Below are 144,179 nucleotides of genomic sequence, written 5' to 3' on the forward strand. Positions count from 1 at the left end.
GGCTCCATGAAAGGACAATGTACCTCTCTGTATTCTAAAATCACTACTGTTGTCATAATGCAGTGAGCCTGTTACTTTCACTAAATGACGCAACAAAGCTGTCTGAAATATGTCTTGGAAATCTGTACTGATGCTGACTTACACACCTTTCTTTCATTCCCGTGACGCTGGTTACATAGAATTTAAGCAACATGGAGAGAAGGCAAGTCAATTGGCATGTGTACGTGGTTTATAGTCATAGATTGTAGATGCTACTGTATTGTGTTAAAGAAGGAAGGGCCTAAACTACTAATGAGGTGCAAAATAAATTTCCCTCAGAGCAAAGTGTTAGGGGAATGTTTACTAGAATGGTGGAGCAGGGTGGCGCTGCAAGTTACCCTGCTGCGTTGCCCTGCGTCCAATACAGTGTATTCCTGTCCTTTCCCCCTGCCCTGCTGCCATTTCGGCAGCCTAGCTCCAATACGAGGACCCTTTCACCATGGTGCAAGTGTGCCTGTGTTACAGGCAGGATTGTTTTTGTGAAGGAAGGGGCACCTTCATGCACAAAAACTATCCAGAGAGGCGTTTCCCTCTTTCTATGTGTACTGCAGAATACCCACTGCAACGCACATGGAATGCCTCCCTTGTGCAGAGTAAGGCAATGCTGCGATTTGTGTTGCGTTGCATTACTCCATATTTGTGAAGCCATTCAAAGCCACCTAAGTGGCTTTGTGTTGCATCATAAATTTGACTTGAGGCTTTGCATTGTGGATGAACCACATTGCGCCGGTGCAAGCATGATGCAAGGCCCTCATAAATATGCCCCTAAGACTTTTTTGAAGTAGTTCTGCCCTTGTGTGGTGGGTCATTGTTTTTTTACACTTTCTAGATGTTTTTTGACCCGTTTTGTGAATGTTGCAGGTACATTTAAGGGTTGCTTTTGGGGTTCTGCATGAGTAGTGTACATATAGTAAGCTGTGGGCATGGTCGTAGTCCTAACAAATCATTTACTATGTTTATTTTCAACTCCGTGAGCAGTGGTATACGTGCCATTTAAGTCATCCACTTTGAGTTTAGCGCTGAGAAAGAAAGTGTTGGGCCTTGTGCCTGGATATGGGGTGTTAATTCCCCCGTGGCACTTTTATGCTGCCGGAGCGTCACTCTTGTGATGCTCTGGAATCACAATAGGCCTGCCCATATTTACAAGGCCACGCAAAGTAACCCTGCGTGGCTTTTCATGGCCTTGCAAATGTTGAGTAAGGCAATACTCTTCGTGGAAGGGGCAATCCTGGGGTGTTGCTGTTGGTGTTCCCACACAATACCAATGGTTTTTTGACACTGCCCCAATTTACAACAGAGCGTAAATCTCGGGCAGCACAAAAACTAATATTTTCTTAAAGCAGGCATAATGAGGAGAAATGTTTACATTTCTCCTCGTTTTTCCTCTTTCCATTTGTGCTTCATTCTGCAGCATACATAGAATGAGGAAAACACCTCATTTGATTGTTTTCGTGCAGGAAGGTGTCCCTTCCTTCACAAAAACAATCATGCCAACAACACAGAAACCCTTGCATCATGGTGCAAGGGAGCCTGCGTTGGCTCTCAGGTGCAAGGGAGCCTGCGTTGGCTCTCAGCTGCAGTATGTGCTTCGGTGCTGGCAGAAAGAACAGGAAAATGCTGTATCTTGTAGATGCAGCACATTCCTGTCCTTTTCTTTTGACGTAGGGCAGCGCAGCTCGAAGGCTTGCGGCAATGCCCTACGCCAAAATATTGTAAATATGATCCCCGGAGTAATGATGCCTAATTTTCTGTTAATTCTGGGGGTGCGAAATTATGAAGTATTCTGAGCTGAACTCATAGAATACCCTGACAAATTAGGAATTAAGAAGGAATAGGCAATTCTGGGCCGATTTCTTCATTCTTCCTATTTGCTGCCAGAGATTTTGCCTGTTTTTAGGAGACAGTAGTGCCAATGAGAACAAAAGAGTTTCTTCATTACTCTGCAGACATTGTAATTCCCGATGGGGGTGTTTACATATTTTACAACTGGCCTTCTTGTGACAATAGCCTCTATCTTTGCTGTCGTACCCTTGTTGTCTGCTCGGCTTGGAAAAGAAACCTAAACCTATTTAAATGACAGTTTCCATATGGGGAAACGGTGGTAAAAAATCACCAGCTTCCTTCTGATTATGTTTATTTAATACCAGAGTGGAAATTGATTTGGAGGAATCCATATGGGACAAAATTGTAGTTTTAGCTTCCACTCTTTCTTTAAATTTGGACACACATTTAAAATGATTAATGAACTTTAATAGGCTCACCGGACAGATTTGGGTGAGTTTGTTAGTACCTATGAGATAATTTGACCACCTCTAAGATCAAGCACAGCTGGATCTGTGAGATTTGGGTGAATGTGCCCTAGTGGGACATGGTCGATTTACTTGTAAGTAGTTTAGCCACTTCCTGGTTCTTTGGGAGTTTGTTTTTGTGATGCTGGATAGTATTCAGAACTGACCCACATTTGGACCACAGACAGTTTGGCATATATATTTCTTTCTTGGGATTCATGCTCGTTTTGACTGTGGGAATGTTAATTTTGATATGTTTCGTTTTTATACGGAGTACCTATGTTTTATGTTTTGTGGGCTATTTATGTGGTAGGTAGGGAAATATTTGCCTTTTTTTGTGTGGAGCATTTTTGTTAATTATGTTATTTTAAATTACCGTTTGATGTTGAGAATGAGTAGTGATGTAATTAGGAAGATATGATTGCAGTGGATGCTAAGGGCCAGAACCTGAAAATAAAGGAATGGATCTTATACATAATGTACAGCAGGAAACAGAAAGGGGCAGTGTAGAATGTGGTTGTATGCTGACGAACTCATTTTGTTACTCATTAGTAAGCAAAACGTTCAAATGAAAGTTTTTAACAAAACGAGGAGATTTGGAGAGATCGTCACGTGAAAAGTTAATGAGAACAAATCGGAACGTATGCAATCGAACATTCCTAAAGAAATTCAACTCAGAAAGAAATCATTTCATTATTCGGGCATAATTGCCCATAGTAATTCAAACATATTTATAGAGGGGATTATCACAATCTATAAAAAAACAACTGGGATACAAAAATTATTGGGAAACTAGTCTATTCATTTGAGTGTATTTAACAACAGTCTGTCATATCAGTTTCATATTTCAATATCCTAATGAGCATTCATCAATGTTGTTTTACTAAATCACAAGGACATAAATGGTCCTCTATGTGGACAAGAAAGAATTATTGAATAAGACAGGAGAAACACTCCTAACCGCAGCATATTTGAGGATGGACCTTGCCATGGTACATGCAGTGCACAATTTGCGCTCCTCTCAGTGCTGACTGCAGTGTCAACACTACAGTCAACACTAAGGGGAGCGCCCTTAGTGTTGACTGTGGTGTTGACACTACAGTCAACACTGAGGGGAGAGCAAATTGTACCATGATACAAAGGAGCAAACGTTTCTGGGTTATGATGATGATGTAGCGTCTCGCCATACCCTTTTCTCTGCCCAAACTATTTTTCATGACCTCCTCTACCATGTATCAAACATTCCTAATGTTCCTTTTTGTAAAAATTGCATTCCAGCCCAGAGATTACACTTTATCCAGCCTAAGCCGGAGATTGTGGCTTGAGCCGGAGAGTACAGCCCTAGTAGGAAAGTACGGTCCTGGTGCGGAGAGTACAGTCCGGGTGCGGAGATTCCGGCCCGACTGCTGACGTAAAGTTAGGAGTCGTAAGTGATTTCTGTGAATACCAGAAGTAGTAAGTTAAGAATTTTGTCTCAGATTAGTTCTGTGATTCAGCCCCCTAGACTATAAACTAACATTTATTTAAAACCTGGGTCAAGGAATTTCCATTACCTGTACCCTTTCCTCTGTCCATAGCCCCAACCCTATCCCTGACCCACACCTTTATTTGTACACTATCCTTTTGTTTAGTCATCACACATTCCCAAACCATAACTTTAAACCTTATGGGGCACATGCATCAAAGTAGGCTTTTGTGATTCCTTAATTGCGATTATTAAGAAATCGCAATTAAGGAATTGCGAAAGCCTATGCATGTAGGAAATGCTAGAAAAATAGCGTTTCCCAGACATTGCAATTAGCAAATTGCGAGCTGCAATTAAGGAATGGCTTCCCATTCATTCCTATGCGATACAAAGGGGGATGATGGACGGAGCGTTTGAACAAATCAAACACTCACCCCCAGTCAACTGATCTGGGTTTAATCCATCACCATTCTTTAGTTCACTCAGCCACCCCAGTTCAGACATGGCTATATGCAAATCAGTCTGACCCAGTGCCTTATGGGAACAGTCCAGCCCGAACTGCCAAGCCATGTCTTCCCTGGACCGGAAACAAGCGTCCTGGGACCAGCTTCGGATTCATAATCCTCATCAGCCAGGCTATATTGAATCCAGTGGCCAAGAGAACAAGGGACTCACGTCTGAGTATACCCTGCCACACTTAGGGCGAACAAAGCGATACAAAAGGGGATGATGGACGGAGCGTTTGAACAAATCAAACACTCACCCCCAGTCAACTGATCTGGGTTTAATCCATCACCATTCTTTAGTTCACTCAGCCACCCCAGTTCAGACATGGCTATATGCAAATCAGTCTGACCCTGTGCCTTATGGGAACAGTCCAGCCCGAACTGCCAAGCCATGTCTTCCCTGGACCGGAAACAAGCGTCCTGGGACCGGTTTCGGATTCATAATCCTCATCAGCCAGGCTATCTTGAATCCGATGGCCAAGTGAACAAGGGACTCACGTCTGAGTATACCCTGCCACACTTAGGGCGAACAAAGCGATACAAAAGGGGATGATGGACGGAGCGTTTGAACAAATCAAACACTCACCCCCAGTCAACTGATCTGGGTTTAATCAATCACCATTCTTTAGTTCACTCAGCCACCCCAGTTCAGACATGGCTATAAGCAAATCAGTCTGACCCTGTGCCTTATGGGAACAGTCCAGCCCGAACTGCCAAGCCATGTCTTCCCTGGACCAGAAACAAGCGTCCTGGGACCGGTTTCGGATTCATAATCCTCATCAGCCAGGCTATCTTGAATCCAGTGGCCAAGTGAACAAGGGACTCACGTCTGAGTATACTTTGCCACACTTAGGGCGAACAAAGCGATACAAAAGGGGATGATGGACGGAGCGTTTGAACAAATCAAACACTCACCCCCAGTCAACTGATCTGGGTTTAATCCATCACCATTCTTTAGTTCTCTCAGCCACCCCAGTTCGGACATGGCTATATGCAAATCAGTCTGACCCTGTGCCATATGGGAACAGTCCAGCCCGAACTGCCAAGCCATGTCTTCCCTGGACCGGAAACAAGCGTCCTGGGACCGGTTTCGGATTCATAATCATCATCAGCCAGGCTATCTTGAATCCGGTGGCCAAGTGAACAAGGGACTCACGTCTGAGTATACCCTGCCACACTTAGGGCGAACAAAGCGATACAAAAGGGGATGATGGACGGAGCGTTTGAACAAATCACATACTCACCCCCAGTCAACTGATCTGGGTTTAATCCATCACCATTCTTTAGTTCACTCAGCCACCCCAGTTCAGACATGGCTATAAGTGTGGCAGGGTATGCTCAGACGTGAGTCCCTTGCTCACTTTGCCACTGGATTCAAGCAAGCCGGGCTGAAGACGGCTGTAATGCCAGAAACCGGTCCTCGGAAGCTTGTTTCCGGTCCAGGGAAGGCATGGCTCGGCAGTTCGGGCTGGACTGTTCCCATGAGGCACAGGGTCAGACTGATTTGCACATAGCCATGTCTGAACTGGGGTGGCAGAGTGGGCTAAAGAACGGTGATGGATCAAACCCAGATCTTTTGACTGGGTGTGAGTGTTTGATTGGTTCAGATGCTCCGTCCATCACCACCCCCTTTTGTACCGCTTTGGCCGCCATAAGTGTGGCAGGGTATGCTCAGACGTGAGTCCCTTGCTCACTTTGCCACTGGATTCAAGCAAGCCGGGCTGAAGACGGCTGTAATGCCAGAAACCGGTCCTCGGAAGCTTGTTTCCGGTCCAGGGAAGGCATGGCTTGGCAGTTCGGGCTGGACTGTTCCCATGAGGCACAGGGTCAGACTGATTTGCATATAGCCATGTCTGAACTGGGGTGGCAGAGTGGGCTAAAGAACGGTGATGGATCAAACCCAGTTCTTTTGACTGGGTGTGAGTGTTTGATTGGTTCAGATGCTCCGTCCATCACCACCCCCTTTTGTACCGCTTTGGCCGCCATAAGTGTGGCAGGGTATGCTCAGACGTGAGTCCCTTGCTCACTTTGCCACTGGATTCAAGCAAGCCGGGCTGAAGATGGCTGTAATGCCAGAAACCGGTCCTCGGAAGCTTGTTTCCGGTCCAGGGAAGGCATGGCTTGGCAGTTCGGGCTGGACTGTTCCCATGAGGCACAGGGTCAGACTGATTTGCATATAGCCATGTCTGAACTGGGGTGGCAGAGTGGGCTAAAGAACGGTGATGGATCAAACCCAGATCTTTTGACTGGGTGTGAGTGTTTGATTGGTTCAGATGCTCCGTCCATCACCACCCCCTTTTGTACCGCATTCATTCCTATGGGCCTTCAGGCCCATAGGAATGATTGGGAAATTGTATGTGCAATTTTCGAGTACCCAATAGGTACTCCCAAAATGTGCATGCAATTTCAAGGGTGCCAGGGTAACAAAAGGAAACACTGTTGCGCCCTTGAAATTGATATGTACACCCACGTTGCGCACACACATGCCCCAAGGGCATGTGTGTGTGTAACCTGGAACTTTGAAAAATGCACTTTACTGCATTTTCCAAAGTTTTTGCTAAACACCATCAGGTTTAAATTATCGGTATTTAGCGGACCCTAATAGCGAAATCGCTATTTTAAATGCAATTTTGCATTGCATTTAAGGCATCACAATTTGTGATTCCTTAAATACAATCGCAATTTGTCATTTTTGCATTTGGGATGACGAATCCCAAATGCAAAAATACCAGTCGCAAAGGGGCAGATTCTGACAATCTGCCTGTTTGCGACCGTTTTTTGCCTTGATGCATGTGCCCCTAAGCCTCATACAAACCCTGACCCTAATCTTCACCCTAGCCTACCATCACCAAAACCATAACCCTAATTCTATGTTACCCTACCACTAACTCTTGGTTTACTTCAAATTGTTATCCTGCTCTTATTTTTTTCTTGAACTTTATGTGTCCTCGTTATTTCTTTTTCTACCTTTTTGTTTCTCAATATATTTCCTTTCTTCCTTTTTTCGATAATTAGCTGATGCTATCAGGTTGATGAATAGTGTAACTTCCATTTCCATTTGGAGACCTGGGAAATGCTGTACATTGTTTATAGGACTCTCTCATGGGAGTACTGATAAAAATAGTTGGTGTTTGAGAAGCAGCTTAGAGGGCATATTGCAAGATGGAATTTGTAGAAAAATGGGATATTAGCTGGGTCCTTCCCAAGTAAAAACTACAAAGGCAAAATACACAGTTTCAATAAATAAACCTTGGATCAACACCTGATAGCTGTGCCACAGAGAACACAGACTTAAGTCATGGAAAATATACTTAGCGTAAAGCAGAACCAAACTATTAGAAAAATCAAAAAACAAATCAATAAAAATCTGACAAACAATTTTGAAATTTAAAAACAAAGTAATAGCACACAATATTAAAATCCAATAGGGGAATTGGAGTTACAGTTTTAAAAAACAATCCTAAGTTCCTAACCTCCTGCACTTCCAATGTTGGAATATATCCCATCCACTCGTAAGCTAATAACATGCCCTTTACAACACTATGCAGAGTTCCTCACCGATTACCATTCCGAAAGCAGAGGTGTTGTGGGAAGACAACACTGACCCCACCATAACTGATGCATAATGGTCTTTTTGCTGTAGACAATTAGAGCTTCTTTCCCAAAACTATAGACTACAGCTAACTCATTTCAAATTCCTGCATTACCTCTATCACACCCACCTACAATTATTCAAATTCGGGTTGGTTTCTGACCCCCACTGTTTATGCTGCAGATAACCGCATGCTTCCTAAGAGGTAAATTAACACATATACATGATCACGGGGCACAGGGTACCCCACTCCCTCCGGTGGAGTTACTGGGCTATGTTAAGGATACCCCAAGTATGCACCGTTGTCTAACCACCATGTTACTCCTGCTGGCGAAGGGTAGAGGGGCCACGCACTGGGGCAGGAATCCCGCACCCACCATTAAAGCCTGGCTAAGTGATGTAACATACTGTCAAGAGCGGCTAGATACTTTCTGAGAACTCATGTAGATCTAGTCCTGCCCCATAGTTATATAGGAGCCATTTACATCCTGGCTTCTGCAGAGCTCTGACAGGCCTACTCCTACCAGAACTCTCTGAACGCCCCTTCACAATGGTATGTTTTCTGATTGCCCCTTGGCCTGCATGGCTGTCAATGGGCTGCCTGGGCCATTCATTTCCACTAACACTCTGTGTCCTTTCAATGTGACATATAACCATACTATTGTTACTCTAGACTCTGTGTTTTGAACAGATTCCATATATCAATATGTGAGCCAATAAAAACAATAGAAAATGTTAAGTTAAAAAGCACCAAGAAATAGCATAGCATTTATTGCTGTAGTTGACGGAGACCGGGCATGAGTTGAGGCTGACCGCAATGCACTGGAGGCCTGCTAAACCTAGTGGGTCGACACAGTGAAATAGTGTAACTTGCAAATGTATTTATATTGCACTTTCGACCCTATATGAGGCACTTAAAAGCTTGTGTATATATATATATATATATATATATATATATATATATATATATATATATATATATATATATATATATATATATAATATATATATTACCTACCGGCGGTCGCCAGTAGGTAGTTATAGTTAGGACCTAGTTTCCATAGGAAATCCGCAACATTCTATTGGGAATAACTCTGGCGCCGGTTGAGGAATTTGTGTGTAATTTTCCAAAGTTTTGGCCAGCTCCCCTCCGCTCCTTCCCTGAAAGTCTCGGGTAGATTCGTCAAGCGGGGGCCGAGAAAAAAGGGGGGTCCCAATACGTGTTTTCCCCATGTTAATTTCCATAGGACCTTTAGACACGGCTATAGCCCGATCCGCTGAACGGAATTACACCAAACTTGGCAAAATGGTAGAGTCTGGTACGCAAATCACGCTTTTGGTGTAAATCCCTCCAGTAGTGCCTGAGAAAATTAAAGTTGAAATCAATGATATATCTATATGCGCGCACCGTGCACGCACCTTGCCGTGCACGAGCTTCATGCTGATTGGCTGCCACTGTCTGTCAATAGTCCAAAACAGAAATGGATGGCAGCCATCTTGTGCCTCAGTAAACTGAGGCACAAGAAAGCAGAAAAAAAGTGTAGAACTTAAAAAGGGGGCAGGGTAGAAGCACCCTGACCCCCTAGGCCTGCGACCCCCAAAGGCAAAATTCTTTAAAAAAAAAATCGAAAAATCGCGGGGTGCGCGCACCCCATGATCCCCCCCCCCAAAAAACCCTGCCCCCTTTTTGAGTTCTAAAACATCTCGAGCACAAGCTGCATGCTCATTGGCTTTCAACACTTCAAACCAGGAAGTGTTGGCAGCCATCTTGTGCTTGGTAGACCGAGGCACAAGAAAGCAGAAAAACAAACGTCTACAACACAAAAAGGGGGCAGGGTAGAAGCACCCTGACCCCCTAGGCGTGCTCAAGGGGTCCCAAAACCGGTATGTTTATTTAAAAATTACCCCCCCGGGGGGACCAAATTGTGGGGGCATAGTGATAATGAAGTGTGGGGGGTGCCCGATCCCCCCCACACTGCCCCGGGGACCACTCCCCTCCGGGGCAAAGCAACGCAGCCCCCTGGCGCATACTGGAGGCTCCAGGTGGGCTATTTGCCTCCCAGGGACCCCCAGTATGCAAGGGGAATTAGTTCCCCCTCTGCAAACGCGCCCGTGGCCTGCGCTGCAGAGAGGTGTAAAAATGGGTGTGGACTCATTACACCTCTCTGCAATGCAGCCCCCTGGGGAATACTGGAGGTTCCTGGTGGGCTAGTTGGCCCCCAGGGACCCCCAGTATGCAAGGGGAATTAGTTCCCCCTCTGCAAACGCGTCAGGGGGCTGCCTTGCAGAGAGGTGTACAAACATTTTTTATCAATTTATATTAAAAATATGTAATGTAATTTAAAAAATAATGTATCTAAAACTAAAAAATGTATAACAATTATTATATTAAAAAAATTTCATTTACAAAACCATTGAAATTCACTGAAAAAACCATAGGTTACAGCCACGTTATAGTTAGGAATTACCATTTAAAAAACCTTTGAAATTCACTGAAAAAAACGTAGGTTTTACACACGTTAGCTGGATGATTTCATCAGTGATGTCATCAGTGATGTCATTTGAGATGTCATCAGTGATGTCATGAGTGATGTCACTGACCATGTCATGAGTGATGTAATATGTGACGTCATCAGCAGTGCATTGCGGGCGCGCGAGTTATAGTTAGCTGAACTAACTATAACGGGGGAATTTCAATGGTTTTATATGAGTGAAATGTCCAGCTAACTATAACATGTGTCCAACCTACGTTTTTTTTCAGCGAATTTCAAAGGTTTTGTAAATGCTATAACGTGTGTAAAACCTACAGTTTTTTCAGTGAATATATATATATATATATATATATTACCTACTGGCGGTCGCCAGTAGGTATATATAGTTAGGATTTTTTCTCTATGGGATTTTTGAAAATTCTATGTCTAATAACTTTGGCGTTTGTGGACGGAATTGGCTGAAATTTTCAGGAAAATGGCACATTTTGTTTCTGAGCAGCCCCTGAAAATTGGGGTGGGTTTCGTCCAGGGGGGGTCGAGAAAAAAGGGGGGTCCCAAAACGTGTTTTTAACATTGAGTTTTCCATAGGGCGGTTGGCCTCACTTTTAGCCCGAACGGCTGAATGGATTTGCACGAAACTTGGCAAAATTGTAGGGACTGGTAGCCCGATGTGCCTTTTGTAGGTCTCAATATATGTGCTCCAGTGGATTTTGAGAAATTAACGTTTAAAAAAAGATATATATCTGTAACAGCGGACCGGGCAGCGTCCCAGGACGCGTACTTTTCGCGCAACGGAGCTTTGTGAAGCGAAGCTGATTGGTTCTCCGGCGTCTGTCAACATTCCAAACAGTCCGTAGCGGCCGCCATCTTGTCTCTCGGTAGGATCGAGAGACAAGAGGAGGCGAAAGCGAAGGGGCAAATGACCATAAGGGGGAATAGTAGATCCTCACTGACCCCCTAGGTTTGATGTGGAGGTTTTAAAAGGGCCCCGCGGGGCAAAAAAAAAAATAATAATAATAATCGAACGGCTGAATGGATTTGCACGAAACTTGGTAAAATATTAGGGACTGGTAGCCCGATGTGCCTTTGCTAGGTCTCAATATATGTGCTCCAGTGGATTTTGAGAAATTAACGTTCAAAAAAAGATATATATCTGTAACAGCGCTCCGCTTCGCGTACTTTTCGCGTTACGGAGCTTTGCGAAGCTGATTGGTTCTCCGGCGTCTGTCAACATTCCAAACAGTCCGTAGCGGCCGCCATCTTGTCTCTCGGTAGGATTGAGAGACAAGAGGAGGCCAAAGCGAAGGGGGAAATGACCATAAGGGGGCATAGTAGATCCTTCCTGACCTCTTAGGTTTGATGTACCATTTTGCCAAGTTTGGTGTAATTCCGTTCAGCCATTCAGGCTGTAGACGTATGTAAATGTCCTATGGAAAATTGCATGGGGAAAACACATTTGAAAGTGTTGAAATTTAGAACCAATTAAAATGTTACTTTGGTTTTGTATTTGTGTGTGATGAAAGTTAATTGGTTATGTATATATGTCAAATGAGAGGAAACCACAGCCATTTTGTGATACTACTGTCTGAGGTACATTTGTGAGGAATTTTTGGTGGTGAATTTCTGGTGTTTGATTTACACAGTACTAACACTTTTCCTACTTTTAAAAAGGTGAGTTGTTAATTTGTAAGGGGAACTATGTTGTACACTTGAAGATAATTTGAAAAATGTTTTCTGTTATTTATTTGCAGTCCTTCTGTTATACTAAATACTTGATAAAGTTAGTTTTATATTATGTATTACTAAAAACGATAAATGAAAGTGATTATTTTTTTCTGCAATTTACAGCAAGCAATTTCAAAATAAAATGGCTCACAATGAAGAGACCGTGGCAATTTCTTTTGAATTGTCCACTACATTGATTGAAATTGAGAGCACCAATAATGAAATATTGTCACAAGGAGGACATGACTTGTATGATTCCATTAGATTGATTGAAATGGACAGCACCAAGAATGAAATATTGTCACAAGGAGATGACTTGAATGATTCCACTACGTTGATTGAAATTGAGAGCAGCAATAATGAAATATTGTCACAAGGAGGAGATGACTTGTATGATTCCATTAGATTGATTGAAATGGACAGCACCAATAATGAAATATTGTCACAAGGAGGAGATGACTTGAATGATTCCACTACATTGATTGAAATTGAGAGCACCAATAATGAAATATTGTCACGAGGAGATGACTTGAATGATTCCACTACATTGATTGAAATTGACAGCACCAATAATGAAATATTGTCAGAAGGAGGAGATGACTTGAATGATTTTTTTGATCAATCTCTTGATGGCGAATTTATCGAGTGTTTGGAGACCATAGAGTTACAAGAATCATTATTGCAGACTTTTCATGAGGACATTGCTGATGAGGACATGTTACTAGTTCTTTCAAATTTAGAAAATTCTGAAGAATAAATTTATATTTAGAAATCAAAAATTGTTTGAGACATTATTCATTTTTATTTTTAATTTATGAGGTTGTAGCGAAGTGATTGTAGTATAAAATGAGACTTATAGTATAGAGTGCAACATTTTTATGTTACATGGTAAGTTTACTCATATTTACTTCCCTTCTGCCACTATATTATCTCCAATGTGTATTTGACATCTCTTCTTCATCTCCGGCCTCCTTTCTCTCACTGTGTGTCTCCGATGCATCTTATCGCTGCTATTTTGTGTAATTACAGAAGAGAGTAAAATAAAATAGTTCGGAACGTGAAAAGGGGGCAAAGTAGAGTACTCCTCACCCCCTAGGCCTTTTTAGGCGGTCCCAAAAGGATCAGTTTCTGCTTTCCTGAGAGATTATGGTATGAGTTCCATATACCACAATAACTTGCATTACAACATGCAAGATATCTATCTCCTATTACCAACTTTTGGAGATATTCGCGCTAAGCGCGAATATCTCCAAAAACTAACACCTGCCCTGAGCAGTTCTTAGCCATGTTATCCAATGGGAGGTGGATAACATGGCTAAGAGCATTAGCTCGGTAATGTATGAATATCGCTGAGTTTTTAGCGATATTCATGCATTGCGGCCGTTTATTATCGCATTTGTGATAAACCTTGATAATAGCAAGGTTTATCTTCGATAATTTCTGACGATGCTTAGCAGTAAAAAATTCGTTGGTAAGCATCGTTAGCGATAAATATCGCTTAACTTTGGTAATATGCCCCAACGTCTGTTAACGTTCGATTCGAAGGAAATGAGGAAGTGTTGAAAAACATTGTCTGCGCCATCTTGCCTTTTTTGAAATGCCACACTTTTGTCGTGCACGGCAGCCATTTTAGATGTCTTGACCAGACCCACTCTCTGCACGCTGTCGATTCGTAGCATGGCTCCTCACCCTCGCAAGCATCTTCCCCAGGCACTGGTCACCCCCGCTCTCTGTCTTATGCATGGGCAATAAACCTCCCCCCATCTGCGCTGCTCTTCCCTGAGAATCACACTGTGCCCGCCCGACACCTCCCTTTCGCCCTATTCACTACCGCACCCTCTGACACTCCTCTTCCTCTGTGTCCGATTGTCCAGGCTATCAGCTAGCCCTGCAGATGTAGTTTATGGCCCCAGCTGTAAAGAATCACCCCTCTTCAAAGGAGTTATAGTAGATCAAGGCCCACACCCAATGAGATCCGTCACACCACATGTGTTCCTACTATCTGAAAACTATCCTGTATTGTGATTGGGGAGGGGACCGAGCCTGAAGCAGAAGATTCCAGGAATGACTCTTTGTACATCAAAGTTTTTACAATTATGTGTCACATTAAAAATATATAGCACTCCAACAAAGTAGTAGGAATATAAAACTTTAATAACATATAAATATATACAACAAAACAAAAACAGTAAAAACATTTAAACAACGAAGAGACCGTGGCAATTTCTTTTGAATTATCCAATAGATTTATTGAAATTGACAGCACCAATAATGAAATATTCTTGTCGGTAGCGGTCTGTTGTGCGAATAGTTCCAAGGCAGCAGAACGCGCTGAAATCTAGATGGCACGAAAGTGATGTCTAGCAAGTTGCCGCCCAGCAAATAACGGCGTGGGGCGCCGCGGGGGTGAGTGAGTCCAGTAGGCACCACAGCTATTCTTACCGGCATTGCAGAATTACTGCTGGGGACAATGCCTGTGCTGTAGCAGGGTCACAGCAGAAACAAAAAGGATTCTGTTGAAGATGTTGTTGGTTTTCAATTTGAAAACAGTTCTGGTGTCAACTGCTATGCTAATGTAGTGGTTAATGTTTTGTTTTCTCTAGAAAATGTAAAAGAGGGGGAGGCAGTCCAAAGTTCCGTTAAAAGGGCAAAGGAAAGGATCGGTGGTTTGAACTATCAGTCAAAAAGGGGAGGGGGTGCAACAATTTTTCCTACCGGGTCACACTGTGCTTTCACCGGAAGTGAGGTCTGCAGGATTCTAGTAATTCAAAGTGAGGCTGGCGCCGACGTCCCGCGGATACAGTTTCGTCACTCCACGGGTGATCATGGCAGTCATTCCCCATCGGGGGTCGGAGACTCCCGCGGCTCCTCTAGAATCTTCAAGGTCGTGGAGGACTACGGTGGTGGAGTCAACCAGTGACCGGGCCATTTCTTTATGCTGGGCCCGCTCTTGCCAGGTCGACCGCCATTTTGAGAGTTCGGTAGCTACTGGCGATCGCGGGGTCAAATGAGCGGACGGGCTCCACCCTGTCGGGCGAGACGTTGCAGCATGGCCACAGTGGAAGAACTCTTTTCCGGGCGCCTGGAGCGCTGAGGGTGCAGCTGGGAAGCCTCCACTGGGGAGGCGGGAGAGGCCTGTTCGCACCGTCTCTCCCTCCCAGTGCACCCCACGGCGTCTCGCTTGAGATTTGTTATGGCCGGACCAGGCGATGAGGACGAGGGGGGGGGGTCGGAGGCATGTGCAAGACATCCCCCCCCAGGGTTGTTGCAGCAATTATACAAGAAAGAAGAAGTGTCCCGTCCGTCTTCGGGCCGGGCTTCCGGTAGATGTCGGCCGGACGCCCCTGGCTCTGGCCCCATGAACGGGTTTCTTGGTTTATCGGCTGCAGCCGGATCCCGTCGGCCTCGGCCCCCCGACCGTTGGTGGCCGGACCGGAAGAGCATGTGGCGGGACTACCTGCAACTCTCAAGGGCCACCGCGGCCGGACTGGGAGAGAGAGGGGAGGGTCGAGGAGACATTCCCCCCCCTGCAACTGTTCAGCGTTGTAAAGGCAATCCCCTGGCCGGGTCCCGCTGGTCTCGGCCTCTCCTCCGGCTTCACCCTACGTTAGGATCTCCTGGCCGAGGCGTGGCAGCAGGACCTGCCTTATATGGGCTGCTCCCGGCTGGACGTAGCCGGAACCCTGCCCCACCTTGGAAGTTTCCAGAGTGGGGGCGGATGTTCTACTGACTTGCATTTTCCCTAGTCTATCGATTTTTTGGGCGTGGCAGGCGGTGGGACAGCGAGGGGTGATTTGGTTTCTCTTACTGTTTTTCTGGTCTCTGACCACTGGCATATTTTAACGTTTTCTTGTTTCTAGGACATTAATAGGTTTTATCATTACGTTATGTTATCGTTTCTTTGTTCGTTGTTTAATAAAAGTTCATGTTCATTAGTGGCCTACTGATTTTCGATTTCCTATTCTTTTCTTTCCAGGTTGTTTCATGCTAAAGTTTCTGTTAACAGGATACAGTGATCACTTCGTTATTATTGCATATGTCCTTTTCACTAGGGGTGCTCTCTGGTCGGGCCAGATGACGTATGTCTAGTAAATGGTCCGGGTGAAACAGGTGCATCAATCAGTGGGGAGTAGATAGGCATGACAGATTACAACGGGGAGAAAGGTCCGCATTACGTACCCTTTCACTACTTGCAAAGATTTTCCTACGTTTATTTGCAAACAGGGAATACCTCCTAAAAGAACTAATTCCCAAACAGTCAATGTTCGGACAATCAATCAATCAATGAGGAATGAAATAGGTACGACGTGTTAAAGGCTTGCGTTACCTACCCTTCACTATCTGCAAAGGGAGAGAGAATATTCCTATTCTTCCTCGTTTGCAGGCAGAGAAGATCCTTAAGAGAACCAACTTCGAATAATTCAATGCTCGATTCAAACAATCAACAAGGGGTACTGTGAACACAAATGAACGCCGCTTATGTACATACGCATTGCTATTTTCAACAGGTTGTTCCTAATGTTTCTATTTTAGCGAGGTCAAAAAGAGATCCCATTAGTGGCCTACTGATTTTGCTCGATTCCTTTTGTTTTTTTACACGGTTTTTCGCTATCTGCAAAGACTAAACAGAGTATTTTGACTCTGTGCTTGTTTGTAAATAGAGAATGAACGAAAGAGAACAATCAATCAAATGGAGAGAGAAGCAGGCACGACGGATTACAAAGGGGGCAAAGGGCTGCGTTAACTACCCTTCACTATCTGCAAAGAGAGAGTACTCCTAATAGAAATGAGGGGTGGGGGGCAGCATTCAAAGCAGATCAGTGTGCATAAACACGAAAATGTTTTTACTTACCACGTACTTGACATTCGACAGCTTATGATATTTGCTATTAAAAAACCATTGAAATTCACTGAAAAAACCATAGGTTATAGACCATATATAGTTAGGAATTAGCATTTACAAAACCTTGAAAATTCACTGAAAAAACCATAGGTTATAGACCATATATAGTTAGGAATTAGCATTTACAAAACCTTGAAAATTCACTGCAAAAACCATAGGTTAGAGACCATATATAGTTAGCTGGACATTTTATTGACATAAAACCAATGAAATTCCATATATAGTTAGTTGCACTAACTATATATCGCGCACCCGCAATCCACTGCTGATGATGTCACATATTACATCATTCATGACATGGTCAGTGACATCACTGATGACATCACTGATGACATCTCAAATGACATCACTGATGACATCACTGATGACATCTCATTTGACATCAATGACCACATCACTGATGATATCATTCATGTGACAATACAATGCATCTCCTCACATTTTAATATAACCTCTGTTTCACCCAGTGTTAAAAAGAGTATAATTTTTGAAACCATTGACACACCAATACTAGTTACTACATACGCACTCACTGATTGCTACGTCTACACACACCTTCACTCATTCACCCATACAATCATTCATACATACAATCACTCATCTTTACAACACTATCATATGCACTCATACACCTATACAGACACTCACAGTCTGCCACTCATCCATGGAGTTACTTACACACCTAGTCAGTCCTGTAAAGAATCAATGAGACTTCCATTTTCTTGTCTATACAGTTAAACATAGAGCACCTTACATTTTCAAACATGTACTAACACATACTTACTTTCTTATACAATCATTGATACAAGTACAGATTGATCTGCACAGAGTCACACACCTCCCAGCTAGCCACACACACACTCAGTCTCCCATACAAATACTTGGGCAATCAATCAATAACCCATATAGTTACTCATATAGCTACTGATCAACACATGCAGCAGTTTACAGAACAACAGACATAATGATGCACAAATTAAGACAGTTTAGTCACTAACCCATGCACTCAGTGAGACACATTTAATCACTCACTCATACATTCAGTCATGCACCTACTAAATCCTTCGTCCAGACACTTATACATCCACTCATTCTTCAATATGTAAGACATATTTTAACTTTACAGAATTATACAGTCACTGGATGTAGTCATCAGTGATGTCATTTGAGATGTCATCAGTGATGTCATCAGTGATGTCATCAGTGATGTCACTGACCATGTCATGAATGATGTAATATGTGACATCATCAGCAGTGGATTGCGGGTGCGCGATATATAGTTAGTGCAACTAACTATATATGGAATTTCATTGGTTTTATGTCAATAAAATGTCCAGCTAACTATATATGGTCTCTAACCTATGGTTTTTGCAGTGAATTTTCAAGGTTTTGTAAATGCTAATTCCTAACTATATATGGTCTATAACCTATGGTTTTTTCAGTGAATATATATATATATATATATATGTATATTACCTACTGGCGGTCGCCAGTAGGAATATATAGTTAGGATTTTTTCTCTATGGGATTTTTGAAAATTCTATGTCAAATAACTTTGGCGTTTGTGGACGGAATTGGCTGAAATTTTCAGGAAAATGGCACATTTTGTTTCTGAGCAGCCCCTGAAAATTGGGGGGGGGGTTCGTCCAGGGGGGGTCGAGAAAAAAGGGGGGTCCCAAAACGTGTTTTTAACATTGAGTTTTCCATAGGGCGGTTGGCCTCACTTTTAGCCCGAACGGCTGAATGGATTTGCACGAAACTTGGCAAAATTGTAGGGACTGGTAGCCCGATGTGCCTTTTGTAGGTCTCAATATATGTGCTACAGTGGATTTTGAGAAATTAACGTTTAAAAAAAGATATATATCTGTAACAGCGGACCGGGCAGCGCTCCAGTACGCGTACTTTTCGCGCAACGGAGCTTTGTGAAGCGAAGCTGATTGGTTCTCCGGCGTCTGTAAACATTCCAAACAGTCCGTAGCGGCCGCCATCTTGTCTCTCGGTAGGATCGAGAGACAAGAGGAGGCCAAAGCGAAGGGGCAAATGACCATAAGGGGGCATAGTAGATCCTCGCTGACCCCCTAGGTTTGATGTGGAGGTTTTAAAAGGGCCCGACGGGGCAAAAAAAAAAAATAATAATAATAATCGAACGGCTGAATGGATTTGCACGAAACTTGGTAAAATATTAGGGACTGGTAGCCCGATGTGCCTTTGCTAGGTCTCAATATATGTGCTCCAGTGGATTTTGAGAAATTAACGTTCAAAAAAAGATATATATCTGTAACAGCGCTCCGCTTCGCGTAACGGAGGTTTGCGAAGCTGATTGGTCATTCTGTCACTGGGCTATAGTTGGGCTACATCTGGCTGATATTTGGGCTACATTTGTTTTTTTTGTCTCTGGCGGCCATCTTTGGGCTACATTGGGCTACATTGGGCTTCATTGGGCTTCATTGGGCTACATTGGGCTACATTTGGGCTCCAACATATATATAGGCCAATGTAGCCCAATATATATTTTTCAAAGTTAATTTTCGTAAAAACCACTGGAGCATATATCTTGAGACATAGCAAAGGCACATCGGGCTACCAGTCCCTACAATTTTGCCAAGTTTCGTGGAAATCCATTCAGCCGTTCGAGCTAAAAGTGAGTCCAACCGCCCTATGGAAATGAAGGAAATGAATGGGTAATTTGTAATTAGCAAATAGCTCATCGCAAACTAGGAATGGTAAAGAATCGCTATTTATTCCTTAAAGTTCGCTATTTAGGAAATGCAAAAAACTTTGATGATACATATGGCGGTTCATCTCTAACAAGATAAGAAGCATAGGGATAGATTTATGATGACTGGCGCATCACCAGGGATGTGTTAGTCATTCTGTGCCGCTGTTCCGTCACCTATGGTGTGCTGCATTTACAATGCGGCGCATCATGGGGCAAAAACCGCACAGATGCGTGATGTATCTGTGCCGTAAAGGTGGCGCATTGCTGGAGTTGTATCGCAAGTGTGATGAAGCTCCAGCAAGGGTCGGGGGTGCCCCTGTCGCAGGGTTTCTGTTCTCACACAGAACTGTGGACAGAGGATTGGAACCTCGGCGAATTAGGGTGCCCCAAAATTCACCTTAGTAATCAAAAACCCCTTAGCAAGCTAGGTACAGTGTCACATTGGATATAACAAACTCTCAATGTTTAGACAATCCAGAATATGAACTTATAGTACCTCAGGATACGTGGAACTCATGAACAGTCGGTCGTTATATATTTCTTAGAAACCAGAACATGGAGTTAAGAAGAACACATGTGTATTTGAAATGTTTATTTACTAATGCCGTCTTCTCAGGCGTAGTATCTTAGATAATACAAGTACACATATTATCAGTAGCAAAATTACCAGCATAGTTACTAGTACATAAAAAGCGAATGGTGACAGTATGTTAACATGCTGTAAATGAATAAGAGTTAGCAACACTTATAAGCAGCCACGGGCCGTGGAGGGAGTTACGGTGGGGCAGGGAGGCGGGGAGGGGGAGGGGCAGGGTGGAGAGGGCTCCACCCTGCCCCTCCCCCTCCCCGCCTCCCTCCCCGCCTCCCTGCCCCACCGTAACTCCCTCCACGGCCCGCGGCTGCTTATATCTCACCCTCCCTAATACACATATTATATTATTTGCTAAGAAGGTCTGTTTGTGTTGGTTTAGGGCGTGCCCATACTTTAGTGTCTTAGATTTGAAGGAATCACATCAGCATACACCAGCTCTCTCTTCATGTGAACCGCATCAACTGTTGTGTATGTGTGTTCGGCAAAGCAATATAAAACCCGCCTCATGCCCAGAATTGGCAGAAGCTGCACTTATGTTATGAGTATGAAGTCGTGGAGATCAGACCTCATAACAATTCTGTATCGTGTTGTTCTTGAAACTTCAGCACTCGCTGTACAGATATAGTTTAACAAGCAAAGCAGATAGTAGAGCAATAACATATTATTCTCATGTAAACCACGATGAACTACTAGGTTGAAAGCTAAAGCAACAACTAAGTGTCGTGTGCAGAAGTTGCAAAAAAGGAAAAATGGCGTTTAAACCGGTAATGAGCCCATGCTAACTTAACACGGTGTAAAGATATCCAGGACCTAGATGACACCTCCCCATGATCCGGAAACGAACTGAATAAGATAATAGAAGTGCCATCTCATGAGAGCAGATTGCAACTTTATATGTGGACGGTCCGCAAGGTAAAACATTAAAAACTAGGAAAATTTAATGCTAAAGAAAAATAAAACAGCCAAGTACTTTATCGAGTCTTAAGCCAATAGGCAAGCTAAATAATAAAAACTTGACAAATAAGTCAATGAATTGTCAATGAAATGCTAGTACTCAGCATATCAAACATGAAAAAGGTCTATGACATAACTGTGTATGCAAAATAAGCTGCAACAGCCTCCAATAGGAAGTCACCGTCTTCATCCGAAAAGAGTTCAGCCATCCAATTTAACACGGAAAAGAACATACGTGCTCTCCCAGCGCCGGATCCTCTATCACCATCAGAGGACAGCTCGGTGGGTTTTCAAGAAAGCTCTGTTCCAAGAAAGACTGTGTTGCCGCCAGTAAATTCCAGGGACCAATTAGTCCATGCATCAATGCCACAGCCATAATCCTTTCGCCAGGACAAACCAACTCGTGAGTAATGATAGGAGTCATCAGCTGATTAAAGTCGACGTCAGGAGAAACCGGTCCGCAGAGACACAAATCAATGGCCCAATCGAAATCACAGGTCAGGCAGTGAAATACAGGCTGGACACAGGTGAAGTAGGAGAATCGAAAAGATAATCCATATGCCGTGCTTAATATCGCCAACGGCATTGTGCCATAATATTCTAGCATGCGATTGCGGAACAGTGTCAGCAGCTGCAGGGCGGGAGCTTGCACAGGAGGGACATCCATATTTAAAAATGTAAAAAAGCACAAGAGCGTCCGCTGGTAATGCAAGTAAAAATGAGAATCCACGAAGCACAGTGGAAAAAAATAGAATGAAAGAAAGCAGGGATGACTCCAAAGATTTTCTCAAATGAAGTCACGAGACCACTGGTAACAACTTTAAAAAAGTGCGCCAGGCCCTTTGTGGAGGACGCGTTAAAGATAGTCCGAACCATCTTGCTGAAATGGAAAGGCGAATCTGTATTGAAAAGGGTCTGCACCTCTGTACGGGTGTTCGCTATGTGAAGCACGAAAGTTTCACGGGCCGAACTCAAGGCCACCTCTCTCTGAGACAAAAGAGCTCTTATTCTTGCCATGCCGTTGAAATCTGCTCCCAAGGTTGGTATTTGTGGCCAGATTGAAAACTCCCTATGTTCATGTGTGGGAGGAAATAGAACATTTCTGCAGCAAATAACCCGTTCACTTACTGTTACGATAAAAGGAATACTTTTAATTAACCCAGAACAATCTTCATTATTGAGCATCAAATAACTACCATTTTCCAACAACTTGAACGTGGGGATGATAGCAGGAACTGGCGTGCCTTGCAACACGCAAGCCATATTTGGTCGGTGTTTGTTGCATGAACCGTGTAACTGTATGTGCCTACACATTAGTGAATGATCTGGCGTCTCAGTGCATTCCTCTCCATTCAGATAAACTTCTTGATCATCTTTGAAACATCTGTATGTGTATGGAAGCGACCAGACCTCATGAAGAAAAGCACTACCTAAAGGTTCATAACGACCTATTGGTATATATTTCATACAATTTGAAAACTTATATAAAGCAAAAGGCAGCGTTATTAAACCGTGGATAAGGCACGTTGCCAAAAAACCCGCAATCCTCTGCTGATGATGTCACTGAGCATGTCATGAATGATGTAATATGTGACATCATCAGCAGTGGATTACGGGTAATAGTATCTCTAGTTTACTCCCCTATAGCTGTCTTTCTTTTAACATAAGTGTCTGTTTCCTTCCCTTATACTTACTGTTCTTTTTAAAAAAAAAAAATTTTGGTTCACTTCCGGTTCGCGTACCGGCGAGCGAACTGGGAAGCGAACTACGAGAAATAGAGGTTGGCACAGTTCCAAATATTGTACCAATTTTTTAATAACGGGGAGGTAGTTCTGAAAAGAACTTTTTTTTTATTGTTTTTGTTGTTTTATATTTTTTTTATTATTTTTCTGAACATTTTTTTACTTTTTTTGAATTTTTCTGAACAGTTTTATATTTTTTTGGGTTTTTCTTGCAGGGGGCAATGAAAACGATTCATTGTAAAGGGCTCAACAGGAGCAACAAAACAAAAAAAAAGTATTTATTATTTGGGGCGTTTCGTACAAACTTGCATATGATAGTCAATAGCTCTGTTGATCAGAGTGATGCTTCTTTCTCCGTAGCAAATGAATCCATTGCAATGTACGCAGACGTGTTTTACTTCATGAAATCTCGTTTGAATATTTGGCACCATCTCCCTGCCCTCTGGTCCCGTTACTTCCGGTACAACAGATCTTCTGGCCATAATAGGGAGATTATCTAGGTCGTTACGAAACTGTGCAGCACTGTAGTTGTTAGGATGCCACCTAGTCATATGGCGATGCATTGTGTAGTTTCCGAAACTGTATTTTTTGTCGGTCCCTCTGGACAGTCTATCTTGACATATAAGGCAAGTTACGTATCTTGCATTTACTTTTTTCTGACCTTTGGGAATTTTAAAAAATTGCCAAATGAAGTTTTCTTTCCGGTGAGACGTCCTGGGCTCCTCAGGCAAAAAGTGCCTCTCTTCGTGCTCGTCGTCCTGTTCCTCTTCTTCCTCTTCTTGCTGAATTATAACTTGAGCAGGTGGTCCACTCTTCCTTGGATGTGGTGGAGGTGGTGGGGAAGCACCAGCTGAAGCTACTAAAGAAGCCATTGCTCACTGGTAACAAAGGGTCTTTCTCTCACAATGATGAAAGTCAGAGTGAGGAAAGAAGGAGGGATTTTCATCATTTGGGAAAAACAATAGTTCTCAACCAATGAAAAGTGTTCATTTTAGATTATATGACCTAGTCTTACATCATTAGGAAACCAAAAGTGAAATGAACCAATGAAAAGTGTTATTACCAAGTCACATGACCTGCTGTGTTTACGTTAAGCGCTTTGCAGGGCCTCCCGGTTTGCTTCCAGAAACCTGTGCTTTGCGACTCGGTAAGCGTACCAGTTCGCTAACGTAGCACGTCATATGACGTATCACGCGACAACGCGAAACGTCATGCGGACGGGAGGCGTCACGATGTTGTTTTCTAACGCGGCAGTTGCGGTAAAGAAATGTTTACCGGCTCGCGGTCTATTTTGCGGCATCAAGGTCAGCTAACGGGAAGCTTCCCGATTCGCGAAGCGGGAACGAAGAAAAAAAAATATTTAAAAAAAAAATTATTAATAAACATATAAAATATATTTTTGGATTTAAAGAAGAATACATTTTACAGCTACAGATATTAGCTGTTAAAAAACCAATGAAATTCACTGAAAAAACCATAGGTTATAGACCATATATAGTTAGGAATTAGCATTTACAAAACCTTGAAAATTCACTGAAAAAACCATAGGTTATAGACCATATATAGTTAGGAATTAGCATTTAGAAAAGCTTATTTTACTCACACAAAACCATTGAAATTCCATATATAGTTAGTTGCACTAACTATATATCGCGCACCCGCAATCCACTGCTGATGATGTCACATATTACATCATTCATGACATGGTCAGTGACATCACTGATGACATCACTGATGACATCTCAAATGACATCACTGATGACATCACTGATGACATCTCAAATGACATCACTGACGACATCATGACACACCAATACCAGTTACTACATACGCACTCACTGATTCCTACGTCTACACACACATTCACTCATTCACCCATACAATCACTCATACATACAGTCACTCATTATTACAACACTATCATATGCACTCATACACCTATGCAGACAGTCACACACTGCCACTCATCCATGGAGTTACTCACACACCAAGTCAGTCCTGTAAATAATCAATCACACTTCCATTTCTTCATCTATACAGTTAAACACAGAACACCATACTTCAGTGACATCACTGATGACATCACTAATGACATCTGAAATGACATCACTGATGACATCTCAAATGACATCACTGATGACATCATGACACACCAATACCAGTTACTACATACGCACTCACTGATTCGTACGTCTACACACACATTCACTCATTCACCCATACAATTACTCATACATACAGTCAGTTATTATTAGAACACTATCATATGCACTCATACACCTAGTCAGTCCTGTGAAGAATCAATCACACTTCGATTTCCTCATTTATAGTTAAACACAGAACACCATACTTTTCACACATATACTAACACATACTTACTCTCTTATACAATCACTGATACAAGTACACATTGATATGCACAGCGTCACACACCTCCCAGCCAGCCACACACACACTCAGTCTTCCATCCATCCAGTCATTCTTCAATATGTAAAACGTATTTAAACTTTACAAAAACACACAGACACTAGATGATGTCATCAGTGATGTCATCAGTGATGTCACTGACCATGTCATGAATGATGTAATATGTGACATCATCAGCAGTGGATTGCGGGTGCGCGATATATAGTTAGTGCAACTAACTATATATGGAATTTCAATGGTTTTGTGTGAGTAAAATAAGGTTTTCTAAATGCTAATTCCTAACTATATATGGTCTATAACCTATGGTTTTTTCAGTGAATATATATATGTATGAAAAGAGCAGTCCAGGTTCCGAGTGGAATTCAGAACCAGAGGTCAGGACCTCAAAACACCTCGTATCCAGCAGTCCACAATAGCCTCGAATAGAAAATAAATCCGACAATGGAAAACAGGGAAGACGTTTTAATGTAGGATGACGCGTTTCACTCTGCAAGAGAGCTTGTTCACACCATACACATGTATATATATATTCACTGAAAAAACCATAGGTTTCAGGCCTTATATAGTTAGGAATTAGCAATATACTGTTTTTGCTCTGTTTTAAAAAATGTATTTGTTATTCTCACTGCTTTTAAAACGAACTCACTTGCATTCAGAAGCGCTTGCCAAACGCGCCGAGCAGCCCTCCTAACATCCCCTGACACAGCGGATCGTAGCGCTGACACAGGGAAACCCCTCAATCCGCCATCGCGGCTCGAAGGCGTAGACACGCCCACAACGAGGCCACGCCCACTTCCCACGCCTCAAATGTGTCGGCCATACCAGCGCAGCGGACGAGCGCAGCGGGAGCACCGTTTGCGCGCCGAAGGCGCGCCTAAGGCAAGCCCGTCTGCGCCCGTCCACGCACGGCCGGGCGCAGGGCCAGAAGCCATGCCGGAGCCAGCTCCTCCTAGGGTAAGCTACTCGCGTCAGGACATCCTTAGTCTCAGACCCACTAATGACAGCTCATGTAACTATGTTTACGGTTTAGAGGGACCATTTACCAGCTGTACACTCTGCCGCCCAGCTCAGCTACAACTCCCCAGTCCACCCGTCATTCACCCGGCCCTTAAACTTGCCACTCTGAACTGTCGGTCACTCCCTATGCATGCGCTGCTCATTAACCACCTAATAGAAGATCATGAGCTTGACATGCTGTTTCTCTCTGAAACGTGGCTTACGGACCACTCGGACCCAGACGTTGTTACAGCCCTCCCCCCGGGCTTCCTTATTCAGTCCCAACCTCGTCCTTCTGGCAGAGGAGGAGGACTGGCCATCATCTACCGGGATTACCTCTCCTGTAGAACCAACGACGCTCATATCTTGGACTCTGAAAGCCTTTATTTTACTATCCAGTTAGCGCCGACTAGCTCATTGTCAGGCCTCCTAGTATATCGTCCCCCTGGCCATTATGGCCCATTTGCTAGCGCTCTCCTAGAATTCATAGCGTCTCAGGCCCACTCTACATCCAACTTCTCTATACTAGGAGACCTCAACATCCATTTCGATGACCCCCGTGACACAGGGGCAGTCGACTTGATCTCAGACCTGGCGGCCTACGGCTTACACCTTACCAACTCCGGAGCCACACACACTAAGGGGCATCTGCTGGACCCGGTATTTACCAACAACCCCACCCTTCAAGTCAAAGAGTCCCTCCCCCTCCCGTGGACGGACCACTTTTTGATCCCTCTCCGTCTACCGGGAGCTTTCAAGAAACTCCACAAACCCACTTCCTATACCAGAGACAGGGCATGGTCCAGACTCTCCACAGAGGACTGGGCCAGAACCCTGAACTCTACGACCCCTACCTCTTCGGAAGATCCGGTCACCGCAGATAGAAAATTCAGGGAGTGGATCACCTTGTCCCTTGATTCCATCCTCCCTATAAAAACCCGTGAGGATAAAAACGGGAAATTAGGATCAGCCCCATGGTACACCCCGGAACTCCGAACTCTCCGCAAAGACTGCAAAAAAGCAGAGCGACTATGGAGGAAAGACTGGCTGCACGCCAGCAAGGAAGCCTATCGTAGGATGGTGAGAACCTACAAATCCACTCTGAAGCTCACTAAAGCCTCACATTACGACACCAGAATAAAAAACTCCACCAACTCGGCGAGAGAATCCTTTCTCATCGCCAAAGAGCTCTTGAAAATACCAGCGCTCCCCTCCTCCAACATATCCCCTGCGGACAGAAGTGATGACTGGCAACCTACTTCAACTCCAAAATCGCCCGTATCCTAGTCTCCCTCCCCCCTCCCTGCCTGCCGAACCACATGGACAACGATGCATCCACCATCCTTTCAGGAAACAACATGCACCCTCAGTTGACCTCATTCAGGGCAGTATCGTTGGACGAAGTAGGCACAACCATGGCCAAAATGAAAAGCGGCTCCCCTCTGGATCCCGCCCCCATTAGATTCCTTAAAACAGTGGCCCCTGTCATCTTGCCCACTATTACGGAGCTGATAAACATCTCGCTCTCCCAAGGCTCTGTCCCCCCAAGCTGGAAGAGTGCAGTAGTCAAAGCACTCCTAAAGAAACCCCAACTGGACCCATCTGACATGGCGAACTACCGGCCAATTTCACTCCTCCCCTTCATCAGCAAAATGGCCGAGAAACTGGTCAATGGTCAACTGTCCCAGTTTCTTGAATCTCACAACCTTCTGCGTCAGTCCCAAACAGGGTTCCGTCCGGGCCACGGCACAGATACCGCCCTTCTTGCTGTCATCGAGGAGGCAAGGTGCATTTTGGATTCAGGAGGGTCAGTGGCAGTGATCCTCCTGGACCTCAGTGCAGCCTTTGACACGGTAAACCACCGTGTCCTACTCCATCGGTTGGCCGTGGCAGGACTCGCGGGTTCCGCGCTCACATGGATAGAATCCTTCCTTTCAGGGCGCTCGTTCCAGGTGTGGGACGGCAATTCCCACTCAGCCTCCCTCCCCCTTTCGAGCGGAGTCCCCCAGGGGTCCTCATTAAGCCCCACCTTGTTTAATGCATACATGGCCCCCATTGAGGATATCGTCGCCCCCTTCGGGATCAAGATAGTGAGTTATGCGGACGACACGCAATTGGTCGTCTCTCTCTCACATCTTGACAACCACCCTGACAATCTGCTGAACTGCCTCCAGGAAATTCACCACTGGATGTGCGAGTCATCACTCAAGTTAAACGGATCAAAGACAGAAGTCATGCTTATGGGCAAGAAATGGATCACCATCGCCCCATCGGTTTGGCCAGACGTCTTCGGGGAAGTGCCCACCCCGAAACAAGAAATTAAGACCTTGGGAGTCTGGCTGGAACCCGAGCTGTCTTTGAAAACCCAAGCAGCCAAAACAGCAGGCACCTGCTTTGGACTCATGCGCTCCTTCCGCAGGATCCTTCCTCTACTTCCGCCCCTATCTAGGAAACTCCTGGTCCAAGGTCTGATCCTTGCTCGGCTAGACTACAGCAACATGGTCTATCTTGGAGCCCCTGAAGCCACCATGGCAAAACTCCAGCGTACTCAAAACGCAGCTCCCCGGCTCCTTATGAATCTCCCTTCCAGAATCTCAGCCAGACCAGCGCTCAAGGCCCTCCACTGGCTTCCAATACGCCAAAGGGTAGAATTTAAGGCCTTGTGCACCGCCCACAAACTCCTCAACGGTCTTGGCCCTGCTATCCTGAGAGACTTGGTCACCCCATACAAGGCCCCTAGGTCCTTTGCGCTCGGACAATGAGCGTCTGGCCAATGTCCCCAGATTTAGGAAGGCACGCACCGGCGGCTGACGCTTTTCTGTAAAAGCGTCCTCAGGATGGAACGCGCTTCCTCGCCCCCTTCGGCTCGAACCCAGCTATCTCACTTTCCGTAAAAAATTGAAAACTCTGCTTTTCCCAAAATAGTGTCCCTCTCCCCCTCTGGCCTCTACAAGTGTTTCAGCGCGGGGATGCCTCCGGGTCACCAGGCGCTCTAGAAATCGCTAAATAAATAAATATTTAGAGTGAGCTGTTTTCTCAAAGCTGTTGTTCGCTCACGAGCTACTTTGCATATTGATTGATAGGAATTTGTATATTGCACATTGCACTTTATATCTTTCATCATTTTGTACATTGTAATTTGTACATATATTTGTTCGGATTTCTTTTCTTTTTTGTCTTACATTTTTATAGCTGTCGCTGTTTTTAAGAATTTTTAAAAAATATTGTATATATTGTCTTTTTAACATGTTTTTGCATTTTTGTAGATAAGACAGACTACATTTATGGTTGTTCACTCTTGTATCGTATTGTATGCCATTGCGTTTGTTGTGTACTTTTATGGATGTATTTTATTCCGAATAAAGATCTTTGACTTGACTTGACTGACTACTCTCTAATACTCAACTCTCTACTACTCATTCTCTACTACTCTACTACTCTCTCTCTACTACTCACTCTCTACTACTCACTCTCTACTACTCTCTACTACTCACTCTCTACTACTCACTCTACTACTCACTCTTTACTACCCACTCTTTACTACTCACTCTCTACTACTCTTTACTACTCACTCTCTACTTCTCACTCTCTACTACTCACTCTCTACTACGCTCTCTCTACTACTCTCTACTACTCACTCTCTACTACTCACTCTACTACTCACTCTCTACTACTCGCTCTCTACTACTCTCTGCTACTCACTATACTACTCACTCTCTACTACTCTCTAATATTCTCTCTCTCTGCTACTCACTCTCTACTACTCTCTACTACTCACTCTCTACTACTCACTCTCTACTAATCTCTACTACTCACTCTCTACTACTCGCTCTCTACTACTCTCTGCTACTCACTATACTACTCACTCTCTACTACTCTCTAATATTCTCTCTCTCTGCTACTCACTCTCTACTACTCTCTACTACTCACTCTCTACTACTCACTCTCTACTAATCTCTACTACTTACTCTTTACTACTCTCTACTACTCACTCTCTACTACTCACTCTACTACTTACTCTCTACTACTCTCTACCACTCACTCTCTACTACTCACTCTCTACTATTCTCTACTACTCACTCTACTACTCTCTACTACTCACGCTCTGCTACTCTCTCTACTGCTCTCTACTACTCTCTACTACTCACTCTCTACTCTCTATTACTCACTCTCTACTCTCTACCTCTCTACCTCTCTCTACCTCTCTCTACTTCTCTCGCTACTAGTCTCTACCTCTCTACCTCTACCTCTCTACCTCTACCTCTCTACCTCTACACCTCTACACCTCTACCTCTCTACCTCTCTCTACACGCACACATATACACACATATATATGCATATATATGCATATGCATATATATATATGTATGTGTGTATATATATATATATACATACACATATAAACATATATAATCTGCATATCTATATAAATACAAATATAAATGCATGCATATATATACATATATGCATACATATGCATGTTATTTACATGAAAGTTTTAAAAACACTAATAAAAGCAAAGCTAAAAAGCCACCTCATTACAAACCGAATGGCTTTAACTTAAACAAGGGCGAGATCTATTGCATTTTCAATGCTTGTTTACTTTGTTTCCATCAAGAAGGCATTCAGATGTGTCACACATTTGCCATAAATTCTGAATGTTAGCACTCTAGTTGATCCTTAGATCACTGTAGTAAAGCTACTGCTCACCAGGGAAGTCTGCTGCTGGTATTCAAAGTGCATGTTTCAGTCTGCATGTCAGAATTTGTTTAAGGAAATAGAAGAGGATTTGAGAAGTCACTCAAAATGTGCCCTAATTTTTCTTTTTGAAGCACTAATCATACTTTCTATGGCAAAATGAACCCCCTCATTTTGTTCCTTTTTAAATGAAATGTTTTCAGACTTACCACTTCATTCCAATCAAGATGGCTTCTGGTGTGCCATACTTTTGTCATAAATAAGACTGTTAGCGCTCTAGTTGTTCTTTAGAACACTCTGGGACATTCTGTCATTGGGCTATACTTGGGCTACATCTGGGTGATATTTGGGCTACATTTGGGCTCTTTTGTCTCTGGTGGCCATCTTGGGAGACTGCATGTCAGAATGTTTTAATGAAATTGAAGAGGATTTGAGAAGTCACACAAAATGTGCCCTAATTTTTCTTTCTGCAGCACTAATCATACTTTCTATGGCAAAATATACCCCCTCATTTTGTTCCTTTTTAAATTAAATGTTTTAAGAGTTGCCACTTTATTCCAATCAAAATGGCTTCAGGTGTGCCATACCTTTGTAATAAGTAGGACTGTTAGCGCTCTAGTTGTTCTTTCGAACACTCTGGGACATTCTGTCATTGGGCTATACTTGGGCTACATCTGGCGATATTTGGGCTACATTTGGGCTCTTTTGTCTCTGGTGGCCATCATGGGAGACTGCATGTCAGAATTTTTTAATGAAATTGAAGAGGATATGAGAAGTCACTCAAAATGTGCGCTAATTTTTCTTTCTGCAGCGCTAATCATACTTTCTATGGCAAAATATACCCCCTCATTTTGTTCCTTTTTAAATTAAATGTTTTAAGAGTCACCACTTTATTCCAATCAAGATGGCTTCAGGTGTGCCATACCTTTGTAATAAGTAGGACTGTTAGCGCTCTAGTTGTTCTTTAGAACACTCTAGGAGGCTGCAGTAGAACACAAAGGAATCAACTGACAGTCTCTGTCCTTGTTGGTTGTACATGTTTTACTGAGAATGTCAGACTTCATTCTCACATGACTGAGAAAGATAATGTGAATTTACAGAAAATATGCTTTCAGTTTAGCTTATAGATCCCCTTCCAAACCACTGTGGGAAAAGCATGAGATAATAGTTTTCTTTCAAACATGATTCATGATATCACAGCAGAAGGCCTTTTCACATAGTAAAATCACCTTAGAACACACCACAATTCCTAAAATGAGTATGGTACCATCAACAAATGATTTATAATGTAAATAAAGTCCTAAAACCCTCTATTAAGTACAATGTTTTTTAATGAGGTGCTATCATGTATATTGGTCCCAAGATGGCTGCCAACACTTCTTGGATGAAGTCCTGACAGCCAATCAGATCTCACGATGAGATGTGTGGTTAGGCTCCGCCCAGATATATATGTGTTTTTGAAGTTAATTTTCATAAAAACCACTGGAGCAAATTTGCACCAAATATAGCAAAGGCACTTCTGCGTACCAGTCCCTAAAATTTTGCCAAGTTTGGTGTAATTCCGTTCAGCGGTCCGGGCTGTAGACTTGTCAGAACGTCCTATGGAAATTAACATGGGGAAAACACGTTTTGGGACCCCCCTTTTTTCTCAGCCCCCACTTCACGAATCCCCCCGAAACTTTCAGGGAAGGAGCGCAGCGGAGCTGGCCGAAATATTGGAAAATTACGCGCAAATTCCTCAACCGGCGCCAAAGTTATTCCCAATAGAATGTTGCGGATTCCCTATGGTAGCCAATCCTAACTATATATACCTACTGGCTATCGCCAGTAGGTAATATATATATATATATATATATATATATATATATATATATATATATATATATATACATATATATATATATATATATATATATATATATATATATTCACTGAAAAAACCATAGGTTATAGACCATATATAGTTAGGAATTAGCATTTACAAAACCACGAAAATTCACTGAAAAAACCATAGGTTATAGACCATATATAGTTAGGGATTAGCATTTACAAAACCTTATTTTACTCGCACAAAACCATTGAAATTCGCATATATAGTTAGTTGCGCTAACTTTATATCGCGCACCCGCAATCCACTGCTGATGATGTCACATATTACATCATTCATGACATGGTCAGTGACATCACTGATGACATCACTGATGTCACTGACCATGTCATGAATGATGTAATATGTGACATCATCAGCAGTGGATTGCGGGTGCGCGATATATAGTTAGCGCAACTAACTATATATGCAAATTTCAATGGTTTTGTGCGAGTAAAATAAGGTTTTGTAAATGCTAATCCCTAACTATATATGGTCTATAACCTATGGTTTTTTCAGTGAATTTTCGTGGTTTTGTAAATGCTAATTCCTAACTATATATGGTCTATAACCTATGGTTTTTTCAGTGAATTTCAATGGTTTTTTAATAGCAAATATCAAAAGCTGTCGAATGTCAAGTACGTGGTAAGTAAAAATATTTTCGTGTTTATGCACACTCATCTGCTTTGAATGCTGCCCCCCCCCCTCATTTCTATTAGGAGTACTCTCTCTTTGCAGATAGTTTAGGGTAGTTAACGCAGGCCTTTGCCCCCGTTGTAATCCGTCGTGCCTGCTTCTCTCTCCATTTGATTGATTGTTATCCAAGCATTTACTGTTTTAGAATTGGTTCTCTTTGGTTCATTCTCTATTTACAAACAAGCACAAAGTCGCAATACTCTGTTTAGTCTTTGCAGATAGTGAAAAATCGTGTAAAAAAACAAAAGGAATCGAGCAAAATCAGTAGGCCACTAATGGGATCTCTTTTTGACCTCGCTAAAATAGAAACATTAGGAACAACCCCTCATGAGAAATACGAAACTAGTGAGATGAACTGAGCTCCACACCATGATGGCTGCAAGACAGCTCGGCTCCGCCACCCACCCCGCCAAAAATAACGATAAACTCTATGCAAATATTACAAATATATACAACACACCAGCAAAGTAACAGGGTAAAACATTTTATTAAATAACTATTTACATAACTATTTTATACTTTTTGTTGCCCGATCCGGCTAGCTCAATCGATCGAGCATGAAACTCATGCACTCTGATAGTTCAAAGTTTTGAGGAGTGCTTGTTAGACTGTCTGAAGCTTATTTGCACCTGCTACAGCTTCACTATTCTCAATGTAAGTGGGGGCTGTTTGAGGACGTGACTGCATTTGAAAACAATGTGATGCTGTGCCTCCCTGAACCGCTTGACGGAGGCCCCCGAGGGACGGTGTGATGGCGCGGACTCGGAGGGGGCGCTTGGCTCCGGCCCCCTCCCCAAGTCGTGTTGCCCTGGTGTGGCCTGAGATCGCCCCCGACATAGGTGGCCGGCTCCCGGGGTCAAGCGGAACTTTTTGCCTTTTGGTGACTCTTCCATTCTTGACCTTGTCCCACAATCCGTTTGACCTAAAGACACGCTGTAGTGGGGCGCCCCTTTACCGTTTCACTTGCCATTCCGCCCGCTTTTGCTACACTGTGCCTCTTCCGCTATTCAGCTGTTTACCGCCCGCTCTTGCGACTACAGCGTCTCGCTCACCATGTAGTTGAGTTGGTCCCGCTCTTGCGGTGCAGCGATAGGCGGCTGCCACAGGACTCTCAAAATGGCGGCCGGCTCTTCAGATTTGGGCGTGGTCCACTAAAATGGCCCTGCGACACCTTGGAACTCGGACGCTTGTCTGCTAGGGCTTGGGCTCCATTCTCGAAAGCGTCCCCTCAGCCTTGAAGATTCTACAAAAGTCTTGGGGGCCCCCGACTCCCGCAGGCTTCTGCTGGGGAGCGGCTGCCATGATTGCTCGGAGCTACGAGATGGTGGTGCTCTCATGCTGACGCCAGCTTCAGTCTGAAACATCCAGAAACACTGTAGACTACCAATTCGATCAGTTCCGGTAGTGCCCCAACGTGACCCGGTAGAGAAGAACTTGCCCTCCCCTCTTTGACTGATGGTTCTTGTTGCCTGTCCCTTCTGTTGTCATTTAACAGAACTATTTAGCCTGCTGAAAGGGGTTGTGTTCCGACCGCTGGTTGGTGGAGATATTTTGACTATATTCTGGACCTGCGTTGTCGCGTAATGCGTCATATGACGCGCCGCGTTAGCGCATCCGGAAGTGCTCCGGTGCGCGAAGCGCAGCTTCCCGGAAGCGATCCGGGGCGCGGCGCGCAGCGCGTAACGTAAGCATAACAGGTCATGTGACTTGTTAATAAAACTTTTCATTGGTTCATTTTACTTTTCTTATTCTAATGATGAAAGGCTTGGTCATATGACCTAAAAATTACACTTTTTATTACTTTCGAACATATTTTTTTCTTAAACATATATGTTATAATGTTCCAAGCTAATGTACTTTCCCGGAAAATTTACAACTGTCCTGCAAGTAAAATATATTCCTTTTTCGAGAAAAAGGGCGTTTCTTCGTCCCATGACGGAGCCGTTGAGCAAAAGAGGCTCGGCCTGCTGTCTTACGGCTGCTTCAAGCGACACTGCGCGCTAGGACGTGGGGCTAGGTGAAGAGGTCACCAGCCCGCTGCGTGGAGATTACTGCCCTATCCTCGCAGACCCCACGGGAGCAACCTTGGGGCACTTACGACCGCCACTGAGGGGTATCCCTCTGATGCAGGAACCCCTCTTCGGCTGGATTCGGCAACCACACAGGTTGAATACTTCTGATGCCTCAGCCTGATGCGGGGCATCTTACTAAAGTTTATGAGCACCTTTCTTTTTTTGGTCCTGAAGAATTGCCAATACAGGCATGAAACATGTCGACCTTTTCACAACTGAGGGTTGAACGGGACTGACTCCTCGTAGCTACTGTAGTCCCATTGCCCCTCACAGTTTTATTTAAGGTGGTGTACTACACGATTAAAGCCATAGCCGTAGATCATACCAACCTGTTTTAATCCACCTCACTCACGCTCACTACTCCACTCACTAGGGCCCTCACACCCTTACACCTATCGGCAAGGAACAAAAGATCTCCACAAGAGTGTAGCACCTCGTGCTACCCGTCAGGCATTGCAGCGCCGGCTTGACGTTGGAGCAGGGAGCCGATGATGTTACGATACGACTAACTGGTGACATGACAACAGCCGTTAAACCAGCCTGTTGTGTGAGGCATCCCTAGTTCCGACAAGGGATACCCTTCCCTGTTGCACTGAGGCACATTAACGCCCTACACTCGAGGGAGAGAGGAAGACAGCACATTGCACTACGCCATCACTCATCTCAGGGGAACTGTGTGCAATCTATTGTTGCTTAGCTTTTGGGACATGCACACTGGACCCCTATAAATATTGTCCCCCCAATGTCCCTCCCTGTTGTTGACTTAGTCGCCGATACGCCTGAATATCAGATTCTTATTGATCACTTTATGTTGCAGGAGTAGAAAACACAACAGCCCTTGACCATTTATCTTTACTGCGTTCCTGCGTATTATACCTTTTACCCTTCATGTAATTGGACTGCTTTATTTCACTTGCCTTTTACTGATTCGAAAACAGTGACTATTATTAAAAACTTTACCAATGTAAATACTACTACCATGTTTTCTTTTAAAAACCTTTATTGTGAAAATGTCAGTATACAAATACGGGCCTATAACCACGTGGGCCGGCCACGGAGCAAACTGTAATCGTATATGATGAGGAGACATTTACACTGTAGAGGAACGTAACGGGCGGGCCATTAGGTTGCAAGAACTAAGGTGTCTAACAGTTGCGGAATCGGTGGACGTACATTTTACAATTAAAATACGACAGGGCCAGTTACAATAAAATTATCTAGATATACATTTGCGGGCAAGTACCATGGGTGACGTTAATTTGAACTTTCAATAGTACAGTAATCAATAACACATCAGAACTTAATATCAATAGGGATGTCGAAATATTCAATCAATTCTCGTCCCCGCCCGCCATGTGCTTCAAAACTGCATACGTATCGCGTGATATCAAGGTTGTGCAACCAGTACACAACAAGGAGTTACGAGTCCCATTTATTCCGGCACCATTTTGGGCGAGGACGGGCAGGTCCAGGATATAGTCAAAATGTCTCCACCAACCATCGACTATGATGATGCTCATATGCTGTATTTATTAGAGTAACACTCATCTGTCCACATGAAATTAATTTGCCACAATCTAAACATGTCATTTTAATCTTTCCAAAGTTCTTCTGAATATTTGGGACCGTTTCCCTTGCCTCTCATGCTGTCATTGCCACTTCTTTGGTGAATGTACTGGCAGGTCGGGGGTTGTCCTCCAAATCTCTCTTTTGTGCAGCACTATAATTAATCGGTGCCACCTCTCCATATGACGATGCATGGTATAATTACCATAACTATATATTTTTTCGGTTCTTCTGGAGAGTACATCGTGGCAGATGAGGCAGGTAACGTACCGGGCATTTACCTTTTTTGCATGTAGAGGAAAGGAAAAAAAATTCGAGCGTCCGAGTTCTAAGGTGTCCCAGGGCCATTTCAATGGACCAGGCCCAAATCCAAAGAACAGGCCGCCATTTTGAGAGTCCTGTTGCAGCCGTCTGTCGCTGTAGCAGCAAGAGCGGGCGAAACTCAGCTAGACGGCGCTCCACTGCAGATGAAGTGCCTCAACCTGGAGAGGCGGGAGAGGCTCGTTTGCGCTGCCTCCCCCCCCCCCTTCGGGCACCCCCCGCCGTCTTTCGGCGCAGCATTGTAGGATGGCCACACCAGTGCGGCAACTTGCTAGACACCACCTCGGTGCCATCCGGATCTCGGCGCCCCACTGCAGATGAAGTGCCTCCACATGGAGAAGCGGGAGAGGCTCGTTTGCGCCGCCTCCCCCCCCCCCTTCGGGCACCCCACGCCGACTTTTGGCGCAGCATTGTAGGATGGCCACACCAATGCGGCAACTTGCTGGACACCACCTCGGTGCCAACCGAATCTCAGCGCCTTGTGGTGTCTTCCATTCCGAAAATATTGTTGGCAGCATTTTGAAAGGAAAGATAAACAGCCGTTTGTGGCCCTCACTACACCGTTCTCCTAGTGACTCTCACATTGTTACATTTAGGAAGAATGTTGAAGAGTAGTATGTTGAAAATCTGAAGCCATTGTTCTACAAACTCTCAACCAGCCTTGGATGGAAAAATCCTGAAGAATGTACAAACTGAAAACCAGTTTTTGTCTGTATAGCATCAGCAGCAACGCTTGAGTCAGCTTTGTGTGAAGCCGCCATTTTGATTCAATCAATAGCGTCCCCCTGCACACATTCAGGGACCTGGTCGTGTCTTCAGGTCAAACGGATTGTGGGACAAGATGCACAAAGGAAAAGGAAAAAAGTTCCGCCGGACCCCGGGAGGCGGCCGCCTATGTGATGGGCGATCTTAGGCCACACCAGGGCAATAGTGAAGCTGCAGCAGGTGCAAATAAGCTTCAGACAGTGTTACAAGCGCTGCTCAGAACTCTCAACTATGACACCACCTCGTGCCATCCGGATCTTGGCGCCTTGTGCTGGTTCCGGCCTATTCACACATCGGTCCGCTACTGACGCCACCTCACAGGCCAACGGGGCACCCCACGCCGACTTTCGGCGCAGCATTGTAGGATGGCCACACCAGTGCGGCAACTTGCTGGACACCACCTCGGTGCCATCCAGATCTCGGCGCGTTGTGCTGCCTTCGGCCTATTCGCTGCAAGTGCGCACGCAACTCAGCTGCATAGCGAGTGAAACACCAAGGGGCGCCCCACTGCAGCCGAGGAACCTCCATCTTGGGGGCGACGCACAGCATCACATTGCTTTCCAATGCAGTCAGATCCTCAAACAGCCCCCACTGACTGACGCGAACTCACAGGCCAACGGGGCGCCCCACGCCGACTTTCGGCGCAGCATTGTAGGATGGCCACACCAGTGCAGCAACTTGCTGGACACCACCTCGGTGCCATCCGGATCTTGGCGCGTTGTGCTGCCTTCGGCCTATTCGCACATCGGTCCGCTACTGACGCCGCCTCACGTGCCAACGGATTCGGGGCACCCCACGCCGACTTTCGGCGCAGCATTGTAGGATGGCCACACCAGTGCGGCAACTTGCTGGACACCACCTCGGTGCCAACCAGATCTCGGCGCGTTGTGCTGCCTTCGGCCTATTCGCCGCAAGTGCGCACGCAACTCAGCTGCATACTGCATAGCGAGTGAAACACCAAGGGGCGCCCCACTGCAGCCGAGGAACCTCCATCTTGGGGGCGACGCACAGCATCACATTGCTTTCCAATGCAGTCAGATCCTCAAACAGCCCCCACTGACTGACACGAACTCACAGGCCAACGGGGCGCCCCACGCCGACTTTCGGCGCAGCATTGTAGGATGGCCACACCAGTGCAGCAACTTGCTGGACACCACCTCGGTGCCATCCGGATCTTGGCGCGTTGTGCTGCCTTCGGCCTATTCGCACATCGGTCCGCTACTGACGCCGCCTCACGTGCCAACGGATTCGGGGCACTCTACGCCGACTTTCGGCACAGCATTGTAGGATGGCCACACCAGTGCAGCAACTTGCTGGACACCACCTCGGTGCCATCCGGATCTTGGCGCGTTGTGCTGCCTTCGGCCTATTCGCACATCGGTCCGCTACTGACGCCGCCTCACGTGCCAACGGATTTTCTACGCTTTTTATAGCCCTATGCCGCATAACAGGTCATGTGACTTGTTTATAAAACTTTTCATTGGTTCATTTTACTTTTGGTTTCCTAATGATGGAAGGCTTGATCATATGACCTAAAAATAACACTTTTCATTGGATTAAAACATTTTTTTTTCCCAAACGATGAAAGCCCCACCTTGTTTCTGGATGTTTCAGACTGAAGCTGGCGTCAGCATGAAAGCACCACCATCTCGTGGCTCCGTCGTGGTCATTCCGCGAGCAATCATGGCAGCCGCTCCCCACCGGAAGCCTGCAGGAGTCGGGGGCCCCCAAGACTTTTGTAGAATCTTCAAGGCTGAGGGGACGCTTTCGAGAATGGGGTCCAAGACCTAACAGACAAGCGTCCGAGTTCCAAGGTGTCCCAGGGCCATTTCAGTGGACCACGCCCAAAAAGGAAAGAGCCTGGCGCCATTTTGAGAGTCCTGTGGCAGCCGCCTATCGCTGCACCGCAAGAGTGGGCCCAACTCAGCTAAATGGCGGATTTTGGCACAGTGTACCAAAAGTGGGCGGAATGGCAACTGAAACGGTAAAGGGGCGCCCCACTACAGCAGACGAGCCTCCACCTGGGGAGGCCCGTTCACGCCGCCTCACCCCTCCTCCCCCCCCCCCGGGGCGCCCCTCGCCGTTATTCGGAGCAGCATTGTAGGATACCAAAACCAGTGCGGCAACTTACTGGACATCACCTGGGTGCCATCCACATCTCAGCGCGTTCTGCTGCCTTGGGACTATTCGCACAACAGACCGCTACTGACGAGGCCTCCCCCCGCACCCCCCGGGACGCCCCACGCCGTTTTTCGGAGCTGCATTGTAGGATACCAAAAACCAGTGCGGCACCCAGGTAACATCACCTGGGTGCCGTCCAGAACTCAGCACGTTGTGCTGCCTTATTCGCACAAAACACAGCTACTGACCATTGTTGCTTCTTTTTTCAAAAAAATGTTTAAATGTATTTACTGTTTTTGTTGCGTTGTATATATTTATAAGTTATTAAAGTTTTATAATCCTACTACTTTGTTGGAGTGCTATATATTTTTAATGTGACACATAATTGTAAAAACTTTGATGTACAAAGAGGCATCCCTGGAATCTTCCGCTTCAGGCTCGGTCCCTTCCCCAATCACAATACAGGATGGTTTTCAGATAGTAGGAACGCGTGTGGTGTGACGGATCTCATCGGGTGGGGGCCTTGATCTACTGTAACTCCTTTGAAGAGGGGTGATTCTTTACAGCTGGGGCCATAAACTACATCTGCAAGGCTAGGTGATAGCCTGGGACCGGCCTGGACAATCGGACACAGAGGAAGAGGAGTGTCAGAGGGTGCGGTAGTGAATAGGGCGAAAGGGAGGTGTCGGGCGGGCACAGGGTGTGATTCTCAAGGAAGAGCAGCGCAGATGGGGGGAGGTTTATTGCCCATGCATAAGACAGAGAGCGGGGGTGACCAGTGCCTGGGGGAGATGCTTGCGAGGGTGGGGAGCCATGCTAAGGATCGACAGCGTGCAGAGAGTGGGTCTGGTCAAGGCATCTAAAATGGCTGCCGTGCACGACAAAAGTGTGGCATTTGAAAAAAGGGAAGATGGTGCAGACAATGTTTTTCAACACTTCCTGATTTCCTTCGAATCGAACGTTAACAGACGTTATCTATCCCACACTACCGGTCCCCCTGGGCTTAAACGCCGAGATGGTAGGGACTGCATCCCGTGGAGATAGGCCGAGACGTCACTCATCAGAAAAAAAAAAAAAAGTCTATAAACATACAATAAGTTAAAAGTCAATCATTCTTGTTTCCTTGTAGTACGCTCCCCAGTCCGCTTTCCGTTACGCGTACCGGGCGCACCCCACGAAAAAAAACGATTTTTTATTTTGCCCCGCGGGGCCCTTTTAAAGCCTCCACATCAAACCTAGGGGGTCAGGGAGGATCTACTATGCCCCCTTATGGTCATTTCCCCCTTTGTTTTGGCCTCCTCTTGTCTCTCGATCCTACCGAGAGACAAGATGGCGGCCGCTCCGGACTGTTTAGAATGTTGACAGACACCGGAGAGCCAATCAGCTTCGCTTCGCGAAGTTCCGTTACGCGTCAAGTACGCGAACCGGAGCGCTACCCGGAGCGCTGTTACAGATATATATCTTTTTTTGAACGTTAATTTCTAAAAATCCACTGGAGCACATATATTGAGACCTAGCAAAGGCACATCGGGCTAACAGTCCCTACAATTTTGCCAAGTTTCGTGCAAATCCATTCAGCCGTTCGGGCTAAAAGTGAGGCCAACCGCCCTATGGAAATTAACATGGGAAAAACGTGTTTTGGGACCCCCCTTTTTTCTCGGCCCCCCCTTGACGAACCCCCCCCAAATTTTCAGGGGCTGCTCAGAAACGAAATGTTCCATTTTCCTGAAAATTTCAGCCAATTCCGTCCACAAACGCCAAAGTTATTAGACATAGAATTTTCAAAAATCCCATAGAGAAAAAATCCTAGCTATATATACCTACTGGCGACCGCCAGTTGGTAATATATATATATACATATATATATATATATATATATATATATATATATATATATATATATTCACTGAAAAAACCATAGGTTAGAGACCATATATAGTTAGCTGGACATTTTATTGACATAAAACCAATGAAATTCCATATATAGTTAGTTGCACTAACTATATATCGCGCACCCGCAATCCACTGCTGATGATGTCACATATTACATCATTCATGACATGGTCAGTGACATCACTGATGACATCACTGATGACATCTCAAATGACATCACTGATGACATCACTGATGACATCTCAAATGACATCACTGATGACATCATCTAGTGTCTGTGTGTTTTTGTAAAGTTTAAATATGTTTTACATATTGAAGAATGAGTGGATGTATGGAAGACTGAGTGTGTGTGTGGCTGACTGGGAGGTGTGTGACTCTGTGCATATCAATGTGTACTTGTATCAGTGATTGTATAAGAGAGTAAGTATGTGTTAGTATATGTGTGAAAAGTATGGTGTTCTGTGTTTAACTGTATAGATGAGGAAATTGAAGTGTGATTGATTCTTCACAGGACTGACTAGGTGTATGAGTGCATATGATAGTGTTGTAATAATGAGGGACTGTATGTATGAGTGATTGTATGGGTGAATGAGTGAATGTGTGTGTAGACGTAGGAATCAGTGAGTGTGTATGTAGTAACTGGTATTGGTGTGTCATGATGTCATCAGTGATGTCATTTGAGATGTCATCAGTGATGTCATTTGAGATGTCATCAGTGATGTCATCAGTGATGTCACTGAGGTATGGTATTCTGTGTTTAACTGTATAGATGAGGAAATGGAAGTGTGATTGATTCTTTACAGGACTGACTATGTGTGTGAGTAACTCCATGGATGAGTGGCAGTGTGTGAGTGTCTGCATAGGTGTATGAGTGCATATGATAGTGTTGTAATAATGAGTGACTGTATGTATGAGTGATTGTATGGGTGAATGAGTGAATGTGTGTGTAGACGTAGGAATCAGTGAGTGCGTATGTAGTAACTGGTATTGGTGTGTCATGATGTCATCAGTGATGTCATTTGAGATGTCATTTGAGATGTCATCAGTGATGTCATCAGTGATGTCACTGACCATGTCATGAATGATGTAATATGTGACATCATCAGCAGTGGATTGCGGGTGCGCGATATATAGTTAGTGCAACTAACTATATATGGAATTTCATTGGTTTTATGTCAATAAAATGTCCAGCTAACTATATATGGTCTCTAACCTATGGTTTTTTCAGTGAATTTTCAAGGTTTTGTAAATGCAAATTCCTAACTATATATGGTCTATAACCTATGGTTTTTTCAGTGAATTTCATTGGTTTTTTAAAAGCTAATATCTATAGCTGTAAAATATATTCTTTATTACGTGACGTATCACGTAGCCACGTGAGACGCCTCATGACGCGTCGCATAACCGTGACGTATCGGCTCTGCAGCGCAAACAAAACCCGTAACGTAAGCGTGCCGGAGCACGCTTACAGATATATATATTTTTTTTAACCTTAATTAGACAAAATCCACACGTGCACATATCTTGAGGCCTTGCAAAGGCACATCAAACAAACAGTCCCTACAATTTTGCCAAGTTTGCTGGAAATCTATTCCCTTAATTTTTTTTTTACTGTTTCTCTTGGTTTTCCCCTTGTTACGCTTACCGGGACGCTACCCGGTACGCGAACCGGACGCTCCAAAAACACAAGATGGCGGACTCCCGCTACGCTGCCGGTTAGCTGCCCGGTTCGCGTACCGGGAAGCGCCTCTACCGTGAAAAATCGCGGGGGACTTTAATATCCCCCTCATCAATCCTAGGGGGTCAGGAGGGGTTTACCTTGTCCCCTTTCCTTCATTTCCCCCTTCTTTTTTCACCACATCTTGTCTCTCGAACCTACCGAGAGACAAGATGGCGGCCGCTCCGGACTGTTTACAATGTTGACAGCTACGCTGCCGGTTAGCTGCCCGGTTAGCTGCCCGGTGAGCTGCCCGGTTCGCGTACCGGGACGCGCCTCTACGGCGTAAAATCGCAAAAAAAAAAATTCTTTTATTTTTTGCCCCGCGGGGCACTTTAATATCCTCCTCATCAATCCTAGGGGGTCAGGAGTGGTCTACCTTGCCCCCTTTCCTTCATTTCCCCCTTCGTTTTTCACCACATCTTGTCTCTCGATCGTACCGAGAGACAAGATGGCGGCCGCTCCGGACTGTTTAGAATGTTGACAGACACCGGAGAGCCAATCAGCTTCGCTTCGCGAAGTTCTGTTACGCGTCAGGTACGCGAACCGGGGCGCTAACCGGAGCGCTGTCACAGATATATATTTTTTTTTAAACGTTAATTTCTCAAAATCCACTGGAGCACATATATTGAGACATAGCAAAGGCACGTCGGGCAAACCATATCTACGATTTTGCCAAGTTTCATGTAAATCTATTCAGCCGTTCGAGCTAAAAGTGAGTCCAACCGCCCTATGGAAAAATGAATGGGAAAAACGCGTTTTGGGACCCCCCTTTTTTCTCGGCCCCCCCTTGACGAAACCCCCCCATATTTTTAGGGGCTGCTCAGAAACAAAATGTGCCAATTCCGTCCACAAACGCCAAAGTTATTAGACATAGAATTTTCAGAAATCCCATAGAGAAAAAATCCTAACTATATATACCCACTGGCTATCGCCAGTAGGTAATATACATATATAAACATATATAATCTGCATATCTATATAAATATAAATGCATGCATACATATACATATATGCATACATATGCATGGTATTTACATGAAAGTTTTAAAAACACTAATAAAAGCAAAGCTAAAAAGCCACCTCATTACAAACAGAATGGCTTTAACTTAAACGAGGGCGAGATCTATTGCATTTTCAATGCTTGTTTACTTTGGTTCTATCAAGAAGGCATTCAGATGTGTCACACATTTGCCATAAATTCTGAATGTTAGCACTCTAGTTGCTCATTAGATCACTGTAGTAAAGCTAGTGCTCACCAGGGAAGTCTGCTGCTAATCATGGTTTGCAGCCATTTTCCCGCATTTTTTATCCCGCAGACTTTCAGTCCGCATACCATTATCCCGCAAGGTCATTGACCTCGCATACCATTATCCCGAATTTTTTCAAAACGCATGTGCATTTATCGCGCATGCCTTTACAAAGAATTACGTTTTAAAGGCATGTATGGTAAATGCATTTGCGTTGTGAAAACAACGATGACGAGAGAGGTAAGTGGGTTTGTGTTAATTTTTTCGTGGGTTAGTGATTGTGTAGTGTAGTGTAGTGTTGTGTAGTGTAGTGTTGTGTTAGGTAAGTGTAGAGTAGTGGTGGTTGTTTAGTGTAGGGTCATGCTGGGGGTAGTGTTTAAGGGTTTAGGGTTGTGTTGTAGTGTTTGCGTAGTGTAGGGTCATGCTGGGGGTAGTGTTTTAGGGTTTAGGGTAGTGTTGTAGTGTTTGCGTAGTGTAGGGTCATGCTAGGGGTAGTGTTTTAGGGTTTAGGGTTGTGTTGTAGTGTTTGCGTAGTGTAGGGTCATGCTGGGGCTAGTGTTTTAGGGTTTAGGGTAGTGTTGTAGTGTTTGCGTAGTGTAGGGTCATGCTGGGGCTAGTGTTTTAGGGTTTAGGATAGTGTTGTAGTGTTTGCGTAGTGTAGGGTCATGCTGGGGGAAGTGTTTTAGGGTTTTTGGTAGTGTTGTAGTGTTTGCGTAGTGTAGGGTCATGCTGGGGTGTAGTATTTTAGGGTTTAGGGTAGTGTTGTAGTGTTTGCATAGTGTAGGGTCATGCTGGGGGTAGTGTTTTAGGGTTTTGGGTAGTGTTGTAGTGTTTGCGTAGTGTAGGGTCATGCTGGGGGTAGTGTTTTAGGGTTTTGGGTAGTGTTGTAGTGTTTGCGTAGTGTAGGGTCATGCTGGGGTGTAGTGTTTTAGGGTTTTGGGTAGTGTTGTAGTGTTTGCGTAGTGTAGGGTCATGCTGGGGTGTAGTGTTTTAGGGTTTTGGGTAGTGTTGTAGTGTTTGCGTAGTGTAGGGTCATGCTGGGGGTAGTGTTTTAGGGTTTTGGGTAGTGTTGTAGTGTTTGCGTATTGTAGGGTCATGCTGGGGGTAGTGTTTTAGGGTTTTGGGTAGTGTTGTAGTGTTTGCGTAGTGTAGGGTCATGCTGGGGGTAGTGTTTTAGGGTTTAGGGTAGTGTTGTAGTGTTTGCGTAGTGTAGGGTCATGCTGGGGTGTAGTGTTTTAGGGTTTTGGGTAGTGTAGTGTGTGCGTAGTGTAGGGTCATGCTGGGGGTAGTGTTTTAGGGTTTAGGGTAGTGTTGTAGTGTTTGTGTAGTGTAGGGTCATGCTGGGGGTAGTGTTTTAGGGTTTAGGGTAGTGTTGTACTGTTTGTGTAGTGTAGGGTCATGCTGGGGGTAGTGTTTTAGGGTTTAGGGTAGTTTAGTTGTTTAGTGTATGCTAAAGGCATATTCGTTCTAAAAGTTTTCGTTATTTTAATTTGCGGCCTAATAGTACATGCGGGATTTTTTTTGCGGACTGATGGTATGCGGGATTTCGTCATATATTCGCTAATCATGCTTTCTATGGCAAAATGAACCCCCTCATTTTGTTCCTTTTTAAATTAAATGTTTTAAGAGTTACCACTTTATTCCAATCAAGATGGCTTCAGGTGTGCCATACCTTTGTAATAAGTAGGAATGTTAGCACTCTAGTTGTTCTTTAGAACACTCTGGGACATTCTGTCATTGGGCTATAGTTGGGCTACATCTGGCTGATATTTGGGCTACATTTTTTTTTTTTTGTCTCTGGTGGCCATCTTTGGGCTACATTGGGCTACATTGGGCTACATTGGGCTACATTGGGCTACATTTGGGCTCCAACATATATATAGCCCAATGTAGCCCAATATATATTTTTCAAAGTTAATTTTCGTAAAAACCACTGGAGCCTATATCTTGAGACATAGCAAAGGCACATCGGGCTACCAGTCCCTACAATTTTGCCAAGTTTGGTGTAAATCCATTCAGCCGTTCAGGCTAAAAGTGAGGCCAACCGCCCTATGGAAAATTGCATGGGAAAAACACGTTTTGGGACCCCCCTTTTTTCTCGGCCCCCCCTTGACGAAACCCCCCCAAATTTTCAGGGGCTGCTCAGAAACAAAATGCTCCATTTTCCTGAAAATTTCAGCCAATTCTGTCCTCAAACGCCAAAGTTATTCGACATAGAATTTTCAAAAATCCCATAGGAAAAAAATCCTAACTATATATACCTACTGGCTATCGCCAGTAGGTAATATATATATATATGTTTCTACTCCGGGATACTGGGATTTACAGAGCTCACCACAAATTATTGGAAGAAGTACGACGGTGATGATGCCACTGTGCAGCACGTCGGGCTTGGTATTCACCGGGTCCCCGCCAGAAAGGATTCCGATGACAAGTGGTTGAAGCGGTTTGGGGACTCAAAGAAGCGCCGCTGCCCAGGTGTGTTTTTGAACTGTGTGGGGGCTATTCACTGACATTGCAACTTTATCGACATCCCCACTTCATGTGCGGTACTTACCAGAATCCTGCTGCTGCATTCTGGGACCTGTAGGCGCTGGGGCTCTAGCTGACCACAGGAAGTATATGCATGTGACATTATCGAGGTGGGAGTGGTTGCAGTCTGCGAATGAGGGGAAGGCTGGACATTTAACCTTCACTCAATCCCCTCCTTCAGAACACTTTTCCACCCGGCGCTGAAGAGGCAGACATCGCCTAAATGCATCCGCCACTACGGGTGTCAGAATTTTCTCTGTGTGGGCAGTACATTAAAGCGCTTCCGCCAACCTCCTCAAGTGTGGCCTTTCCTCTTTCCATGAAGGAGTTTGTCTGCGATACATATCCGCGTGGTCACCAGCGACGCGCATGAAAGGCTCCTGCTTTCTCAAGAGGCTCTGTTTCTGCTGGACACTGTTCGCAGTTGTTTCTACTCCGGGATACCAGGATTTACAGAGCTCACCACAAATCATTGGAAGAAGTACGACGGTGATGATGCCACTGTGCAGCACGTCGGGCTTGGTATTCACCGGGTCCCCGCCAGAAAGGATTCCGATGACAAGTGGTTGAAGCGGTTTGTGGACTCAAGGAAGCGCCGCTGCCCAGGTGTGTTTTTGAACTGTGTGGGAGCTATTCACTGACATTGCAACTTTATCGACATCCCCACTTCGTGTGCGGTACTTACCAGAATCCTGCTGCTGCATTCTGGGACCTGTAGGCGCTGGGGCTCTAGCTGATCACAGGAAGTATATGCACGTGACATTATCGAGGTGGGAGTGGTTGCAGTCTGCGAATGAGGGGAAGGCTGGACATTTAACCTTCACCTAATCCCCTCCTTCAGAACACTTTTCCACCCGGCGCTGAAGAGGCAGACATCGCCGAAATGCATCCGCCACTATGGGTGTCAGAATTTTCTCTGTGTGGGCAGTACATTAAAGCGCTTCCGCCAACCTCCTCAAGTGTGGCCTTTCCTCTTTCCATGAAGGAGTTTGTCTGCGATACATATCCGCGTGGTCACCAGCGACGCGCATGAAAGGCTCCCGCTTTCTCAAGAGGCTCTGTTTCTGCTGGACACTGTTCGCAGTTGTTTCTACTCCGGGATACCGGGATTTACAGAGCTCACCACAAATCATTGGAAGAAGTACGACGGTGATGATGCCACTGTGCAGCACGTCGGGCTTGGTATTCACCGGGTCCCCGCCAGAAAGGATTCCGATGACAAGTGGTTGAAGTGGTTTGGGGACTCAAGGAAGCGCCGCTGCCCAGGTGTGTTTTTGAACTGTGTGGGGGCTATTCACTGACATTGCAACTTTATCGACATCCCCACTTCATGTGCGGTACTTACCAGAATCCTGCTGCTGCATTCTGGGACCTGCAGGCGCTGGGGCTCTAGCTGACCACAGGAAGTATATGCACGTGACATTATCGAGGTGGGAGTGGTTGCAGTCTGCGAATGAGGGGAAGGCTGGACATTTAACCTTCACTCAATCCCCTCCTTCAGAACACTTTTCCACCCGGCGCTGAAGAGGCAGACATCGCCGAAATGCATCCGCCACTACGGGTGTCAGAATTTTCTCTGTGTGGGCAGTACATTAAAGCGCTTCCGCCAACCTCCTCAAGTGTGGCCTTTCCTCTTTCCATGAAGGAGTTTGTCTGCGATACATATCCGCGTGGTCACCAGCGACGCGCATGAAAGGCTCCCGCTTTCTCAAAAGGCTCTGTTTCTGCTGGACACTGTTCACAGTTGTTTGTACTCCGGGATACCGGGATTTACAGAGCTCACCACAAATCATTGGAAGAAGTACGACGGTGATGATGCCACTGTGCAGCACGTCGGGCTTGGTATTCACCGGGTCCCCGCCAGAAAGGATTCCGATGACAAGTGGTTGAAGCGGTTTGGGGACTCAAGGAAGCGCCGCTGCCCAGGTGTGTTTTTGAACTGTGTGGGGGCTATTCACTGACATTGCAACTTTATCGAGATCCCCACTTTGTGTGCGGTACTTACCAGAATCCTGCTGCTGCATTCTGGGACCGGTAGGCGCTGGGGCTCTAGCTGACCACAGGAAGTATATGCACATGACATTATCGAGGTGGGAGTGGTTGCAGTCTGCGAATGAGGGGAAGGCTGGACATTTAACCTTCACTCAATCCCCTCCTTCAGAACACTTTTCCAACCGGCGCTGAAGAGGCAGACATCGCCGAAATGCATCCGCCACTACGGGTGTCAGAATTTTCTCTGTGTGGGCAGTACATTAAAGCGCTTCCGCCAACCTCCTCAAGTGTGGCCTTTCCTCTTCCATGAAGGAGTTTGTCTGCGATATATATATATATATATATATATATATATATATATATATATTCACTGAAAAAACCATAGGTTATAGACCATATATAGTTAGGAATTAGCATTTAAAAAACCTTATTTTACTCACACAAAACCATTGAAATTCCATATATAGTTAGTTGCACTAACTATATATCGCGCACCCGCAATCCACTGCTGAGGATGTCACATATTACATCATTCATGACATGGTCAGTGACATCACTGATGACATCACTGATGACATCTCAAATGACATCACTGATGATATCTCATTTGACATCAATGGTCACATCAATGATGATATCATTAATGTGACAATACAATGCATCTCCTCACACTTTAATATAACCTCTGTTACACCCAGTGTTAAATACAGAGTATAATTTTTGAAACCATTGACACACCAATACTAGTTACTACATACGCACTCACTGATTCCTACGTCTACACACACATTCACTCATTCACCCATACAATCATTCATACATACAATCACTCATCTTTACAACACTATCATATGCACTCATACACCTATACAGACACTCACACTCTGCCACTCATCCATGGAGTTACTCACACACCTAGTCAGTCCTGTAAAGAATCAATCACACTTCCATTTTCTAATCTACACAGTTAAACATAGAGTACCTTACATTTTCAAACATATACTAACACATACTTACTCTCTTATAGAATCACTGATACAAGTACACATTGATCTGCACAGAGTCACACACCTCCCAGCCAGCCATACACACACTCAGTCTCCCATACAAATACTTGTGCAACCAATCAATAACCCATATAGCTACTTATATAGCTACTGATCAACACATGCAGCAGCTTGCACAACAACAGACATACTGATGCACACTTTCAGACAGTTTAGTCACTAACCCGTGCATTTAGTAAGACGCATTTAATCACTCACTCATACAGTCAATCACGCACCTACTAAAACCTTCATTCAGACACTTATACATCCACTCATTCTTCAATATGTAAAACATATTTAAACTTTACAGAAACACATAATCACTGGATGTTGTCATCAGTGATGTCATTTGATATGTCATCAGTGATGTCATCAGTGATGTCACTGACCATGTCATGAATGATGTAATATGTGACATCATCAGCAGTGGATTGCGGGTGCGCGATATATAGTTAGTGCAACTAACTATATATGGAATTTCAATGGTTTTGTGTGAGTAAAATAAGGTTTTTTAAATGCTAATTCCTAACTATATATGGTCTATAACCTATGGTTTTTTCAGTGAATTTTCAAGGTTCTGTAAATGCTAATTCCTAACTATATATAATCTATAACCTATGGTTTTTTCAGTGAATTTCAATGGTTTTTTAATAGCAAATATCTGTAGCTGTAAAATGTATTCTTCTTTAAATCCCAAAATATATTTTATATGTTTAGTAATAACTTTTTTTTAAAAAAAAATTTTTTCTTCGTTCCCACTTCGCGAATCGGGAAGCTTCCCGTTAGCTGACCTTGATGCCGCAAAATAGACCGCGAGCCGGTAAACGTTTCTTTACCGCAACTGCCGCGTTAGAAAACAACATCGTGACGCCTCCCGTCCGCATGACGTTTCGCGTTGTCGCGTGATACGTCATATGACGTACTACGTTAGCGAACTGGTACGCTTACCGAGTCGCAAAGCACAGGTTTCTGGAAGCAAACCGGAAGGCCCTGCAAAGCGTGTAACGTAAACACAGCAGGTCATGTGACTTGGTAATAACACTTTTCATTGGTTCATTTCACTTTTGGTTTCCTAATGATGTAAGACTAGGTCATATAATCTAAAATGAACACTTTTCATTGGTTGAGAACTATTGTTTTTCCCAAATGATGAAAATCCCTCTTTCTTTCCTCACTCTGACTTTCATCATTGTGAGAGAAAGACCCTTTGTTACCAGTGAGCAATGGCTTCTTTAGTAGCTTCAGCTGGTGCTTCCCCACCACCTCCACCACATCCAAGGAAGAGTGGACCGATGTGTGAATGTGTTCACTGTATGCAACAACTTTGACACTTACAGAAGCCTCACCTTCTCCATGCCTCCTACACAGTTCTACATGTACATCATAAATGCAAACAGAACAGAATTAATTATACATGTTAAATGGTTTATTTTTGCTGTTCTCAGAATGTATCAAATTTCACTAAAAACAGTGACTTGAAGGTATTCATCATATAACAGCGGGGAAAAAAAAACACAATCAAAATGATTGTGTTTAAAAAACCCATACAACATAACAAATCAGAATTCAGAACTCCTTAAAGTTAACTTACTTTCCATGACGGCCAAGGATGTCCTATGAACAGCTTACACTCTGTTGTGCTGTTATTACTTTCAACCCGCCACTTTCTGAAAGAAAACCTCCATCGTTTTCAAAAACATGTTACATACAATAAATGACTTCTTGCTCTCTACCACAAGTTTCCACAAGGCCAAATCTTGTCAGACCCATTTATAACTCTTGGATTTCTTGTAAGCCAATCCCGTCTTTTCGCATTTCCGCAACTTTCAGAATTAAAATGTTGAAGATCATTTACACAATCCTGGACTAGAATATCTTCCCCTTCTTGCTCAATCATGTTCTACATTTCCTATCACACTGATACTGCTTACTATGAAGCAGACTTACACTACCTTTATGACTAGTACAATTATTTAATTCTCTACATCACTTTTAATCACAAAGCAATGTAAAACAGTAGACAGCATTGCAGACTTACATTCCCTCTACTCCATGTTTTGATTGGCTGCTTCAATTAGCTTATAAAAAGAAATAGTTTTTCTGAACTCATTCAAAGTGCACGTATTTCTCAATGACGTCCAGTGTTATGGTAAAAAGTTATGTCTCTGTACTACACTTATCCTCAAGGGCAAATAGTGTAGGAGCCATGAGAACTTCTTGAAATTCCTCAGAGCACATCCCGAGATTCTTTCCCTAAAATTTTGGTTTTAAAAACACCAGGTAAGAGTTTTTAAGGTCATATGGCAATTTTTTTTTGAGAATTAAAACAGAATCATTGCAGAATGACCAGCCATTTCTACACTTTAAATAAGCTGTATAATGTCCTGATGTTATTGAAGGACCATCATGATATATAATTGCTACAGTTACAAAAGTCCTTCCTGATATTGACAACTGTGAAGCCACAAAATTTTTAATTAAAGTTGTCAATTTTGTTCCATCAGGCCTACATCGTTGGAACATTAAAATGACATACTGGCCATATGTTCGTATAAATAATGTGGACATCATTTCAGATTTACATTGGCTACACTCCATGTTGTGATCAGCTGTTTTTACTAGCTTATTAAAAGAGACTGATTTACTGTCTGGCAAAGTTAAATATATAAATCTTTCTGAGTCTACACTAGTAGTACTTGATACCCTACAGTTCTCGCAGTCATGCTGCCATTGATAAGAAAGCCCAAACAGGTGATCTACATCTACACCTTCATCATGCAATACATCAAGCATATACATTAAAAACTCCTGACAAGCTTGCTGACTATTTTGAGAGAATTGTGTTTGGCCTGAACATCTGTCTAACAGATTTCGAATTTCAGACACACTTTCTATGTTTGTTCTATCAGTGCTACATTTCTCTAACACAGAATTTAACAAACTGCAAAATCTTTGATCAGAATTGACCACAATCTCTTCTTTTACATTTTCTAGAGAAAACAAAACATTAACCACTACATTAGCATAGCAGTTGACACCAGAACTGTTTTCAAATTGAAAACCAACAACATCTTCAACAGAATCCTTTTTGTTTCTGCTTATAATTTCAGGTTCATCGACTTTTCGTCTTTTTGCTACAACCTCCCCAGTATTGGTCACATTTCTTCGTTTCCGGCCTACCACACGTTTCTCAAACAAAGGATACTGAGGCAAATGTGGCGCATACTCTCTTCTCAACCTATTGTATTCCTTAACACAATCTAGATCCGCACAAATGTTTGTGACATCACACTCAATCAAGTACAATCCCGATAAAGTCCTAACTCGTGACAATGCCACATATGCCATACCCTCCTTGAACACAGAACTGCCAATATTCACCAATGCACAGTCTACACTTAAACCTTGCGATTTATGGATTGTCACCGCATATGCCAAGCAAACAGGAAACCTCTTTCAACATGTAAATTCCTTCTTAAAATTATACGGCAGTTCAAGCACACATTCAGAGTCTTTTCAAAACCCGCAGTTTTAGATATACTCTTCTCTAATGAATCCAATTTTGTTTTTAGATTCTCAGACAAAATAATTGTTGATCCCATATGCTCTACTCTGTCAATAGCTTCCAGTTTCACAATCTCTTGCTTTTCTAAATGCAACATTTTGTTGTTGAATTTGGCACATTCTGCAAGAGTTGGCATCAAACATATTCCAGATTTTTTCTCAGTAACTTTCTGAAAAATATTCTCAGGCACAACGTCTTCGTCTGGATATAAATTTGTCAGTAATCGTGCATGTAAAGCTTCTTTCCCATGCTCGGTCACTTTTCCAATTCTAACATCTTGTAGAATAGTCTTGTAAACTTCATCCTTTGCCTGACGCATATTTTCATGCAGTTCAGCATAATTGAAGTTTAACCATATATTGACGTTGCCAATGCTCCCTAAGCACTTCCTGGTATCTTCATGCGTGAGCATTTTGAACACAGGTTGCCCTTTCACTGGTGTCAGCTGCAGAAGATCTCCGAAAACAATGATGTGTTTGCCACCAAATAACACATCATACTCTGTTTTGAGAACTTCTTGCATTCTCAAATGCACAAAGGCAAGCATGACATTGGAAACCATGCTTACTTCGTCAATGATAAGAAGTTTCATTTTCCTCAAGACTCTTGAAACTTCAAAACAAGCATCTCCAGATAGCTTGTGATATTCTAATTTGTTGTCATGCTCCACTGGCAGCATCAGTAAACGATGTAAAGTAATCCCTTTAATGTTATGTGCTGCCAGTCCAGTTGGAGCGGTGACAACACAAGACAGCGATGACTCTGTCCTTTCCTGCAAATAACATGAAATTGCTTTAATAAGGAAACTTTTTCCAGTTCCCGCTTCTCCACTCACGTACAGTCGGACAGGCTTCAACGACGTACATGAGCACTCTTTCTTGTCATGACTTAATCCATGATCAATTTGCATGGTAAGTTCGTCATATATTTTCCTCTGCTCAACGTTGAGTTGTCTTTCCAACTCTTCTAAGTTAACCGCATCCTCCTGAGCATGTGCCATGGCTCTTTCCACTTCATTCATAGCAGTGGCAGCTTCATTTTCGATAAGAGGTCCTCCTAGTGGATCCTGACTCAATGAAGCAGAACTCTGACTGTCCTGAGAACTGTCTCTGGCAATCTCGGCTGCAATCGTTGCTTCCTGCTCAATTTCCACATTCAACATTTCTACATATTTGGGAAAAGCAGGACATTCTATGGTCTCCTTGGCAGCATTGAATGAGTCTTCGTAACAAAGGAAATCTCCAAGCAGTTCCTCTTCTGCACGCCAAGGCTTAAAAAGTTGCAAAAGTGCTAAATAGAAAAACTCCTTTTTTTCAGGAGATTCGCCACTCAATTTTCGATGGTTTATCAAGTGGCATTTTCTTTGCTTGACCAGACATCCCTCACTTCCTATTACAGCATACACTCCTTTCTCAGTATCTTCTTTGATGTTCCTCTTGAATATGTAATTTTGCAGAACCTCATACAGACAAACATTCTCGAGGTGACTGCTTCGATTTGGATAATATGTATCCAACATGTTGCTCTTCAAAATGTCGGTACTGTTTGGCTCCTTTTCCGCCAAATACTCAATTTCCCGCACAGGTTTCAGAACTCGATTACGCGTTGCAGCAAGACCAACACTCGCCCAAACGATACTCCTGGACTTGGCATAGAGACTTGCTGAAGACAACCGGTCAGAACATTCGTAAGCTCCGATTTCTCGATGCGACAACATCTTCAGACTGAAACTGTACAACTTCTTGCTGAGGCTCTTTTCATGGGAAATGTCCTCCCACATATCCTTCAATTCTGTCTTCTCTTTTTTGGTGATGTAAGATGTCACATACCGAGCCACAGCCATACAGTTATCAGCCACAAACTGTATATCCATGTTAGCATTCCACATGGACAAAATCACCGGGTTGTAGTCGTTGATGTACTTAGACTCTTCGTTCCTCTTCAAATTGTATGTGTTTTTAGGTGATTTCTTCATCACATTATGTCGCAGCGAAGACATCAAACTGTTCACTCTTCCTTTAGAAATCACCGATCGTGGAAAGCCGAAACGACATTTGGTGTAGAACTTGTCTTTGTTCCGGAATTTACGACGACAGTACTTTCCACATCGATGGCTTTGGAAACGTAGAACTTTTTCTCTTAGGCTTTTTTTCTCCTTTGCGTTTGGAACAGCACACATAGAATACTGTTCTATGAAACTCATCACTGAGTCTTCTGCATCCGTTCCAAATTTAGGTGCATCCTTGATCCACAGCAACATATGTATATGAGGAGCACCTCTTGCTTGGTACTCCTTCCTCCAGAAGAAATCCAACACCTCTCCAAGAGGTGGATTCTTCTTATTCATGATGAAAGACATCATACCTTCAAATCTATGATTGAAGTACCTACATACATTGACTGGATCCAAAGAGCACAGTTCTCCGGGTGTCTTGAATTCGATGTTTTCTACGTTAGCATTTGCCTCTCGTAGAAATTCAAGTAAGTCTTCCCAGCCATACTCAGCACAGCTCAAAGTGAGGAACCATGTGGGAGTTCCTAAGTTCCTCAGCATACATTTTAAATCACCATGACGACGGTACCAGTACTCATTAGTACCACGCTGACACGCCATGAGATTAATCAGGTGAGAATCCAAAATACTGTCTTGGACATTGACTTTATCCATAAAGTCACTTGCCGAGATGTTTTGCATGTGTATACCACTTTTCAAGATGTGGTTCACTGCATATGACAGTCCAGACAGATCGCTTTCAAACAGGAGATGAAACAAATAAGGAATGCATTGTCGAAACCTAGGATCTCCTGCATACAATCGCAAAGTCCGGTATTCAGAAGCAGGAATTTGATGAGGTCGCTCATCATATCTTCCTCCCTGACCTGTTGGAAAAAGCTGTGGGAAACACCGAGCTTCCAAACTTTCCTCCCAAACACTAATGGGACTCCCTTTCGCTTGTTTCATTTGAAACAACTCAATAGCATTCCCCATGACTTCCTTGGAATGCAAAGGATGAACACTATAATGTTCATATATTTCTTCACTAGTACAGGGTTCTACTTTCTCAATTTGACCAGCACACAAATCGCTATCCTCTTCCTCACTTACTTCCTCTTCTGCAACATATACATTTTTATAGTATTTATTATTTTTTTTCAAATACAATGTTGCCCTTTTGACTTTCCTAACATCTACTAAATCTTGCCATATTTTCTTATTCTTTGTCGGAACCCCATTAACTAAGATAACAAGAGGTTCCTCTTCCACTTTTTCTACTCCAATTGTGTTAATGTTTTTCTTCAAATCTAGAGGCAAATAAACAACTCTTCCCTTTAATCCTCTCTGTAAATCTGATGGAGGCAATTTCCCTGTCTTTGGCTCCATTCTTACAATAGCCTGAAAGGGATGGATACTTTGAATCAAAATAGATTCATAAGTATTTAAATCCTTCAATTCAGAAGGAATCTCAACCAATTCCAGATTATTATGAACTGCTCTAGCAGGCATCTGGTTTTGATTTAATTTGTTACAACAATAAGTACACACACGTTGATCCAATCCCAAATCAAAACAATTTTCTACCATCAAGTATGTTGTAAAATCCTTCCATTCACTATTATTTTCCCTTTCACTTTTTCCATATAAATCCACTAACTTAGTCTGATTCTTATAATAAGTGCGTCGACAACACACACAAGTGAAATTTGGCCTCTCACTTGATTTCACCTCAAACGTCGCAATTTCCCTCTGGAAATTATCTGTACTGGAAACCTGTACACTATCTTCCACATTACTCTCTTCTTCTTGGTCAATTTCAACATTCTCCTCTTTACTTCCAAAGTAACAAAACTCAATTTCTTCACATATATTCTTCACATCTATTTCAGAACCATGAAAAAGAGCAGCGCATAATTGTTTAAGCATAATTGCTGGACTCTTAGCATAATACAACATTCTAACTAATTTCCTCACTTTATTATGATGCACTGCTAGCATCCTGAAATGATGAAAAACACTCTGTCATACTCTCCTGGAAAGACAAGCCAGTGAATGACCATGCAAACCTATCACTTCTCTCACTCTGCAAGGATCTAATTCTTGCAACAACTTCATTTTCTGCTTCAAACTTTTCTTATTAAATGACCGTATAAAATCACAAAGCAAATTGATGGAATCCTGTCGTACACTGCAAATACTACTACACTTCCAGGTGTACACAGGACCCTTAGGACGTCTCCCTAAAACCTCCTTACCTAACACCTCTTCTATCTCTGTTCTCACAAGTTTTTCTTTTTCAACTGGACAACCATCTTTCACTTCATAAGCTCGACCACTGGTGTCAACTGCATGCACCAAATCATTATCCTGGAAATAACTCTCCTCATTAAAAAATGCCTCAGAGCTTGAACTATGCATCCATTCTCCAGAAAAAACTTCACAAAAATTACTACGATTAACTATTCTCTTCCATCTACTATTTCTTTTGAAATCATAAATTGCCTTGTTTAGCTTCCTAATTCTATTGATTGTCAAAATAAATAACTTACGTTTAATTTCAAATGCCTGATCAATAACTTTCTCAACTATTTTTTTTCTCTTATAAAAAACCACTTTCTGTTGACCTTTCTTAATATTTTTTAACAAATTCCCAATTATCCTGTTGGGGAACATTCGTTTACGAATGTCCCTAAACTGTTGTTTCCTTCTACTTTCATGCATAGAGTTATCTCTTACTCTAGCAGTAACATTTCTCATTGGCCTTTCCTTACCATTTGAATTGTTTCTCCTTTTCTGGACTGAAACATTTTCTGTAGTAATATTTTTTTTACTAGACATATTTCTTATGACTGTTTTTGGACTCTTACCCGGTGCTTTCTTGGTGACTTGACAAATCTTTTTGTTAGAGGACTGCTGCATTATTCCATGGTCCTGCTGTCTTTGACGTTTTGCAGCCTTTCTCACTCTTTCTTTGCTTGGCATCCTAAAATCTTGAAATAATCTGCAGTTGAATCTGTGGTAAAATATAATAAAAAATGTTATTAACCACTATTACCCAACAGTAAATTAATAACAGTCATCAAAAACTTAACACACTACTTAAGTATATAATATACTGAAGCCTATCTCCAATTTTTCACTGAACAGGACTCATCTCTTCTTAACCTTGGATAAACCTCACCTACTCTGTGTCCCCTGCACATAATTAAATGTAAAGGGGCAGATTTATATTAACTAGCACATCCCCAGGGATGCACCAGTTAACGTGCACCGCTGCTCTGCCACCCACGGTGTGCCGCATTTACAATCAGATAGGACAAAGCTACATCAAAACCCTGCGCCTGCTTGAAGCAGGCATAGATCTTGACGCAGGTAGGCTGAAAGCTAAAGCAACAACTAAGTGTCGTGTGCAGAAGTTACAAAAAAGGAAAAATGGCGTTTAAACCAGTAATGAGCCCATGCTAACTTAACACAGAGTAAAAATATCCAGGATCTACATCAGTTTGGGGTTCACGAACCTGGCAGGTACAAGGCACTAAGGCTTTCCACCGTGCATGTCTCATCCCAAATCATATGTTGTTTGTGAATGAAACAATTTCCCAGACCAAATGCTTTGGATTGGCTACTTCTAAAAAATTAAACACCCCTACTATCCCGGAGTTAGAGGAATATGATAGTTGGAGTAATTTTACTCGTTGTCCATTAAAGATTTACAGGCCCTACTCCGTAATTCTTCCTTTAACATTTCCAGTATAAATCCAAAAGGTTGACTGCTTTAGCAACGTGCCTTATCCACGGTTTAATAACGCTGCCTTTTGCTTTATATAAGTTTTCAAATTGTATGAAATATATACCAATAGGTCGTTATTAACCTTTAGGTAGTGGTTTTCTTCATGAGGTCTGGTCGCCTCCATACACATACAGATTTTCAAAGATGATCAACAAGTTTATCTGAATGGAGAGGAATGCACTGAGACGCCAGATCATTCACTAATGTGTAGGCACATACAGTTACACGGTTCATGCAACAAACACCGACCAAATATGGCTTGCGTGTTGCAAGGCACACCAGTTCCTGCTATCATCCTCACACATGAACATACGGAGTTTTCAATCTGGCCACAAATACCAACCTTGGGAGCACATTTCAACGGCATGACAAGAATAAGAGCTCTTTTGTCTCAGAGAGAGGTGGCCTTGACTTCGGCCCGTGAAACTTTCGTGCTTCACATAGCGAAGACCCTTTTAAATACAGATTCGCCTTTCCATTTCAGCAAGATGGTTCGGACTATCTCTAACGCGTCCTCCACAAAGGGCCTGGCGCACTTTTTTAAAGTTGTTACCAGTGGTCTCGTGACTTCATTTGAGAAAATCTTTGGAGTCATCCCTACTTTCTTTCATTCTATTTTTTCCACTCTGCTTCGTGGATTCCCATTTTTACTTGCATTACCAGCGGACGCTCTTGTGCTTTTTTACATTTTTAAATATGGATGTCCCTCCTGTGCAAGCTCCCGCCCTGCAGCTGCTGACACTGTTCCGCAATCACATGCTAGAATATTATGGCACAATGCCGTTGGCGATATTAAGCACGGCATATGGATTATCTTTTCGATTCTCCTTCTTCACCTGTGTCCAGCCTGTATTTCACTGCCTGACCTGTGATTTCCATTGGGCCATTGATTTGTGTCTCTGCGGACCGGTTTCTCCTGACGTCGACTTTAATCAGCTGATGACTCCTATCATTACTCACGAGTTGGTTTGTCCTGGCGAAAGGATTATGGCTGTGGCATTGATGCATGGACTAATTGGTCCCTGGAATTTACTGGCGGCAACACAGTCTTTCTTGGAACAGAGCTTTCTTGAAAACCCACCGAGCTGTCCTCTGATGTTGATAGAGGATCCGGTGCTGGGAGAGCACGTATGTTCTTTTCCGCTTTTAAATTGGATGGCTGAACTCTTTTCGGATGAAGACGGTGACTTCCTATTGGAGGCTGTTGCAGCTTATTTTGCATACACAGTTATGTCATAGACCTTTTTCATGTTTGATATGCTGAGTACTAGCATTTCATTGACAATTCATTCACTTATTTGTCAAGTTTTTATTATTTAGCTTGCCTATTGGCTTAAGACTCAATAAAGTACTTGGCTGTTTTATTTTTCTATAGCATTACATTTTCCTAGTTTTTAATGTTTTACCTTGCGGAACGTCCACATATAAACTTGCAATCTGCTCTCATGAGATGGCACTACTATTATCTTATTCAGTTCGTTTCCGGATCATGGGGAGGTGTCATCTAGGTCCTGGATATCTTTACACCGTGTTAAGTTAGCATGGACTCATTACCAGTTTAAACGCCATTTTTTCCTTTTTTGCAACTTCTGCACACGACACTTAGTTGTTGCTTTAGCTTTCAACCTAATAGTTCATCGTGATTTACATGACAATAATATGTTATTGCTCTACTATCTGCTTTACTTGTTAAACTATATCTGTACAGCGAGTGCTGAAGTTTCAAGAACAACACGATACAGAATTGTTATGAGGTCTGATCTCCACGACTTCATACTCATAACATAAGCGCAGCTTCTGCCAATTCTGGGCATGAGGCGGGTTTTATATTGCTTTGCCGAACACACATACACAACACTTGATGCGGTTCACATGAAGAGAGAGCTGGTGTATGCTGATGTGATTCCTTCAAATCTAAGACACTAAAGTATCGGCACGCCCTAAACCAACACAAAGAGACCTTCTTAGCAAATAATATATTATGTGTATTAGGGAGGGTGAGATATAAGCAGCCGCGGGCCGTGGAGGGAGTTATGGTGGGGCAGGGAGGCGGGGAGGGGGAGGGGCAGGGTGGAGCCCTCTCCACCCTGCCCCTCCCCCTCCCCGCCTCCCTGCCCCACCGTAACTCCCTCCACGGCCCGCGGCTGCTTATAAGTGTTGCTAACTCTTATTCATTTACAGCATGTTAACATACTGTCACCATTCACTTTTTATGTACTACTAACTATGCTGGTAATTTTGCTACTGATAATATGTGTACTTGTATAATCTAAGATACTACGCCTGAGAAGACGGCATTAGTAAATAAACATTTCAAATACACATGTGTTCTTCTTAACTCCATGTTCTGGTTTCTAAGAAATATATAACGACCGACTGTTCATGAGTTCCACGTATCCTGAGGTACTGTAAGTTCATATTCTGGATTGTCTAAACATTGAGAGTTTGTTATATCCAATGTGACACTGTACCTAGCTTGCTAAGGGGTTTTGATTACTAAGGTGAGTTTTGGGACACCCTAATTCGCCGAGGTTCCAATCCTCTGTCCACAGTTCTGTCTGAGAACAGAAACCCTGCGACAGGGACACCCCTGAGCCTTGCTGGAGCTTCATCACACTTGCGATACAACTCCAGCAATGCGCCACCTTTACGGCACAGATACGTCACGCATCTGTGCTGTTTTTGCCCCATGATGCGCCGCATTGTAAATGCAGCACACCATAGGTGACGGAACAGCGTCACAGAATGACTAACACATCCCTGGTGATGCGCCAGTCATCATAAATCTATCCCTATGCTTCTTATCTTGTTAGAAATGAACCGCCATATGTATCATCAAAGTTTTTTGCATTTCCTAAATAGCGAACTTTAAGGAATAAATAGCGATTCTTTACCATTCCTAGTTTGCGATGACCTATTTGCTAATTACAAATTACCCATTCATTTCCATGCAGCAGGAGGCCCATAGGAATGAAGGTGCAATTTGCGATTAGCAATTACCTCATCGCAAATTACGAATTTTTCCGAGGGTGCAGGGGTGTCTCAAGAACACCCTGCTGCACCCCTGAAAAAGAAATTTGGGGGCATATGGCGCACATAAATTTTGAAAACATTCCTTTACCTCAAAAACGATTTTCAACTCATAATTTGAAAACACTGCACATGGGGAAATGACTTAAAATGTCCTTAAGACACATAAAAGCGTTTTTTGATTGCCTTTGCAGCATGTTTCAGTCACCTTTAACATGCCTATGTAACGCAAACATTCAAAATGTAAATTTGCCATGCACAGGTGGGAGCATATTTACAAGCAATTTGCTCCACAGACAAACTTCTTACATTGAAATGGGAAAAATAACATCAGAGACTCTCAATTACCTTATAAAGAAGCAGACACCATTATGTCCTTCTCATCAATATTAAAACCATTGCTTTTTCTCAAAAACGATTTACAAGTCATAATTTGAAAACACTCCACAGCTCCTATGCACATAAAAGCCCTGTCAGTACTAATACTTCACATTTTCTCCAATTACAATTTCTCAAAGAAACAAAATCTATTTGTAAAACACTTGAGACAAAGCAACATTTGAAAAACACAACTTTCTTCATAATTTTCTCCTTAAAGCACACTATTTTCTATCTAAATTAAAGAAATCTTTTCTCACCTTAGCAAATACTTTGAGTTTCAAAACAGTCTCAGAAACACACCAATTTGTCTTCAGCAGAGCAAAAGGTATGCACTCCAGAGTCTGCAGCTATCAAAAGCACAGAAATGCTGTAATTCCTCACACATATCTCTCATGTCACCCAATCAAAACTCTTCCCTCACTTTTTTTCAAATGAAAACCCTTCCCCCTCTGCCATTTCATGCCTTTTCTGCATAGCAACCACCTCTTGCAAGACCTCTGGTGTTTGCAAGTTCACACAACAATGTTGCAATTGAACTCTGAACTCTCAGTGCACCTGCATATCCAGAGCATTCTTTCATTTAATGATTTTTTCTTCGCCACTCAAAATACATCTTTCAACGAACTCATCCATGCACACTAACTTTCTGTTTTCAGCAATCAAAATCCACCAATCACTCTTACTGCTTCATTAACACAGAAACTCCTCAGTTTTTTTCATTTTACACTCTCATTTTTTCAACTGCCATTTCATTGCCACACTTCATCTGACTGCAGGAGAACCTTCTCTCGCCATGTTTTCTGTCTGGATTGTTGGACATAGTTATATCTATTGGGCTCAAAGGTACGCTGAAAACAGGAATTTACCTAACCTTAATTTACAAGATGTGGAAATTAAGTGGTTTGGCCACAGAGGATTAAAATGTCACCAATTGATACCATTGGTGAAAACCTTTATGCATTTGCCAAAACCTGACCTGTTAATTGTGCACTGTGGAGGTAATGATTTGGGCACTTTGACTGGGGTAGGTCTGGAAATGCTTTTAAAGGACACCTTTGAGCAATTGATGGCACTTTTTCCTCAGACTGCCTTGGTATATTCAAATATATGCCAAAGACAGAAATGGAGGTGGTCGAACCAATTTTGTCCACAAATTGAGAAATCGAGGAAGCATGTAAACAAATCTGTTTCAGCTTACATGAGAGACCATGGAATGGGCTCCCTGTACAACAATAACTTGCGTTACTACATGCAAGATATCTACAGAGGAGATGGAGTTCACTTCTCAGATGAGGGCAACAGAGTTTTCATTTTGAATTTAAGACTGTGCATTGGTACCTACTTATAAGTACCTAAATGTACCATAAACCCAAAAGCTCTTCTCAGAGCTACCCTACATCTGATCACTCACAATTATTATTTTACTCTAACTTTTTTCACTAATTTTCAAGAAAGTACGCTCCCCAGAACGCTTCCCGGTTCGCGAACCGGGCGCACTCCACGCAAAAAAACTAAAAAAACGGTATATTTTTTTTTTGCCCTGCGAGACCCTTTCAAAGCCTTCACATCAAACCTAGGGGGTCAGGGACGATCTACTATGCCCCCTTATGGTCATTTGCCCCTTCGCTTTGGCCTCCTCTTGTCTCTCGATCCTACCGAGAGACAAGATGGCGGCCGCTACGGACTGTTTGGAATGTTTACAGACGCCGAAGAACCAATCAGCTTCGCAAACCTCCGTAACGCGAAAAGTACGCGAAGCGGAGCGCTGTTACAGATATATATCTTTTTTTGAACGTTAATTTCTCAAAATCCACTGGAGCACATATATTGAGACCTAGCAAAGGCACATCGGGCTACCAGTCCCTACAATTTTGCCAAGTTTCGTGCAAATCCATTCAGCCGTTCGATTATTATTATTTTTTTTTTTTTTGCCCCTCGGGGCCCTTTTAAAACCTCCACATCAAACCTAGGGGGTCAGCGACAATCTACTATGCCCCCTTATGATCATTTGCCCCTTCGCTTTGGCCTCCTCTTGTCTCTCGATCCTACCGAGAGACAAGATGGCGGCCGCTACAGACTGTTTGGAATGTTTACAGACGCCGGAGAACCAATCAGCTTCGCTTCACAAAGCTCCGTTGCGCGAAAAGTACGCGTACTGGAGCGCTGCCCGGTCCGCTGTTACAGATATATATCTTTTTTTAAACGTTAATTTCTCAAAATCCACTGGAGCACATATATTGAGACCTACAAAAGGCACATCGGGCTACCAGTCCCTACAATTTTGCCAAGTTTCGTGCAAATCCATTCAGCCGTTCGGGCTAAAAGTGAGGCCAACCGCCCTATGGAAATTAACATGGGAAAAACGAGTTTTGGGACCCCCCTTTTTTCTCGGCCCCCCCTTGACGAACCCCCCCCAAAATTTTCAGGGGCTGCTCAGAAACAAAATGTGCCATTTTCCTGAAAATTTCAGCCAATTCCGTCCACAAACGCCAAAGTTATTAGACATAGAATTTTCAAAAATCCCATAGAGAAAAAATCCTAACTATATATACCTACTGGCAACCGCCAGTAGGTAATATATATATATATATATATATATATATATATATATATATATATATATATATATATATATATATATATATTACCTACTGGTATATATATATATTACCTACTGGCGGTCGCCAGTAGGTATATATAGTTAGGATTTTTTCTCTATGGGATTTTTGAAAATTCTATGTCTAATAACTTTGCCGTTTGTGGACGGAATTGGCTGAAATTTTCAGGAAAATGGCACATTTTGTTTCTGAGCAGCCTTTGAAAATTTGGGGGGGGTTCGTCAAGGGGGGGCCGAGAAAAAAGGGGGGTCCCAAAACGCGTTTTTCCCATGTTAATTTCCATAGGGCGGTTGGCCTCACTTTTAGCCCGAACGGCTGAATGGATTTGCACGAAACTTGGCAAAATTGTAGGGACTGGTAGCCCGATGTGCCTTTTGTAGGTCTCAATATATGTGCTCCAGTGGATTTTGAGAAATTAACGTTTAAAAAAAGATATATATCTGTAAGCGCGGACCGGGCAGCGGCCTAGGACGCGTACTTTTCGCGCAACGGAGCTTTGTGAAGCGAAGCTGATTGGTTCTCCGGCGTCTGTCAACATTCCAAACAGTCCGTAGTGGCCGCAAACAGTCCGTAGTGGCCGCCATCTTGTCTCTCGGTAGGATCGAGAGACAAGAGGAGGCCAAAGCGAAGGGGCAAATGACCATAAGGGGGCATAGTAGATCCTCGCTGATCCCCTAGGTTTGATGTGGAGGTTTTAAAAGGGCCCCGCGGGGCAAAAAAAATAAATAATAATAATAATCGAACGGCTGAATGGATTTGCACGAAACTTGGTAAAATATTAGGGACTGGTAGCCCGATGTGCCTTTGCTAGGTCTCAATATATGTGCTTCAGTGCATTTTGAGAAATTAACGTTCAAAAACAAGATATATATCTGTAACAGCGCTCCGCTTCGCGGAGATAAAATTATATCTGTATTACCTAGCTGTTGCTAACACCAGTTAGCGACGGCTAGTAGGAGATAGCGACCATCTTGGGCCCCACTTTGCATGTGAGTGATATTTATCACTAATGACATGCAAAGTGGGCATGCCAAGATGTTAGCGACTGGAAACAGTCGCTAACATCGCTATCTCCTATTATCAACTTTTGGAAATATTCGAGATAAGCGCGAATATCTCCAAAAAGTAACAGCTGCCCTGAGCAGTTCTTAGCCATGTTATCCTATGGGAGGTGGATAACATGGCTAAGAGGATTAGCTCGGTAATGCATGAATATCGCTGAGTTTTCAGCGATATTAATGCATTGCGGTCGGTTTTTATCGTATTTGCGATAAACTTTGATAATAGCAAGGTTTATCTGCGATAATTTCTGACGGTAAAAAAATCTTTGCAATGCATCGTTAGGGATAAATATCGCTTAACTTTGGTAATATGCCCCAACGTCTGTTAACGTTCGATTCGAAGGAAATCAGGAAGTGTTGAAAAACATTGTCTGCGCCATCTTGTCTTTTTTCAAATGCCACACTTTTGTCGTGCACGGCAGCCATTTTAGATGCCTTGACCAGACCCACTCTGTGCACGCTGTCGATCCTTAGCATGGCTCCCCACCCTCGCAAGCATCTCCCCCAGGCAGTGGTCACCCCCGCTCTCTGTCTTATGCATGGGTAATAAACCTCCCCCCATCTGCGCTGCTCTTTCCTGAGAATCACACCCTGTGCCCGCCCGACACCTCCCTTTCGCCCTATTCACTACTGCACCCTCTGACACTCCTTTTCCTCTGTGTCCGATTGTCCAGGCTGGTCCTAGGGTATCAGCTAGCCCTGCAGATGTAGTTTATGGCCACAGCTGTAAAGATTCACCCCTCTTCAAAGGAGTTATAGTAGATCAAGGCCCACACTCGATGAGATCCGTCACAGCAGAAGCGTTGCTATTATCTGAAAACCATCCTGTATTGTGATTGGGGAGGGGACCGAGCGTGAAGCGGAAGATTCCAGGGATGACTCTTTGTACATGAAAGTTTTTACAATTATGTGTCACATTAAAAATATATAGCACTCCGACAAAGTAGTAAGATTATAAAACTTTAATAATTTATAAATATATACAAGAAAACAAAAATAGTAATAACATATAAACATTTTTAGGGAAAAACAACGAAGTAGCGGTCGGCTGTGCGAATAGTCCCAACGCAGCACAACGTCCAGATTTCCGGCGTGGGGCGGGTCATCAGTAGCAAACTGTTGTGCGAATAGTTCCAAGGCAGCAGAACGCGCTGAAATCTAGATGACACGAAAGTGATGTCTAGTAAGTTGCCACCCAGCAAATAACGGCGTGGGGCGTCGCGGGGGGTGGGTCTTCAGTAGCAAACTGTTGTGCGAATAGTTCCAAGGCAGCAGAACGATGGCACCAAGGTGATGTCCAGTAAGTTGCCGCACTGGTTTTGGTATCCTACAATGCTGCTCCGAATAACGGCGTGGGGCGCCCCGGGGGAGGCGGCGTGAACGGGCCTCTCCAGGTGGAGTGTCATCTGTTGTAGTGGGGCGCCCCTTTACCGTTTCAGTTGCCATTCCGTCCGTTTTTGGTCCACTGTGTCAAAAGCCGCAATTCAGCTGAGTTGCGCCCACTCTTGCGGTGCAGCGATAGGCGGCTGTCACAGGACTCTCAAAATGGCGGCAGGCTCTTTCCTTTTTGGGCCTGGTCCACTGAAATGGCCCTGGGACACCTTGGAAATCGGACGCTTGTCTGCTAGGTCTTGGACCCCATTCTCGAAAGCGTCCCCTCCGCCTTGAGAATTCATCAAAAGTTTTGGGGGCCCCGACTCCTGCAGGCTTCTGGTGGGGAGCGGCTGCCATGATTGCTCGCGGAATGACTACGACGGAGCTACGAGATGGTGGTGCTCTCATGCTGACGCCAGCTTCAGTCTGAAACATCCAGAAACAAGGTGGGGCTTTCATCGTTTGGAAAAAAAAAAAGTTTTCATCCAATGAAAAGTGTTGTTTTTAGGTCATATGATCAAGCCTTCCATCATTAGGAAACCAAAAGTAAAATGAACCAATGAAAAGTTTTATAAACAAGTCACATGACCTGTTATGCGGCATAGGGTATAAAATGCGGAGAAAATACGTTGGCACGTGAGGCGGCGTCAGTAGCGGACCGATGTGCGAATAGGCCGAAGGCAACACAGCGCGCCAAGATCCGGATGGCACCGAGGTGGTGTCCAGCAAGTTGCAGCACTGGTGTGGCCATCCTACAATGTTGAAAGTCGGCGTGGGGCGCCCCGTTGGCCTGTGAGTTTGCGTCAGTAGCGGACCGATGTGCGAATAGGCCGAAGGCAGCACAACGCGCCAAGATCCGGATGGCACCGAGGTGGTGTCTAGTAAGTTGCCGCACTGGTGTGGCCATCCTACAATGCTGAAAGTCGGCGTGGGGCGCCCTGTTGGCCTGTGAGATGGTGTCAGTAGCAGACTGATGTGCGAATGGGGCCAAAGGCAGCGCAACAATATTTTCTGACTGACACCACAAGGCGCTGAGATGCCAAGATCCGGATGGCACCGAGGTGATGTCTAAGTTGCGGACTGATGTGCGAATGGGGCCAAAGGTAGCGTAACAATATTTTCTGTATGGAAGATACCACTAGGCGTTGAGATGCCAAGATTCGGATGGCACCGAGGTGATGTCTAGCAAGTTGCTGCACTGGTGTGGTCATCCTACAATGCTGAAACTCGGCGTGGGTCGCCCCATTAGCCTGTGAGATGGCGTCAGTAGCGGACCGATGTGCGAATAGGCCGAAGGCAGCACAACGCGCCAAGATCCGGATGTCACAGTGGTGGTTTCATAGTTGAGAGGCACTTCATCTGCAGTGGGGCGCCGAGATCCGGATGGCACCGAGGTGATGTCTAGCAAGTTGCTGTACTGGTGTGGTCATCCTACAATGCTGAAAGTCGGCGTGGGGCGCCCCATTAGCCTGTGAGATGGCGTCAGTAGCGGACTGATGTGCGAATGGGGCCAAAGGCAGCACAACGCGCCAAGATCCGGATGGCACCGAGGTGGTGTCCAGCAACTTGCCGCACTGGTGTGGCCATCCTACAATGCTGCGCCGAAAGTCGGCGTGGGGCGCCCCGTTGGCCTGTGAGTTCGCGTCAGTCAGTGGGGGCTGTTTGAGGATCTGACTGCATTGGAAAGCAATGTGATGCTGTGCGTCGCCCCCAAGATGGAGGTTCCTCGGCTGCAGTGGGGCGCCCCTTGGTGTTTCACTCGCTATGCAGCTGAGTTGCGTGCGCACTTGTGGCGAATAGGCCGAAGGCAGCACAACGCGCCGAGATCTGGATGGCACCGAGGTGGTGTCCAGCAATTTGCCGCACTGGTGTGGCCATCCTACAATGCTGCGCCGAAAGTCGGCGTGGGGTGCCCCGTTGGCCTGTGAGGTGGCGTCAGTAGCGGACCGATGTGTGAATAGGCCGGAACCAGCACAAGGCGCCAAGATCCGGATGGCACCGAGGTGGTGTCATAGTTGAGAGTTCTGAGCAGCGCTTGTAACACTGTCTGAAGCTTATTTGCACCTGCTGCAGCTTCACTATTGCCCTGGTGTGGCCTAAGATCGCCCATGACATAGGCGGCCACCTCCCGGGGTCCGGCGGAACTTTTTTCCTTTTCCTTTGTGCATCTTGTCCCACAATCCGTTTGACCTGAAGACACGACCAGGTCCCTGAATGTGTGCAGGGGGACGCTATTGATTGAATCAAAATGGCGGCTTCACACAAAGCTGACTCAAGCGTTGCTGCTGATGCTATACAGAGAAAAACTGGTTTTCAGTTTGTACATTCTTCAGGATTTTTCCATCCAAGGCTGGTTGAGAGTTTGTATAACAATGGCTTCAGATTTTCAACATACTACTCTTCAACATTCTTCCTAAATGTAACAATGTGAGACTCACTAGGAGAACGGTGTAGTGAGGGCCACAAACGGCTGTTTGTCTTTCCTTTCAAAATGCTGCCAACAATATTTTCGGAATGGAAGACAACACAAGGCGCTGAGATTCGGTTGGCACCGAGGTGGTGTCCAGCAAGTTGCCGCACTGGTGTGGCCATCCTACAATGCTGCGCCGAAAGTCGGCGTGGGGTGCCCGAAGGGGGGGGGGAGGCGGCGCAAACGAGCCTCTCCCGCTTCTCCATGTGGAGGTAGTTCATCTGCAGTGGGGCGCCGAGATCCGGATGGCACCGAGGTGGTGTCTAGCAAGTTGCCGCACTGGTGTGGCCATCCTACAATGCTGCGCCGAAAGACGGCGTGGGGTGCCCGAAGGAAGTGTCCTTATCCAGGGCATTATCGCTGTATCATGTCCTCCACTAAAATGGCCCTGGGACACCTTAGAACTCGGACGCTCGATTTTTTTTTCCTTTCCTGTACATGCAAAAAAAGGTAAATGCCCGGTACGTTACACGCTTCATCTGCCACGATGAACTCTCCAGAGGAACCGAAAAAAAATATAGTTGTGGTAACTATACCATGCATCGTCATATGGAGAGGTGGCACCAATTAATTATAGTGCTGCATAAAAGAGAGATTTGGAGGAGAACCCCTGACCTGCTAGTACATTCATCAAAGAAGTGGCACTGAGAGCTTCAGAGGCAAGGGAAACGGTCCCAAATTTTTAGAAGAACTTTGGAAAGATTAAAATGACATGTTTAGATTGTGGCAAATTAATTTCATGTGGACAGATGAGTGTTACTCTAATAAATACAGCATATGAACATCATCATAGTCGATGGTTGGTAGAGACATTTTGACTATATCCTGGACCTGCCCGTCCTCGCCCAAAATGGCGCCGGAATAAATGGGACTCGTAACTCCTTGTTGTGTACTGGTTGCAGAACCTTGAAATCACGAGATACGTATGCAGTTTTGAAGCACATGGCGGGCGGGGACGAGAATTGATTGAATATTTCGACATCCCTATTGATATTAAGTTCTGATGTGTTATTGATTACTGTACTGTTGAAAGTTCGAATTAACGTCACCCATGGTACTTGCCCGCAAATGTATATCTAGATAATTTTATTGTAACTGGCCCTGTCGTATTTTAATTATAAAATGTACGTCCACCGATTCCGTAACTGTTAGACACCTTAGTTCTTGCAACCTAATGGCCCGCCCGTTACGTTCCTCTACAGTGTAAATGTCTACTCATCACATACGATTACAGTTTGCTCCGTGGCCGGCCCACGTGGTTATAGGCTCGTATTTGTATAATGAAATTTTCACAATAAAGGTTTTTAAAAGAAAACATGGTAGTAGTATATACATTGGTAAAGTTTGTAATAATAGTCACTGTTTTAGAATCATTAAAAGGCAAGTGAAATAAAGCAGACCAATTACATGAAGGGTAAAAGGTATAATACGAAGGAACGCAGTAAAGATAAATGGTCAAGGGCTGTTGTGTTTTCTATTCCTGCAACATAAAGTGATCGATAAGAATCTCATATTCAGGCGTATCGGCGACTAAGACAGCAGGTCGACCCTCTTTTGCTCAACGGCTCCATCATGGGACGAAGAAACGCTCTTTTTCTCGAAAAAAGAATATATTTTACTTGCAGGACAGTTGTAAAATTTCCGGGAAAGTACATTAGTCTGGAACATTATAACATATATTTAAGAAAAAATAATGTTCGGAAGTAATGAAAAGCGTAATTTTTAGGTCATATGACCAAGCCTTTCATCATTACAATAAGAAAAGTAAAATGAACCAATGAAAAGTTTTATTAACAAGTCACATGACTTGTTATGCTTACGTTACGCGCTGCGCGCCCCGGATGACTTCCGGATGCGCTAACGCGGCGCGTCATATGACGCATTACGCGACAACGCAGGTCCAGAATATAGTCAAAATGTCTCCACCAACCAGCGGTCGGAACACAACCCCTTTCAGCAGGCTAAATAGTTCTGTTAAATGACAACAGAAGGGACAGGCAACAAGAACCATCAGTCAAAGAGGGGAGGGCTAGTTCTTCTCTACCGGGTTACATTGGGGCGCTACCGGAACTGATCGAATTGGTAGTCTACAGTGTTTCTGGATGTTTCAGACTGAAGCTGGGGTTAGCATGAGAGCAGCATCATTTCGTAGCTCCGTCGTGGCCATTCCGCAACCAATCATGGCAGCCGCTCTTTATCGTTATTTTGGGCGGGGTGGGTGGCGGAGCCGAGCTGTTTTGCAGCCATCATTGTGTGGAGTTCAGTTCATCTCACTAGTTTTGTATTTGTCATGAGGGGTTGTTCCTAATGTTTCTATTTTAGCGAGGTCAAAAAGAGATCCCATTAGTGGCCTACTGATTTTGCTCGATTCCTTTTCTTTTTTTTACACGATTTTTCGTTATCTGCAAAGACTAAACAGAGTATTGCGACTCTGTGTTTGTTTGTAAATAGAGAATGAACCAAAGAGAACTAATTCTAAAACAGTAAATACTTGGATAACAATCAATCAAATGGAGAGAGAAGCAGGCACGACGGATTACAACGGGGGCAAAGGCCTGCGTTAACTACCTTTCACTATCTGCAAAGAGAGAGTACTCCTAATAGAAATGAGGGGGGGGGGCACCATTCAAAGCAGATCAGTGTGCATAAACACGAAAATGTTTTCACTTACCACGTACTTGACATTCGACAGCTTATGATATTTGCTATTAAAAAACCATTGAAATTCACTGAAAAAACCATAGGTTATAGACCATATATAGTTAGGAATTAGCATTTACAAAACCTTGAAAATTCACTGAAAAAACCATAGGTTATAGACCATATATAGTTAGGAATTAGCATTTAAAAAACCTTATTTTACTCACACAAAACCATTGAAATTCCATATATAGTTAGTTGCACTAACTATATATTGCGCACCCGCAATCCACTGCTGATCATGTCACATATTACATCATTCATGACATGGTCAGTGACATCACTGATGACATCACTGATGACATCTCAAATGACATCACTGATGACATCACTGATGACATCTCATTTGACATCAATGACCACATCACTGATGATATTATTCATGTGACAATACAATGCATCTCTTCACATTTTAATATAACCTCTGTTTCACCCAGTGTTAAAAACAGAGTATAATTTTTGAAACCATTGACACACCAATACTAGTTACTACATACGTACTCACTGATTCCTACGTCTACACACACATTCACTCATTCACCCATACAATCATTCATACATACAATCACTCATGTTTACAACACAATCATATGCACTCATACACCTATACAGACACTCACACTCTGCCACTCATCCATGGAGTTACTCACACACCTAGTCAGTCCTGTAAAGAATCAATCACACTTCCATTTTCTACTCTATACAGTTAAACATAGAGCACCTTACGTTTTCAACCATATACTAACACATACTTACTCTCTTATACAATCATTGATACAAGTACACATTGATCTGTACAGAGTCACACACCTCCCATCCAGCCACACACACACTCAGTCTCCCATGCAAATACTTGGGCAATCAATCAATAACCCATATAGTTACTCATATAGCTACTGATCAACACATGCAGCAGTTTACAGAACAACAGACATAATGATGCACAAATTAAGACAGTTTAGTCACTAACCCATGCACTCAGTGAGACACATTTAATCACTCACTCATACATTCAGTCATGCACCTACTAAATCCTTCGTCCAGACACTTATACATCCACTCATTCTTCAATATGTAAGACATATTTTAACTTTACAGAAACATAGTCACTGGATGTTGTCATCAGTGATGTCATCAGTGATGTCATTTGAGATGTCATCAGTGATGTCATCAGTGATGTCACTGACCATGTCATGAATGATGTAATATGTGACATGATCAGCAGTGGATTGCGGGTGCGCAATATATAGTTAGTGCAACTAACTATATATGGAATTTCAATGGTTTTGTGTGAGTAAAATAAGGTTTTTTAAATGCTAATTCCTAACTATATATGGTCTATAACCTATGGTTTTTTCAGTGAATATATATATATATATATATATTCTAAGAGGGGCATCAGTGGCTCAAGTTTAAACGATCAATATCCTTCCTTAGCTGGTATTTGAGTAGCTAGTTTATGTGAGGAAATGCCTCTTTTTTAATGGTCACCCCCAAACTTTCTGACTGACTCTGCCGGTTTTTAGTTCAAGCTATTTATAGCTCTGAACTATTGTAGGGGAAACAACACTCTTGAACAAGCGGATTCCTCCCAATCAATGTTGTCTACTGAAGCGTGACGCTTCGACAGGCACGCGCTTGGCCTCACTCACACCCCATATGCTCGTTCCCTCCCACTCGCTTGCTCCCCTGCTCCCCAGCCCCCCCCACCCGACTTGAAAGAAGCCTTGCACACCAACATTTGTCTCTCACACCACCAGACATCAAAGGCTGCTGCTCCTGCGCCCCCCCACTCCCCCCACAGCAATGCAGAGAGCGTGTTTTATAAGATTAACCCTGTTACTTTCGTTTCTCTCTACTTCTTTCCCTCCGGACTTTCACCGCCAATCTTTGCCTTCTTCCTCACTCCTTCTTTCCTACCAGGTTTCTTGTTCTCTTCCTTCCGTCCTCCCCGCTTCCACTCCCACCGTAGTCCTCTCTCGAGACCCTGTTTGCGTCTCCGCCACGCTTGTGTTTTTTTCTCTCCCTCCACCCTTCCCGGCCTCGTTAAAAGTTTGGCCTGGGGACTTTGAGGTTTGCCAGAGATCTGGTTTCTGCCTGCGTTCAAGCTTTCTGTTTACTTCTTATTTGCCTGTCCAGTTATTTATTATTCTTGTGCTTTCTAGCCCTCACACATTAATGCTTTGTGTGGGCCCCCATCAGCTCTCCAATATAGATATTTTTTATTTTATTTTGTGCATTTTAGGGCAAAGATTTGCTGACAGTTATTCAAGGGATGTGGAACCGATGCCGAGGCTCGAACAATGAGCCCCAGCTCCAAAGTCTGAAGAGCTGGCTACTGAGCCATGTCCTCTCAGTGTTCACGCTGCTCGCATTAGCAGCAGCTGGCTCTGCAGGCTTTTTGTTTCATTTTCATAGTGCTTTCCACGAACATCAGTTATATTACACAATTACAGTTTCATGTGTTTTTGTAGACACAGGGAGATTAATCGGCAGCTCAGGACATTACTTAAATGTCTTTAACAGAGGTGCCTATTAATCTCCCCGTGTCTACAAAAAATATGAAACTAACTGTGTAATGTTATTGGTGCTTGTGGAAAGCACTACGAAAGCGTAGGCTTTGGTGTCACTGACTAACGCTGCTTGTTTCCTTTGGGTGAGGACTTGTTTGTTACGTCACCACGGAGCTTCAAACTGAGCGCTCTCACCTTCCGGATTGGTGTTGAGCCCTCCCCCACCCTCCGAGCATGAATGCAACATTTCCCTTCACCCACCCTTTCCCTGTGCTCACTCTATGCACTACTGGTACGTAGGGCATTACATCACACTTCTCCCACTTCTAAGCACTACAGGCTACATTACCGAAAGTGCCACGTTGACGGTGCCATTGCCTAAAAAGCTACTGTATTGAAGCATGCTAAACAGCACACGTTCCCTTTAGCCTCACCTTACACTGCCGGATTGCTTCCTCGTGATGCCTTTGCCCTTTCAATGGAAGTTGCTTAGAAACACCACGCCTGGGGCTGCAGGGGTGTGGAATGTGATCCGAGAGCTCTCGAGATGCCGCCTGTAGCAGTCCATGGCCCAGGGCAGATTCTCCATTTCCGCCTTTCTTGTCCCAGACAGTGGCAGCACTACTGGTATGTAGGGCATTACACCGCACTTATCCCACTTCTAAGCACTACAGGCTACATTACTGATACAGACTTTAGTGATACAATTTTCACCATTCTCAAATGTCCTCTGCCTTGCTAGGCTTCAAACTCGTGGCCTTCAATTCCCTATATTTGAGCAGAGCGGGTTATCGGCCTCTGCCATTTCCCCCCACACAGTCACTGTTAGAACATTATTTTGAAATTACTAGACTTCCATACCACCTAGTTAGTTGAAAAAAAGGCAGTGAGACAGCTCTCTGATCTCTCTGATTTAAAGTATGTTTGTTATTTTTTATTTTATTTCATTTGGCACATGCTGTGCAGCTGAAATACAATTTGAAAATATACTCATAGTGTGGGAAATGTGTAATACATATTGACGGGCTACTGGCAATGAACATCATAGAACTGTGAGATAGCTCGCCTGATAATGGTAGGGAATAGAGGCGTGCAACATCCATTGGACTGAAAGGCTTCAGCCCCCTCCCCCGTTGTATGTGGCAGCCCGGGCTCAGACAGACAGCTCACGGGCACACACACAGTCGCACCCGAGTACTTCACAGCTCTTTTAAAGACCATCTGCATGTTAATGAGGCCTTGCTGTTGTTTCACCCCTTCTAAGAGCCCATGCAGCTCCACTCTGCCTATTGATTAAAGATTCAGCCCACCCCCGATATATTTTCTTGGCCCTCCCTCCCACCCCCCCCCCCCGAAATTTGGCTCTAGTTGCGCCTCTGAATAGAGGGTACCACTTCCATTCAGAAACGACTCCACTGAGCAGACAAGTGCAATATGCACACTGGCATGACTGTATTATACACTTTCTTTTACAATTTCTTAATCCTTTGAAGATATTTGTACAGATTGCCCTATCCAGAATCTGATCTCAATACTGGATGAACATTTATTGTGTTTATCCGTATTAGTCTAGAACTCGGAATCATGTGTCGAAGAAAGAGCAAACATGATTTTATAATCATGGCCACTACAAAAATGTAACTTGTGGATGTCAAATTTCCATGTATGCCTCACACACCTCATAGTCTGGTGTCTCCTACGTAGTTATCAGATTTGAGGGAAAAAAAGTCAGTTTCCAGCTCAGGCTGTTTAAAAGCTAAGGAAATTGCTGCACATGGCGGGCGGTGCTCTACCGGACACTTCACAAAAGTTAGCTGGCCACTGTTGGGGCAGAAAACTCCTCTTCGTGTAAATACATGTGCCCCTACCCTGAGTCCAGCTCTCCAGAGAAGGTGTCCTGTTCAATATACTCCCCGGGACATTCTTTGCTATAGAATTGGCTGGCACCTGTTAAATCCCATTAAAGCTACGTCTTAGCCAACTTGCCCTAAATTTTGCATGTGGTGCAACCTTTTTTTTTTTGGGGCCTGCCCCTACTGTAATAAGAGCTCACTGCAATCACTATCACTGAGAAGTAATGGCCTTGGAGAGCCAGTAATTGCTGTTTAGCTGGGTATACTTCACAGCTCTTCTTATTTGAACCGATGCCGAGCAATGCCTGACTTCAAAATGGTGGCAGTTTAAGACATTTCTTTTTGGTCGCCTTACAATGCCTGACTTTAAAATGGCGGTGCTACCAACTCTTATTATCTGCACCGTTGATGTTGAGTGACTACCCTGAATTACTGATTGAGAGTGACATTCTGGACTCATTACTACTCACTTTAATACCTCGTTTCCTATACTATCCTCACTGAATACGTGCCTGACTTTAATCTGGCGGTGCTATAAAACTATATGGATTACATCCTGATTATCGCTGCTCACTTGGCCCAATGATGACACCTTTACCACTTGTGCAGCGGAAACACTGATGCTTGCCCCTCAAGCACCTCTCTCTGAATGACTTCGGCCATTAAACTTATTTGCTCTCCGACCCGGCTTCTTACCAGTGCTTCTACCCCAAACTAACATGATGGGACCGGTTATGACTGCCTCTGGGTCAAACACCTACACCCTGGTCTACCCCTCAAATCTCTCAAAAACCACCACAAAAACCTTCAAACACCGCACCCTGAAAAACCATCCCGAAGCTCTGATCTCCGACCCATGTTTCTGTACGGACAAAGGCACCATCACCAATGACCTCATCTTCTACTCCAAAAGAATTCCCGCCTGGCGCAATACCCTCTCTCTACTCCTCAGTGCTCGCTTCTCCAGGAACATTCCTTATGGCACCAAGCTCTCAATAGGGCCCTCGGTATCACTACAAGCTGACCTAACCATCACCCTCTACAAAAGTGGCATTGTACTGATCCAAGCCTCTACAAAAAACCTCGACAAATTTTCAGATCTTTATGCCACTCTCCGAAAACATGTGCATGATTCTGGAACGCCGACCAACACCCGACCCGACGGTAATCCGTCCCCCCTACCCAATATAGAGCATACTTATCCCCTCACTACTCCTATCAACCCCCCTATCGCCATGGACCAGAGAACCTTGATTTCCCCCCTCCACGCTCTTCGCTCGGAACACACTGGTTCCACCACAGCACACCTCAACCCCTTCAATCCTGCTACTACCCCCCGATCGAAATAAACCCAGGACCCTCGATCCCCTCCCCCCATGCCTCACTTTCTGACTTTAAGACCACCACGTCCTCAGCGATCCTTGCTGATACAGGTCAAACCAGCCCTGCCAACACTCTATCCACCCCTTCTATGACTCCTAACACTGTCCACCCGTGTCCTCCTAACCCCCCCTCCCAAGCGACGTCCTTTTCAGCTGGTCAAACCAGCCCCGCTAACACTCACACCCCCCCTTCCATGACTCCTTGCACAATCAACCCTATCACCCAATCCACCATAACTGTCCACCCGTGTCCTCCCAACCCCCCTCCTCAATGATGTCCTCTTCAACAGATCAAGCCAGCACCGCTAACACTCACACCCCCCTTCCATGACTCCTAGCAATGCCCACCCTACCACCCAATCTACCATATCTCCCAACACAATCCACCCCGACCCTCCTACCCCCCTCCACTTATATCCGCTCTCTGCACTCCAGAACTACCAAAATAATTCGGAGCTACCACTCCTCTATCCTCGACCTAACAAATCTCCTCCACCTCACCGAACTATCCTTCACAAACCTCATGCCTCAGCGGTCTCCTCCGCCCATCCCAGAACTTCACAAACGCCCACTACAAACAGCCTTAAGGCATCTTCGCCCTCGCAAGCACACTAGCTGTCTATCTGAGGAGGTAATCCTTGACCTCACCCCCTCCTACAACTTCTGCCCGATCACCACCGATTCCCTAGACCTCACTGAAAAGAAAATACAAGATATTCTCAAAGACCTCAATCCGCACACCCCATCTGCACGGTCACTATAGATCCACACAGACTGGCCTCCCACTGCAATAGAAGGGTGATCAGAAGCAATCTTGCACCCGTACCCCAGACTGCCCAACTCCCACTACTACCACCTCCCTCCCTGGTCTGACGGGGCTCCTAATCAACTGCCGATCGGCAGTAAAGCATGCCGCCGATGTCGCTGCTCTCATTCTGAGCAATAACACCGACCTAGCCATCCTAACTGAATCATTCATGGCTTAATGATGCATCATCCCCATGCCTCGACCTCTTAGTCCCCCCTAATTTTAAAATTGCCAGACTAGACAGACCACTTAACAAAAAAGGTGGCGGGATCGCTTGCATCCATTGCTCTAACCTCCTTGTCTCAGAGCTTTTAACGGATACCACTGATTCCTACGAATATCTAGCCCTCTCAGTCTGGAGCAACACCACCCACCTGTGCAACCTGCACACTTTTTACCACCCCCCAGGCAATAACAATCAATTCACTGACTACCCATGGCTGGCATACGTTAGAGCGGCGTGTGTCAGACTGGGCCGCCCTGAATTGTACGAGGCCCCAGACAGTATTAAAAAGGAGGACGTGGCATGGATCAAACATAACTTTAGGGCCATGTTTGAGGCAGACAGGGAGGAGGTGGAGCTAAAAAAAACTGGAGTAAGAAGCATTTACGTGTTACAAACCTCACCATCTATTGAGCCATATCTAAAGTTTGTCACTAAGCCGTACCATCGCTTCTTGTTGATAAGATTTAGATTTAACTCAATTCACCTCATTTTAGGTGATTTTCAGCATTGGGGTAAACCTGTTGATTGCACACCATGTTCATGTGATAACTTCTCGATACAAGACACCCTTCATCTGATTATGTTTTGTGACCCTTTCTCTGATGCACGTAAAAAATTCCTACACCCTATATAACGAGAAGCAGGGTTCGTGCAGGTGAGGCCCGCATTTCTATTCCTGCAATTGTTGAACAACGTGCGGGTCACCTATGGTGTAGCTAGCTTTTTAGTGGCCGCACCCAGAGTAAAGAACAAAAGAAGCATATGCATCACCTAAATACGTCAGGATGAGAGGGTGGCTACAAGGGATTTAGTTTATAGATCAGTGGGGGTATATATAGTAGTTATTCGTAGGTTCTTTTAATAAATTGAACCAGATGTATCCACAGGATTACTCAAATATAATCACCGATTTATATACAAGTAAAAGAATATGGTCAAGAGAAGAAGTACACAGCAGAGAAAGGTTATGTTTCAAATTTTTGTATTAAGATCAATCACAGAGAAAATTTCATGGGGACAAAACATAGAACAAATAACAATCCAACAACTTCATTAATACATGAGGAAAAACCAAAATCATAAATGCATCATGGTGTCCTTCTGTGCAAATAATGCTGAGAAGTTGATGTCTTTGGTCGACGTTTCGGTCTTGTATGTTGTCATCTATAAGACCATCATCAGGACTTAATTTTTCATCAAAATAAAACCCCCTATACAAAAATATTTATATAAAATTAGATGATATACCGACAAGAAATCAATAGCATCATCAACTCATCTAATACATAAAAAAAACCTAACGAACATGCTGTGTGGTGACAATTTCAATATAAAGACCTGTCTTATTGATCAGAGTCTATTCTTCTCTATCCACCAATACAAAGGTATTGTTTAGGTGTCAAGTGAAATGCGTTACAGAATAATAAAATGGGGCAGAACTTCTTGCCAATTACTATCTTGGGCAATGCTTACAAGACAAACACTTACTTTAGTACATCAAAGGTATCAGACTGATATTCAGAAAAGAAAACTGGTTCCGATTTGATACTAGTTGTCCAGCCAATCTACAAAAACATGTAGAGGGTCTTATTTAGAAGTTAAATTGATTAATACTGATCTGTACCTATATTACTTTGGTTCATGATCAACATACCTTTTGATGCTCTTCTTTCTGTTCAGAGCTTTATATATAGATGTGGATTGGATGATATCCGGAATAGTCCGAAACAATCGTGCTATCTGCAGTAAAAAGATATGTATATTCTCTTACTGACTCCATTGTTTAACTTTGTTAAAAGCAATATGGAGGGCGTTATTATTAAAACTCGACATTGTTTAAATTAAATATAATCTGGAGTATATCCTTAAAAATATCGTACTAAACACTTCCATTTATGTCAGAATGACGATGTTGGTCATTTAGATGAACATTTCTTTATTACTGCGGTAACGCCAATGACCCTCCGATATGCCCAAACCGACCATAAAAGTAAATTATACTGGTCAGAGAAATAGTATTGAATGCAACAATGTACTCAATTCAATACTTTTATTTAATGTTTTTAGCGCTGCACTTTACAAAATCCAATATTCTCATTTTAAATTTTGACGCTACTCGATTGGTGATTAACACAGACACTCAGAGTGGACTGAAATGAATCTATTCTAACCATTGGTAATTAATAATACTAGAATACTCGAATACCGACTGAATACTTAAGTGGGTCTGTTCTTAGATTTACAGAACCTAGATAGCTACTAACGAGACAAACCAGTTTCATCGAAACATGGGTACTAGACAGTTCAGCAGAAGTGCTATCTGTACTTACTCAATATGCAGCGGAAAGTCGATCAAGCGTCAGGGATCACTATCACGGAGATTCCTCACAGTCTCAAGTTGAAATGTGACAACGAGACTGTGAGGCAAAGGCGGCGTTTATAAATGTCGGGACCCGGAAGTGGAAAGTACCGTGTTTATAAAAGTTACATAAGTGGTGTGTATCGAATGGATCGGCCATCTTGGAAAGGTGTGAATCGAGCTAAAGAGTGGCAAATTATAATGTTATGCACCACAGAACATGTATTTATACTTTCATTATTCGCAATTAAATCAAAAGCACACTCATATTAACATTGTATGAATCAACGGGTCAGATATTTTAATGATTCTATGTAACCATCGTTCACGATCTGTACATTAAGTTATTGGCAACATTTACAAAACCAGTCTACATATTTATTTACACTTTCAAAACAAATATAAGCTGATAATCCTATTATCGATATAGCATTCCAGGCCAATCATAAATGAATGAAAATATAAATATATCACAAAGCATTCATTTATCATTTCGCAATTAAATCCAAATTGCACTCCTATAGACATCGTATGAGCCAACTGATCAATTATTTGAATGATTCTACGTAACCATCATTCAGAATCTGTACATTCAAATATTGACAATATTTACAAAGTCAGCCTATATATTTATTTACATCTTCAAAAAAAGATGAAAGCTGGCAATCCCATTATTAATATAGCATTCAGGCAAATCGTAAATGGATGAAAACATAAATATATAACAAAATATTCATTTATCATTTCATTGTTGGGGAATATATTTAGCATACAGTTCAGTTAATACTCATACATAGATATAAGTTCAGACCGCTACTGCAAGTTAGAGAAATCCAGGAGCAAGTCATGTAGAATAGCATTACATCAGTTTCCAAATTTCTATTAGAAAATACAGAATATAACAAAGCTTGTATAAAGGAAAACAAAACTCATTTCTACACTAAAACTTTGTATGTATTTCATGATAGGCAGGCTAGTGTTTGCCACTCTGAGCTAGAGTTGAGCCCGTTTTTAACTGAGTCTGCAAAACAGATCCAGCGTTGCTCTTTCATAGACAGGCTACGGTCTACATTGGGTTGTCTGATTGTGGGCCTCACTGTTTGAACTACCCACCATGTTAGATCTTTTGCCGTATGTTTTGCTCTTAAAAAATGTTCAACTACAGGGGCATTTTCTACATGATATCGAATCCTCGACTGATGTTGTAATATCCGTTGTTTAACTTTCTGTGTTGTTTTGCCGAAGTATCTTAACCCACAGGGACACTCTATGCAGTAAACAACATTTGTTGTATTACAGTTAGAGAAACTTTTCAAAGTGATAGTCTTTTCATTTATGAGAACGTTTTTGCAAGTTTTACATGTCTGACATGCTGTGCATTGGTTGCATTTAAAGTGTCCAATGACTGGACTTAGTTGGCGCATGTTTTCAACTTGGTTCAGATCTTTGTCTTTATATGCGTGGACCAAACGATCTCTTAAGTTAGATCCACGTTTGAAAGCAAACATCGGTCTTTCACAGAGTTCGGGTAGACTCGATAATAGGGGCCAATGTTTAATCACCAATTTTTTCAGTTGGTTGGTTGCTGTTCCAAAAGTGGTGACAGCCAATTTTGTCTCAGTTGTTTTAGTTTTGGTCTCTAGCAATGCTTGTCTGTCATTATACCAAGCCCTTTTTAAAGAGCGCTTCAATAGTTTGTTAGGATATCCTCGGGCGTGGAGTTTGATTTTTAATTGTTGTGCCTCGGCGAAGTAATCAATACGTCTCGTGCAATTCCTTCTTAAGCGAAGAAATTACCCGAAGGGCAACCCATCCCTTAGTGCCTGGGGATGGTGGCTGTTATATTTTAAAAGTTTGTTCCTCGCCGTTGGTTTGGTGAACAGAGTAGTGTAGAGGGTTTTCTCCTCATTTACCTTTATTGATATATCTAGGAAGGCCATGCTATTCTGGTCATATTGGATCGTGAATTGTAGATTTGGGTTCTGGGCATTCACCCATTCATGGAAACTGAGAAGTGTCTCCTTTGTGCCATGCCAGATAAAGAAAATATCGTCGATATAACGCAACCAGCAGCGAATGCTGGATGCGAAAGGGTTATCGATGTTGTAGATAAATTCTTTTTCCAATTGGGATACATAGATGTTGGCTATATCTGGTGCAAAAATGGCACCCATGGCTACCCCCTTCTGCTGTTGGTAGAATGTTTTTTCGCATATAAAAAAGTTCTCACATAAAGGGATGCGGATGCATTCCATAATGAAGTCTGTAGGAACAGCACGGGGTCTTATTCTATTCTCCAATAGATTTTCAAGAATTGAAAGGACATCATTTTGAGGGATGTTTGTATACAGGCTCTCGATGTCCATGGACACCAAGAGCTCCGTTTCCTTTTCAAAGGGAAGATTTTCTACCACGTTTATCACTGCAGTGGTGTCCCTAATGTAATGTTCAGATTCCGTTGCAAAGAGTCGAATAAAAAAATCTGCATATTCTGCCAAAGGTTTTAAGATGGAATTACATCCCGCCACAATAGGATGGCCTGGTGGATGAATTGCGTCCTTGTGGACTTTTGGCAGTATATAGATTGCCGGAACAGTAGGTGTTTTGTTAATTAGGAACATGGCTTCTTTATCACTTGCAAAAAACAACAAGTGATGGACTGAATGTGGATCAATGTCACACACTCCCCCAGTCAAAAGATCTGGGCCCAAATCCATCGTTTTTTTGCACTCCACACCACCCTGGGTCAGATAATGGCTTTATGCAAATCAGCTCTGACCCTGTTGCCCCATGGGAACAGTCCAGTCCGAACTACAACAGCCATATCTTTCCCAGACCGGAATCAAGCATCCGAGGACCGGACCGGTTTCGAGGCAACACCTCTCTTCAGCCCGGCTAGCTTGACTCCAAGTGGTGTGGAGTGCCTGGGACCCACGTCTGGGCATCCCCAGCGCACTTAGGGCGGCAATTGCAAAAAACAACAAGTGATGGACTGAATGTGGATCAATGTCACACACTCCCCCAGTCAAAAGATCTGGGCCCAAATCCATCGTTTTTTTGCACTCCACACCACCCTGGGTCAGATAATGGCTTTATGCAAATCAGCTCTGATCCTGTTGCCCCATGGGAACAGTCCAGTCCGAACTACAACAGCCATATCTTTCCCAGACCGGAATCAAGCATCCGAGGACCGGACCGGTTTCGAGGCAACACCTCTCTTCAGCCCGGCTAGCTTGACTCCAAGTGGTGTGGAGTGCCTGGGACCCACGTCTGGGCATCCCCAGCGCACTTAGGGCGGCAATTGCAAAAAACAACAAGTGATGGACTGAATGTGGATCAATGTCACACACTCCCCCAGTCAAAAGATCTGGGCCCAAATCCATCGTTTTTTTGCACTCCACACCACCCTGGGTCAGATAATGGCTTTATGCAAATCAGCTCTGACCCTGTTGCCCCATGGGAACAGTCCAGTCCGAACTACAACAGCCATATCTTTCCCAGACCGGAATCAAGCATCCGAGGACCGGACCGGTTTCGAGGCAACACCTCTCTTCAGCCCGGCTAGCTTGACTCCAAGTGGTGTGGAGTGCCTGGGACCCACGTCTGGGCAACCCCAGCGCACTTAGGGCGGCAATTGCAAAAAACAACAAGTGATGGACTGAATGTGGATCAATGTCACACACTCCCCCAGTCAAAAGATCTGGGCCCAAATCCATCGTTTTTTTGCACTCCACACCACCCTGGGTCAGATAATGGCTTTATGCAAATCAGCTCTGACCCTGTTGCCCCATGGGAACAGTCCAGTCCGAACTACAACAGCCATATCTTTCCCAGACCGGAATCAAGCATCCGAGGACCGGACCGGTTTCGAGGCAACACCTCTCTTCAGCCCGGCTAGCTTGACTCCAAGTGGTGTGGAGTGCGGCCAAAGAAGTCATCATCTTTGAAAATGCTGTGATAACAGAAGTAGAAAATCTTTTTAAAAAACAGCCCTACATGAAATACAACTTGACTAAGACTCAAAAACTTGCATTGACAGACCTCCAATCATTGTCTGACACAATTATTAAGCCGGCAGATAAAGGTGGGGGTATTGTCTTGTGGGATGAGGCAGCCTATAACATCGAACTCCACAGACAACTCTCAGTTGAATCCAACTACCGTAAACTTAGATGTAACCCCACTTTGAGACTAGAGAAAGAAATCTTTCAATTAAGCAAGACCGGACTAGAAGGAGGATGGCTAAGTGATAAAGAAGCCATGTTCCTAATTAACAAAACACCTACTGTTCCGGCAATCTATATACTGCCAAAAGTCCACAAGGACGCAATTCATCCACCAGGCCATCCTATTGTGGCGGGATGTAATTCCATCTTAAAACCTTTGGCAGAATATGCAGATTTTTTTATTCGACCCTTTGCAACGGAATCTGAACATTACATTAGGGACACCACTGCAGTGATAAACGTGGTAGAAAATCTTCCCTTTGAAAAGGAAACGGAGCTCTTGGTGTCCATGGACATCGAGGGCCTGTATACAAACATCCCTCAAAATGATGTCCTTTTAATTCTTGAAAATCTATTGGAGAATAGAATAAGACCACATGCTGTTCCTACAGACTTCATTATGGAATGCATCCGTATCCCTTTATGTGAGAACTTTTTTATATGCGAAAAAACATTCTACCAACAGCAGAAGGGGGTAGCCATGGGTGCTATTTTTGCACCAGATATAGCCAACATCTATGTATCCCAATTGGAAAAAGAATTTATCTACAACATCGATAACCCTTTCGCATCCAGCATTCGCTGCTGGTTGCGTTATATCGACAATATTTTCTTTATCTGGCATGGCACAAAGGAGACACTTCTCAGTTTCCATGAATGGGTGAATGCCCAGAACCCAAATCTACAATTCACGATCCAATATGACCAGAAAAGCATGGCCTTCCTAGATATATCAATAAAGGTAAATGAGGAGAAAACCCTCTATACTACTCTGTTCACCAAACCAACGGCGAGGAACACACTTTTAAAATATAACAGCCACCATCCCCAGGCACTAAGGGATGGGTTGCCCTTCGGGTAATTTCTTTGCTTAAGAAGGAATTGCACGAGACGTATTGATTACTTTGCCGAGGCACAACAATTAAAAATCAAACTCCACGCCCGAGGATATCCTAACAAACTATTGAAGCGCTCTTTAAAAAGGGCTTGGTATAATGACAGAAGAGCATTGCTAGAGACCAAAACTAAAACAACTGAGACTAAATTGGTGTGTGTCACCACTTTTGGAACAGCAACCAACCAACTGAAAAAATTGGTGATTAAACATTGGCCCCTATTATCGAGTCTACCCGAACTCTGTGAAAGACCGATGTTTGCTTTCAAACGTGGATCTAACTTAAGAGATCGTTTGGTCCACGCATATAAAGACAAAGATCTGAATCAAGTTGAAAACATGCGCCAACTAAGTCCAGTCATTGGACACTTTAAATGCAACCAATTCACAGCATGTCAGACATGTAAAACTTGCAAAAACTTTCTCATAAATGAAAAGACTATCACTTTGAAAAGTTTCTCTAACTGTAATACAACAAATGTTGTTTACTGCATAGAGTGTCCCTGTGGGTTAAGATACTTCGGCAAAGCAACACAGAAAGTTAAACAACGGATATTACAACATCAGTCAAAGATTCGATGTCATGTAGAAAATGCCCCTCTAGTTGAACATTTTTTAAGAGCAAAACATACGGCAAAAGATCTAACATGGTGGGTAGTTGAAACAGTGAGGCCCACAATCAGACAACCCAATGTAGACCGTAGCCTGTCTATGAAAGAACAACGCTGGATCTGTTTTGCAGACTCAGTTAAAAACGGGCTCAACTCTAGCTCAGAGTGGCAAACACTAGCCTGCCTATCATGAAATACATACAAAGTTTTAGTGTAGAAATGAGTTTTGTTTTCCTTTATACAAGCTTTGTTATATTCTGTATTTTCTAATAGAAATTTGGAAACTGATGTAATGCTATTCTACATGACTTGCTCTTGGATTTCTCTAACTTGCAGTAGCGGTCTGAACTTATATCTATGTATGAGTATTAATTGAACTGTATGCTAAATATATTCCCCAACAATGAAATGACAAATGAATATTTTGTTATATATTTATATTTTCATCCATTTACAATTTGCCTGAATGCTATATTAATAATGGGATTGCCAGCTTTCATCTTTTTTTGAAGATGTAAATAAATATATAGGCTGACTTTGTAAATATTGTCAATAATTGAATGTACAGATTCTGAATGATGGTTACGTAGAATCATTCAAATAATTGATCTGTTGGCTCATACGATGTCTATAGGAGTGCAATTTGGATTTAATTGCGAAATGATAAATGAATGCTTTGTGATATATTTATATTTTCATTCATTTATGATTGGCCTGGAATGCTATATCGATAATAGGATTATCAGCTTATATTTGTTTTGAAAGTGTAAATAAATATGTAGACTGGTTTTGTAAATGTTGCCAATAACTTAATGTACAGATCGTGAACGATGGTTACATAGAATCATTAAAATATCTGACCCGTTGTTTCATACAATGTTAATATGAGTGTGATTTTGATTTAATTGCGAATAATGAAAGTATAAATACATGTTTTGTGGTGCATAACATTATAATTTGCCACTCTTTTGCTCGATTCACACCTTTCCAAGATGGCCGATCCATTCGATACACACCACTTATGTAACTTTTCTAAACACGGTACTTTCCACTTCCGGGTCCCGACATTTATAAACGCCGCCTTTGCCTCACAGTCTCGTTGTCACATTTCAACTTGAGACTGTGAGGAATCTCCGTGATAGTGATCCCTGACTCTTGATCGACTTTCCGCTGCATATTGAGTAAGTACAGATAGCACTTCTGCTGAACTGTCTAGTACCCATGTTTCGATGAAACTGGTTTGTCTCGTTAGTAGCTATCTAGGTTCTGTAAATCTAAGAACAGACCCACTTAACTATTCAGTCGGTATTCAAGTATTCTAGTATTATTAATTACCAATGGTTAGAATAGATTCATTTCAGTCCACTCTGAGTGTCTGTGTTAATCACCAATCGAGTAGCGTCAAAATTTAAAATGAGAATATTGGATTTTGTAAAGGGCAGCGCTAAAAACATTAAATAAAACTATTGAATTGAGTACATTGTTGCATTCAATACTATTTTTCTGACCAGTATAGTTTACTTTTATGGTCGGTTTGGGCATATCGGAGGGTCATTGGCGTTACCGCAGTAATAAAGAAATGTTCATCTAAATGACCAACATCGTCATTCTGACATAAATGGAAGTGTTTAGTACGATATTTTTAAGGATATACTCCAGATTATATTTAATTTAAACAATGTCGAGTTTTAATAATAACGCCCTCCATATTGCTTTTAACAAAGTTAAACAATGGAGTCAGTAAGAGAATATACATATCTTTTTACTGCAGATAGCACGATTGTTTCGGACTATTCCGGATATCATCCAATCCACATCTATATATAAAGCTCTGAACAGAAAGAAGAGCATCAAAAGGTATGTTGATTATGAACCAAAGTAATATAGGTACAGATCAGTATTAATCAATTTAACTTCTAAATAAGACCCTCTACATGTTTTTGTAGATTGGCTGGACAACTAGTATCAAATCGGAACCAGTTTTCTTTTCTGAATATCAGTCTGATACCTTTGATGTACTAAAGTAAGTGTTTGTCTTGTAAGCATTGCCCAAGATAGTAATTGGCAAGAAGTTCTGCCCCATTTTATTATTCTGTAACGCATTTCACTTGACACCTAAACAATACCTTTGTATTGGTGGATAGAGAAGAATAGACTCTGATCAATAAGACAGGTCTTTATATTGAAATTGTCACCACACAGCATGTTCGTTAGGTTTTTTTGATGTATTAGATGAGTTGATGATGCTATTGATTTCTTGTCGGTATATCATCTAATTTTATATAATTATTTTTGTATAGGGGGTTTTATTTTGATGAAAAATTAAGTCCCGATGATGGTCTTATAGATGACAACATACAAGAACGAAACGTCGACCAAAGACATCAACTTCTCAGCATTATTTGCACAGAAGGACACCATGATGCATTTATGTTTTTGGTTTTTCCTCATGTATTAATGAAGTTGATGGATTGTTATGAAATGACCAGTTGATTCAGATATACTGCTTTTCATTACTTTTATTTGAAAGTTTTGTTCTATGTTTTTTCCCATGAAATTTTCTCTGTGATTGATCTTAATACAAAAATTTGAAACATAACCTTTCTCTGCTGTGTACTTCTTCTCTTGACCATATTCTTTTACTTGTATATAAATCGGTGATTATATTTGAGTAATCCTGTGGATACATCTGGTTCAATTTATTGATAGAACCTACGAATAACTACTATATATACCCCCACTGATCTATAAAGTAAATCCCTTGTAGCTACCCCTTACTTGAACTAATTACTGCCCAAGCCTACAAGAGTATATTGGGTCTCCCACGTCCTTTGAGGATGAGAGGGTGGCATCTTTGCCCTTTTAAATATGGTAATTTGAAAAATGATTCCACTTTTTATATTTTTATCATATACAGGGGTTTTTACATCAGATGGTGAAACTAGTCGTATAAATGCTTGTTTTTTAGATTCATGATTGTTTTTGTATTGTACATATATGAAATTTCTACAACTGTATGTATTTTTACCTACTTTTACCCATTTTTGTCTAAACTGTACGCTAATATTGCTGCTTCTTTTTATGATTTTAAGTAATCGAAATTAAGAGTTTTGACTGACTGACTGACACTGACTACCTTATGGAAATTATCACGGCTAAAAACTCCCCCAACCCCAAAGACATCTTCCTTTGTGACTTCAACCTTCACTGGAACGACCTCAAGGATCCTCATGTCAAAGCCATTAAAGATCTCATGACCTATCTAGCCCTGACCCAAGCTTGCCCACTCCCTACCCACTCGAAAGGGGCTACTCTCGACTTGATCATCTCTAACGAGAAAACCGTCAAACTCATATCCACCGACCCCTGCGACTGGTCTGACCACCATGCCATCGCCTTTCTTCTACCCTGCACCCTCAAAACATGGGCCCCTCAACCAGTGCTACCAAAACGCTGGGTCAGAGACACAAAAAACCTAGACCTAATTGAACTTGAGACCCGTTGCAATTCCGACCTCCCCCCCTCCATCACCTCAGTCAGTGACCTCAATGATCACTACACTGTTTCGATGTCGAACATTTTAGATGACGTAGCCCCTCTTAAACTAAAAAGGACTCGAGTCAAAGATAGAAACCCTTGGTTCAGCGGCTCCCTCAACGATGAGAGAAGATCACTCCGACAAGCCGAAAGAATTTGGAGACAGCACCCATCGGCAGATCACCTGAAACTTCTCCGCCAGGCCAGAAATGCTTACAACAAAAACATCCTCAAATCAAAAAAAGAGTTTTTCAGAGCGGAACTAGGAAATGCCCAGAACAGGCCTCGGAAACTCTTTGAGATGATCAAACTCCAATTGAACAAACTGTCCAAAACAGCGAAAGAAAACCCCAAGTCTCTCATCTCCTCCGAAGATTTCTCCTCATTTTTCGCAAACAAAATCCCAACCTTAGGTACCGAACTCAAAGCTGCCTCACTCCCCCCACCTAACATTGACCATCCGCCTCCTCCATCACTGCTACCGACACAGACCTCACCCAAGAATCAAGCGCACTGGTCCGAATACTCACCCTACGATGAAGACTCTGTCGCAAATATCCTTTACTTCTTAAACCCGAACAACCATTTCAACGTCCCACTCCCCTCGAACTGTCTTGCGACTATTACAAAATCCATCATTCCTTGCTGGACTGCGATAATCAACACCTCTCTCCGGCAGGGATTAATCCCGATCTCACTGAAAGCAGGCCAAGTCCTCCCCATTCTGAACAAGCCATCGCTGGACCCAGCCTCCCCAGATAACTTTAGACCAATCTCCAACATTCTCCTCCTGGCAAAAGTGATTGAAAAATGTGTTAACATACAGCTAAGTCACCACATCAGCAATTTCCGCCTACTCGATGACTGCCAATCCGGCTTTCGACCGGGACATAGCACTGAAACCACCATGCTCCACATTGTCGATGATGCTCTTCAAGCCCTGGACCAAAACAAAACATGTCTCCTAATCCTCCTTGATCTATCCTCGGCCTTCGACACTGTCAACCACGAGATGCTACTCGAACGCCTCAAACTTAGGATGGGCTTAGATGGCACTGTACTTGATTGGTTTAGTTCCTACCTCCAAAATCGATCTCAGAGATTCCTAATCAATGGTGAACTCTCCTCCTCCTCCGTGGTCACGGTGGGAGTCCCTCAAGGATCAACGTTGTCCCCCACCCTTTTTAACCTCTATTTGGAACCTCTTGCCGAAATCCTTCGCACTGCAAATATCTCCTTCCATATGTACGCTGATGATACTCAGATCTACATAAAAATCTCATCACTTGCGGAGATCCTCACCCTGAATGAGGCCCTGAAGCTGACCGTCCGATGGCTCGCTTCAAACCAACTCAAACTCAATGCTAATAAAACTGAGTTCCTTCTAATCTCCCGGCCCAAGAGCAACTCTGAGATACAGACTTGGATCAAAGCTATCACAGCCTTAAACTGTTCATCGACCATTGTGGACTCTGCCAAATTACTGGGTATCACCTTGGATTACAACCTAAACATGAGAAACCACATCAACTCAATGGCCAAATCCGCAAGATTCCACCTGAGCTACCTATAGAAACTGAAACCCTTTCTAGCTGCTCCCGACCTAAAACTAGCAGTCCAATCATTAGTTATCTCTCGGCTGGAATATGGTTGCTACTTACTGTCTCTAGAAAATTCGATCACATCACCCCTCACCTGAAAGCGTTAAATTGGCTTCCCCTCGAGGCGAGGATCCACTTCAAGATAGCATGCATCACGCACAAGGCCTTACACTCCAATTCTCCGGCGTATCTAGCACAGAAGCTTGTGATATACGGAGGAAGCAGAAACTCACTATCGGCTAATACCCTCCTACTCCGGCCTACACGTTTTAAGAAAATAAAAACCTACAACCGGGCTTTCACCGGGACCGCTCCAAGAATATGGAACTCCTTCCCGCCTGACATCAGAAGCATCCACTCCCTGGCACGTTTCAAAAAAGAGGCTAAATCCTTCCTCATGGGTAAATTCCTGGGCTAACCCACTCCACAGCCACCGAGAGACTTAGCACCCATGTGATATCCTGTCTATTGTATGATCTTTGACTCTGTAAAGTACACTGTGGTACAGCTTTCTTTTCTTTTTCAGTCCCTCAACGTAAAGCACCCCTGTAACATCCTCCCTAATATATGACCTACTATTCTGTAAATTGCTCCTATGTACAGCTTTCATACCCTCCCTCCTTTGCACCTTCCCCTTTTGACTCCACGCCTACCATATGACCCATGATTCTGTATAACCCTCTGATGTATTGTTTTCCCATGTGACAACCGTGTTTCTTGTATTACTCTATGAACCTGTAAAGCGCTCTGATACCCTCACGGGTCAAGTTCGCGCTCTATAAAACATTAAAATAAATAAATAAATTCTCCTGAGCAGGGCTGTTATGGCCCTCACTCTATCTATCTATCTATCTATCTATCTATCTATCTATCTATCTATCTATCTATCTATCTATCTATCTATCTATCTATCTATCTATCTATCTATCTATCTATCTATCTATCTATCTATCTCTCGCCCTCTATCTATCTATCTATCTATCTATCTATCTATCTATCTATCTATCTATCTATCTATCTATCTATCTATCTATCTATCTATCTATCTATCTATCTATCTATCTATCTATCTATCTATCTATCTATCTATCTATCTATCTATCTATCTATCTATCTATCTATCTATCTATCTATCTATCTATCTATCTATCTATCTATCTATCGCCCTCGCTCTATTATCTATCTATCTATCTATCTATCTATCTATCTATCTATCTATCTATCTATCTATCTATCTATCTATCTATCTATCTATCTATCTATCTATCTATCTATCTATCTATCTATCTATCTATCTATCTATCTATCTATCTATCTATCGCCCTCGCTCTATCTATCTATCTATCTATCTATCTATCTATCTATCTATCTATCTATCTATCTATCTATCTATCTATCTATCTATCTATCTATCTATCTATCTATCTATCTATCTATCTATCTATCTATCTATCTATCTATCTATCTATCTATCTATCTATCTTTCTATCTCACTCGCTATCTATCTATCGCCATCAATCTATCTATTTAACTATCGCCCTCACTCAGATAGATAGCCCTCACTCTATCTATCTATCGCCCTCCCTCTATCTAACCATCGCCCTCCCTCTATCTATCGCCCTCACTCTATCTATCTATCGCATCACCACAGCATCACTCAGCACCACCACAGCATCACTCAGGGGCACCACAACATCACTGTGCGCTACCACAGCATCACTGAACGCCACTGCATCACTCGGTGCCACCACAACACTACTCAGAGCCACCACAGCATCAATCTGTGCAACCATTCAACAACAACTGGTTTAAATATGTTCTCTCAATGTTTCAAGCTTTATTACAAATGTCACAAAAAGATGTTAATAGTTCACTTCTGTTCTTGGATTTTCGTCACAATAAAATACATAGAACATAATCTTCACAAAAGTTAGTTACAAAATTTAAGCTATTGCCATTCTAAATTACAATAACTTTTATTTAAGTATTAATAATTAAAAAAAGTAAAAGCCATTGTTATTTGTAATATCAATACATCTAAGTCACATAAATACAACACATACTGCATTACAAATGCTATAGGTGTCACATATGCCAAAGTTAAAACTATTGGCATTGTAAATGACAAAGCTATTAATTTAGCTATTTTCAAAACCAACACATAAATAAAAAATGTGTCATTTACAATACTAATAGATCAAACTTTCCTAATGCGAGACCTATTGCATTGCAAATGCTTGTTTCAATTTCAATTTCGTAAGTCTTTATTTCGATTTAGAAATCATAAAAGACATTACAACAACTAGACACTTACGAATTTAAAATTACCCATTAATATATCAGAAGTCAAGTTTTCACAATACCACATGTTACATGGAACCACATCAGTTTTTGACCATCCATCAGGTAATTAAAACAATAAGTTACGTACATATGATCAAAAATCTGTTTAGAGTCATAAATAAACAAATTCATTCCATTGTACAAGTACTTTTAAAAACATTCATAAAAATAACAGATAAGAAACTATAAATTCATCATTTTACAATGTGTATAATGTCAGGTGACGTAAACGCATTAAAAAGCTTTTTTGGAAAAGAAACCAAACCCTAAAATGTCACTGTAGACTCATTTTACGTGCTCGAATAATCCACATCCAGTGGAGAAACTTAGCCACAGCTATAACCATGGCCTGGGCATTGTCAGTTCGAAGAATCCTAACGGACTTGCAACCTGTTTTCAGGCCTAGCTGCAAAGAAATAGGTTTTAGCCATGTTATCCTAGGAACTTTATATTCAGGGAAGACAAAAAGTATGTGCCCAATGCCTTCCTGTTGGGTGGGGCAGAAGGGGCAGACGGAACATTGTCCCCCACGCCATTTCGCAATTAAGGTATTGAGTGGTAATGTCCCCACCCTGAACTGATGATATTTCTTCCGGTCCCCAGGGATGGTAATCCAATCCCAATAACCCTCAAGGGCTGGGGAGTGTTTTAGTCCTAGGAACTCCACCGTTAGGGATGGCCCGGTACAACGGCCAAATCTTTTTAACACAAGCATGTTCCATTACAAATCTCTAAATATTTTTCTAGGGGGAAATGAATACGCTAATGGGTCATCCCACAAAGGGGATAGGCCCATAGCACTATAAATTGCCCTTACCTCCCTCATCCATGATATTTTGTGTGCCCTATCGGCATCTCTAACCTCGAGAGCATACTGGGAGAGTTCTGGGGTGACCCACAATCTCCTCCAGTAAGCGGCTGATTTATAACGAGCCATGTCTTCAAGGCAATGAGATCCCAAATCATAGAGGAGAGGAGTCAAGGGGGTTGATACTGGAAGGCCTGTGATGCCACGCAAAAATTTATTTTGCGAGCCAGTCAGCTTTTTTAGATTGCTAAGTCCCCACAATTCTGCACCATAAAGGACAGCTGCTCCGACTTTAGCGTCATAAATCTTTAGGACCGGGGTAATTGGCCTAGTATGTGACGAATAGAATTCTCTGGTAAGGGCTCCCGCTAATTGTGCGTGCTTTGTGACCAGCTGGTTTGAGTGATGTTTCCAATCTAATTTAGATGATAGGGTAATGCCCAGATAAGTGAATACTTGGGTCTGTTCAAGTTGAACCCCATTCATCGCCATCTTCCCTCTAATATACTTGGATTTATGTAGGACCATGAACTTAGTCTTAGTTGTGTTAATGACAAGTCCATGGTCATTGCAGAAGACTTCAAAAACGTCAATGGCCTTCTGGAGGCCCTGTTGAGTTTTTGAGATTAGTAGCTTGTCGTCTGCAAACATCAACAGGGGGATCAGCTTACCATCCAGCTTAGGAGCATCGGTTGGTTGATGTTCAAAATAGCTGATCACCCTGTTGATGTATAGTGAGAAGAGGGTCGGTGCTATTACGCACCCTTGGCGAACTCCCCTGGCGATTGGAAATTTGTCAGTCACACTCCCCTGCTGGTTCCAACTGACTTGGGCAAAATTGTCCTCATGTAATCTAATTAAAAGGGACAGAATATCCAGGGGCATGCCCTGGTCTTGAAAAGCTGCCCACATTTTTGCACGTGGCACCAGGTCGAACGCTGATTTAAGATCAACGAAAGCCGCAAAGAGCGTGCCCCCCCTCATAGCACCACCCGCCAATAAATTAAAACAAATCTAAAAACTTGATCAACCGTACTAGTGTGGCTGCGGAACCCAGCCTGGAGAGGCGATAGAACATCATTGGCCTCAATCCGCCCCTGGATTCGCAGCAGTAGTAGCCTTGCCACCACCTTTTGTATGCAAGCGATAAGGCTGATCGGCCTATAATTTCCTGGGCCCGAGCACTCCCCCTTCTTAAAAATCGGGATAATCTCGGCACCCTTCCAGGACTCCGGTATGGGTGAGCCCATAGCGATGCCGTTTGCTAGCAATTAAATGTAGGAAGCCCAGAGATCCTTGTCATGCATAAATAGATCTGCTGGGACTGAGTCTAAGCCTGGGGCTCTAGCCTTTGGGATAATATTCAAAATCTTAATAACCTCTGTTCTGGTAAAGGATAGAGGAATGATAACCTGGTTTAAGATGGAAAGAACCTCACTCTCATCACCATCCTCATCAGTAGACGCGAACTGGGACGCATAGTGGGAAACTCAAAGATTAGGCGAAACATGATTAATGGGTTCGCCCCTTTTAATCCCCCTTCCCCATTTGACCATATCCCAGAAGGAGCATATTGATCTTTCTCTACTGGCGCTCAGCAGCTCCCTCCAATATTCCTTGTCCCACTCACGTTTTGCATTGTATTGCGTTTTTTATACATGACTCGGGCATTCTTAATCCTAGCCGTATCTTTCGTTTTTACAGCATCTGATAGGGCTTTATACGCAAGCCTGCATGACTTGCCATACCATTGGTCTTCCTTTCTAAGAGGCCTAATCTGCTTTTTTGTCACCTTTTTTTACAAAAAAACACCTTAACTGGCTAAAAAAATTATCATGGATCAGGCCAACATTTGATATAACTTCCTCCAACGTGGTATTTTTCTGAAATTCCACTATAGCCCGGACAGTCAAATCCCTCATAGCAACAATACTTTCTTCTTTCATTAAGCAATTAGCCCATCTTATTTGTCTATAATCATTAGAAAGGGCTATTTCCACACAGTCCTGTGGGCCCTCGCTTTGGTGTGATTTAAACAGCCTAAATGATAAGATTAATGGGTCATGATCGCTCTCTACCCGTTCCACTATCAACATATCCTCAATGGTAGCCCAGTTCTCTTTATTAATGAGGATATAGTCAATACATTATTAAAGGTAGAAGCGCCATGTTTATCAAAAGCCGTTCTTCCATTTGTAGCACGTAAGCCATGCTCTACACATAAGACTTTGAGTTGGAGCACGGCCTCTGACCATTTTTTGATGGGTGCTAAAGTCAACTGAGGGACATTCCAGATATGATCTTCTTCCAGAGTAAGATCTATATCATAACTGTCTAGGGGTTCAAAACAACAATTAAAATCTCCTGCTACTATAATATACCCTTTTTACAGTAGGACTCAAGGAGAACATCTAGTTGATCAATTACTTCAGAGGATTTGCCCCCCGGCAATCCCCTGGAATAAATGTTAAAAACAATAAGGTCCTTACAATCAGGGCATTTGACTTTAATTAACAAAATGTCTGCGCTTTTGGTACCCAACTGATGGATGGAGTATCTACTATCTTGCTTTACCCAGGTAAGTAAGCCTCCCTTTGGTCTCCCCCGCAGGCTAGGATTAGCTGGGACATAAAAGTTTAAATATCCATGTTTAAATTCAGGTGCCACCAGCCATGTTTCCTGGAGAAAAATTTAGTCCCTGGTATCTAAAAAGGATAACCAATCCAAAGATGTTACCTTACTTCTCAACCCTGCCACATTCCACGAAACCAAAGTCGGTACATGGGGAAAATTATCACTGTTAGATGGTACATGGCAACCAATATCAACCTGACCCTCCTTTAGTGTTGTGCCATATAGTTGACTCTCCTTGGGTAGCCCATGAATTGGATCAATTCCACTCTTTGATGAACCATCAATCCCAAGGTGGACGTTAGCTTTCGATAAGATGTTTCCAAGGAGGGGAGGTACTCTATCATTACTAGAGGGCCACAATTCCTCTGGATGTCTACCCTCTTCTAGATAAAGTCAGTCATTACTATCCAGTAAATTAAAAATCTCAAATCTATTGCTAAGTGGTACTACTTGGGGGGACAACCAGTGGTAAACCCTGACTCATAGCCTGAATTCCTGGATAGGATGATGGAAGATAAAAATAACCCAGTTGGTAACACATTTACAGAGTCATGATGGATCCTAAGTGATCCAGTCTGCCTTAGAATAAGTCTGACCAGTTCCGGGGAGCTAAAGTTAAAAACGACACAGTCCCCCTGCATTCCCTTGCTTCAATGGCCCGCCCATGATACCCTGCGAACCATCTTAAAATTAGCATATAAATGATCTCCCAATACTGTTTTGTTGCTCAGAAAGTGTACGACCTTATTTTTGAGCGCTGACCAGATCCTCCACCTCATGTTCTGGAAGTTTGGGTAGATTTGCCAAAATGATAGTATAGGGGCAAGCCTCCGGGGGTAAGTGAAGAAAGACTTCCCTAGAGGAATTGTTCACCAAAGGAAATAATCTCCCACTTGGACTCTTAGGAGCAGGCGTTGCTGGGGGATTGGTGTTTTGTGTCACTGCTGGTAATTCAGGGGCTGTAGTAGCTATAGTATTAATGGGCTGAAGACTTCCCTGCGCATTAGTTATTGCAGCAATAGAGACAGCAATGCTGGGAATCGGTGCGATTGTTTTGTAAGCCCCCCTATCAGGGAGGTAGTCATTTTTAAGATGTTTTTCCATAGAATCTAGCCTACGTCTATGGACTCAAGTTTCTTCATAACTGGGTGAACAAGTGCTCCAAATAGTTCCTCCATGTACCTAATCAACTCAGGCATATTTCCTTCATTAAGGCCATTTGGAGGAGGTGGCTGTATATTGGTCCTGATATTGGGCATTGGTTGAAATATTAGGGGAGTAGAGTTCTCTAATTGCTTGTTTCACTCTGCGCTGAGACCTGCTAACCAGACCTCAGTACCGGAGCCTCATCCTAAAAGTGTACGTCGAATTGGCTGTACCCAATTGGAAATGGCTAACTTACCTGTAAGCCCCTAGAAAATGGTACCCTGGTACCAGGGCATGTAAGTTAGAGGGGTACCCCAGAGCTTGCAGCACTAATTGTGCCATATTTGAGGTCCCCCAAGTAAAACAAGTCCCCCAGCCTGCCACTGCAGGCTGATTGTGCAGTTGTGCACTGCTAGCTCAACTTTCCTATTGGAAGCAATGGCAAAGCCACCAGTTCCCCTGGACATGTAAGTAAGTCACCTCTCTGGCAGGCCTACCAAGTCCTAAAGGCAGGGTGCAACATGTGACAAAGGTAGGACATGGGCTTTACATGTCCTGACAGTAAAAGAACACAACATGATAGTTTTTACTATGGAAAGACTTGGTTGCTCAGTTGGCGAGTACAGGGTTACAAGCTGACCCCTCAGCTGTGCTAAGTCTTGACTGCGTGACCAAAGATGGTACTCCAAGGCATCAAACAACTCATTACATTAAGCCAAATTTGTATCTCAAGTCGAAATAAATGTGACATGTTGCAGTGTGCAGCTTTAGAAAATCTTCCACTTTCTTGCCTTTAAAACTTGTGCGCCTTCCTGGGCACACATGGTGCCAGACATGAAGCCTGTTCCACGAGACAACTTTCTGCCCTCCTGGAGTACATGCTAACAGCTCTCAGGGAGGAGAACAGTGAGGGATTGCAGGCCAGAGTGGTATCACTTCTATCCTGCAGGAAGCCACTTAGGTGTTAGCCCCAGAAGGCAGGCTTCAAAAGTGAAGTAGCCTTTGAAGAGCAGATGTTTGACACCAGGAAGGAGGGCTGCCCCATTATTATGCTAGACAGGTTGCCAAACTTGTTTCCCCATTAGTGTCTAGCCCTGAGGTAGGCACACCGTGGGGCTGGGCTAGTGAGGCCTGTACACCAGGAGTGGGGTCTCACCATCTTGGGAGTGGACAGAATGGTGCATCCTGGGAAAGCCAGATGCCACACTCCATAGGAAGTGGTCACTAGGTGGGAAGGAACCTGGTAGCCCATTGGCTACCAACTGCATCCTGCACTGAGGGCACTTTCAGAGCATAAAGGGGGCACCCTGGCACCCATACCTCAGACCTCGACTGACTTGGAACAAGGACCAAAGAAGGACTGCCCTGCTACACCAAGGGACCAGCAAAGAAAGGATGCATCAGTGAGGACTGCACCTGCTGCCCCTTGTGGCAAGCGAAGGAAGAGAGGGACTATGCCTATTGCAGCCTGCTCAAGGAGAAGCTGTCTCCAGAGCCCAGTAAACACAAGAGAAATCCAAGGCATAGATGACTGACCTCCTGTTCGCAGCACAGGGGCACAACTGCTGAAGAAGCCTGCTGGGCAAGTTGGGAGCCCAAAGTCTTCAAGCCGCTACAACCTCCGTTGTGCAGCCCAAGGACATAGACCTGATGCACAGAGTTGCACCCAAGTTCGCTGAGTCCCGGGTGCTGTAGGAGAATTGCTGCGACCCTCAGAAGGTGAGTTATCGACTCAGGGAGGATTGGCCTGTGACCGTGACAAAGTTTGACTGGTAGTCTGGACTTCGGCCAGACCATAGAGGACTTTGTGGGACGTCAACTCTGCAATCAGGTCTCCCACACCATCTTTGTGGAGCAAGGAACCCCTGCAGGTTGACCTCGATTGACTATGTCACATCCAGAGTATCCTTAGAGCATCTTCAGTATCCTTCATCTCTTGCATCAGGACCACTCCATAGGAATCTATTGCAGTACAGATAAAGTACCTGGAACTGTTGAAGGACTTCTCTCCTGTGACTGTGCTGAAGTTAGTCACCGCAAGTACTTCTAACTGACCGCATTGACACTTACCTAAGTTTTCTTTGAAAACTTGTTGTTGCCTTTGCAAAGGCTTGTTCGCGGTTGAGTGAAATTGCATTGATTTATTAATGTTTGCAAAATCTATATCCGAGAACCTTCTGGTGGATCTTTTTCATTCTAGTGTCTCCATTCTTATAAAAATGCAACCTATTTTTGAAAATTGGTGTCGGATTTCTATAGTGTTGTGTCAATTTCTTCTTTAATTGTTTTGGTGCTGTTGTTCTGCTTAACATTGGCTCCTCTGTCCAAACCTTGCTGCTCAGTGCCACAGCTCCAAGGATTGAGCTGAGGGTGTGACAGATGAACCCAAGGATCCTAAAGGGGTTGGTATGTGCATTGCACGGTAAGATTGCACTACTTTACGATATAACACAACCCATTTCGTCACAGTTTACATCTACCATCTGTGTAACTGTGTACCCATCATATGTTCTAGAGTCAGGTCCAGGTGCATTCAGATCTTCAGACTCAGCAAATTCCACAAGTATTTCTTCTGGCAGTAACACAAAACGCACTGGTAGCCCTTCAAAACAACACATAGGGGGTAGATGTACTAGCTGTTCGTGCAGCAACCAAATTTGCAGTGCTGCTTTGTACAAGAGGAAAAGAATAGCTCAGAGCCAAATCTATTAAAATTGGCCTGCTGTTGCAGCCATCACATGTACTTGCTCTCTAAACAGCTGCATTGGGCAACATACATAATGGTGAGGGCTGCATGAACTGTCTTGCACATGATTTGTACTGGAAGCATTCTCTCCCAGTCCAAATTACTATGTCTAGACAACCATAAAAGGATCTCATGCACTGGATGTGTGCACTTCAGCACACATGCAGTGTATGGGTTTTTGATAAAAAAAAGCATTTCTTATTGTTTGCCCCTGCTTACAGCAGGCATTAGTTTTTGATTCAAAGGCAGGGTTGGCTATCTTAGTAGATCAGGTTTTGCAGCAAAACCTTTGGATGTTTGCTCTGATCAACTCAAGTAACAAGGATAGAGACACTAGTTTCCAGGTATTTGAGGATCAGTGACAAAGTGTATATGCAAAACAAGCAAACTTTAAACAACCTTGAAGTCATTTTTCAGGCAAAGATTTGTTTTGTAATGAATTTGAAGAGGTTAATACAGGATGGAATGTTTCGATATTTGGTATCATTTCTAAAGATGGAGTAATATGCTACATTCTAGCATATCACGTTGTCTTTTTTTGCTCCTAATGCATGCCATATCCTGATGTTTATTGGCCCTGTCATCACATTAATCTAGCATGTTTGCAGAGACTCAGTCCTGTCCCTAAAAATGACCTGGTGAGGACACACCATGCATGCCATCATAGTGGAGAGAGGACTGCTTTTCCTATCCATGGTTTATCACAGAAAAAAGGTGATGACACTGCACAGTGTTTTATGATCTTATAGTTGATAAAGCCTTTGTATCTTGTGTCACTAAGAGTGTGGCCTACTTGCCCCACTTGTGTAAGGCTCTGCTGTTATTTGAAACCGCTGGTGTCTGTTGAGAGGCTATGCTTACTTACTATGTATTTAGTGCATGTGTGGCAGTAAGACTCTGAGGGGAAGATTTACTAAGATTTTACACCGTTTTTGCACCACGCAATTGACGCAAATCAGCCTAAAATCTTTTTTCCCAATTTACTTTCCAGCTCTAATCTTGTTTAGCGCTTGAAATAAGTAAAAGTAACTCAAAGCCGCACATGGCGCTGCTTTGCATTACTTAGCGAGAAAGGGAGAGTAGCATGGGTGGAGCATGGGCGTTCCTATACAACAACCCAGGGTTTCTGATGCTAAACCCAATTTACTAAACAAAATAGACAGGGTTTGGCATCAGAAAAATGCACCCTTTCAAGTAGGCTCAAGGATGGAAAGGTGTCAGCCGTCAGAGCCTTCTAAAGAAGGAACTCCAACCTCTGTCATGCTGCATAAAGCCACAACAGCCAAAGATGAGGTCTGTACCTCAAGGCGCCCTAAGGCAAAAGTGTCCGCTATCCCTACTATGTTACAGCATAAACAATTAGCTGAATTAAGTCACCTTCCACAGTTCTACTAGTATTGTTCAATTATCCCAGCATTCTCCAGCTTCCTTTCTCCACCTCCCAGTTCACATGTTGAGATATTTCTTACGTCCTTTGTGCATCACCTACTCCCAAGAGAATTCATCTCCCAACAGTTATCACGTTTCTTCTTCTCAGGCCTCTCTATCTGCTAAGAACAATAACTATTTCTCTCAACTAATAAAGCCTTGTCCACCTGCAGTGTGAACACAAGATACATGCAACATTCCGTGGTGCAAGTAAATGTGAATTGAAACGTTAACAGGACAGTGAATTAGAAATGCCGTTCAGGCCTACATTTGAGCTAAATTAATAATGCACAGGTAACACTATGTGCGCCCTTCTACTTGCAAATAAATCATACTTTTGACATGTACTCTAACATCTGAGGCGTCCCGTTCTCCTGGCGGTTCCTGCGGTGAAGGACTTCATTTGGGCGCTCAGTGCCTTCTGCGTCCATAGCTCCCACATATTGCTGCCATATGTCTGCTGCCTGCTTGCCCCCCTGCCGCCCGCCGCCGATTCCCACACAACTACCAGGGCGGTTGAACCCACACACAACCCACAGGCTGCACCGGGAGCTGTGCCAGCGCCACATGGCCAATGCACGGGAGCGTGACCGCACTAACAGTGTCAACACGGCCTTCACCGCCCTGCGCACTCTCATCCCCACCGAGCCCGCCGACCGCAAGCTCTCCAAGATCAAGACGCGCTTGTGGCTGGCAACATGCTGCTGGTGGGCGACGGGCAGCCGTGCCACACCATTACCTTCTACCACCACCACCAGCACCACCAGCAGGGCAGTAGCCTGGCCCGGGAGTGTGATAACTAGCAGCCCAACCAGATCTGCACCTTCTGCCTCAGCAACCAACGCAAGCAGAGCCCCGCGTTCACGAGGAACTACCTCACGAACCTTAGGGGAGAATAACTTTGGAATCCCTCCTTTGACTATCACCTACCCAGCCGGACTTTCGGGCAAACGCTCCCACTTCTCTCCTGACCTTATCTTCCCCCTCTCTCTTCCCCCAACTCTCTCCCCTCTGCGCTCCTACATTTCCAGCTTCTGTCCTCTGCCTTCACCTGCCCCTCCCGTTGTCCCCACCCTGTTTCTCAGTGAACCTCTTCCCTCGACACTTGAGACCGAACTATTTTGTCTGATGCCCGATGGAGCTACCTGGTTTAGCTAAAGGGGAGATGGGCCATGGATTCCCTTCTTGGTCGTCACCTACCCAGTCGGTCTTTAGACAGATCTCCTTTCATCTCTATGGTTGTCTCTTCCCTTATCCTCACTTTCTCACCTCCCCTACCCCTCACTACTTTTCTCTCTCCTTTCTCTCCTCTCCTAATGTACTGCTGATTGTTTGATGTAATGTGTAATTGTCGATCTTTTTCTGTTATATTGTTGAACCACATTGTTGCACTTCCCTTCGTCTCTCCTGTCGTCTCCTCCGCATCCTCCCTCTAGTTATGTCTCTCCTTCTCTCCTCTCTCAATGTTTTGAGACTAAACTATTTTGTCTGATGCCCGATGGAGCTACATGGTTTAGCTATAGGAGAGAAGGGCCGTGGATTCCCTCCTTGGTCGCCACCTACACAGTCGGTCTTTAGACAGACTCCTTTTCGTCTCTCCTTATTGTCTTTTCCCTTATCCTTTCTTACCTCCCTTACCCTCCACTACTTTTCTCTCTCCTTGCTCTCCTCTCCTAATGTACTGCTGATTGTTTGATGTAATGTGTAATTGTCGATCTTTTTCTGTTATATTGTTGAACCACATTGTTGCACTTCCCTTCGTCTCTCCTGTCGTCTCCTCCCGCATTCTCCCTCTGGTCATGTCTCTCCTTCTCTCCTCTCTCAATGTATTGAGACTGCACTATTTTGTCTGATGCCCAATGGAGCTACCTGGTTTAGCTATAGGGGAGATGGGCCATGACTCCCTCCTTGGTCGTCACCTACCCAGTTGGTCTTTAGACAGACTTCTTTTCGTCTCTCCTTATTGTCTCTTCCCTTATCCTCACTTTCTCACTTCCCCTACCCCCCACTACTTTTCTCTCTCCTTACTCTCCTCTCCTAATGTATTGCTGATTGTTTGATGTAATTGTTGATCTATTTCTGTTATATTGTTGAACTACATTGTTCCACTTCCTTTCGTCTCTCCTGTCCTGTCCTCTCTTCCCGCATCCACCCTCTATTTTATGTCTCTCCTTCTCTCCTCTCCCAATGCATTGAGACTGAACTATTTTGTCTGATGCCCGATGGAGCTACTTGGTTTAGCTATAGGGGAGATGGGCCTTAGATTCCCTCCTTGGTCGTCACCTACCCAGTCGGTCTTTTAGACAGACTTCTTTTCATCTCTCCTTATTGTCTCTTACCTTATCCTCCCTCTCTCACATCCCCTGCCCCCTCCACTACTTCTCTCTCCTTTCTCTCCCCTCCTAATTGAATTGCCTATTTTTTGATGTATTGTGTAATTGTTGAATTTGTTCTGTTACATTGTTGATTCTCATGTAAAGCGCTCTGATACCCTCGGGTCTAGCCAGCGCTATATAAAACTCTTTAAATAAATAAATAAATAAATAAATGCTTATATTTCACCTTCCTTTTCTGACTTTGCATGTGAGCTGCACTTTACAGCACCAATACAAATAGGAAAAAGGTTTGAAGTGACTTTCAGCATAGTATTTTGTACTGGAAGGATTCCCTTCTAGTAGAAAACCTATGCTAGATTTACGGAGACACCCTTGCACACTGGCGCAAAGGTGTCTCTGTGGCGGACGGCAGCTGTTTTTAGCAGCAACGCTAGGGAGAGGGGAGGAAAGAGCCTTATTTTAGTAAATTTGCACTCTCCTGCTCTCTCCTTTCCACGCAGTGCGGTGTAGCCTTTGCGGCTGCTGCACTGCGCTGCATGAAAAAGTCATAAATCTGCCCCAGTGTATGTATAAGTCTCAATACTGTAGTCAGTGAGTTCCATTTTGGATGCCCATGGTTTGGAGTGGTACAAGATGAAGGAGAAGGACAGCGTCCTCAGACAGTGGAAGTGTATTGCCTGCATTTATCTGCCTGGAGGGTGGATATCCATACATTGAAATGAAGAGGATGGAGACAGGGAATGTAATTTATAAATGTTTATAAATGTAATGACGATTCACTTATACATTGCTTGTAGAGTAATTCTTTCTGAACACCGCTCTGTGGATGATGGTAGGGTTGAGGTGTGAGACTGTAGTTTATGGTATTCATATTTATCAGGTTATCATTTTTTTCTGTCCCTGATTAACACTTCAGAAAGGCTGATGACAACAAGGTACAGAAAAGTCACACTGCAGTGTTTTGGGTTCTCCAGCCCCAGTACTATCTGATGTACGAAGCATCACTTTACACAAGGGCTGTCTCTGGGAGCAATTGAGAAGGACATTTGTAAAGAGGACCCACCCAATTCATTTTTAAGGTTGAGACAGTGGCTCCACATCCTCTGACTAGATAATCTGTATAAAAGTAGGATCCATACCACCCCTGTGAGAAAGTGGGTCATTTGTTGAGTGGGGTGTCAACCCTACTCAAACAACAGCCAGAATCCCTGTAATGGTGAATCATAAAAGTCACTAAATTAACCTGTGCTTAACCCTTTCGAACCTTGAGACAAAAGCAGTCAGGCTTCACTTAGAGGCAATGTGTACAGTATTTACACAGTATTTATGTAGCACACTAACAATAAAAAAGTGAAAACACAACACAAGAAAAATCACCACATTAATTTTGAAAACTCAAGTACATTTTCATAAATTATTTGACACCAAATTGACAGAAATCCAATCAGTAGAACCGAAGGTATGAATTTTTAAAGTTAAGGTAAAAACTATCTCCTAAACAAAGCACTGACCGTGGACATTTAGACGTGAAAGACTGGGTTAAAGTTAAAATAATATGACTGACCACAATGAAGCACGGGTCAGATAACAAAAGTGGGTTGGGCTTGGTGGTTGCTTACCTTCAGACTTAAAAGAAATGTCAACATAAATTGTGAGAGAAGGTCAATTTTCCAGTGGGTGAAGGCTGCAGGTGGTGTCTGCGGAGGAGACTTCATTGGCAGGGAGCCACCTGGCGAAGTCGCGATGAAGATTTTAACTTTTTTGGAAGTCAATAGTCTCCAGCGGGATGAAGCTGCAAGCTGAAGCTGGCTAGGGCACCAGGAAGAACTGCTGAACAGGATTTGGTGTTGTGGAGAAGAACGTAGCGGGAGCTACCAGGCAGACTGGTGGTTCACTTTAGGTGGATCGACAAGCAAGTAAGTAACTGTCTTGTCTCAGTTCTCAGAGCACTTTTTAGTAAAAAATCTTTTAAGACCCAAACTTTGGATTTTGGCTATCTGGGCACTTCAGCAGCTCGTTCAGACGTACAGGACTGGAGAGACACTATTTGAAGGTTCAGAACTCCCTCAGGATGGGTCCAGGTGTGGATTCATGATGGTTGGAGTCTTTTCTGTCCCTGTGTCTCTGATCAGGTGACCAACCAATTAGCCCTCAGAGTCACTCTGGTAGCCCTGGTCCAAGAAGTGGATCAGGGCTCAATCAGCATGGCATGCCTTCAGAGGTTTCAATGCAGACTTCAGGCAGCAGAACAGTGTTTCCATGTATAGCAAAGCAATCTTCTGAAGTACACTGCGGGCACAGCAGCGGGCAATCCTCTGACAGTCCTTTCGCAGGTTAGGAAAGTGAACTGAAGAGTGTGTCTGATATTCCTATTTTCGTACTTTGTGCCTTTTTTGAATTTTCTACAGATTCCCTCTGAAGTACTTGGAATTTCCTGCCTCCAGTTCCCTGGCTCCAGCTTCACTAGAGGCACAATGAGGTAGTGTAAAGTCCTTTGTGTGAAGGCAGGGCACAGCCTATTGATTTTCAAGTAGGGCTGTGCCCAGCTCTGATCCGCACCCTGCCTGCGATGGAACATCCCGGCATACCTAGTGCCTCCATTGTGTGGCTATCTGGGAGGAAAAAACAAAGACCAACTGCCACCTACGCCGAGTCATGTGAACCAGGAACAAGTTACAGGCACAAAGTAGCTTGGTCAGGAAAATTTCAAATTTCTAAAAGTGGCATTTTTCAAAATTGTGACATAAAATCCAACTTTACAATTAAAGAGGTTATTATATTGCAATTTGTTAGACACCAAACATGAATTACCTATATGCTCCTAATCAAAGGTTAGCACATATTAAATGTAATAAGGCAACATAATGTTATCTGATGGATGGGGTAGGCCTTACAGAACTGAAAAACAAATGTATGAGTGTTACACTACCAGTAAATGTAACACTCAAAAGAACATGTTCAGCCTTTTAATTGTAATGCACCCGGCCCTAAGGACTGCATGGTCCACCTAAGAGGTGCCTTATTTATCATCAAATGAGAGTTTAAGGCTGGGCAAGGGGGTTATTTTGCTAAGTTGAATTGGCAGTTTAAAACTGCATTCAGGCTGCAATGGCATACCTGGACATGTTTTAAGAGGCTACCTAGGTGAGTGGCACAATATGTGCTGCAGGCCTCTAGTAGCATTTAATTTACAGGCCTTAGGTATATAGTATACTCCTTTACTCGGGATTTATATGTAAATTAAATTTGCCTGTCAGAGGTGAAGCAATGTTACCATATTTTAGGGAGTGAGCACACACACTTTAACACTGACTAGCAGTGGTAAAGTGCACAGAGTCGTAAGGCCTGCAAACGTAAATTTAGAAACATAGGAGTGGTGAGGGCAAAAAGTTTGGAGGTGACCCTGCAGAGAGTGCCAAGTCCAGCAACCCCACTTTGTTTTAGTTCCAAGTTCCTAATGACCAAGAAAGGGAGAATCACAAAGAGTACTTGAAGAGCTACTGTGTGACCAGGGCTGGTATCTGCCTCACATCCAGTCTCCCAGAGGTGAAGTAACATTTATTTATTTATTTATTAAAAGTTTTGTATAGCGCTAGCTGGACCCGAAGGTATCAGAGCGCTTCACACCAGGTACAACAATGTGCCTTATCGGCGATGGAAGATTGATATCTGGACAACTCAAGGGAATTACAAATAACAAAAACATACATATCGTAGTGGTTGCACGGGTTAAGGGTACTAATAGCATCCCTTACAGTTCAGGTGGCTTCCAGGAAGAGGGCTTTGAGTAAAGTCTCGAATTTTGGGAAGTGGGCGGTCGTTCTGATGTGAGGAGGGATGGTGTTCCATATCCTGGGTGCATTGCCTGCAAAGCATTTACTTAAAGTTTTGCGTTTCCGCGATTTCAACGGAATGAGAAGAAGCGTGTTGGAGCTTCTGAGGGTCCTGGACTGGCCAGCCCTTTTGAGTTTCGCAGCCAAGTATTCCGGTTTGCCTGTGTGGAGGGATTTGTGTGTAAGGCATGCTATTCGAAAGTTGGCTCGTTGTTCAATAGGGAGCCATTTCCGGTCCTTGAGCGCGGGGTAAATGTGTTCGAATTTCTTGGTTCCTGTGACCATTCTAGCCGCGGCATTGAGGGTGGTTTTCAAGGGGCCTAGGTGTGATTTGGCTGAGCCGGTCAGGGCTGCGATTCCATAGTCAATTCTGGAGAGCACCAGTGCTTGAGTGGCCTGTTGAAGGTCCTTGGGAGGCAGGAATGGTTTGATTTTGTCGAGAGGTTTCCGTTTGAGGAAAGCGCTTTTGGCGGAGTTTGCGATGTGTTTTTTCATGTTTAGTTTGGGGTCTAAGGTGATACCTAGGGATTTGACTGAGTCTTTTGGCTTGAGGGTGCCATTGAGGGCGTCGATGGCTTTAAGCCATTCTTCGATTTGGGGGTTTTCGTCTCTGTTGGAGATGAGTAGAACTTCAGTTTTTTCTTGATTAAGCTTTAAGTGGTTTTGTGAGAGCCATTGTTGAACGTCTTTGAGCGTGTCGTTAAGTTTGAGAATGTCATCCATACAGGTGGTTTCCAGATAGAGTTGTGTGTCATCAGCGTAGAGGTGGAAGGGGATGTTGGAATTCCTGAGTATTGTGGTAAGGGGTTCCATGTATATATTGAAAAGTTGTGGGAAGAGAACTGACCCTTGTGGGACTCCTCTGCTGACGGGTAGGGGGTCGGATTAAAAGTTTTTGATTTTTACTCTTTGGGAGCGATTGAGTAGAAAGGAGGAGAACCAGTTCAGAACCGTCAATTCCAAGCCTGCTCTTTCTTGAAGGACTTTTAGGAGCAGCGTGTGGTCGACAGTATCGAATGCGGCCGAAAGGTCAAGGAGAATGAGAAGGCAGCATTGGTCAAAGTCAAGTGATTTGTGTAGATCGTCTATGACGTTTAGGATGGCAGTTTCAGTGCTGCATCCTTTTCTGAAAACCGATTGGTGAGGGTCAAGGAGCTTGATGTTCTCTAAGTGTTGGGTTAGCTGTGGGAGAACACATTTTTCTAGTGTTTTGGATAACAGAGGGAGGTTTGACATGGGTCTAATGTTGTTCATGTCTTCAGTGTCTAACCCTGTTTTTTTTAGTAGCGGCGTGACTTGGCCGACCTTGAGGCAGTCTGGGATAATTCCCGAGCTCAGCGAGCTGTTGATGATTTTGCACCAAATTGGGGCTAGAGTGTGTTTCAAGACTTTGGTCAGGTTTATAGGAAGCTGATCCAGGAAGTGGGATGACGGTTTGGCGTTGGAGATCAGGGTGACGATCTCTGTTTCCTGAATCGGCGTGAAGACGGACCGGTGGGTGGGATCAATATGGTGCTGTCAGACAGTTCTGGCGTATCGGACTTTCTGGGAAAAGAAGGGTTTGTGCTGAGAGAGAGGTCAATCTTGATGATTTTTTTGTTAAAAAATTTGGCGAAGTTGTCGCATTGTTTTTTAGAGGACACTGAAACGGAATTGATAGGTTTGGATGTTTGACTCCTGATGATGTTAAAGAGCTCTTTGGGGCGGTTTTTTGCGTTTTCTAGAGCGGAGCAGAAGAAGGAAGATTTTTTGTCCTTGATGAGATTGTTGTAGTTTCTGCGTGCCGTCATGAGTTGTTCGCGGTGAAGGGAGGATGGATTGGACCTCCAGATTCTTTCAAGGGCTCTGAGAAGTCTTCTTTCGTCATTAATGTCCGTGGTGAACCACGATCTCGATGGAATGTTTCTGGGTTTTTTTAGTTTCAAGGGAGCTAGGCGGTCGAGGGTGGTCGTCATGTTGGAGTGGTAGAGAGAGGTGAGGTCAGTGGTTGAGAGGTGCTCCGTTGAGTTCGGGAGGAGAGTGCTTAGTTCATCTTCTAGGATGGTCTGTGGGACTTGGGCAATATTCCTTATCCATTTGGGGGGAGCTTGTTTTATGTGTCGAGTTGGCGCTGGTGGGTTGATGCGGAAAATAATTAAGTGGTGGTCTGACCAGTCTACTGGAATGATGTAGTCGATGGTGATTGTGAAATTGTCCGCAATGATTGCCTCGAGTATCGCTCCTCTGTAGTGAGTTTCTTCACCCAAAGTCTGAAAGTCCTGCTGGAGTGTTTGCCTAGTACCTAGAAGTCTTACTGCCTGGCCATGCAGAAGGATAGACAGTCCAGATAGAGGCTAACAGTGTTCCTGACATAAGGGACACCCAGAGTAAAAAGACTGCTTCAGATAGAAAAGCCAGGAGTGACCCATGCTGGGAGTGGGTCTACAGTTCGTTCTCTGCAGTTCCCACTGAGAACAGCAACCAAAAGACACCACACTCACCATTACTCGCACAGCAGATGCAATGCTTATGACCTCACTCTCAATGTAAATAGATGCAACTACACATGTAGTAAATCATGCTGTGTCATTCCTCTCATCACCTTAATAGATACATCTATAAATGTAGAATCCTTAATTGGTTTATTTTGTGTTCTTGTTTAATTGCATTTTGCTTTTCGGTGATGTTATTCATAGTTACATTTTTGTGTTGTCATCAAGCTTTGCATTTGGTTTGCGAGTTATGGTTTGAAAGGCTGTTGCACAGTTATAGATTGTGCTCCTAAACATAGCTTGCATGTTTAAGTGGATTTTCAGTTTGAATTGGTTACCATAGGTGCACTCTAACCATGATTTTCAAACGGGATTCATGCGTTTTTTTTAAACATATGTTGAGGCTTTATCACCCAAACTAATCATAACTTCACTCAAAACTTTGTTGTTTTCAGTGAATGTTTGGTTTTTTTCATCGTATACCACTTCCAAGAATTCCCTGTGCCCGACCACCTGCAGGTTACCAAGGCCCGCCTAACCTTGTAAGGGGAGAGAGAGAAACCCCTGTAGGTGGTTACGGTATACACTCAAAATATATAATTTTTAATATCGATTTGCATTAATATCGATTAAGAAATATAGAATGGACACAATATCGACTGGACAGAATATAGACTACAAAAATATCGAATAGGATAGCATTAATATCGATTCAAAAATATAGAATGGACATAATATCGAATGGACACAATATAGACAACAAAAATATAGAATGGACAGAATATAGACTACAAAAATATAGAATGGACAGAATATAGACTACAAAAATATCGAATTTGAGGTAAGTAAGTTAATATCAATTTTTAAAGTGTTTTTTATGTTAGTATATGTTTGAAAAGTCTATATTTATTTTATTATTTATATTAATTAATTATTTTTATGGTATATAATTTTTGCGTAATATAATTCTGTAGCGGGTTGTGGGTTTATGAGGGAATAGGGTGGGAAGTAATTTAATTATAATTAATTAAATATGTTAATTTATTTATTGGTATTTATTTTGAATTATTTCTTAATTAATTAGTGATTGTTAATTAATCAGAATATAATTGGAAATTCATTTTAATTAATTGATTAATTGATAATTATGTTAATTTTAGTAATTTATTTTCTGTAGCGGGTTGTGTGTTTATAGGGGAATAGGGTGGGAAGTAATTTAATTGTAAGTAATTCAATTTTTAAATTCTTTTTTTTAATCTAATTTTTAATTATTTTTAATTGTTAATTAATTTATTGTTAATTGGTAAATAATTTGTATTAGTAGGTAATTATTTTTAATAATTATTTTTTATTTGTATTTTTAATTGATTAATATATTATATAAAAGTGTTAATTGTTTTAATTAATTTGTAATTTGTATTAATATTTATTTTATTTTTATTTATATATGAAATATTTACTTTCCCTACTGTTGCACTCACTGGAGTGGGAATAGTAATTTTTACCCTCCTGCTATCCAACGCTTTCCCTACTGTTTCACTTACTGTAGTGGGAATAGTAATTTTTACCCCTACGCTATCCAACACTTTCCCTACTGTTGCACTCTTTGGAGTAGGAATAGTAATTTTTACCCCTACGCTATCCAACGCTTTCCCTACTGTTGCACTCACTGGAGTGGGAATAGTAATTTTTACCCGTACGCTATCCTACGCTTTCCCTACTGTTGCACTCTCTGGAGTGGGAATACTAGTTTTTCCCTCTACGCTATCCAACGCTTTCCCTACTGTTGCACTCTCTGGAGTGGGAATAGTAATTTTTACCTTTCCGGTATCCAATGCTTTCCCTACTGTTGCACTCACTGGAGTGGGAATAGTAAATGTTATGCCTACGCTATCCAATGTTTTCCCTACTGTTGCACTCTCTGGATTGGGAATAGTAATTTTTACCCCGACGCTATCCAACGCTTTCCTTACTGTTGCACTCACTGGAGTGGGAATAGTGATGTTTACCCCTACGCTATCCAACGCTTTCCCTACTTTTGCACTTACTGTAGTGGGAATAGTAATTTTAACCCCTATGCTATCCAACACTTTCCCTACTGTTGCACTCACTGGAGTGGGAATAGTGATGTTTACCCCTACGCTATCCAACGCTTTCCTTACTGTTGCACTCACTGGAGTGGGAATAGTAATTTTTACCCCTACGCTATCCAACGCTTTCCTTACTGTTGCACTCTCTGGAGTGGGAATAGTAATTTTTACCCCTACGCTATCCAACGCTTTCCCTACTGTTGCACTCTCTGGAGTGGGAATAGTAATTTTTACCTCTACGCTATCCAACGCTTTCCCTACTGTTGCACTCTTTGGAGTGGGAATAGTAATTTTTACCTTCCCGGTATCCAATGCTTTCCATACTGTTGCACTCACTGGAGTGGGAATAGTAAATGTTATGCCTACGCTATCTAGCGTTTTCCCTACTGTTGCACTCACTGGAGTTTGAAAAGTAATTTTTACCCTTACGCTATCCAATGCTTTCCCTACTGTTGCACTTTCTGGAGTGGGAATAGTAATTTTGACCCTCCCGCTATCCAACGCTTTCCCTACTGTTGCACTCACTGGAGAGGGAATAGTAATTTTTACCCCTACGCTATCCAACGCTTTCCCTACTGTTGCACCCACTGGAGTGGGAATAGTAATTTTTACCCCTACGCTATCCAACGCTTTCTCTACTGTTGCACTCTCTGGAGTGGGAATAGTAATTTTTACCCCTATGCCATCCAACGTTTTTCTTACTGTTGCACTCACTGGAGTGGGAATAGTAATTTTTACCCCTACGCTATCCAACGCTTTCCTTACTGTTGTACTCACTGGAGTGGGAATAGTAATTTTTACCCCTACGCTATCCAACGCTTTCCCTACTGTTGCAGTCTCTGGAGTGGAAATAGTAATTTTTACCCTCCCGCTATCCAACGCTTTCCCTACTGTTGCACTCACTGGAGTGGGAATAGTAATTTTTACTGCTATGCTTTCCAATGTTTTTTCTACTGTTGCACTCACTGGAGTGGTAATAGTTAATTTAACCCTCTCGCTATCCTATGGTAAATATAATGCATATTTTTTATTAATACTATGTTTATATATATATATATATATTCACTGAAAAAACCATAGGTTATAGACCATATATAGTTAGGAATTAGCATTTACAAAACCTTATTTTACTCACACAAAACCATTGAAATTCCATATATAGTTAGTTGTACTAACTATATATCGCGCACCCGCAATCCACTGCTGATCATGTCACATATTACATCATTCATGACATGGTCAGTGACATCACTGATGACATCACTGATGACATCTCAAATGACATCACTGATGACATCACTGATGACATCTCAAATGACATAACTGATGACATCACTGATGACTACATCCAGTGACTGTATGTTTCTGTAAAGTTAAAATATGTCTTACATATTGAAGAATGAGTGGATTTATAAGTGTCTGGATGAAGGATTTAGTAGGTGCATGACTGACTGTATGAGTGAGTGATTAAATGTGTCTCACTGAGTGCATGGGTTAGTGACTAAACTGTCTTAATTTGTGCATCATTATGTCTGTTGTTCTGTAAACTGCTGCATGTGTTAATCATTAGCTATATGATTAACTATATGGGTTATTGATTGGTTGCCCAAGTATTTGTATGGGAGACTGAGAGTGTGTATGGGTGGCTGGGAGGTGTATGACTCTCTGCATAGATGTGTGAGCAGTTGATTCACTAGGTGTATGGGTTCAAAAGTGCATGTGGAAACATCTGTATGGGCGGTTGACTGTGTGCATGAGTGTATTGGTGAGTGAATGGATATCTCAGTGCTACATGTCAAAGTAAGTACATATGTACAACACAGTACATGTGAGAGTTGACATATATAAATAACTATGCATAAGAGCCAGTGAATGTGTGAGTGGCTGTATGGATCATTGTGAACTTGTATCAGGGATTGTATAAGAGAGTAAATATGTGTTAGTATATGTTTCAATAAGTAAGGTGTGTATAACTGTATAGTTGAGGAAATTGAGGTGTGATTGATTCTTTGCATGACTGACTAGGTGTGTGAGTAACTCCATGGATGAGTGACAGTCTGTGAGTGTCTGTTTACACTGAGTGTATCTAAGTTTTTATTAGAGTCTGAAGAGATTCATCGTATTATCACATGAATAATGTCATCAGTGATCTCATCAGTGATGTCTTTTGAGATGTGATCAGTGATGTCATCAGTGATGTCATCGGTGATGTCATTTGAGATGTCATCAATGATGGCATCAGTGATGTCATCAGTGATATCATCAATGATGTCATTTGAGATGTCATCAGTGATGTCATCAGTGATGTCATTTGAGATGTCATCAGTGATGTCATCAGTGATGTCATTTGAGATGTCATCAGTGATGTCATCAGTGATGTCACTGACCATGTCATGAATGATGTAATATGTGACATGATCAGCAGTGGATTGCGGGTGCGCGATATATAGTTAGTACAACTAACTATATATGGAATTTCAATGGTTTTGTGTGAGTAAAATAAGGTTTTGTAAATGCTAATTCCTAACTATATATGGTCTATAACCTATGGTTTTTTCAGTGAATTTCAATGGTTTTTTAATAGCAAATATCAAAAGCTTTAAAATGTATTCTTCTTTAAATCGAAAAATATATTTTATATGTTTTTAATACAATTTTTTATTTTTTTTTGTTTCGCTCCCGGTCCGCGAACCGGTTAGCTTCCCGTTAGCTCAATTTGGTGCCGCGACCCGGTCCGCAAACCGGTAAACGTTCCGTTTCCGCAACTGCCGCGTTAGAAAACAACATCGTGACGCGTCGCGTCAGCGCGACGTATCGCGTTGTCGCGTGAAACGTCATATGACGCGCCGCGTTAGCGTACCCAGAAGTGAACCGGTACGCGAACGAGGCGCGAAGCGCAGCTTCCCGGAAGCGATCCGGGACGCGGCGCAAAGCGCGTAACGTAAACACAACAGGTCATGTGACTTGTTAATAACACTTTTAATTGGTTCATTTCACTTTTGGTTTCCTAATGATGTAAGACTAGGTCATGTGACCTAAAAGTAACACTTTTCATTGGTTTAGAACTATTGTTTTTCCCAAATGATGAAAACCCCTCCTTCTTTCCTCACTCTGACTTTCATCTTTGTGAGAGGAAGACCTTTTGTGATCACTGAGCAATGGCTTCATTAGTAGCTTCAGCAGGTGCTTCCCCACCACCTCCACCACCTCCAAGGAAGAGAGGACCACCTGCTGAAGTTATCATTCAGCAAGAAGAGGAAGAAGAGGAAGAAGAGGAAGAGCAGGAAGAGAGGCAGTTTTTGCGTGAGGAGCCCAGGAGGTCTCATTTGAAAGAAAACTTTATTTGGCAATTTTTTAAATATCCCCGGGGCCAAAAAAAAGTCAATGCCCGGTACGTAACTTGCCTGTTATGTAAGAAGGATTTGTCCAGAGGGACAGATAAGAAGTACAGTTACGGCAATTATACAATGCATCGCCATATGGAGAGGTGGCACCCTATCAACTACAGTGCTGCGCAGTTACGTGACCAGCAAGATAATCCCCCTTCTGTGGCCAGAAGATCAGTTGTACAGGAAGTGACGGGACCAGAGGCGAGGGAGATGGTCCCAAATATACAGATGAGGTTCGGGGAAGTGAAACAAGTGTGCGTGCGTTGTAATCAGTTCATTTGCTACAGAGAAAGTAGCATCAATCTAATCAACAGAGCTATCGACAATCATGATTGTCCGAAACGCCCCAGACAATAAATTCTTTTTTTTTTGTTGCTCCTGTTGAGCCCTTTACAATGAATCGTTTTCGTTTTCCCCCCCCAAAAAAACCCAAAAAAAATATAAAACCGTTCAAAAAATACAAAAAAAGTTAAAAAATGTTCAGAAAAATAATAAAAAAATATAAGACAACAAAAATATTTTTTAAAAAACTTCTTTTCAGAACTACCTCCCCTTTATAAAAAAATTGGTAAAATGTTTAGCACTCTGCCAACCTCTATTTTTTAAGTTCGCGTCCCGGTTCGCTCGCCGGTACGCGAACCGGGAGCGAACCAAAAAAAAAAAAAAAGAAGAGTAAGTATGAGGGAAGGAAACAGAGAGTAATGTTAAAAGAAAGACAGCTATAGAGACTAAACCAAAGATACTGTTTAATAGATCTATTTACCGAAGAAAAGATGGAAGAGGGTATAATTGTGAAAAACAAAATAGATAAGGAAGTGAAAGAAAAAAAGGAGAGTAGAAGAATAACAAACAAGAGTTTCTTAGAGAATGTGACTGAATGATCAAATTAAGATTAAAACATTGGAATAACAGAGAGAAAAAACAGAATGCAGAAAAGAAGAAGTAACAGAAAAGGAATGATTGAAACAGCAAAGAAATGTAAATAACATAGGGGCATATTATCAACATAGGCGATATAAGTTTCGCTGCTTTTATCGGCAGAAATCTGCCACTAAAGCCGCTTTTGCAGCAGAAAACTGCCGCTAAAGCCACTTTTGCGGCAGTTTTCTGCCGATAAAAGCAGCGATAATTTTATCACCTGTGTTGATAATATGCCCCTTAGTGTGTTTGAACTACAGGGAGAAAGCATAATGAACAAGTAGTGAAAGAGTGATGAGTCAGAGATAGTGAGAGTAATAGAGACGGAGTGAGTGAACAGGAGTGAGGAACTATGAGAAGAGAGGGACTGAGAAAAAGAGTGGAAGGAGTAGAGTAATTAAGTAATAGAGAAAGGAATGAGGGAAGTAGCAAAGGCAGGAAAGTGAGGGTTAAAGAAATGAAGCAGTGGAACTAATAGAAGTTAAATGTGATAGAAATGTAACGAAAAGAGTACAAAACATTTACCTTATAATTGTCGTTAACTTAGTCACTTGTTATTTTTATACTTTCAATCTGTGAAAGACAGAACAAACATTTGAAAAATATTAAAACATGTATTTAAAAATTAGAAAAGACAAGGGAAAAGATTGAAGGAAAAACAGTTTTTCAACAACTTTGACACTTACAGAAGCCTCTGCTTCTCCAGGCCACTTACACAGTCCTAAAAATATACATTTTAAACGAACAGTATCTTGATGCAGATGAAGTGAGGCCTATCTTGCAACATGGTGCATCTTTTGCACTGCTACTGTCTCACAAAAGTGATGCAACGGCAGCGCAAAAGAGGCGCACAGCCATCATAAAACTGTCCCTAACATTTTAAATGATTGGTTCAGGATGACGATAAGGTGTGGCCTATCCAGAGGTTTGTTTGAGGTGAGGCCTACTCAGGGTTGCAGATGAAATTTAGAGTTGTTGAAGAGTACAGAGGAGATAATACATTTGCAGGCCTACCAATGAAGTGAGTCATGTCCACTGCACTCTTGAACAAAGGCCAAACCTCCTCTGTTTCCCTGGACAGACCTAAACTTGATCTGCACAATGTGATTCGTAATGTTAGGAAACACAGGTGATGTAATTGAAAAACGTGCAATTTCTTTTGCTCATTTCACAATCACATCACTTGTGTTTCCTTTGCTTAGGTATCTCATTGTGCAGATGTAGTCCAGCATATGAAAGAGTACGCAGAAGTGCAGCACTGCATGCAACAACTTTGACACTTACTGAAGCCTCAGCTTCTGCAGGCCCCTACACAGTCTTAATTATATACATTTTAAACTGACGGTATCTTGCTGGAGATGAACTGAGGCCTATCTTGCAACATGGTGCATCTTTTACACTGGTGCTACGTCACAAAAGTGACGGAACAGCGGCGCAAAAGAGGCGCACGGCCATCATAAATCTGCACTTAACATTTTAAATGATTGTTTCTAGATGCTGATAAGGTGTGGCCTATCCAGAGATTTGTTTCAGGTAAGTCCTACTCAGGGTTGCAGATGAAATTTAGGCTTGTTGAAGAGTACAGAGGAGATAATACATGTGCAGGCCTACCAACGAAGTGAGTCATGTCCACTGCACTCTTGAACAAATGTCAGACCTCCTCTGTCTCCTGGAACAGGCCTAAACCTCATCTACACTTTGTGATGTGTAATGTTAAGAAACACAGGTAATTTAATTGAAAAACGTGCAATTTTTTTTGCTCATTCCACAATCACATCACCTGTGTTTCCTTTGCTTAGGTATCTCATTGTGCAGATGTAGTCTATCATATGAAAGACTACGTAGAATGTGAGCACTGTATGCAACAACTTTGACACTTACAGAAGCCTCAGCTTCTCCATGCCTACTACACAGTTCTAAATGTATATCATAAATACAAAAAGTACAGAATTAATTATACATGTTAAATGGTTTATTTTTGCTGTTCTCCGAATTTATCAAATTTCACTAAAAACAGTGACTTGAAGGTATTCATCATATAACAGCGGGGGAAAAAAAACACAATCAAAATGATTGTGTTTAAAAAATCCACATAACATAACCAATCAGAAATCAGAACTCCTCAAAAGTAACTTACTTTCCATAACGTCGAAGGATGTCCTATGAACAGCCTACACTCTGTTGTGCTGTTATTATTTTCAGCCTGCCACTTTCTGAAAGAAAAGCTCCATCGTTTTGAAAAATATGTTACATACAATAAATGACTTCTCGCTCTCTACCACACGTTTCCACAAGGCCAAATCGTGTAAGAGCCATTTATAACTCTTGGAATTCTTCTAAGCAAATCCCGTCATTTTGTATTTCCGCAACTTTCAGAAAGAAAACGTTCAAGATCACTTTCACAATCCTGGACTAGTAATATCTTACCCTTCTTGCTCACTCATGTTCTACATTTCCTATGACACTGATACTGCTTACTATGAAGCAGACTTACACTACCTCTATGACTACTACAATTATTTAATTCTCTACATCACTTTTAATCACAAAGCAATTTAAAAGAGTAGATAAAATTATATCAACCCCTAGAATCATTATAGGCCAGTTACCTACCCTAAATTCTCTTTTCTGAAAACAGAAAGTAAGAATATTTTTAAGTAAAAAGGCAACATTGTATCGTAGTCAAATGGGAATAATTTCCGAAACAGCAGCTTTTTTTACATTTTCAATAAGCTGTGTAATAAGCGGATCTTGTCAAAGGACCATCATGTCATATAATAGCTGCAGTTACAAATGTTCTTCCTAAAATCAACGACTGTGTAGCCACAACATTTGTAATTAAAGTTGAAGACTTACTTTCATCAGGTTTATATAGTTGGAATTTTAAAATGACATTATAACCAAAAGTTTGGACAAATAATCTAGACAGCATTGCAGACTTACATTACCTCTACTCCATGTTTTGATTGGCTGCTTGAATTAGCTTATTAAAAGAAACTCATTTAAAGTGCAGTTATTTTTCCATGACGTCAAGTGTTATGGTAAGAACACCGTTTGCTTTGGGAAATACTCTGCTGTCCTTTAACTAATCCGTGCCCACCACTTTCTGTAAGAAAACCTTCTTTTTTTCCAGGAACTATTTAAAACTCAAAAATAACTTTTGACTCTGTACTACACTTATCCTCAAGGCCAAATTGTGTAGGAGCCATTAGAACCTCTTGAAATTCCTCAGAGCAAATCCCGAGATTCCTTCCCTAAAATTTTGGTTTTAAAAACACCAGGTAAGAATTTTTAAGGTCAAAAGGCAATTTTTTTTTGAAAGTTAAAACAGAATCATTGCAGAATGACCAGCCATTTCTAGACTTTAAATAAGCTGTGTAATGTCCTGATGTTATTGAAGGACCGTCATGATATATAATTGCTGCAGTTACAAAAGTCCTTCCTGATATTGACAACTGCGAAGCCACAAAATGTTTAATTAAAGTTGTCAATTTTGTTCCATCAGGCCTACATCGTTGGAACATTAAAATGACATACTGGCCATATGTTCGTATAAATAATGTTGACAACATTTCAGATTTACATTGGCTACACTCCATGTTGTGATCAGCTGCTTTTACTAGCTTATTAAAGGACACTGATTTACTGTCTGGCAAAGTTAAATATATAAATTTTTCTGAGTCTACACTAGTAGTACTTGATACCCTACAGTTCTCGCAGTCATGCTGCCATTGATAAGAAAGCCCAAACAGGTGATCTACATCTACACCTTCATCATGCAATACATCAAGCATATACATTAAAAACTCCTGACAATCTTGCTGAATATTTTGAGAGAATTGTGTTTGACCTGAACATCTGTCTAACAGATTTCGAATTTCAGACACACTTTCTATTTTTGTTCTATCAGTGCTACATTTCTCTAACACAGAATTCAACAAACTGCAAAATCTTTGATCCGAATTGACCACAATCTCTTCTTTTACATTTTCTAGAGAAAACAAAACATTAACCACTACATTAGCATAGCAGTTGACACCAGAACTATTTTCAAATTGAAAACCAACAACATCTTCAACAGAATCCATTTTCTTTCTGCTTATAATTTCGGGTTCATCGACTTTTCGTCTTTTTGCTATAACCTCCCTACTATTGGTCACATTTCTTCGTTTCCGGCCTACCACACGTTTCTCAAACAAAGGATATTGAGGCAAATGTGGCACATACTCTCTTCTTAACCTATTGTATTCCTTAACACAATCTAGATCCGCACAAATGTTTGTGACATCACACTCAATCAAGTACAATCCCGATAAAGTTCTAACTCGTGACAATGCCACATATGCCATACCCTCCTTGAACACAGAACTGCCAATACTCACCAATGCACTGTCTACACTTAAACCTTGCGATTTATGGATTGTCACCGCATATGCCAAGCAAACAGGAAACTGCTTACGGCGAACATATAAGTCTTTTACAAGCAAAAACCTAGCAGAGCAACAACCAATTAGCTGTACTTCCTCAATGCCATCAAATTTAATTTTTAAAAATTCAATTCCATCCCTATTTCTGTATTTCACAAAATCAACAACATTACCCATTGATCCATTTACCAGACCTCTTTCAACATGTAAATTCCTTCTTAAAATTATACGGCAATTTAAGCACACATTCAGAGTCTTTTCAAAACCTGCAGTTTTAGATATAGTCTTCTCTAATGAATCCAATTTTGATTTCAAATTCTCAGACAAAATAATTGTTGATCCCATATGCTCTACTCTGTCAATAGCTTCCAGTTTCACAATCTCTTGGTTTTCTAAATGCAACATTTTGTTGTTGAAGATGGCACATTCTGCAAGAGTTGGCATCAAACATATTCCAGATTTCTTCTCAGTAATTTTCTGAAAAATATTCTCAGGCACAATGTCTTGTTCTGGATACAAATTTGACAGTAATCGTGCATGTAAAGCTTCTTTCCCATGCTCGGTCACTTTTCCGATTCTAACATCTTGTAGAATATTCTTGTAATCTTCATCCTTCGCCTGACGCATATTTTCACGCAGTTCAGCATAATTGAAGTTTAACCATATATTAACGTTGCCAATGCTCCCTAGGCACTTCCTGGTATCTTCATGCGTGAGCATTTTGAACACAGGTTGTCCTTTTACTGGTGTCAGCTGCAGAAGATCACCGAAAACAATGATGTGTTTGCCACCAAATAACACATCATACTCTGTTTTGAGAACTTCTTGCATTCTCAAATGCACAAAGGCAAGCATGAGATTGGAAACCATGCTTACTTCGTCAATGATAAGAAGTTTCATTTTCTTCAAGACTCTTGAAACTTCACAACAAGCATCTCCAGATAACTTGTGGTATTGTAATTTGTTATCATGCTCCACTGGCAGCATCAGTAGACGATGCAAAGTAATACCTTTAATGTTATGTGCTGCCAGTCCAGTTGGAGCAGTGACAACACAAGACAGCGATGACTCAGTCCTTTTCTGCAAATAACATGAAATTGCTTTAATGAGGAAACTTTTTCCAGTTCCCGCTTCTCCACTCACGTACAGTCGGACAGGCTTCAACGACGTACATGAGCACTCTTTCTTCTCATGACTTAATCCATGATCAATTTGGTTGGTAACTTCGTCATATATTTTCCTCTGCTCAACGTTGAGTTGTCTTTCCAAGTCTTCTAAGTTAACCGCATCCTCCTGAGCATGTGCCATGGCTCTTTCCACTTCAATCATGGCAGTGGCAGCTTCATTTTCAATAACTGGTCCTCCTAGTGGATCCTGACTCAATGAAACAGAACTCTGACTGTCCTGAGAACTGTCTCTAGCAATCTCGGCTGCAATCGTTGCTTCCTGCTCGATTTCCGCATTCAACATTTCTAGATATTTGAGAAAAACAGGACATTCTATGGTCTCCTTGGCGGCATTGAAAGAGTCTTCGTAACAGAGGAAATCTCCAAGCAGTTCCTCTTCTGCACGCCAAGGCTTGAAAAGTTGCAAAAGTGCTAAATAGAAAAACTCTTTTTTTTCAGGAGATTCGCCACTCAATTTTCGATGGTTTACCAAGTGGCATTTTCTTTGCTTGACGAGACATCCCTCTCTTCCAATTACAGCATACACTCCTTTATCAATATCTTCTTTGATGTTCCTCTTGAATATGTAATTTTGTAGAACCTCATACAGACAAACATTCTGGAGGTGACTGCTTCTATTTGGATAATATGTATCCAACATGTTGGTCTTCAAAATATCGGTACTGTTTGGCTCCTTTTCCGCCAAATACTCAATTTCCCGCACAGGTTTCAGAACTCGATTACGCGTTGCAGCAAGACCAAGACTCGCCCAAACGATACTCCTGGATTTGGCATAGAGACTTGCTGAAGACAACCGGTCGTAACATTCGTAAGCTCCGATTTCTCGATGTGACAACATCTTCAGACTGAAACTGTACAACTTCTTACTGAGGCTCTTTTCATGGGAAATGTCCTCCAACATATCCTTCAATTCTGTCTTTTCTTTTTTGGTGATGTAAGATGTCACATACCGAGCCACAGCCATACAGTTATCAGCCACGAACTGTATATCCATGTTAGCATTCCACATGGACAAAATCACTGGGTTGTAGTCGTTGATGTACTTGGACTCTTCATTCCTTTTCAAATTGTATGTATTTTTAGGTGATTTCTTCATCACATTATGTCGCAGCTAAGACATCAAACTGTTCACTCTTCCTTTAGAAATCACCGGTCGTGGAAAGGCGAAACGACATTTGGTGTAGAACTTGTCCTTGTTTCTGAATTTACGACGACAGTACTTTCCACAACGATGGCTTTGGAAGCGTAGAACTTGTTCTCTTAGGCTTTTGTCCTCCTTTGCGTTTGGAACAGCACATGTAGAATACTGTTCTATGAAACTCATCACTAAGTCTTCTGGATCTGTTCCAAATTTAGGTGCATCCTTGATCCACAGCAGCATATGTATATGAGGAGCACCTCTTGCTTGGTACTCCTTTCTCCAGAAGAAATCCAACACCTCTCCAAGAGGTGGATTTTTCTTGTTCATGATGAAAGACATCATAGCTTCAAATCTATGATTGAAGTACCTGCATACATTCACTGGATCCAAAGAGCACAGTTCTCCGGGTGTCTTGAATTTGATATTTTCAATGTTTCCATTTGCCTCTCGTAGAAATTCAAGCAAGTCTTCCCAGCCATACTCGGCACGGCTGAGAGTGAGGAACCATGTGGGAGTTCCTAAGTTCCTCAGCATACATTTTAAATCACCATGATGACGGTACCAGTACTCATTAGTACCACGCTGACACGCCATGAGATTAATCAGGTGAGAATCCAAAATACTGTCTTGCACATTGACTTTATCCATAAAGTCACTTGCCGAGATGTTTTGCATCTGTATACCACTTTTCAAGATGTGGTTCACTGCATATGACAGTCCAGACAGATCGCTTTCAAACAGGAGATGAAACAAATAGGGAATGCATTGTCGAAACCTAGGATCTTCTGCATACAATCGTAAAGTCCGGTATTCAGAAGCAGGAATTTGATGAGGTCGCTCATCATATCTTCCTCCTTGACCTGTTGGAAATAGCTGTGGGAAACACCGAGCTTCCAAACTTTCCTCCCAAACACTAATGGGACTCCCTTTGGCTTGTTTCATTTGAAACATCTCAATAGCATTCCCCATGACTTCCTTGGAATGCAAAGGATGAACACTATAATGTTCATATATTTCTTCACTTTTAGAGGGTTCTACTTTCTCAATTTGACCAGCACACAAATCGCTATCCTCTTCTTCACTTACTTCCTCTTCTGCAACATATACATTCTTATAGTACTTATTGTTTTTTTCAAATACAATGTTGCCTTTTTGACTTTCCTAACATCCACTAAATCTTGCCATATTTTCTTACTCTTTGTCGGAACCCCATTAACTAAGATAACCAGAGGTTCCTCTTCCACTTTTTCTACTCCAATTGTATTAATGCTTTTCTTCAAATCTAGAGGCAAATAAACAACTCTTCCCTTTAATCCTCTCTGTAAATCTGATGGAGGCAATTTCCCTGTCTTTGGCTCCATTCTTACAATAGCCTGAAAGGGATGGATACTTTGAATCAAAATAGATTCATAAGTATTTAAATCCTTCAATTCAGAAGGAATCTCAACCAATTCCAGATTATTATGAACCGCTCTAGCAGGCATCCGGTTTTGATTTAATTTGTTACAACAATAAGTACACACACGTTGATCCAATCCCAAATCAAAACAATTTTCTACCATCAAGTATGTTGCGAAATCCTTCCATTCACTATTATTTTGCCTTCCACTTTTCGCATATAAATCCACTAACTTAGTCTGAATCTTATAATAAGTGCGTCGACAACACACACAAGTGAAATTAGGCCTCTCACTTGATTTCACCTGAAACGTGACAATTTCCTTCTGAAAATTATCTGTACTGGAAACCTGTACACTATCTTCCACATTACCCTCTTCTTCTGGGTCAATTTCAACATTCTCCTCTTTACTTCCAAAGTAACAAAACTCAATTTCTTCACAAATATTCTTCACATCTATTTCAGAACCATGCAAAAGAGCAGCGCATAATTGTTTAAGCATAACTGCTGGACTCTTAGCATAATACAACATTCTAACTAATTTCCTCACTTTATTATGATGCACTGCTAGCATCCTGAAATGATGAAAAACACTCTGGCATACTCTCCTGGAAAGACAAGCCAGTGAATGACCATGCAAACCTGTCACTTCTCTCACTCTACAAGGATCTAATTCTTGCAACAACTTCATTTTCTGCTTCAAACTTTTCTTATTAAATGTCCGTACAAAATCACAAAGCAAATTGATGGAATCCTGTCGCACACTGCAAATACTACTACACTTCCAGGTGTATACAGGTCCCTTAGGACGTCTTCCTAAAACCTCATTACCTAACACCTCTTCCACCTCTGTTGTCACAAGTTTTTCTTTTTCAACTGGACAACCATCTTTCACCTCATAAGCTCGACCACTGGTGTCAACTGCATGCACCAAATCATTATCCTGGAAATACCTCTCCTCATTAAAAAATGCCTCACAACTTGAACTATGCATCCATTCTCCTGAAAAAACTTCACAAAAATTACTACGATTAACTGTTCTCTTCCATCTACTATTTGTTTTGAAATCATAAATTGCCTTGTTTAGCTTCCTAATTCTATTGATTATCAAAATAAATAACTTTCGCTTAATTTCAAATGCCTGATCAATAACTTTCTCAATTTTTTTTTCTCTTATAAAAAACCACTTTCTGCTGACCTTTCTTAATATTTTTTAACAAATTGCCAATTATCCTGTTGCGGAACATTCGTCTACGAATGTCCCTAAACTGATTTTTCCTTCTACTACCATGCACAGAGTTATCTCCTGCTCTAGCAGTAACATTTTTGATTGGCCTTTCCTTTCCGTTTAAATTGGCTCTCTTTTTCTGGACTAAAACATGTTCTGTAGTGATACTTTTTTTTCTGCAAATGTTTCTTAGGAATGATTTTGTTGTCTTACCCGGAGCTTTCTTGGTGACTTGACGAGTTTTTATTGTAGAGGACTGCTGCAACAATTTTTTAAGCTGCTGTCTTTGACGTTTTGTAGCCTTTCGGATTCTACCCTTAGACGGCATTCTCTAATTTCGAAATGATCTGCAGTTGAATCTGTGGTAAAATATAATAAAAAATGTTATTAACCACTATTACCAAACAGTAAATCAATAACAGTCGTCAAAAATTTAACACACTACTTGTCATTTTTACATAGAATAATTTTTAGTGCATTGGCAAATTTAGTAGTCACAAATAGTAGGAAAGAAATGGAATGCTTCTACATTTTACCTGTGCTGTTTTATATGTGAATCTGATCTAATTTTATGAGCATATTTAACTATTTTATGAAAGACACTACACATAACCTGTTTTTGAAGTTGTGTTGAATTTTAAATGAAACGGTTTACATTTTTACTTTTTATTTCCAGTAAATTTTAAAAATAAATGTTTATAGTTCCATAGGCTCAAGCAGGTCAGCTTCCCATCCTATGTCATACAATTCTGACAAATCGGCATCCTCATCATGTTCTTCATCATCCTCAGGATTTAAATCATCTAAGGGATCTACTTCCACTGACGTTTCAATGACAATTTCAACGATAAGATCTAGATCAACGGATTGCTCATTATCACTCATGGTTGATGTTGTCGTTATCTTTAAAGAAAGAGAACAACAATGAGATGTTGCAGAGTAAGGGACAAATCTCAGAGACTATAATAGTAAAATTGTTTAACAAGAGTAACATTTTGCAGCTATTATTTAGCCATGTCCAGCGATGCTGAGGAGGTGAGGCCTATGTCCAATTTTTCAATGAACAGGACTCATCTCTTCTTAACCTTGGATAAGCCTCACCGACTCTGTGTACCCTGCTCATACTTAAATGTAAAGGGGCAGATTTATGTTAACTCGCTCATCCCCGGGGATGCACCAGTTAACGTGCACCGCTGCTCTGCCACCCATGATGTGCCGCATTTACAATGTGGAGCACCAATGAGCAAAAACTGCACAGATGCGTCACGCATCTGTGCCGCAAAAGCAGCACATTGCAGGAATCACGTCGTAAGCGCGACATGTCTACTGCAATGCACAGGAGCAAGCCACACATTGCATGGTGCATCACTCCTTATGCCTGTTTCAAACAGGCGTAAGGATTTGATTCAGCAATGCTATAAAGCTGACTCAGTGAAATCTTCTAAATTTCACTGTGTTAGTTTTACAGGGCTTTCATGCAAATGAATGCCCACCCTGCAACAAAACGCCTATATGAAACCTGACGCAGGTTTCATGTGGCACAGGACTTTACAACATGACACATCTGCCTAGATGCATCAAGTTGTAAATATGTCGCAACATAGCGCATCTTTTGCGCAGCCGCTACGTCACAAAAGTGACGCACAGCGGCGCAAAAGAGGCACACGGCTATCATAAATCTGCCCCTAACATTTTAAATGATTGATTTAGGATGACGATAAGGTGTGGCCTATCCAGAGGTTTGTTTGAGGTGAGGCCTACTCAGCGTTGCAGATGAAATTTAGGCTTGTTGAAGAATACAGAGGAGATAATACATGTGCAGGCCTACCAATGAAGTGAGTCATGTCCACTTCACTCTTGAACAAAGGCCAGACCTCTTCTGTGTCTGTGGACAGGCCTAAACATCATCTGCACAATGTGATTCATAAAGTTAGGAAACACAGGTGATGTAATTGAAAAATGTGGAATTTATTTTCCTCATTTCACAATCACATCACCTGTGTTTCCTTTGCTTATGTCTCTCATTGTGCAGATGGCGTCTAGCATATCAAAGAGTACACAGAAGTTGAGCACTGTATACAATAATTTTGACATTTACAGAAGATTCAGCTTCTCCATGCCCCCTATACATTCCTAAATGTTTACAGTTTAAACGGACGGTATGTTGTTGGAGATGAAGTGAGGCCTGTCTTGCAACATGGTGCATCTTTTGCATCACTGCTGCATTGGTTTCATGTGGCACAGGACTTTACAGCATGACACATCTGCCTAGATGCATCAAGTTGTAAATATGTCGCAACATAGGAAATCTTTTGCACCGCCGCTGCGTCACAAAAGTGACGCACAGCTGCGCAAAAGAGGCACACACCTATCATAAATCTGTCCCTAACATTTTAAATGATTGATTCAGGATGACGATAAGGTGTGGCCTATCCAGAGGTTTGTTTGAGGTGAGGCCTACTCAGGGTTGCAGATGAAATTTAGGCTTGTTGAAGAATACAGAGGAGATAATACATGTGCAGGCATACCAATGAAGTGAGTCATGTCCACTTCACTCTTGAACAAAGGCCAGACCTCTTCTGTGTCCGTGGACAGGCCTAAAGCTCATCTGCACAATGTCATTCGTAAAGTTAGGAAACACAGGTGATGTAATTGAAAAATGTGGAGTTTCTTTTCCTCATTTCACAATCACATCACCTGTGTTTCCTTTGCTTAGGTATCTCATAGTGCAGATGGAGTCTAGCATATCAAAGAGTACACAGAAGTTGAGCACTGTATACAACAATTTTTACATTTACAGAAGATTCAGCTTCTTATCTTGTTGGAGATGAAGTGAGGCCTGTCTTGCAACATGGTGCATCTTTTGCATCACTGCTGCATCGGTTTCATGTGGCACGGGACTTTACAGCATGACACATCTGCCTAGATGCATCAAGTTGTAAATATGTCGCCACATAACAAATCTTTTGCACCGCCGCTGCGTCACAAAAGTGACGCACAGTGGCGCAAAAGAGGCATACACCTATCATAAATCTGTCCCTAACATTTTAAATGATTGATTCAGGATGACGATAAGGTGTGGCCTATCCAGAGGTTTGTTTAAGGTGAGGCCTACTCAGGGTTGCAGATGAAATTTACGCTTGTTGAAGAGTACAGAGGAGATAATACATGTGAAGGCCTACCAATGAAGTGAGTCATGTCCACTTCACTCTTGAACAAAGGCCAGACCTCTTCTGTGTCCGTGGACAGGCCTAAATCTTATCTGCACAATGTCATTCGTAAACTTAGGAAACACAGGTGATGTAATTGAAAAATGTGGAATTTCTTTTCCTCATTTCACAATCACATCACCTGTGTTTCCTTTGCTTACGTATCTCATTGTGCAGATGGAGTCTAGCATATCAAAGACTACGCAGAAGGTGAGCACTGTATGGAACATGGCTATCTAACTCAAAGAATCAAAATCTAAATTTGCCAAGCACACATGGGGGTGTATTTACAAGGACCTTCCACCACGGGGAAATGTCTTTAATTAAAATGGGAAAAATAACATCAAAGGGACTCAAATGCCTTTTAAATATACCCCAAGCAACCTATGAAACTTTAGCACTACATATCAAGAAACCTAATTGATTTCAAAAATCGTTTTTAAACACATCATCTAAATCAGTTATATACCTACATTCGAGGGGAAATGACTTAAAATGGCGTAAGACACATGAAAGCGTTTTTTTAAGGCCCTTGCACCATTTTTTGGTCACTTTTAACATGGCTATGTAACTCAAAGAATTAAAATCTAAATTTGCCAAGCACAGATGGGGGCATTTTTACAAGGACCTTGCAACACGGGGAAATTTCTTAAATTAAAATGGGAAAAATAACATCAGAGAGACTCAAATGCCTTATAAATATGCCCCAAGCAACCTATGAAACTCTAGCAGTACATATCCAGAAACCTAATTGATTTCAAAAATCGTTTTTAAACACATCATCTAAATCAATTATATACCTACATTCATCGAGAAATGACTTAAAATGCTCTAAGACACATGAAAGCGTTTTTTTAAAGCCCTTGCACCATTTTTTGGATCACTTTTAACATGGCTATGTAAGTCAAATAATCAAAATCTAAATTTGCCAAGCACAGATGGGGGCGTATTTACAAGGACCTTGCACCACAGAGAAAGGTCTTAAATTAAAATGGGAAAAATAACATCAGAGAGACTCAAAGGCCTTATTAATATGCCCCAAGCAACCTATGAAGCTCTAGCAGTACATATCCAGAAATCTAATTGATTTCAAAAAACGTTTTTAAACACATCATATAAATCAATTATATACCTACATTCAAGGGGAACTGACTTAAAATGCCCTAAGACACATGAAAGCGTTTTTTTAAAGCCCTTGCACCATTTTTGGGTCACTTTTAACATGGCTATGTAACTCAAAGAATTAAAATCTAAATTTGCCAAGCACACATGGGGGCGTATTTACAAGGACCTTGCACCACAAGGAAATGTCTTAAAATAAAATGGGAAAAATTACATCAAAGGAACTCAAAAGCCTTGAAAATATGCCCCAAGCAACCTATGAAACTCTAGCAGTACATATCAAGAAACCTAATTCATTTCAAAAAACGTTTTTAAACACATCTTGTAAAGATTCATGGGGAAGTGAGTTAAAATGCCCTAAGACACATGAAAGCATTTTTGTAAGACCCTTGCACTATTTTTGCGTCACTTTTAACATGGCTATGTAACACAAAGAAACAAAATCTATTTGTAAAACACTTGACACAAAGCAACATTTTAAATACACAACTTTCTTCATAATTTTCTCCCTAAAGCATACTATTCTCTATCTAAATTAAATGAATCTTTTCTCACCTTAGCAAATACTTTATGAGTTTCAAAACAGTCTCAGAAACACACCAATTTGTCTTTAGCAGAGCAAAAGGTATGCACTCCAGGGTCTGCAAGCAGCAATGCAACAGAAATGCTGTAATTCATCACACATATCTCTCATGTCACCCAATCAAAACTCTTCCCTCACTTTTTTCAAATCAACACCCTTCCCCCCTCTGCCCTTTCTGCCTTTTTTCCATAGCAACCACCTCCTGAAAGACCTCTGATGTTTGCAAGTTCACACAACAATGTTTCAATTGAACTCTGAACTCTCAGTACACCTGCATATCCAGTGCAATCTTTCATAAAATGATTTTTTCTTGACCATTCAAATTACATCTTTCAAAGAACTCATCCATGCACCCTAACTTTCTGTTTTCAGCAATCAAAATCCACCAATCACTGCTACTGCTTCATTAACACAGAAACTCCACAGTTTTTTTCATTTTAAACTCTTATTTTTTCAACTGCCATTTCATTGCCACACTTCATCTGACTGCAGCAGAACCTCCTCTCACCATGTTTTCTGTCTGGATTGTTGGACATAGTTACATCTACTGGGCTCAAAGGTATGCTGATAACAGAAATTTACCTAACCTCAATTTACAAAATGTGGAAATTAAGTGGATTAGCCACAGAGGATTAAAATGTCACCAATTGATACCATTGGTGAAAACCTTTATGCATTTGCCAAAACCTGACCTGTTAATTGTGCACTGTGGAGGAAATGACTTGGGCACTTTGACTGGTGTAGGTCTGGAAATGTTTTTAAGAGACACCTTTGACCAATTGATGGCACTTTTTCCTCAAACTGCCTTGGTATATTCAAATATATGCCAAAGACAGAAATGGAGGTGGTCGAACCAATTTTGTTCACAAATTGAGAAATCGAGGAAGCATGTAAATAAGTCTGTTTCAGCTTACATGAGAGACCATGGAATGGGCTCCATGTACAACAATAACTTGCGTTACTACATGCAAGATATCTACAGAGGAGATGGAGTTCACTTCTCAGATGAGGGGAACAGAATTTTCATTCTGAATTTAAGACTGTGCATTGGTACCTACTTATAAGTACCTAAATCTACCATAAACCCAAAAGCTCTTCTCAGAGCTACCCTAACTATGATCACCATAAACAAATTTTAAATGTAAATTTGTTTTACTAATTTTCACAATTTACGCTTCCTGGAGCGCTACCCGGTACGCGCACCGGACGCTAACCGCGCGAAAATTTTTAAAAAAATGTTTTTTTTTCGCACATATGGACCTCCGCAGCCACCCTCAGAAAACCTAGGGGGTCAGGATACGTCTACCGTGCCCCCTTCTACCCATTCTGAACATTTTTTGCCCTCCATCTTGTATCTCAATTCTACCGTAATACAAAATGGAGGACTCCCGTAACGCTGCCGGTTCGCGTACCGGGGCGCTCACCGGGAAGCGCTCATTTAAAAAAAGGTGGGAAAGTAATTTACAGAAAAACGACTGGAGACACTTTCACCAAATATATATTAACTCATACTACATACCAATCTCTACCATTTTCACAAATTTGGTTGGAATTCCATTTAGTCATTTAGCCTGTAGACCTCTCTAAATACCCTGAGGTAAATTACTTCACAAAACACATCTGAAGTGTTGGAATTGACAACCAATTAAAATGTTACTTTCATTTTCTACTTTTTTTACCTGACATTTGATTGGTTATGTACCTGAATATATATAAAAAAAGAGAGAGAAACACAGCCATTTTGACTACTACTTCCTGAACTACATTGCAAGATCATTTTCACTCACAACTTAAACTTGTTTTTAAAAGGTAAGATATTATTTTATGAATTTGAAAACATTTTCAGATAGTTATATACTATCCCTCTGTAAGAGTTAGACATTGAGAAAGGCTTGTTTATTATAATTATGGATTGATTTAGGTTTCTGTGGTATAATTATGAATTTACATAGGCTTTTTCACAGGCACTTTTTAATAGTACTACTTCATGCCTCAAAAGTACCTGTCTGAACTTAAACCCAACAGTGCCCTATCTCTACTGATATATTTATTTTTTATTCAAATTTCAGCACAAAAATGCAAGGAGAACAGAACGTTTCCTTTGAAATTGTCCTAGACATGAACAATCAGGAGATCATTGAACCCATTGACTTGGAATTTATGGATGAATCACGAGACCATGAACTTCTACAATGTGTAGAATCTGTGGATTTGTTACTTCATTATGATGACGGTCAAATGTGGGAAGTTATGTTCACTCAACAAGAGGACATATCGGACAGTCAAATGTTAGACGTTCTATTAAATTTTGAAAAAGAATCAGAAAAATAAAATTATATTCAATATAAAAAAATTATTTGAGTCTTTAATCATTTTTATATGTAATTCATAAACTAGTACCAAATTGATTATAATGTAAAGTCAGACTTATAGTATACTGTGCACAATCCCAAAAATAAATTTATATTTAATAATCATAAATACTGCTACTTAAATAAAAAAAAAAAAAAACAACAAAAAGAACAATCAATAAACATACAATATTTCAAAATATCATAGTCTATCATTCTTTTTTCCTTATAGTACGCTCCCCAGACCGCTTCCCGGTGCGCGTACCGGGCGCTCCCCACGCAAAAAGAACAAAAACATTTTTTATATTTGTTTTTTGCCCCGCGGGGCCCTTTTAAAGCCTCCACATCAAACCTAGGGGGTCAGGGAGGATCTACTATGCCCCCTTATGGTCATTTCCCCCTTTGTTTTGGCCTCCTCTTGTCTCTCGATCCTACCGAGAGACAAGATGGCGGCCACTCCGGACTGTTTAGAATGTTGACAGACACCGGAGAGCCAATCAGCTTCGCTTCGCGAAGTTCCGTTACGCGTCAGGTATGCGAACCGGGGCGCTGCCCGGAGCGCGCTTACAGATATATATATTTTTTTGAAGGTTAATTTATCAAAATCCACTGGAGCACATATATTGAGACCTAGCAAAGGCACATCGTGCTACCAGTCCCTACAATTTTGCCAAGTTTCGTGCAAATCCATTCAGCCGTTCGGGCTAAAAGTGAGGCCAACCGCCCTATGGAAATTAACATGGGAAAAACGCGTTTTGGGACCCCCCTTTTTTCTCGGCCCCCCCTTGACGAACCCCCCCCCCAAATTTTTAGTGGCTGCTCAGAAACAAAATGTTCCATTTTCCTGAAAATTTCACCCAATTCCGTCCTCAAACGCCAAAGTTATTAGACATAAAATTTTCAAAAACCCCATAGAGAAAAAATCCTAACTATATATACCTACTGGCGACCGCCAGTAGGTAATATATATATATATATATATATATATATATATATATATATATATATATGTATTAAAAATGTTTTAATTTATATTAATTATTTATTAATGTTAATGTTATTTAAGTATTTTAAGTATGTTTAAGTTAGTTATATTTATTATTTCATTAATTTAAAATTACTTTTAAATATTTGAAAAATTCGATATTTTGACTATATTTTTTACAACGATATTTTTGATTCGATATTTTTGTACTTACCTGTTTGGAGATAGGAAGTCGATATTTTGGCATTCTATTGTTTTTTACTCGATATTTTTGTAGGTCTATATTTTTGCCATCGATATTGTTTCAGTGATCCGGTGGTTACAGTGAGTGAATGCACCTACCTGCAGAATATCTGGAGAGACCATGGACCCACGTTCACCCTTCCATAGGTCTGCTCTCAGGGGGGTCAAACTGACTGTGCACCACTTTCTTGAGGCACACCCTCCATGTGCCTCCTGACAGCCTCTTTGTTTCTGACCCATATCCATAATGCGGCATGGGAACAGAAGAAAAGCATTTTCCACATTTGCATGGAGCCACACTCCCATGTACATGAGGGAATGCCCTCTTACTATAGCGCTGGTGCTATTTGTGCACTTGCCTCTTTTTAAATACAACAGTACTCCAGGGCACAGAAAACTGGCACACTGGCGCATTGTGCTCCCGAAGCACTATCTGTAATACAGGCCTAAGTGTGCTCTGCCTTTACCTTGTTTAACACGGAGTACTGCTTGTACCTGAAACGGTACTGGTAGGTAAACTAAGCACCATATAACTTTCACCATGCACAGTCAGACTTGGCTCCAAGCCCTACATTATTCCCATTTAATGCAAACGCACATGTACACACAGTACTTCTATGTTATATATGTCTCTAGGTCCTTTACTACTTTTTTAATTATGTAAGGGTTTATGGAGTAATATGACTAGCAGCATCATGGATACTGTCATAAGTAATGACATCAATTATGTTATTTAATGTGTCATAAGGGATGTCATATGTGAAGTGCATGATAGGGTGCAAGCTATAGTTAGTTGGCTAAACTACAACTGGTAAATTGTTGTTGTGTGTTTTATATATTTTACTAGTGGCAATTGCCACCGAGTAGTTATAGTTAGATCTACTTTTTCATAGACAGAGCTTTTTTTGGTTCACTAATAACTTTGGCCCAGTTTGACGAATATTCACAAAACTTTCCAAGAAAAAGGTTCATCCACCTTAATTTCTTCCTGGAATCTTTTGGGCTGATCAGTCAAGCAGGTAAGGAGAAAAAAGGGGGTGCCAAAACATAAAATCCCTATTCATTTTCCATATACTTCTTTAAGATAAGTTATAGCAAAATCTGCCAAATGGAATTACACCAAATTTGGCAGGAAGCTAGATGTTGGTCAGCAGATTGTGCTTTTGTGATTTGGTGTAAATCTGTTCAGTCCTTTTTGAGAAATTAAGGTTAAAAAGAATTGTATATTTTGGCAGTTGTGCTGGTGAGACTCACGTGAGCCTCCCGCAAGAGCACACAATCAAAAATGGAGCCCTGTGATTGGCTGAGAGGCCCATCTTTCCTGTGAGCCCGCATCCTCTTGCGGGAGCGAGAGACTCTCGCAAGTCCTGCAACAGTGAATGTTTTAATTGCTGGCTCTTAGAATGTTAGACAACTTGGAGGTGTTGTACAAATGAAGAAAAAATCTATATAAGGGGGCAATAGGAAGGCATGTTGTCCCCCTAGATTTAGAGAGTAGGGGGGTCATTAGGATGATGGGCGGACTTTGTCCGCCCGCCATCCTGTCGGTATGTGGGACCGCCCGCCATAAGGGCGGGGGGTGGTATTAGGATGTGCCCGCCAAAATGGCGGGCACATCCTGCATGTTAAGCATTGTGGCGGGTGGTGCTCTGAGCACCGCCCGCCACAATGCTTAAAAAGCACTTTTACATTTGCATAATCAAAGCAGCAGGCACCGCGCGGTGCCTGCCGCTTTGATTATGCAAATGCAGGGGGGTACCACAGGTACCCCCCATGTGCACCCCCCTACTCTCCTGCACTCTGGGGGCCTGCAGGGGGCCCCCAGAGTGAAGTCCGCCTGCCTTTCCGTGGCGGCATTGCCGCCATGGAAAGGCATTGACAAATGCCCATGATAATATGACTGGCGGTGTCTGATAGACACCGCCACCATATTATTCCTTTTCCGCCCCGGCCGCAAGGCGACCGGGGCGGAAAAGCGGCAGACGGTCTTTCCGTCCGCCGAGGTCCCCCCCGCCATACTAACGTGAGTGGATGGCTGGCGGATTGCCCCCGCCAGGCTGGTGGTGGCCACCGCCAGCCTGGCGGGGGCAATCCGCCCGCCACCATAATTGGCCCCCTGGTCTTTAATGGATAACTACTGCAATGCAAATAAGTGTATGTTGTTTTTAAGTAATCTTTTCAATCTCACAGAATCCTAAATAGTACTAAGGAGTAGATGAGTTCTCCATACAGTCTATTAGGAGGAATACATATTGTGGCCCTTGTTTTTTAGAAGGAGTATGCCAGATATGCACTGTGATGAGTAGATGGTTAATTCTCATTGTTTTTAAATGTTACAATCTTGTGAGACTCTCACAGGATTGTGAAAAGTAGAAATGAGTAGGTGATCTTTGAATACACTGTAGAATGCGCACATGCTAATCTAAGAAAGAGTCTTACTGGAGACTGTGTTTATCAGAGTCTTCTACTTATGATCATTGGCTTGGTAAGAGTTATGCATAGAGTACAGTCCCTTCCCACACACTATTATGCACACCCATTATCATAGAGAGGGGTGTTAGCAGGGAGAACAGCCCCTTTACAGAGCATACTATGCACACCAGACATCACAGGGAGAGATCTCAGTGGAGAGGCCAGTCTCTCCCCACACACCCCTGTCATCTGAGAGAGATGTCTGAAAGGAGAGGCCAGTTCATGCACACGCCTTATTATGCACATCTATCTTCTGTGAAAGGGGGTCTAGACAAAGAGGCCAGTCCCTCCCACAACCTACTATGCACACTCATCATCCAAGACAGGGGTGTGACAGGAGAGGGTAGCCCCTTTCCACTCTATAGTATGCACACCTGTCATCTGAGAGAGAGAGAGGTCTCAGCGCAGAGAGGCCAGTCTTTTTATACACATCCAAAATCTAAGAGGAACGTCTGGAGGTAGAAGCTTGTCACTCCCCACACCTTGCTAAGCACACCCATCATCTGAGAAAGAGGTCAGACAGGAGAGGCATGTCCATTTACACAGCCTATTACACACACCTGCCGTCTGAGAGAGAGAAGTTTGATAGAAGAGGCCAGTCCATGTACACACCCTAATATGCACACCTGTCATCTGCAAGAGATGTCTGACATGAAAAGGGCAGTACTTCTCCACTCCCTACTATTCACACCAATCATCTCAGAGGAGGTCTCAGTAAAGAGGCCAGTCTCTCTTCCCACACTCTAATGTGCACATCCGTTATCTGAGAGAGAAGTTTGTAAGGATGGGCTAGTCCAAGCACACATCCTACTGCGCACATCCAACATCTGAGAAGAGGTCTGACAGGACAGGCCAGTCCATGTAGCCACCCTAATACTCGCACACGTTATCTGAGAGAAAGGTCTAATAGAAAAGGGCAGACCCTCTCCACTAACTACTATACACACCCGTCATCTGAGAGAGAGGTCTCAGCAGAGAAGTCAGTCTCTCGTCCCTCACCATACTATGCACACCTATCATCTGAGAAAGAGATCTGGAAGGAGAGGACAGTCCCTCCTCACATTGCTACGCACACCCATTATCTGAGACAGAGATCCGAAAGCAAAGGCCCGGCTATCCATACAGCCTACTTTGGTCATTCGTCATCTCAGAAAGTGGTCTGGAAGGGGAGGCCTGTCACTCCCCACACCTTACTACACACTTCCGTCCTCTAAGAGAGGGGTCTAACAGTAGAGGGCAGTCACATTCTAAACACTAGTAAGTAATCTTTATTGTGTATGGTTAGTTAAAACCATTACAAAAGTACAAAACCAATAAAACTGCTCAATATTTTTAAGGTAGGCTAAGGACTATAGCGTTACAAGTAAAAACTGATAAAACAAGTGCGAATTGCCAGGGTAGTTTAAACTAATGTCCTCTTGTGCGTTTGCCCAAGGCAGTGTTTTTGACTATTCTCTGGTGAGGCAGTTAGTTGATGGTTTATTGCATTGCGTGGGCATGTGTGAATGAGCTTGGCTGTGCAAAAAACTCAGGTGAGTCACAGTTAAACGAGGGGCCCCTTCCGGGCAAGCCCGAAATTATTTCTATCCAGAGATGTAAATGGACCAAAAAATGGCAAGCTGTTAAGCCAAAATCCTAGGTACCACTAGTCTCAGTTTGGGGTTTTTAGTTCATGTTGACCTTTGTTCCGTGCCTGAAGAATCGTTGTTTTTTTTATAAATTAGGTGGGGGTTTTCAGAGGCATACCAGTTTGAAAAACAGGGGACCCCTACACCAAAATATATTTGCTATAGGTAGGGCAAAAGCAGTTTTGAAAAGAAATTATAGCAAACATTTCATAAAAGAACGCCACAAACCTCTCATGCACACCCTCGTGTGTATAGCTACGACATTGACACAGTGTTATATTTATAAGATCACAAAGAGATATATATTTTTTATGAATCTTTTATTTTTATTTTATCACAGTAGTTGTCTGATTATTTTTGGTGTCCTATGTAGGCTCTTTAGATAGAAAATTATACTTATAAAGATTAATAATTCATTTGATAGAGATATATACAATTATAAAGGAAGCTTTTGAAAGATATATAAACACATATCACAAAAACCAACAAAGACAAATCGGTCAGTAGTCTTATTGTAGTGGGCAAAAGCGGTGAATATTGACACTACGCGCGTTTCGGCATTCTGCCTTCATCAGGTGACCGTCTTTCACGTATAAACTGTACAGGACAACAAAAACTATGAAAAAATACAAAAACATACATATAATTATTTAGATAATTTAAAAAGTCGTAACATGCTAATATTTACATTTTATAGATCGAGAGGTTATAGGTCACTGTTTACACATACATATATACAATATTTACATACAGTAGCTCATGACTTGATTGGAATTCACTCTTCTATATGTTCCAATACAAGACATTGTTGTGATCAATTTAAACATCTTATTCCAGTTGGGTCTGGTATATGTATATATCCCGTCAATTCTAAGGGACCATATTCACATGATAGGTATAACAAGATTTTATAGCGTAAATGGAAAACATCAGACTATTATTATCCATTTATGAATTCAAATGTCCCTCCTATTTTTGTTTCTCATGTTGAGAGCATAAATATATCCTATTTCATTTTTGAGGACGGTCACATAATGTCATAATTATCTCAGTTTTGCATGCAGCTCAGACAATATAATTGTAAGGTACACATATGGGCAAGTTGTCATTAGCACATGAACATATTAATCTAAACTAATGGAAATATCCCAGTATGCCCTGTAACTTAAACTATCTATATTTTGGTTTCTAGCCACATTTCATATCCGACCATTATATAGGACAGAGCTGACAGATATATTTCCCTAAAGATGGCTGGATAGGATATCAATATGGTGGAAGATCCAAGATTCTCATATTAGATATATCTACTTCTATTCTAATAGTGTAGATAGAGTCCTACAAGCGATGGCACAAATTTATATAATATGATCACCAACCTTATCTTGGATAATACGATATCGCTATGTAGATAGTAGTATGGTTCATATACCGGTCCTCATGGGTTATTATGTCTAGATAGAGAGTAAATATGGCTATTAGTTATTGTTTCGGTCCGAAGTGTAAATAAAGTAGAATCTAGGTATATATTTACCGTTTTAAAAGAATTTCGTTGTATTGAAAAATGTAACATTTATCGGACAAAATTTGTGCTCGAGGTACTTGTTCCGATGTATTTTTCTCCTTTTTTTCTCTCTATTTTATTTCTCAAAGATCCAAACTCAAAAGTCTCCGAGTTGGAACATTATCTGTATCATTAAAGAATAGAGAAGCACAGATGTGATATTTATGTAGCATAAGACGATATAGGTCTCTAGGTATAAAACATGTAACCCAAAAAGCGGTACCTAATCATAAATGTGCTGAAAATCTTGAATCGTCATAATTGGGAGACCGGCAGGTGTAGTTTGTTCTCTCTTCTCTTGCTATAAAAATATAAGAAAAACGATATGTCTATGTATCTCATTAGGGCATCATGTAGATAGCTCGATACAAATGATAGAACGATACGGCTAAAAGAGGATATCTCGCTATGGTATTACCTCATAAAAGATGATAACAGGATAGTTTCGCCATGGGTTGAACTGAAGAGGACATAAGTCATAAAAAAATGATGAGTTCCCCGTGCTAAAGAGAAAGAGAGTAAA

Source organism: Lissotriton helveticus, chromosome 8 (assembly GCF_964261635.1).
Source record: "Lissotriton helveticus chromosome 8, aLisHel1.1, whole genome shotgun sequence".
NCBI lineage: Eukaryota > Metazoa > Chordata > Amphibia > Caudata > Salamandridae > Lissotriton > Lissotriton helveticus.